The 144,179-nt window shown below is 43.2% G+C and overlaps 4 protein-coding genes across 16 annotated transcripts; 2 read left to right on the forward strand and 2 right to left on the reverse strand.

Annotated features, from left to right (window-relative positions):
- Positions 1-12,683: 12,683 nt before the first annotated feature.
- Positions 12,684-22,587, reverse strand: anxa4 (annexin A4). Of its 3 annotated transcripts, none has more exons than XM_023838059.2 (13): positions 22,467-22,587; positions 20,392-20,436; positions 19,920-20,007; positions 16,388-16,482; positions 16,171-16,284; positions 15,573-15,663; positions 15,392-15,471; positions 14,741-14,797; positions 14,558-14,651; positions 14,339-14,434; positions 13,519-13,577; positions 13,100-13,222; positions 12,684-12,934 (listed from the first exon to the last, which is right to left on the reverse strand). In XM_023838059.2, the coding sequence occupies exons 2-13, from the start codon at positions 20,398-20,400 to the stop codon at positions 12,878-12,880; spliced, it is 963 nt and encodes a 320-aa protein (XP_023693827.1). In that variant the 5' UTR covers positions 20,401-20,436; positions 22,467-22,587; the 3' UTR covers positions 12,684-12,877. The 3 variants fall into 3 exon arrangements, with proteins under 3 accessions (XP_023693827.1, XP_023693829.1, XP_023693826.1); XM_023838061.2 differs by lacking the exon at positions 22,467-22,587 and adding an exon at positions 22,311-22,425; XM_023838058.2 differs by lacking the exon at positions 22,467-22,587 and adding an exon at positions 21,885-21,934.
- A 6,819-nt stretch (positions 22,588-29,406) lies between these two features.
- LOC111857316 (AP2-associated protein kinase 1-like) lies at positions 29,407-55,804 on the forward strand. Of its 8 annotated transcripts, XM_072714669.1 has the most exons (22): positions 29,408-30,031; positions 30,576-30,778; positions 36,232-36,350; positions 36,571-36,679; positions 37,161-37,303; positions 37,505-37,626; positions 37,916-37,997; positions 38,144-38,276; positions 38,585-38,688; positions 39,116-39,195; positions 39,347-39,495; positions 39,652-39,812; positions 40,730-41,035; positions 42,743-42,918; positions 43,378-43,598; positions 43,755-43,853; positions 44,300-44,401; positions 46,448-46,552; positions 46,679-46,780; positions 47,457-47,609; positions 47,882-47,989; positions 53,445-55,804. In XM_072714669.1, exons 2-22 carry the CDS (start codon positions 30,616-30,618, stop codon positions 54,122-54,124), a joined length of 3,417 nt encoding a protein of 1,138 aa, XP_072570770.1. In that variant the 5' UTR covers positions 29,408-30,031; positions 30,576-30,615; the 3' UTR covers positions 54,125-55,804. The 8 variants fall into 8 exon arrangements, with proteins under 8 accessions (XP_072570777.1, XP_072570778.1, XP_072570770.1 ...); XM_072714676.1 differs by lacking the exon at positions 53,445-55,804 and adding an exon at positions 48,459-51,166 and having other exon boundaries at positions 29,407-30,778; XM_072714677.1 differs by lacking the exon at positions 53,445-55,804 and adding an exon at positions 48,087-48,452 and having other exon boundaries at positions 29,407-30,778.
- A 14,734-nt stretch (positions 55,805-70,538) lies between these two features.
- LOC111857302 (anthrax toxin receptor 1-like) lies at positions 70,539-105,682 on the reverse strand. Of its 2 annotated transcripts, none has more exons than XM_023837992.2 (19): positions 105,543-105,682; positions 104,956-105,357; positions 96,888-96,959; positions 94,767-94,838; positions 94,497-94,578; positions 94,288-94,321; positions 94,087-94,166; positions 93,246-93,314; positions 93,087-93,167; positions 91,826-91,886; positions 90,977-91,075; positions 88,292-88,361; positions 88,007-88,085; positions 87,613-87,708; positions 86,423-86,464; positions 83,449-83,544; positions 83,196-83,363; positions 76,747-76,827; positions 70,539-73,859 (listed from the first exon to the last, which is right to left on the reverse strand). In XM_023837992.2, exons 2-19 carry the CDS (start codon positions 105,108-105,110, stop codon positions 73,509-73,511), a joined length of 1,788 nt encoding a protein of 595 aa, XP_023693760.1. In that variant the 5' UTR covers positions 105,111-105,357; positions 105,543-105,682; the 3' UTR covers positions 70,539-73,508. The 2 variants fall into 2 exon arrangements, with proteins under 2 accessions (XP_023693760.1, XP_023693761.1); XM_023837993.2 differs by having other exon boundaries at positions 105,547-105,634.
- Positions 105,683-119,000: 13,318 nt separating this feature from the next.
- kansl3 (KAT8 regulatory NSL complex subunit 3) lies at positions 119,001-143,476 on the forward strand. Of its 3 annotated transcripts, none has more exons than XM_023838052.2 (22): positions 119,001-119,225; positions 120,296-120,584; positions 125,006-125,176; positions 126,088-126,178; positions 126,759-126,944; positions 127,403-127,534; positions 128,366-128,482; positions 130,236-130,337; positions 130,820-130,891; positions 131,084-131,158; positions 133,805-133,962; positions 134,100-134,163; positions 134,745-134,948; positions 135,346-135,502; positions 136,558-136,635; positions 137,000-137,179; positions 137,543-137,627; positions 137,858-137,970; positions 138,079-138,233; positions 138,554-138,755; positions 140,026-140,141; positions 142,873-143,476. In XM_023838052.2, the coding sequence occupies exons 2-22, from the start codon at positions 120,373-120,375 to the stop codon at positions 142,873-142,875; spliced, it is 2,673 nt and encodes an 890-aa protein (XP_023693820.1). In that variant the 5' UTR covers positions 119,001-119,225; positions 120,296-120,372; the 3' UTR covers positions 142,876-143,476. The 3 variants fall into 3 exon arrangements, with proteins under 3 accessions (XP_023693820.1, XP_023693822.1, XP_023693823.1); XM_023838054.2 differs by having other exon boundaries at positions 137,546-137,627; XM_023838055.2 differs by lacking the exon at positions 136,558-136,635.
- Positions 143,477-144,179: the final 703 nt, after the last annotated feature.

Here is a 144,179-nt window from a genome sequence, read left to right on the forward strand (position 1 = left end):
CACCACACGCACAGAACTGAGGAAATCCGCCTTTTGTTGTTATGCACCACATCAGTGGAACATATTACAAAATATATTGAATTTGGACTCCTTGCCTTCTCTGAATGTGTTTAAAAATCTCTTAAACGCTGAACTTAAAGAACAGTGTCATTGTTTCGTATAAATACATTTTATTCTATGTATAGTTTGTGTCACGATCGCGGGGCAAGCGAGCCGGTAAAATAAAGGATAAATAAATAAAATAAATAAAAATACGCCAAATTAGCTGGCTAGGCAAGAAATCTTGCTTCATGACACAGGGCCGAGACCAGCTGCTCTGGAGTTCCTGTGTGTGCTCTTGCTTTAAGTATTTCCCGCACCCGGTCCATGCTCTGCATTGTGTGCTGTAGCAGTGCGCTGAAAATGCAATTTAATCTTAATTCAACTTTCAGCATTGACCTGGTTTATAAACCATGGGCATCCATGTGTGACAGGAAGCTACAAGCAGACGTTTAAGCACAGGTTGCACTCCTGAAGATGGAGAGGTTTCGGCAAACAGCCATCCAGCCTGCAGGGTTTACGGGAGTCGATGTCACAGACCTGCCTGACCTCTGCCAAGAGGCGTCATCCACTGTGAACACAGCCCTGCAGGCGATAAGCTGCCTTGTGCTAGCTGAGGTATTTCCTGTGTGGGAACCCACAGCGGCACAAGAAGACACCCAGGAGGGTAACTCTCCGTTTGTGAAAGCCATTGTCCATTCATTCCCACGCTTACTGCTTTTGAAGTGTTCGTACAGGCAAAAAAAAAAGCTTATTTATTGATTTCTATGTCGATTACACCACACTGATATTTCGGCAAAAAGGTGTTTGATGAAAGTGACCATAACCACACCAGTAGGAATAACAAGATGGAATAGCTGCACAGCATGTCGGATGTTAGCTAATGTAAGGCTGTTCTGGATTGACGTATGGTGTGTATGACCAGTATATTTTCATCCATCGATTCATCCATCCATCCATCTTCTTAATGCTTCCCCTGGTCAGGGCCATTTGGGGGGCTGGAGCCTATGCTGGGCTGGTAGGCCAGTTTAGGTGCATTTGTTGGTCTTTTCCCCTTAACTGCTCACAGTATGTAACCTGGTACTGGCAAGTTTTTAGCCAGTCTGGACAATGACTGCTGACTTCCTATTTTGTCTGAAAGCTGTTTCTGAGCTGAGTTCTTTGTTGAGTTCTGTATGGCAATACATTTTTGAAATTATGCTATTTTGCAGGTAGTACCAAGACATACAGTTTGAATGAGTACCATATATTTGGTGGTGTATGTCCCAGGATGGATGAGTCTTACTGTTGTATCTCTAAGTAGCCTTGCTCTGTTGAAATATCCATACAGTACATCTTCCAACTGCTTATCCTGGCCAGGATCTTGGAGAGGTCTGAAGCCTGTCCGAGGCAGCATAGGGGTACAACCTGGCCAGGATGCTAGGCCATCAAGGACGCAAGGGGGATTCAAGGGCTTTGTCACTGGCTAGGTATACAGTTCAACTGTAACCTGCAGTGAAATGCTAGGGGGAACACAGCTCAAAATAAAGTTCATGGTGCATGAGTAAGGAGCGACCAATTAATTGTTAAGTAGTTTGATAGCCTGAGGATAGGCCGTCAGATTGCACACTATGTCAGTTATACACTATGGGCAATTTAGAAACAGCAGTTAACCTAAATGCATGTGTTTGGACTGGGGAAATAAAGTGAAGTACCTGGAGAACGTGCAAATGTGCAAATTCTACAATCACAGAACCCTAATCCAACCCCAGGCCTGAAATACCTGCCTGCATAGATGCGATAGGATTCTGTTGCTTTGCATCCAACAGTCCTACATGTTGCCAGAGAACATTCTCAACAGACCAATTGAATAGTTTCTTTCTGAGTATTTTCCAGCAGGTGCTAGAGGGGGCCAAATCCATTCCACAGTTTTCTCGCTTCTATGCCTTCAGGACATGCTTGTTCTTTGAGGTCTTCAGTAATTGGCCAAAGGTTTTTGTGGGAGAAGTGGTCCTCTATCAGGCCTTTACCACCACATCTCAGAAATGGACTGATCACATGCCAGCTGTCTCCCCTGGGCGAGCTGGATCCCACCCGCCTGCCGTTGTTCCCAACAATTCCGCAGGAGCAGCTGTCGTGTTGTGCGGCTAACTGCTAATGTTCCGCCCATTCGACACAGGGCAACACTGCACGTCTTTGGAGACCTTGTGGATCTAGTTAACTGACTGTGAGAAGCTGAGGTTTGACGATGACTCACAGAAGTGTGCCTTGGCGGGAGTAGCGACCGACCACAGCTGTGTGGAAGAGGAGAAGAGAGATTTAACATTCTGATATATTGAAGGTGTTTGGAGATCAGGGCTGGTTTAAGCAGATCTTTCGTTGTGACCAGTCCCATATTTGTAAACAAAATTCTGGAAAATGAAGACACTCTTGCATAGATGTACTGTAGCACCAGCACTGTGATCTATGTGGACTCATCAGAATGGAAAACAAGAAAGCGGGACTTACTGTAAGTCACAGAAGGAGCTTGTTCTCTGATATTACTTATTTAATTTTCGGCTCTGGGTTAGGTAGCGACCTCCATGACAGAAGTATGTCTGACTCATTAAGGATACCAGTTTGTTTCTGTGACTGGCAGTTTCCCAGGATGCATAGCACCATACAGTCTAAAGTACCGGAAGTGTTACATCATAATTATTGATGCTAAAGCATTTTTATTATTTCATGTTTCGTGTTAAGAAAAAATGGAACATTTTGCTGTTGTGTAGGATGTCACTTAACACCTGTTGTCTACATAAAAGGTCAGGTACATGAAGCTCTTTTCCAGGAGTCTGCTTTTGAGAGACTTTCTATTGCAGTGGGTGAATGTATGGATATTAAAAGAATTGTATGTGGCACAGGGTGTGTTTTTAAAAGAGGCCAGTGAGACCTTGACTCCACTAGCTGATCATTTTTATTGGTCAAATCACATGGCACTCACAGCTACTTTGCATATAGGAAGCGATGTTTATTTTCTGTTGGATTGTCTGTCACTGGAAAACCTGCAGGTTTGATTATATATTTCCACATTGCATTGATCCAGACAGACGCAAAACGCTGAGAAAAGGCATCGTGCAGGATATTCAGACTTATTAATATGGAAGTCCTATGAAGTTCTGTGTACTACAGCACTGAAACTGAGCACTGAATATCCTCATGTATCAATGAACATAGTTTAGATAAAAGGTGCTGTGTTTGATGCACGGAGCATTTTACAGCAGATGAAGTGACAGCTGTTTTGCCACAATTTCACTGCCATTATACTGAACAATAGTGCATGTGACAAATAAAATCTTGAATCTTGAAATAGATGTTAAACTGTGTTCTGATATTCTTGCTAGGAGGGAGTACTCTCTTCAACCAGTCATTTACAAGATGTTCTCTGGTGTGCTGCTGTGATACAGATAGATGATCTGGATTGTACTGGTACATCAAAAAACGGATGTTCTAGTATGATATGGATGGCATAATTACATTATAAAAAAAGTTTATGTACATTTTCTCACAAGCCTGCTAGCTACCCACTTCCTGCCTCACTGGGCTTAGACGGTTCAAAAGTGCCAACGCCTTCAGAAGTGATATGCTTGCATGCACGCTACTGTACCTTTAATGTGACCTCCTCCACAATGTGACTTAGAGGTCACACGGAGAACTGAAATCAGTCTGTTTTTGTATATATTTCTGCGGTTTGGGTTCTTTTTATGTTTAGACTGTCATGCTCTCCTTGTGGGTTATGACAGACAGCTAACAATTCTTGATTTCCCACTGTTCTTGTCGATAAGACTGTGCTCCAATAGTAATTGACAGTGTAGTTGCTAGGACAGTCTTTAAATCTCATGATTTGGACTCAGAGCTTTCAGGTAAACACATTTATTGGCCTTCATACACACGAGCAAAAGCTCCCCAACCTGGGACATCCATCCATTGTGCCAGGCCGTCTGCCCACTGTCCAGTGAGACCTGAAAACAGTTCACTGCAGGAAATGGGAAACCGGTGGGTTTTTAGCCGCTCATTAGATGGACAGTAAAACTAGGGCACTCACAGAAAAGCGCAAAAACAACATACCAGTCGCACAGCACGCCAGCTGTGGAATGCTAGATAATCAGGACCATGAATCCAGGAACAGGACACTGGCTAAATAGGACCAGAAATTCAGATCTAGAGGCCGGTCAACAAGATGCATGAGCCCTAAGACACTACACCGAGACTCAACACCACTAAGCCAGTAAACCTGCGGGTACCTGACAAATACACAGGAAAAACACTGACCAACTACACCAGTGTTTCCCATTCTGGTCCTCGAAGATCCACAGAAAATGTGGACAGTCTGGCAGGGAGCTGGGTGGAAGCAAAAGCTTGGACAGTCTGTAGGTCCCGGAGGACTGGTTTGGGAAACACTGAGCTACACCGAGCCCCACAAATGAGCTCTGATTTGAATGCCACTCTGTGCCTTATACTGCAGGAGTCATAACAATGACTGAGAAGCAAGCAAAATTCACTACTATGTTTAAATAAGCTTGATCTCTAATTGCCACCGGCTCAGAGCAAGATCATAGAACAGGTTCAGTTACCTGATTACTAATCAGCAACAGGTGTGACAGTATAATAGATAGAACAGTTGACTTGTTGTCCCCCAAATTTGTATCCTTTTAAAGTACTTAAACTGAATTACTAAATAAGCAGCTAAATAAGTAAATGAAGCCGAAAATGCATGTATAGAATGCTGAGATTTTATTGAGGTATAGAATGCCTTTATTGTCATTGTGTAAGTGATATCAAGTGTAACAAAATGTAATCCTTGTAACACCGTCTTGCTCACCTACTGTATGAGACACACACTTATATCGATGAGAGCAAACTTTGGGGTCAGAGCACAATGTCAGCCACTTAGCGCACCTGTCCAGCGCACCTGGACATGTTTGAGAGTAAGGGCCTTGTTCAAGGGCTCAACACGATATTGTTATTCTTGGTGCCACAGGATTTTGGGCACAGAGTAACAACATGCAGTGCCACCCCTTATCCCCTTGTCTAGCCAACCAGTGAACCACATTAATGAGCCTAACATATGGTCTGGTCACGGTCTCTGGTTAGTTGAATATTAAGTATGTCAGTTAGTGTGACACATACTGATAAAAATTCAATGAGGACTATTATTGCTCAGGAAATGGCTAAAAGACGTAATGACTGACCTGCGGCCTATGAGCACAGAGCTTGGTATAACATCTGCATGCAGAGCCGTATTCCACAGAGCATGCCTGTCGATTGGGCGCCGTGATTCGACGCCATTCCCTCATGGAACACTCTGAGCTCATGACTGGGACCTGATGATTCCAACAGGAGCTAAATCACTTACTTGTGAAAACAGATTGGATGGTTATTAAGACACCTAGTTTATTTTGTGTAACTCAAAGTTATGTTCTCAGTCCCGCCACTGTTCTTACAGAGAGGCTAAAAGGCAGAAGCTGTGGTTTACAATATGGTTTACCTTAGAGAAGGATCAACAAATTTTCATTGTGTCATTGTTAGGAGTGAAAATAGAGCATGCTTGCTTTTGCTCTGTCAAAAACAAGAGTCCAGCCAGTCTCTGTGTATCTCACCCTCCTTCCCTGAGTTTGCACCCCTGAACACTGGTGATCTCTCATCTTTTAGGTCTCATTCTTTGCTCTACAATTGGGAAAAGTCTGCCACGTTCTAATCCCCCACTGTTGATACACCATGGGTGGGAAATCAGATAATCAGACAATGTGCTTGTGGACATAGGCTTTCCTAGTATCGAGCATCTCCTTAGCAACCCCTGAGCAACAAGCATTATGGAGATGATCCCCCCAAAACAATAGCCCTCCCATGATTTAAAGACTCACTGCACTTGCTGTAGGACTTGAGTGGAAAAAAGGAAGAAATACCTCATTGCCTGTTATTGGAAGCGGAATTTGTGGTGATGTAGATCTTTGTCAACTGTGCAGACAGATCGCGGTTAGAACACTGGTAGGGAACAGGAAATGACAAAGGTTGCACAAAAAAAGTTGCCCCTTGAAACATTTACCACAGTTCTTGAAATAGTTGTACTTTCCACCAAGATCTATTCTATTCATAAGCAAATACGACTGTTAATACTTTTGTCTTGACACTTTTCTAAACTGAATGGAATAAGACGTGGCAGAGGAACCAATGCAATAAGTGAAGAGTATTATTTTACATTAATTTAGCTTTGTGGAGCAGTTCTGAATCACAATGGCTCAAGAGCACCGCTAATGAAAACCAAATCTCCCAAAGCGAGGTCTCACTCCAGCCTAAACCGTGGGGACTCCATAGGGGCCCACATAGGGGCTGTGTTTGGCCCAGCGCATAGATCTGGAGGTGCAGGCTAAAAATGGGACCCCATCAAGTTAAAATCCTGTTTCTGACTCGCAGTCGGCTGGCCTTCATTACAAAGGCCTTCAGACTCTGCTTTATTTTCAGCAGTAATGGGGTCTGACAGAGAGCGAGGGAATGTCTGCAGCACCTTGTGATAGATGGCCTCATGAGCTCTTGTCCATTGGCCATCTAATTTATGATCCTTCTGGATCGGTGCCGGCCTGTTTCAGGAATGCATTTCCTTTAACCATCTCAGGATCGTCTGGTTCTTGTAGTATTGCCTGAAAAGAATTTGGGACAATATTTTGTATATTCGGTGGCAGAGTGGCTCAGTGGATAGCACTGGATAGCAGTGGATAGCACTGGATAATAGTGGATTGCACTGGATAGCACTGTTGTTTGTGCTTCTGGGGTTGGGGGTGTTTGTCCTACCTCAACTGTCTGTGTGTGGACTTTGTATCTTCTCCCTGCTTGCATGTTCTGTGTTGCGTTAGCATGTTCTACTCACATCAGGTTTCCATATAAAAGAAAGTTATGCTAAATTGCTAAATATAGCTTCTCTAAATTGCCCCTAGTGTATCATTATGTGTGTGTATGTGCCATGCAATTGACTAGCATCCTGTCCACTGGCTGCCCCCCCCCCCCAAGACCCTGACCAGGATGACACAAAGTCAATGAGAATTTGTCCATTTATGCAGGCAAGTGTCCTGCATAACGTATCTTTAGCACCTCGACTTCTTGGGGATCGTAATTCATCACATTCTTCAGATGTCTGTGAGCCATTCTAAAGATGCTGTGCATTTCCTCGACTGGCCCATAGTAGGCACTACTGTTTACCTAATGAAAACCAGACATGCTATCGTGTCTGGTTTTCAAACAGCTGCTTTCAAACAGCTTTCTCTGGGTTGACATAGAGGTGTGTGTGTGTGTGTGTGTGTGTGATGGTCTGGTATGCCCCCTGGTGTATACCTAGATTCCTGGGAATGTCTCCACATCAGTATGACCCTGAAATGGATGAATGCTTATTAATTGTAAATTTGCAAGAAAATTCAGTAATTCTATTTAATTTAAGATTTACGAAAGTAAAATAACTTTTATGCTACAATATAAATACATAAAAGTTGACTGCATGGAAGTGTTCAGTTGGTAATATATATATATATATATATCTATCACTGAATATGATGAGATACAATAGGAAATAACAAAACGAAAGACTGTACACAGGACCCCTGAAATCTGCTTTGGCAGTAATCACATAATTAAGTCTTTCTGGGTGAGCTTGTGCTGGCTTTGTGTATACTCCTGCTGTCATTCACTCCTGTCCTTTTAGACAGGACCGCTCACACTCTCCCTGGTTGATCATGGGTCATTTACAGACAGCAGTCTGTGCCGTGACTTGTTTACTTGAGTTGGCATTCACAGTCAAGCGACAGCCACTCCCCCATCTCTAGGAAGGGAATATGAGGAGAGTGCTGTGTTGCCTGAGAAGGGCATCTGGGGCAGCAAGGGGAATGACACTGTCACAAGGGTGGCTGTCGTTGGCAAGTGGCATCCTGCTGCTGTGCCCTTGATCCAAGCTGAACTGTCAGTAAACATCCATGTGTAAGTCTTGCAAGCCGCTATGTGTATAAGCATCTGCTAGGATGTGATACAATTTAATATTATAACTGGTCCAAAATCTGGTCCAAACTTCACAAAGAGTTGGCCCGACCTTTGGGCTGATATCCATGATGTCCAGAGGCGATACCCCCGAGGGTGACTGTGTCATCATTACAGATGGACTTGTGTGTGACTGATGGGGAGTCGCACAAGATCTCTGCGCTGCGATGCACTTTGCTCTCTATTGTGAAATCACACGTCGGCCAAGGGCGCATTTATGAAAACAGCAGAGACTCCCCATGTCCTGCAGCAGCTCATGAAACTGCCACGTTTTCAGAATTACGGCTTTCTGATTGCAGTCATACATTCAGCACCTACTGGTCAATACCTCCCACTCCTTCTAGTTGCCTTCTAGCCAACCGGAAACCAGAAAACTACACCTCAGCATTGTGCCCAATTCAGTGTCAGCTTTGCTGTGTCCCTCTTATTTTGCAGCCTGAGGGATGTAGCTTTTGGCAGCATAGCCTAAAATCCATAGCTGGGATGCAAACATAGAGCGACTCCTTCCCCTGCCCTGAATTGGTATTGGAAGTCATCTCCTGAGGCATTCAACTCATTCTTTGGGGGGTGGGGGGGAGAGCCGGGGACCCTTACAGATTAGTGAAGGAAAGCTGAAGTTCCTGGCAGTCATGACATGGTACAAGTAAGCCAAGCTAAGGCCTTGTGGTGAAAGGGGCGTGGCAAAACAAAATGGACCAATGGCAAAGCAGAAGTATCTAATCCTGTTTTGCCTTCTGATCTGCCAAATAAGTCTGAGGCTAAATGTGGACAAACCAAATTGGATGCATTTGCTTTCCTTATGTCTCAATAATGAACCCAGACAGGGACTATAAGCTGAGGTAGCATAAAGATGCAACATTATATACCCTCAGTAACTAACAGAGATTAATTACTGAATTTCTGCTTAACAGGGTTTTTAAACATGGCCACCTTGTTTACACCGGATGTATTCTAGGACCACGCCTTTGGGATTGAACCTGTCACTAGCTAAGCTGTTACCATGTTTTTATATGTCTAGTGACAGCGCCGGATTTAAAATCACCCTAATGACTCACCACAATAAAAACAACATGCTCAATTTCCACAAGTTGCCTCACTCCCACCATCGTCAGTTACGGAGAGGCTCATCGGTCCAGCAGTGAACAGATTAACAATTTAAAGGCTATGAAGGTTCCCATTGTATTGGAATTAATTGTCTACAGATGTGAAATAAGGATAAACTAATACAAGCCGCTGAACCCTGGGACTTCCATCTACACTCCAGATTTTTCTGCTGGCTTGAGAACCTAAATTACATCTGTCAGGCTTGCTGTGGACAAAGACGTGGGACGGGGGCCAGGATCGTGTCGCCCTCGGCAGCAAAGTCACATAAATCGCTTATTTGGATTTATCAGGGAGAGTAATGCACCATGTCTAGTCTGGAAAGAAAAACCAGGTGAATTCTTATGATGGATTTATTTGCTTATATTACATAATTTCTTAATAGATGCACTTAACAATTCAGTGAGGGAATGATTTATTATTCCTAATTAATTGGAAGAAACATTTTTTGCCGTTTGGGGAATTTATAAATGAACCTAATGAAGTTTAATTAACTGCATATTGCTTTGTAGCCAGTACTTCTGAGCAAATAGACCTTCCATTGCCTTCTAATTGCTAATAAACACAGCATTTAGGTAATTACTTTAAATCGTGCCAGTTAAAGCTTACTGACTGATGTTGGCTGGAACAAACAGCATAGTACACTATGGTCCCAGAGGTGAGGTTTGGAAACCAGGGGCTGGAAATGTGAGTGAAAGATTGCAGGTTTGAGAATCAGGAAGATTACTCCTGTCGTAATTATCCACTTCTTTAGTAAAACACCCAAATTAATAAGTGGGTACAGAGTCAAGATTGGAAATTTCCAGAGGGTCCTTCTATGAAAGCATTTGGAAAGTAATAATAATGAGAGCAGAAAGAATTATAAGTAAATTAACATCATCAATATCTATCTGATGGTAACTTGCTGCCAGATGACCTTTGGCCTTTACCCTCCCTGTCAAAAAACATGCCGTTTAGTGTTTAATGTGTGACCTCCTGGTCAAAAGACATCACCTGTGGCCTTTAGCATCTAAGCTCTTGGTGAGAAAGCACAACCTTGCAGTGTTCTACAAAAACCAACTTTGCTTTACCGCAAAGCTGCATGCTTTTTCTCTCTCTCCTGATTCACTTTTTCCATGTCTCACGTATCATATAGTTTGGGCTTCATGGTCCAGGCAAACAGGAAACAACTCTTCTGGGCAAGAGGTATCATGTTGCTCTTCATCCGCCGACCGTTGAGCAGGAGCATCGTCTTCGTCAGTGTGCTTGCCTGCACAGCTGTTTCCTTTTTTCTCCTGTTAGCTCATGTCTCCTCCCAGGCTGAGATCAGAGCTAATAGACACCTCCCACCTGGGGCCTCCTACAATCTTCAGGGGCCATTATTAATTAGACAGAGATGAACCAGCCCCTAACAGGCCGGTCCTTCATTAATGTTTTGTCATCTCTTAGCTATGTCAATGATTTTAACCATATAATATGTACCTGATGCATGTGTTCATATTGTGAGATGAGCTAAACACGTTTTGCTCTGCTCGGGGAGGTATCCTCTGAACCCGGGGAGTGTAGAATGTCACTGTTGGGTCCTTGAGCAAAGTCCTTAATCTCCAATTGTTCCATGGAGTATCTGACCCCACTTTCACAAGCGAAGTGTGTCACTTCGGATAAAAAACATCTGCTCAACAAACAAAACATATTCCCATTTAAGAGTAAGGTTCTAAAAGCCAGGGGCTGGGATTGTTTGTTGGAGAGTGTTGGCGTTGCATATGAATAAATTTTGCAGGGATCGGCAAATTAATGTATGTTCTACATTAATCTAGTCTAGGTATGTTAAGTTATGTACATATATATGTACGTAATAGCTGATCATAATTGTTGAGGATGCAAAAATAATGATGTTTTTACCCAGACCAGTACACCTCCAATTTTCATGTATATTTATGTATAGTCTTCATGAACCCTATGTTGGGAAGTCGATTCGGTGAATAAAGTTTCAAAATAGGCTCCTCTAGCCCTGAGCAAAGTGGGTCAAGTGTGTTAGTAACAGCATCCATGTGTTGTCATTTTGTATAGAGGCATTTGCTAAAAGAGGAAATGGTGTAATGTAATGTAAACTGCTTCAAAATCTCATCCAAAGTCAATGAGCAGTTGGCCAGCACCTTCTGGCTGCTAGTCAAAGGGCATCCAGCTCATGACGGCCCGCTTTTCCCAGAGTGCATGGTTACTGCAGCCGGATCTCTACGTGACTGACAGACGGACGGCCACACAAACACACTGTACCCAACTTCTCCTTTGCGAAATCACGGGCAGACCAGGAAACATTAACCACGCATTCCCACTGCATTGTTATAGCAGCGCAGACAGAACACCATCAGTCAGCATATTAGTGAATGTACATAATCCCTTTAATCTTTTTTTTGCCCGCCTCATTTGCCAATTACTCGCTTCTACCCAATGTAAACCCTACTTTTCGCACTGAGGAACAGACAGCCCTGTGCCCGTTATCCCAGGCCCAGCCTCACTTAACACAAAAATCATTAGAGGACCACAGTGGGATCGGCTGCGATGTGTCCACTAGGTGGCAGCAGAGTCTGAGCCAAGGTCAGTCGAAGAGCTACTATGCGGGGGGGCAGCCATTATCGCACTGATGTAAAGTTCCTTAAACTGCTTCAGAAAATCTTAGCAAAATGTCAGATTTCAAACATAGATTTTTATGCAGTGAGTTGTGTCTTTGAACTTTAACTATTTGTAGATCTCCGCATTATTTCCATTCCCCATCTCCCTGTAAGTAATTAACTTATTAAACACAGGTGGTGTAGGTACCATGGATGGAAAACAGCTGTTATTGAAAACTGTAACAATGGAGATACTACAGTATATTTACTACATAGACAATATGTGTAATATGATGAACCCAGTGATATTGTGTACATTTATCATATATGCAGCGGCGCCTGCAGAAAATCTTGATTGAGGTGGCCATCAGTGGCCAATTATATTTTTGAGGGTGATTCTTGTATGGCTCTTAGAAAATAAAATAACGGATATTTCCATTTTTATTATTTTGATGTAAGGTGGTTACAGGAGTATGTACTACCCTATGTGTACATAATTTATGTCTTATTTAATGGAAAAAATAACATGCATGTAATTTATCACTGGCCATAACAGAAACATTATCTTGTGCTCTGAAGACCCTGAAGACTAGTGCCCCTTCCACGAGCACCACCCAGTGGACATGAAAAGTATCACAGGTAATGTCTATAGAGGTGGTCACATGTTGTTCTTCAGCTACTAAGGAACCAATCAGTAATTCACGTTTTTTTTTTTTTTTTTTAATAAATCAGATCAATAATGTTAATTTCCTTCTTGTACACACGTGCATTTCACCCCCCCACACACACACACAATGAGCTACAGAATGGACATGAAAGGAGAATTGATTGTACCGTTGCCACCGGTTGACACCTACTGGCAGTCCAACCTGGATCATCTCCACATGAATGCGGAGCAGCAGGACAATCAAAACATCATAGAAGTTAATCTTTTATTGATTAAGGTATGGGTTACTGCAAAATGGGGGTTATAAAAATCACATTACGGAAGGCCTTTTTTTTTATTTATTCAATATAACAAAAGTATAAGGATTCCCTAAAGCACAAGACTGGAGGAACAAAATGAGGAGTAAATTTTGGCGGGCTTATGATGTCAAAAACCATGTCCTCCATTACTCTCCTCCGCACAGCACCAGCAGGATTTTCCTGTAATCTCCTGAGGTGTCACCCTGCCAAAACAAACATTCAGGTCAGGCAATCATTTACTCGGTGCTTTTACAGTAGATTTGAGCAACACATCACGGTTCAAGGCCAGAAAGGAGAGAGTCCTGACTGCTTGACCAGTGAGCGGCTATGCTGAGGTCTTGGGATGGCTGCAGGAACCAGGCCCTCACCTTGATAAAGGAGTACAGTGTCTTGCCATACATCTTGAGGAACTCTGCCTTGATGTCCAACATGTCGATCTCACAACGTGACACCATGACCCGGATCAGAATGCTGTCTGTGGTGCCCAGACCCTGAAAACAGCAACAGGCAGCAGCAATCACACTAAATTAGAGTTGTTTATGACTTACGAGCAAATTTTCTGTTTTCTGTAATGTTGGGAGGGAGGGGGGGGGAGATTGAGAATCTAGTTGACCTTTGACCCCCAGAGGTTTTATTCTGCCTACTCAGCCGTTTTTGGTTCCTGTCCACTGTGGTTGGTTCCTCTTCCCCTCTTCTTTCAAGCACTATTCTGTACAAGCGTTATAATGTATTGCCACACCTTCATGTCAAGTGCCACAGGGTTCTGATGATTGTGAAGATGGTTTACCTTCATGGATTTATACAGTCGTTCTGCGAAAAAGCTTGGCCTGCTTCGAATGCATCTCACTGTGGAACACAGTGTCACATGTCACAATCTTAATCTGTCAGGTGACTTTATTATTCAGATGCTCCTCGACTTACAATGGAGGTACGTTTCGATGGACCCATTGCAAGTTAAAAATACCGTAATGTTAATACATGACATGATAAATTACTGTCACTGAATAAGTAAACGAACCTGGTTTTACACAGAAAAAAAACCCGTACTATACATTGTTAAACACTGCATGAGATGTTTACACCTGCGATCAGCTGCTGTAGGTGCTGCCATCACCCAGCATCAGTAGAAAGTATCATACGGCATATTATCGCATATTATCGCTAGAAAACAGTTCGCAGTTCACAGTCTGACCGATGGCGCATCGCTATCGTGCCTCTGTAAAGTCGAAATATTAGAAGTTGAACCATCATAAAACGAGGAGCACCTGTATTAATATTGCCTTTGTGAAGTGAAGCCTTTCTTATAAATATTACTTTGCTTGAATTGCTGCCATAAAAGATCAGTTGTACAGGTAGGTGAAATTAATTCTATTCATTTAAACATGTAAACTGGGCAACTAAATGTAACAACTAATGTTCAGCAACATGTCGCTCATGAGCCAATAGGTAGTTTGCATTATTTTTATAAATCAGATCAATTATGTTAATTTCTTTTTTGCATTGTGTGTGTACAGGCATTTAGCCTGTGGTCATATCGCTAACAGACCCTTTATATTAGCGTACAACCTGCTATACAAGCAGATGAGGTGGTAAGTCATGTGACTGACCGATGGCCAGGAAGACCTCCTGCAGGGTGCCCGACATCTCCCTCTTTATGCTCTCCTCGATGTCCCGCCCAGAGATCTTCTGGTACTCGTCAAACACTGAGGGGTTTAGAGAGGACAATGACTTGGGACTCAACGAGCCAGATGTACATAGATCAGTACTAAGTATAAGCTGGGCCTGTGACGGACCAGACATTTCATGCTTAATTCATGTGGTGGTACCTCGGAGCAGATGGTTCCGGTTCCTCACACACAGCACTGTGAGGAACTTGACCTCATCGGTGCCCCATCGGGCCTCCCCTGCCTCATAGATTTCCTGGAAAGGGGTGTGAGAGTTTAATGAACCCGGTGCCTCTCCTGCATCCACCTACAAGACCTCATTTGGGTTCCCTGCAGCCTCCGCACCTTGGCATCTTGCTTCGCCAAGGCCTCATTGACGTTGGTGCTCTCGTCACGTCCAGCCTGCCAATCACAGCACATGCTATGCTGGTCAAGGGAGCACTGAGCATGGCAACACAAAGTATGTCACTTTATAATGTCACGGACATTTCAGGTCCAGAAAGTAAAAGATCCAAAACAGGATTTTGTTTCAACCAACCAGTTAAGTATGAAGAGTTACAGTTACAGAGTACTCAACTGGTTGGTTGAAACAAAATCTTGGTCTAGATTTTTACTTTCTGAACCTGAAATGTCCACCTCTGGTCATATAAACACTTAACCTCCATGTGTAGCCTGCAAAGGCTGAGGTTAACATCTCGTTCAGAGTCACATCTACAGTTTTGTGGGTTCAATTCCCACCCTGCAGCTCTGTTTGCACATTATAATCTGGGATCACATGAGTTTCCTCTAGGATTCATGCATACGCTAACATTTCCCAAAATTTTTTTTAACCAGATTTAAGCTTGTCATCCAAATTTAATTTATCATAGAGGTTAAGGGAAACAGTGTAATGCCACAATATCCACTTCACTAAAAAAATGGTTACTTGTCCATTAAAACAAAGAAAGACGTTTCATGACACTTTATAGGCACATGACTCTGGTCACATGTTCTTACCGTGAGCAGAGACACCAGGACCCTCCGGAACATTCCAGAAGTGTCACCAGAAATGTCGTCCTCCAACTTCCTGTTATATTCTGACCAGTGCAGCAGAAAAAAAAAAAAAACAGACAGACAAATATGAAGCAGGTGTCTACAGATCCTCAGGGAGAGGTCTACAATTTGCCCCAGCAATCACCTTGGTGGTAACAGTCATTGAGTGTCTTTAACTCTTTATTGGTTCTGGATGCGAGGATCTCGATGAGGCAGGTCTCATCCGTCCCCGCGCCCTGTGGTGGAAACAGGTGAGGAACCTTAGATCAAGGCTGCTTCTCTCCATCACAGATGTGATGGTCATCCCCTCACATCTACATGCTGGTCTTATTTGTGTTTACTAGTTTCCGCTGGCAAAGGTGTCATTTGACATTTAAGAAACTTAGGAACAAAGTATGATTCCTGTATAAACAAGTAAGTAAATATCCAAGCTACACAATATACAAAGCAACACAAATCGAGTTTCAAATCCAACGAACAATTAAAAAAAAAAAAATCTTCATTTACACTGGGGCTCTTAAACTCAGGTGCAGTCTGTCTAAATCAGGGGTTCCCAAACTGGGGGTCGTGGGACGATTTGCAGAATATGTTTAGAAAATCTAAAAAGATATATGAATAACTATTCCCTGAAATGGACTCCCCCACCCTAACAGACAAAATGGGAGACAAGAGTCTCTGTCACTGTAATTTTGGGGGCTAGGGACTGAAACGTTTGGGAACCCACGGTCTAGATGACCTCTGACCTTTATGGCGTTCCTCAGCTCGTAGGCGTCATAGACGGGGGCAGTCATGAGAAGGCCGACCACCACCTTCTCAAAGTGACCCGACAGTTCTGAACACAAGTCATGTTGCAGGTCCTGGAATAAGTGGCCATAGCCAGAGAGAGACAGGTGAGTTCCGCTCCAAAGATGGTCCCCCATCCATAAACGGGATGAAGTCCCAAGGCTTGGTCATCCTCACCTTCCCCAGTGTCCGCTTATAAGCATCCTTGATGCTCTGCCTCTGGGCGATGGTGCGATGAGCCAGGACCTCGATGATGGTGGCCTCATTAGTGCCTGACAGAAAGACATCACACTTTATATTACATACAAATTGTGCCAGTGGTGGGCAATAAGACAGCAATTTATCATGACCGGTCGCAATACTATCCATGCGTTTCAGAGTTATCACAAGAATGGCAATCCAGCACTACACTATTCATTATAAGACTATGAAGTGTTTCTGGCAAAGACAGAATTACTGGTGAAGTGGTAAAATGGTTAACTAACATTACAATACACACATTCAAATTTGGTGGTTTGTAAACAATAAAGGGATGTATATCATGGATTGGATTCAAACCAAAAATATTGTGATGTAGCCAAAATGTCATATCGCCCATCCATAATTGTAACCGGTGATGTCAGCTCTTGACTATGTACTCAGCCTACCCTGTATTTAAAGTTCAACAATTATTTTGTTATGGTGCCCTTTTCACTTAGTGGTAGGGGTGAAACCATTAGGGAACAACTGGATGCATTGGAAATCACCAACTTCCTATCACAATTCGATTACTACAATAATAAAATTGATTAGCCTAAATTCAAATCTTTTTTCTTCTTAACGCAAGTGAAAAAAAGTACAAATATTACCATGGGAACTCCAATACATACTATTAATGGAATACAGAAAAAGTAGGATCCTGTGACATTAAGTTGTACTCCCATTAAACAGGGAGAAGAAACCTGTATAAAAATTGTCAAAAGGATAATTAATGACCTGTACAGGAAAAAACAGAAACATAAAGGGAGCACAGGCTGGGGGGGGGGGGGGAGGATACAGGCACTGAAACTCGCTGAGCTTGTCGGAGCAGAAAAGCGGAATGTCGTTACACTCTTAACGTATAACTGCAGCCCCATCTATACCTCTAACTCCAAAATGAAATTTGCAGATGACACCACAATAGTTTGCCTGATTTCAAATGAGGATGAAGCTCCCCATGGAATGGAGGTGGATCATCTGCCCATGTTGGTGTAGGAACAATGAATCGGCCAAGACTGACGCATCAGACCTATACCGACATCCTGATTTTTAATGAATATTGGCTGATACCTATGTTAACCAATATACATTTTTAGACTTACCAGTAATAACTATTTTTTTTGTCTTAATATCATTTTGTGCCACCTTGTCATTACATCGCCTATACATTAACACTGGAGAAGGCTTTACCAACACTGGACTGGGTTGGTAGTACACGCTGACAGACAATGAACATTTACATACATTGGCATATGCAAAGTCTGGTCCTTGTCACTACCATGCAATTTTCTGATAGGCATTTTAGTAGAATTTTTATCTGGTTAAATTAGTGAACACCTTTCTAGGCTATTATTACACATAACATAAGGCAGAAAAAGTGAGACTCATAACCTGTTTTTATAGATGCCGTCTATATTTAAGGGCTTAACCACACCGCAAACTAAACATGTTTATCAATCTGTTTGTGGGAGAAAAAGTATTTCCATTACATTTATTTATTTGCCAGACACTTTTCACCAAAGTGAAACAGAAGGTGCATTACGAACAAAAAAAACCATCAAGGCTACTCTGCATGGTCAGGAATGTGCCCTAGACCAGCGTTTCCCAGTCCGGATCCACAGCCAGCCCATGTTTTCGCTCCTTCTCTCCCGGCACCACCACACATTTGCATGGGGCCTCTGAGTTTTGGGGCCACACTAGGTATTAAACAAACACATTCCTTATGTAGGACATGCTGAACCAGCATGTCTGCTAACCAACTAGCTAGGGTCTTTTGACTCTGTTCTATAGCTATCAAATTTATTTGACAAATGCCTTGACAAAGTGATTTGTGAGCGAGGCCCCAAAGATAACACCCAGCCCTGATCATGAAGTCTCGTCATGAACAAAGGGGCCGGTTTTGGGGGTTCATTTGTTTGTTCTACATTTGCCTGCTTTACCACAGAAGGTGAAAGTAAAACCACTGAATAATATATTGCTACATTCAAAGCAGCACGTGATGCACAACCCCCCCCCCCCCCCCCCCAGGTTTGGTTCATGTATATGGAGCCCTGAGGCGGGTAAAGCTCCCCGTTCACGGTCTCTCCACATTGCGGCCAGAGCATGAATTTACCCAGGCTGCTCTGAGACACAGCCAGAGTATAATGTATCTCAGGCGACTGTCAGGCGGGTGTGGCGCTCCAGACTTCAGCATTCCGCACAGACAGCCTTTTATGTCAGATGAACTCCCCAGTGACATCACTGAACGAAGAAAACGCTGCGCTTAGCACGAGGCCCCGTCTGCGTGGCCTTGCGCTTCAGCAGCTGAAGATGGCCGTCACAGTCACCCCCTCTGATTCCACCCCCGCACATTCACTGCAGACAGAGGGGCTGCCACAAATTCTGGGGCCCTTGATAAAATGTGCTCCCCTACGGTTGCCACTATCAATGACCTTGCAATATGGGATGACCTCATTGTCGGGGAACCCCGGACAGTCCACGTTTTTGCTTCCTCTGTTCTTCCAGTACTCCTGTAGCAGGTATTCAGTGTTCCTGATTGGCTGGGAGCTGGGAGGGAGCAAACGTGGACTGTCTGGGGATTCCCAGAGGACTGGGTTGGGAAACACTGACACAGGGGATTAGTAGTAAACTTTACACAGACTTTATGTGAATCAAGGGCCCCTGCCAGGACATGCACACCCCTGTTGACATTGTCACCTGGAAATAAGGTCTGCCTGTGGTCAGTCAAGATTTTTAAAAGCACAAGATTCACTGTAGTGTGAAAGCTAAATGCAGACTTTGGAGAAGCAGCGAGAGTCTCTGCAGGTCACGGTAAAACTGGGCGGCTCAGCTGGAAATTCTGAGGCACGGAGCAGACCGAGCAGGACCAAGGGGGGCAGTGAATCTGTGCGGTTCTGCTGGAAATCTGAAAATGATTCCGATTCAAATGGATCGCAGTTCACAGTAAAGTCACATGGTTCCACTTCAGATCCTGATGCAGGACACCATTAACCATCTCCTGCCTTGTGGCAGAGAAAAAGCGGAGCTTGTTTTCCACCTTTGCAAATCTCCACCCTGTCATTTACTTACCGTTTTCCATAATTTTCCATTTGAAATACTGATTATATCCTAGATTGATTTTCTAATTAAATTACACTTTTCAAATGATCAATATATATATCACTAAACATTGTAGCGCATTGGGACTTAAACACACACTTTTAGAGGTACACATACACTGCATGCAGGTCTTTTTATGTGGACAAATTCTGATAACATTCAGATCTTTTATGTGGACACACTGCCTTTTTATTGGTTGAGCTGCCGTTAAAACATTGGTGGGGAACCTGTGGCCGATTGAGAGGTCATCCCAAACACCCGCACCCACACCGGCCCTCCATGGAACAGCTTCCCCACCCCTGCTTTAAAAGAATATTGAGATAGAGTTCACACTCTCTATAAAGGGGGAGGGGGACACTGAGTGGTCACTCACCTACTCCCTTCATGGCCTCGCTCAGGTGCTTGGCGTCCGCCTCCGCATTGAAACCAGCGGCCTCAGTCACTGTCCCACGAGTACCCAGCTATGGAGGACACACCTGACAGTTAGTACTAAAAGATCTAAAGGACAATGGACAGCTGTGGGCATTTATTCCTTACATACAAATAAATCAGAAATAATTGCTTTATTTTCCTCCTGTTAATAATCCAATCAAAACACATCACGTATAGCTTAGATAGTGCGCAAATGAGAAGGGAAAAAAAACACAGTCGAAAAGACATTAATTATTGGATAAATTGTACAGGGAGTGCAGAACGTACTAATAAGACTATGCGCTTTATACAGTACTCATGGTCATTTGCGTTTATTTTTTATAGCCTTAATATCTGATATCATAAGTGTCTTTTGAATGCAACTTGCGAAGTTAAACTAAAACCAGTCGTACTGGGGAACGCAAAGCACTCACCGCTGCCATGGCAACAGACAGGTGCGTTTCTACGAGGGAGGGTGACTGTAAACAAACGGAGAAAACACGTGATGCGTGGGATGCAGGATATGGAGGATGCAGAAAGCGCCCCGAACCTCCGTGATATATACCGATCTCTATGAGCAGAATAATAAGATTTAACACACCAGCGACCCAGTTCTGGATAACCAGTTGGAACCGGGTGGCATAATCACATCTAAAATATGAAATCGAACATGTTAATGTAATATCCAAAAGTCATAAGTTTTTCTCGCTACAAGCTACTTTAAAGTAAAGCGGTGTTATGTCTTAGCGAAGAAAAAAGTAACTATAGTCATACACTAATCAACCAACTATTCATTATCATACATAATATCATACATTATCCTCAAATTAAATTTTCGGTATAGAGTGTTCGTTTTACTTAGGGCCTTTTGGTAAAACTTCGTCCTCCCACAGCTGACATGTGTGGCATAATTATCTTTATTCCGTTGGATTGCTGTCATAAGGCTCCGACATACCACTGGCACAAAGCCGCTGCTATCGCAATTACCCAGGTATGCAGTTTAAATTCGTCAGGTTATAAACTTTTTAATTAGCAAATTCAATTAGCATATCCAATTTCGAATTACACACAATACGCAAGTGATCACCCCTATTCAAAAACGTATGCTCTTAATTCCGTAAAGCTATGAACAGTCAATTTTGCCCTTCTTACGGTATGACGTATGATGCCGTAAGCCAGTAACCCCGCTTCGGAGTACAGGCCACACGTTTTAAAATTTTCTATAGTAAAAAACACTGGGGGGAAAGTTCATCAAATCAATGTCTGTGACCTGCCGTTACCCTCCGAAACTCAGAAATAGGCCTGAAGGTGTAGCCTTATAATCTTTTTCATGGTGCGCTATGAATCTGGGTAACTTAAGCCGACATAAACGCACTATTCATCAATTTTGTACAACGCTTAATTGTTTTATTGTTGATCAACTAGATGTGCATGAAAAATCAGCTCGTTAGTTTGAGGAGCCGATTCAGCTCTGTTATCATACAGCAGTACACCAGAAAAAGGCAGAGGTGGACATTCCAGATCCAGAAAGTACAAATGCAGACCAAGATTTTGTTTCAACCAACCAGTTGAGTACTCTGTGACTGGCTATTTATGCTCAACTGGTTGGTTTTAAGTAAATCATGGTCTGGATTTTTACTTTCTGCACCTGAAATTGCCACCTCTGGGGAAAAAAAAGGTTCCTTACTTAGGCCTAACCTAAACTGATTCATTCATCTGCAACACCGCAATAAATTAATAGGCCTACGATGTAAGCGATTTATACGAGAATTACTCTTTAGGGATTGGCGCGTACGAAGTCATAACACGCGAATTCAGTAAAACGTTAGGATTTCTTTCACTATATTCCCCTTTTTGATTTAAGTCACAGCATACGGTCGTAGTCGGTTTCATTTAAGTTAACATACATACAAAGTGTGCGCCTCACCAGTGGTTTCAATATCCGATCAAAGAATGACGAGTCACCCGAAATGTTGCAACCCATTGGTTAATAAAAAAAAAAACAAAGCGGTATAGTGGAACAAACTTTCTTTTCAATGTTGCCATCTAGCGCCGCCTCGCCCATAAAAAAGAAAAACTGCAAATTAAAACAAGTTGTACAGTAGGCCTATGTCCATTCAGAGCTTTACCGACACACAAAAGAAGCAAGAATCATTATACAATTGCAATACATTCTATTATTATAACGACAACTTTTAGAAAAAAAGATAAAGAACCCTGCCCATAATGTTGCACTGCATGGTCTGTTCGCAAACCATTAGTCGCCGACAGCGGTTGTTTTTCTTCAGACAGTTTAATTGCAACAACCCACTTTATTTCCTGCGTTTCATACTAGAAATCTAAGGATACTTACAGTAATATATTCGAAAACACTTTCAAGGAAGGATCGGATGCAGTAACGCACAGGTTAATTTGACAGATACTTTGCCGTGTTCTTTCCGTGGCCGCAGCCTGTTAATTACACGGAAATGCAAAGCACAAATATGTTTAAGTTTAAATGGTGACTTACCAAACAATTTAAAAGGTTTCGGCACGGAGGAATCTATGGAAGTTTAAGACTGAATGAGGAAATATGCGTGTACGGATTTTATGACTAACAGTGGGTGTGGATTGGCGGTTTGGGCGGCTCGTATTTCATTTCCCACAGAAGAGCCACCCTTTTCTGCCAGTGGGGACTTAGATTAGTGAATCTATTGCAACTAAAGTATTATTGTGTATGTATGCCCTACGATGGAATGGTATATCCAGTCTTGTGCCCTGTGCTGCCTGGGTGGGCCCCAGGACCCTCCGTCACCCTGACCATAATAATCGATTAGAAAATGGATGAATAAATGAATGCAGGTAGGTGTCTGGGGGCACTTGCTCCTTTTGCCCGAACGACTGAAAGTGGCCTTTTACGACCATCGACGATCAGAAAACTTCACCGAGAGGAACCCCAGGCCCTGATCGACAAATTGTACCGATGGGGACCACACACCCCGGTTCGTCGAGTACCTGCTCTATAAAACGGCTTTTTTAGTTTGTCGACCCAGACATTTTTTCTGCCTATCCAAAGCTGCTTTATCAACCTGATCGGAATTTTATTTAAGCGACGCGAGGTTAAATACATTTCTGGTAATGGTCTATGCATCGTTAATGATAAACAACGTAACGTCGTTTGGAAGTTAAATGATTAACTGAAATAAACTTTCCATTTTACGTGTGATTTATGTATGATGCTGTTCCATTTGGTCTCAGTTCACTTTTATACAACAACAAGTAGCCTATAATTACTAAACAAACGCCAGTAGTACCTGTTGAGTGTTTTGCTTTCATTTACATTTGGTGTTTTAGCAATTCCTTGAATATTTCACACGTAATACTATAAATAGTCAATTACCTGTGAAATGCTTTCCCTGCAAGCCCACAACGTAATTAGAATAATGAACTAAAGGATACAAGGTAATATAGATCTCTATTAGCTTTATAGCAATACACAATTAGGCAACAAAAAAAAAAATTGTTTTGTTCCTGGCAAGACAATGTTATTTTCGTGTTGCTTGGGTCAAAAGCAACTAGTAACAATCATCCATTGAGTCAAAACATTGGTTTTGTCACTTCTCTCCAACATTTTGTATACAGTCATGGCCATAAGTTTAGCATCACTGCAGCAAAACCTTGTTTGAGTCACTGCTAATAATTCTGTCATTCAACGGCATTAAGTTATGGTACCAAGCTGTTGTATATATAAAGTCTAAACATACAGCAATGTAATTGCTGTAACATCAGTCGGATATATCGCTAGATGTCGTTGACATGGCTACCTAGAAGAATTCTTTCCCAAGCTGTCTGAGGCTAAAGTAAAAGCTGGTATCTTTGTTGGACCACAGATAAAGAAAATCATGGAGTGTCAGCAATTTCCCAGCACTCTCACAGAGATCCAAAAGGCAGCTTGGAGTAGCTTCATCGCAGTAGTACGGAAATTCCTCGGAAATCATAAGGCCGAGAATTATGTGGATGTGGTAGAGACACTAGTAAGGAACTATCAGGCTATGGGGTGTAGGATGTCGCTAAAGGTGCACATCCTGGATGCTCATCTACAAAATTTTAAGGAGAACATGAGAGCGTACTCAGAGGAACAAGGAGAAAGATTCCACCAAGATCTCAAGGAATTCGAGCGTCGATACCAAGGACAATACAACAAGAATATGATGGGGGACTACATCTGGGGTCTTGTTTGTGACAGTAACTTAGTTTACAATCGTCAGTCTAAAAGGACATGTAACTTTTAAGTTTAATTGGACTATATGGACACAAGTCAGAAGATTTTGTAAAAAATTTGAAGTCTCTTGCAAAGGCTGTTAATGTTATTTAATGTGTGTTCTGAACTATTGATGTCCTGACCACAAAATCAAAGTTATTTTGAAATGAAAATTATTTTCTATCATTTGGATATATAAGCTAACAGGAACTAATAGTTATTTCACAGACACAAAAACTGTGTTACATGGTGTTATAGGAGAGCTGCCCAACCCTGCTCCTGGAGATCTGCCGCCCTAAATTAACACACCTGATACAGATAATCAGGCCCTTCAGGTGCATCTTAGTATTAGAGTCAGCTATGTTGAAGCTAAGCTGGCTCTAATACTGAAATATTACTGAAGGGCCTGATTATCCTTATCCGGTGTGTTAAATTATGGCAGCAGATCTACAGGAGCAGGGTTGGGCAGCCCTAGGTTTCAGAGGCCCTAAAACACATGGGTGTAATGATACAAAGCATACATGAGTGGTTGGGTTTCAGTTGCATGTAATTTGAAATCTTTCTTTAATGTATAATTCATGTGTCAGGATGCACCATAAAGATGGACACTAGAACCATTGTGTCACGTCCTGCCCACCGCATCTGCCTGACCCTGCTGTCTCCTCCCACGTCTGGTGCTTATTTGTCTCGCCTCTCGTTCCTGCCCTCATGTTAACCACTCCCAGCTGCCTCTTGTCTGCTCCGTCTTTAGTCACGTATTAATGTGCCTCCCAGTGCTGTATTCCCCAGCTCCATCATTAACATAGTTACTTGGTGTTGCTCATTGCTTGTCTTCCTTTGTTGCCCTGTTTTGATTCCCTGGTTGTTTTCAGTTTTGTGCTTTTGAGTTTAATAAATCCCTTTTGTATTTACACTGAAGGAAGTAATATATATATATATATATATATATATATATATATATATATATATATATATATATATATATATGCGCGCAGGTCCAGGTGTGTCCACTTATTCTACTAAAAATCTATATTGCCTAATGAAGAAGATTTAACAGTGCATTTTATTAATTAATGAAAGCATAAAATAATGACAAAATACACAGTCAGGATAATAGTAACTGTTTTCCATAAAACTGTATTGAGAGTGGGGAGTTTGAATCCTACCTGGGATCCCTTTATATACTGTAGCTATAAATTTCAGAACATTAAGGCTCCTGAATGCCCAAAGCTTCTTCAATGCAGATGATTAATGTATCATCCATGAGGGACGACAGACTGGGCTCAAATATCACACAGGAAAGCTCATTCTAACATCCATGGAAGGCTGCTGTGTGACAGCCCATTTTTCTCATTTTAATGCCAACTTAAGACATCATTATCTGTGTTTATGATCAACCCCGGTCCATTTATTCCCTGAAGGGAGGCTACTAAGATGTAAAACAACAATTTTTTAAGATATCCACTCAGTTTCAGTAAATACTTCTTCAGACAGGGTCAGGATGATGGAATAAAGACACATTATTTATCTCTGCATTTTTATTTTTTCCTGCCATCTCATCATGCTCTTCATGAGACACACACACACACATATATACACTCACCTAAAGGATTATTAGGAACACCATACTAATACAGTGTTTGACCCCCTTTCGCCTTCAGAACTGCCTTAATTCTACGTGGCATTGATTCAACAAGGTGCTGAAAGCATTCTTTAGAAATGTTGGCCCATATTGATAGGATAGCATCTTGCAGTTGATGGAGATTTGTGGGATGCACATCCAGGGCACGAAGCTCCCGTTCCACCACATCCCAAAGATGCTCTATTGGGTTGAGATCTGGTGACTGTGGGGGCCATTTTAGTACAGTGAACTCATTGTCATGTTCAAGAAACCAATTTGAAATGATTCGAGCTTTGTGACATGGTGCATTATCCTGCTGGAAGTAGCCATCAGAGGATGGGTACATGGTGGTCATAAAGGGATGGACATGGTCAGAAACAATGCTCAGGTAGGCCGTGGCATTTAAACGATGCCCAATTGGCACTAAGGGGCCTAAAGTGTGCCAAGAAAACATCCCACCACCACCAGCCTGCACAGTAGTAACAAGGCATAATGGATCCATGTTCTCATTCTGTTTACGCCAAATTCTGACTCTACCATTTGAATGTCTCAACAGAAATCGAGACTCATCAGACCAGGAAACATTTTTCCAGTCTTCAACTGTCCAATTTTGGTGAGCTCGTGCAAATTGTAGCCTCTTTTTCCTATTTGTAGTGGAGATGAGTGGTACCCGGTGGGGTCTTCTGCTGTTGTAGCCCATCCGCCTCAAGGTTGTGCGTGTTGTGGCTTCACAAATGCTTTGCTGCATACCTCGGTTGTAACGAGTGGTTATTTCAGTCAAAGTTGCTCTTCTATCAGCTTGAATCAGTCGGCCCATTCTCCTCTGACCTCTAGCATCAACAAGGCATTTTCGCCCACAGGACTGCCGCATACTGGATGTTTTTCCCTTTGCACGCCATTCTTTGTATACCCTAGAAATGGTTGTGCGTGAAAATCCCAGTAACTGAGCAGATTGTGAAATACTCAGACCGGCCTGTCTGGCACCAACAACCATGCCACGCTCAAAATTGCTTAAATCACCTTTCTTTCCCATTCTGACATTCAGTTTGGGAGTTCAGGAGATTGTCTTGACCAGGACCACACCCCTAAATGCATTGAAGCAACTGTCATGTGATTGGTTGATTAGATAATTGCATTAATGAGAAATTGAACAGGTGTTCCTAATAATCCTTTAGGTGAGTGTATATATACTGTATATATATGAGAGAACAAGTTTTGAGGTACAGGGTAGGCAGGCTTCCAGCATGCCTAGAGCCCAACAGTGACATCACAGGATTTGAACCAATGACATTCTGATTACATATTACATACACAGAGTACTAACCCATGATGGAACCATCTCGGCATGCATAAAATAGAACGAACCCTAATGGAAAGGCAGTCGATCACTTGCATACACACTATGGGTGACACAGTGTCACCTAGTCAGTTTGTCTAATTTACTAAGAGGTATTTGTTAGGAAGTAACAATAATACAAGTGTTACCCAGTTTGAATGTTCAACATCCACAGTCTTTGGTAATACAGTCTTTATCTTAGATAAATGAATTTGCCACTATTGTGTTACGCTTGTCTGTATAATTATTTACCCCCAAAACATCACTATTTCCAAAATAAACTAACGCAACTACTGCACATTCTGTCCTCTGGAAGCAACAACTCCACATAACATGTATTTAAATAGTAATATTATTATTAAAGTCACTGTCTAAAAAAGGAGGAGGGAATTTATTAAGGTTGTACACAACGGCATACTGTGTTACACAGAGACAGGAGCTTAATATAAGAAAGAATGTCTGAAGCTTAATCGAGGTCAAAGACATTGTGAATGCTTGTCATGTCATGTGCTTGATTTATCTACATAATGGATGAAAGAATATTGTCAGTAAGTTTAAAGGCATTGTATACATTTCTGCTATTTTCCCTCATAAAAATTCAGTAACTGTATATCATAGGAGCTACACAAGATGTTCATAAAGTCTTCATAACAAAATGAATAATATGGATAACTAGTTGATTTTATGTACTGCTTATGAAGACACACCTACTGATGTACTGTATGAATATCTTATGGAGTTCTTATGTAGTGTACAGAGTATTATCTTACAGTTCATTCATATGATACCATGTCGCATTCTGTGGTTGCTGAATTTCTTGCACTCAGAATTTTTCTTTCACCCATAGTTTTGATTACGTCATTTTTAGGATACATTGATAGTATGTAATTCTTTACTTTGAATGCATGGGTTTATTAAAGTTTAATTTAGGGACAATGATTTTCTGAACATTTTTAAGATTTTACAGAACGATGCAAAGTACTATAAGTCTATTTTTTGAACATATTGAGACAGGATCTTGCTCTCTCTTTCTCGTATGTAAAAGTGATATCAAGGCAAGTGGAATCCCAGTATGCTTGCTGACGTCTGCTGGACACTAAAGAGGGACCCTAAGAGAGATATTCCTGAGGTGAAGTACGTCTATCTTTTTAATCACTTCCACCATGCACATATATGTAAAGCCTAAAGTTTGATTTGTGTAACTCAAAATCATTGCGATAGAGAAATGCTGGTTATATATTTCAGTTCAGCCCTATGTTGATTTACGTATAAAAAAGCTATTTTTTGTTGATCAACGTTATTCTTTATTTGCCATAAAACTTGATACACAGCTGTGTTTTAAACAAACGTTGTCCTGTCTCAGAGTATATATACAGTATACTATATACTGTATATGCGTATGTTTCCGTTTTAATCGCAGTATGCTAGCGGCCTCGTGAGGAACATTGTATGTACTGCAACCTAAACATTGCACTCGATGTCAGATCAGTTCATAGTCCTTCATCGCAATTCCGGTATATTTCATCCCTTATGGCAACAATAAGTACAACCCTCTATAATACTCATTTAAAGCGTCATATGAAGACTATTTGGCGTATACAGTCGAACATAATCTTCGCTGTTTTTTTTTTTCACCGATCGAAGGATTTATTAAAATAAATATATTTCGAATAATCTGCGAGAATGAATGAAGCTGATCTATTCTTTGAAATACCACAGAATATACCGTACTTAAATTTTTCGGCATAGTACGAATAATACATATTCGTGTAGCAGTTTTATTTAGAACGTATAGAAGAAATTAATTAAATTAATAGTGTCGTGTCTCGGTTTAGGTTTCCTTGCAGTGCAGAAATAGTGGGTTTATGCGTGTCCCGACGTCATTGCAAGCAAAGTTTGGTAATCATCTAATTTAGCTTCAAGAACCGTTTCCTTTGCTCACACGACATAACTGCATAAAAGGAATAACATTTTGTTAGGAAAGTTATAACATTTGGATATGTGCAAAACCTATAATTGGGCTTTACGTTAAAATACCGCAGTGGTATTTTTTCAGTAAACATTTCGGCTGTATGGATAAATAAAGCTTTATCCTTTGTCACCGCACTACACCACCACATTCATTGCACATTCTCGAAACCCTCAGAAGAGTTTAATAAAATTCCTCGCCTAAATTGTATCCACTTGCTTAAAATAGACCACATACAACTGGACTACAATTCCCATGATTCGTTTGCAGGGGGGGACACCGACTGAGATGATCGTGATTATTTTTTATTTTCGTATCAACTACATCACTAGCAGGGCACTGCGGCGGGGAGCTGGTGGCCATGGGATAAAAATGCTTAGAATGGAGTGGTTTAGTTTCCCATTTCCTGTTATGCATTTCCTGATGTAGGACCGAGAAGCTCGCCGTTTATTTTAAATAACTAAACGTTCATCTTTACGGAGCGGGCGGCGAACTCTCCGTTTTATTTTTTTTCTCGCACAGTATTAATACGCGAGTTGGGTTAATATATTTGACGGAACACTAGGGGAATTATTCAGAAGACTTAGAAACGGATAACTTAAAACGCTACATTGAAACGGGAGTCTGGCTAAAGTCTAATTTGCTCGATGGATACAGCTCTGTTTAGAAAACGACTAGCTAGTTAGCTTGACTGGCTAACTGGCATCTAACGGTCGGCCGTTGTTGCTTGGCAGCCGTCTCGCGAGGGCGTAGCGGCGCCGGCTCCGCGTCCTCTGCTAGATCTGTGAGAGTAGCTCCGCTAACTGGCTAACGGCAGCTATCTTCACCCCCTCCTTCGTTTCGTGAGGCGCCGCCGATGGAGGCGTTTGACTTAAACGTTTAATTTGCTAGTCTGCTGAAGGCTAAAGGTAAACGCATCCCCGCACAGGTAGCCAATGCTGTTCTGACAGCCGTGGTTTCGAATAGCTGACTGGACTGTAATTTGGTGAATGCGGTAACCTCCGGCAGTTAAACGTGTAGCATTATACCCTGAATCACGGATTTGCATCTTTAAATTCGGTTCCTGGCTAACAGATAGGTGGTCACGGTACTGCACGACATAGCGGTAACCGGTTAGCCGCGGGAGTCTTTATTTTGAACACTAGCCGGCCAGTGTAACCTTGAACGCTTCACTTTGACGAATAGCTGTATTTGGGTGTATGGGACCAAGTTTGCAGGCTAGCCAGTTAGCTGTTTGATTATTGGGACGGGTAGCGGATAGTCTGGAATTACACTTCATATTTATCGGGATCATTTCATTGTGACAGCACTATAGCATGCTAGATAGTTAGCCGACCGTCTACGTAACCAGATCATTGCTGGAGTTTGGGCACTTGGAGCAGTTCAGTTAGGCTAAAGCTGAGGGCCAGACCAGCTCCCTGGAATTAATCTCTATTTCCTTGTTAATCGAAGATTTGCCACACACCGCCATCACCTCCATCGGGTCGGAACAATGAAGAAGTTCTTCGATTCTCGCCGGGAGCTGGTGAGCTCTGGACCTGGCTCAGGGGGTGGCGGCGGAGGCGGAGGATCCAGCGGCGCCGGCGCCAGCTTCATCGGACGCGCGTTCACGATCGGCCGCTATCAAGTCACCGTGGATGAAACGCTGGCCGAAGGTGAGTCACCAAGAATGCTGTGTTTTTTTTCCCTCTGGAAGCCGTATTTTAAAGCATGTGTGATCGAATAACATTAACTGAAGCGTATGTCTTTTCCAACGATTCAAATGGTAATAAATATCAAAGGTCAAATTGAACTCCAGAAAAATGTCTATATTTAATCTAATTCAATCGTTACTAAGGAGCAAATGACACTGAATTATACAATGCGTTAGATTTCTATGCCTCCAAAGTGATCATTGCTTATCCTGGCTCTCCTGACTGGTCAACCGTCTAGAATGTTTCCTGTCTTGGCAACCATTTATGTCTTTCATTGATTGCTACAGATAAAGCAATCTTAACTGTTTTGAGGCCAAAACCTGTCCTGATCTAGTGTCAGTGGCTAAAGACATAGAATATATACAATACATTATAAAATAATGGATTAATCCGCAAAACTGGTAAAAGATAGGGTTGAAATCCTAGGGCCCACATTCCCAATTCCGTAAAGCATACCATGGTGGTATTATGTCTGCCCACATCTGTACAGCTGTTTGTTCTGTAACTGGCCCTGGTTTGCAGATGTGCACATGCACACTCCCTGCCTGTGAGCTTTTGTGACTCAAATTTCAAATTCGGTGGGGTGTGGCTCTGAAGCACCCCTGTTTCTTATCTGGGACTTTGATGGGTGCACCAGGACTCCTGCCAGCATCCACCCTGCTTCCTGGGGGACTGGGTGTGTGTCTGAACTCTAATACCTCCCCCACCACTGCTGCTGCAGAGTAGGGCTAAGGGGTAGACATCTTGGAGCTCTAAATGTGGCAGTGTCTGTGAATCATAGGCTGAAGTCAGATTGAAGTTATCTGATCAGTCCACCATGTTAGAAAAGGCAGAAGGTCTGAGTTTTGTGTACAAGTACAGGCGACTTGTCAAAGCCATTTTATTTTTTTTAAGATTATAGCCAGATATTCAATTAAACCTGTAAGGCTCCCTGCCTAAGTACAGAAGAATACAAATTTTTATACTTGGACTTGTCTAACTTCCCCCACGTCTTGTTAAATGTCAGAATCTTTACCTTGTTCTTGTGACCTGCCTCTTGCTTATTTTGGTTGTCGTGATGGTCTGGTGCCTATGTGCACTGCAAGTGTACTGTGTTTTTCTACAATGTTTTGTATAGTACTACTCGGTTTAAAAATAAAAGAATGGTATTGATTATTATGCAGTTTTTTGTCTACATGGTATTATGGGGTGTTTTTTGGTGACTTATTAGCTTGGCTGTTATTATGGTCTAGGAGCATAATTGCTTGACACTTTTTATTTTGATGGTCATCAGAAAGGAAGATTTCTACAGGCAAGACGAAGTGGGATTGCTTCAGATGCAGTTTGCTGACCGGACACAAGTGTTCTGATTGATGTTGCTATGGTGATAGTCTAGTCTTGGCTGCTGTGCAGGAGCTCAACAACTAGCTGGAAGGTGTTTTGCTTTTATTGAAGTTTGCGTGAGCAGGGGTCTCTTCCATTGAGTCAGTTATGTTTTTCTCTGGATGATACACCCAAGACCCACCCCCTGAAACTGTCTGGCTCTTCTGCATACTTCTGTGTGGATGAGACAAATCACAGTTATCTAATATGGCTTGTATTTAAGAAAAAAAGGAATTGTGGGTCATGTAGCGCAATTGCTTGGCAAGTAAGACAGTCTTTTCCTGCTTCCAGAGTTTCGGTTTCAAATCCCCAGCTCTGTGTTGGTTATCTGCAAGTTTTCATCATACTATTGTCAGTTTCTGTCACCTAGAGAAATGCTGTATGGGGCATCTTTTTCTACCAGATTATCACATACCTGAAAATTTGGTGGATGCATGAATATACAATAGGAGTAAGGTAAAAGAAACATGTGACGTGTTAGTGATGGGGAAACAATGGTTATGTGAATCCTTTGGTTATTAGCAAGGTTTGACAAATATATCAGCTGGCTGATAAAATCAACTGATGTTAAGCTTCCATGAATATGTTTGTCATCACGAAAAACCCTGTAATAAAGAGACGTTATTAGCAATAAACATTTATGATGCGGTAAGCAGCCCTCTCATTTAGAAAAACTGAGAAACTATGCTTCCTGCATTCTAAATTATTATGCGGTGTGACGAATAAGTTTAACAGTTCAGTTTAGGGTTGAACTAGAATACAATATACCAGGGGTGCCCAACTCCAGTCCTGGAGGGCCGGAGCCCTGTGTAGCTTAGTTCTTTCCCTGTTCCACCATAAATGATTCAGCTCAAGAGCTGTGTGGTAATTAGCACAAGGAGTTGAATCAGGTGTGTTAAATGAGGGGAAACCGAAAAATGTGCAGGGCTCTGGCCTCCAGGACTGGAGTTGGGCACCCCTGCAGTTTACAGTGTTCGCAGAAAGTCTTGGGATGCTTGCTTAATTGATTTGTTTTTATAACAAAAATGATTACTTTGTTTACCAAAAAAAACAACCCGTAGTTTTAAGTAAAACGTTAATTTGAAGTAGTAATAAATTGAAACCCAAATTTATAATTCTAAAAGAGCTGTTCAGAATTAAAAAGTTCAATGACAAGCAGTTTCTTCGGAGGTGTTTTAATTAGTAACACCTTTGCAATAACATAATACACCAAACATTTGTCTTTAGTATCCCTTTCGAAACCAATGATTGCTACTGCAGTTAATAGAAAAATTGCAAGAACAGAACTGAACGAGTCATTCAAAAAATTATGACTCTTAAAAATAAAACGTCTGCATAAGATATGGGCAGGTATGATAAACATTGCTTGTCAGTAGACTTTTGTTATGAAACCAATGAATTTGTAACATTTTTGCTGAATTAAGCAATCATCCCAAGATGTTCTGTGACCACTGTGTGTGTAGTTGCTGTAAGTTTTATTTATAGTGGTTATTCATACTCTGCATGAGATGGACAAGCACCTCCAGACATGGAATATAGCTAAAATAACACCACATTTAATTAATTAACTTAGCAAAAAACTGAAAAAGTAAAACACAAAAGACATCAACACCCTACCAATGGAAGGAGAGATGAGTCAATACAATGAACAATGTAAAATAAATATATAATACTGAAACAACCAAAATCAAGGCAGGCCTAGTCCATGATCATACACATGATCATATGTGATATAAGAGTTGTTAGTGATTGAATGGGAATGGAAATATTATGTTATACCACACTACTGGACTGGAAATGATTTGTGTGTGAACACAGTTCATTTGTAAGATGCTTCTACTTAGTAGAAGAGGCAATGAACGTTTTGATTCAACAAGGTGGCTTAAATGAATTTGTGCTGATGCTTTGCTTTCATTATTTAACTGAAAGTATCTGTGTCTTTAGTTTTTGACCATATTGACTTATATTCATCAGTGTTGTAGGTAGTATTCAGAATGTATTCATTGTCCTGTTGCATATGGGGACAGTTCTGTTTTTGTTTTTTTTTTTTGGCCAAGAGACAACATTAACATGTTAATTAAATAAATGAACAATACAAATATAGGTTTACCAGGCATTTTGTGTGTGCTTTTAAAAAGTTTTGCATGTTTCTTTAATACTTTCAATTAGTTATCTGAAGTCACTTATAGTTAGTGTTACCACTTGTCATACTGTAGTTCATCCTTCCTCTGCTTCCTCAGCTAAACACAGCTCTCTCATTCATTCAGTGCATTGATTATTCTGGGGGGGGTGAAGGATTTTTAAATGGAGAAAGACTTCATTCATGTCTTTCCAAAGCTGGCCAACTTGAGTGTTTTTGAAAAGTAACAAGTAGGTTTTGATTTGCTGTTCTGTGGCCTTCACCAGCATCTTCCTGAGCTGTCGGTAACCAAGGCTGAATAGACCATCTGTTGTTGCGCACAGAGTGTTTGGATTATATGCTGGCATCTTTACATTATGTTGTTTATTTTCTTAGTCACTTCCATTGCTTACAGTTGTACTTTTAATTTACCGTTAGTTTCCCCTGTTATGATTTTGCTTAAGTATAGTCAGTTATTTTGACATTTTATAGGGACTTGAACCCATGACCTGTTGAGGTGGCACTGGCAGTTGATTAAATACTGCACTTGCCATGCTCATGTTCGCCATCCCTTTTCAGAACTACCTGGTGTTGCTGCTCATTTGATGACCTCAGTTGTCATAATATTGATACTTTAAACCAGGGGTGTCAAACTCATTTTAGGGTGAGGGCCGGATGAGAAGAAAATGTGACCATGTGCGGGCCGAATTTATTATTATTTTTTTTTAATCATAGTGCATCAAATTACAACAAATGCACTATATTCTGTAAAACTGCATTTAACAAGTCCTCAGAAACTGTTCATTAACACTCTTATTCCTTTTTAATACTACTACTACTAATAATAATGATGATAATAAAAAAGATTTGATATTTAATACTATTGTTCAAATCATCCCGCGGGCCGTATTGGACACCATAGTGGGCCGTATTCGGCCCGCGGGCCGTATGTTTGACACCCCTGCTTTAAACCATAGAGTTTCTTTTTGTATGGTAGATGCAGCTCTAAAGGCATGCTGAGAGTGTTTTAAGGCTTTTGTAATTGGGCAGAATGCAAAGGGATGCTCCTTGATTCATGGCTAAGAAGTTATAGCACAAACCAGGAAACGGCAGCAATGCCTGTCTACTGTTTAGATGTCATAAGGCTGATTATTACACGTGCATGTTTCAGCAGCTGATAGTGAGAGGGTGGATCTGAACTCTCTTGACTTTGCTTGAACAGGGTCATTTAGCTCTCACATGATGCTGCACAAGACTGCAGTAGGATGGAGGCATCTAGATTTGAGCAGGCTGGGCCATTATGACTTCTTTAGGATAAGTGCGTGAGAGAGAGAGGGAGAAGAAGAGACATGCTGGGAAATTGATGTTATGTACGTCAGTCTTCCTTCTAGTTGCCTGGGAGATGACCTGGGGCTTGGCTGATCTCAATGTAGTTTTGTTTAAGCACCAGGAGGGGGTAATGTGGGGGTGAGGCGCGTCACAGCCAGCTGTAGGCAGATTATAGGAACATCACCCTGTCTGATTGTCTGCACAACAGTATCTCAACACAGGGAACACATTCTGTACTGTACGCTGTTTAAGATCAAACAGAGAAATTGCACCAAAAACGGAAGATGACTGTCTGTTTTGCAGCCAGGTTATGCTTGTTTTTAAATCTCCAAGACGCATTATGACATCTGGAGGTGGTGTTTGCTCTATGGATGTTTAACTTCCAGATGAAGTATTCCCTACTTGGTGAGGTTATTACCATGGTTTTTATAAGGGGCACAGACTTAAAAGGTATTAAACCTGTATTGTTCCAGTAAAATATGTTGTATAGATGGATAAAACTGTAACTTTGGTTAAGTGTATCATTTAAAATTCTTGTGATGATGATGGTTATGATAATGAATGAATTGGTGATGGAGGATTGAGTGGTGTTGTCTGGTGACAGGGGGTTTCGCCATCGTGTTCCTGGTGCGCACTCACCAGGGTGTTCGCTGTGCCCTCAAGAGGATGTACGTCAACAATGAGCATGACCTGCGTGTGTGTCAGCGTGAAATCCAGATCATGGTGAGTTGGTTGGTTTGGAAAGTGCACTCCTGGTAATGACAGAGTCAGTGTCTTGCATACATAGACATACAGAGTGCGCGTACTGTCTATCACCAAAGCACAGTAAGCATTTGCTTCCCACCTGACCCGCAGAGCTTAAAAAGCTAATATCTGTGTGCATCTTTATGTACCTCTGTTTGCATGCATTTGTTGCATCTTCACTTCTTGTACTGATGTGCAGCGGGACCTGGCTGGTCACAAGAACATCGTGGGCTTCCTGGACTCCTGCATCACAGCAGTGGGAGCCGGAGATGTATGGGAGGTCCTCATCCTCATGGACTTCTGTCGTGGTGAGTATGTGTGTCCTTTCATGTGCATGTTTGCCGGGGTCAGTGTCAAACTCCTCTTCAGTGAAATGTCTTTTTTAAGCGTATTTTTTTCCAACATTTTCATCTCTTTTAATTCTCTTTCTTCCAAACCATTCTCTTTGCCTCTTCTCGCCCTAAGTGGAATGGAAAGTAAAGGCTGTTTGTGTTCTCTATCCAGATGGATGTAGCTCAGTAAATAATGCATTCAAAACTCTGTTGCCCACCCTGTACACTTATCCTGAATAATGCATCAGTAACACTGAAGCTGGTCTGCATGTGTTCTCCATCATAAGGCATGTGGGTGCCCATTGGGCTGCTGAGGTCATTGGACCCCACCCACTCAGATTGTGGTTGCTCATTGGTTAGATTGTCCCTGTGTGCTTGTGAACATGTGCTTTTATTGGTTCATTTGTGCTGTGGATTTCCATGGTTTGACCAGCTGTTGTGTGCATGTGTACCGCAGGGGGCCAGGTAGTAAACTTGATGAACCAGCGGCTTCAGACAGGCTTCACGGAAGCCGAAGTGCTGCAGATCTTCTGTGACACGTGCGAGGCTGTGGCCCAGCTGCACCACTGCAAGACACCCATCATCCACCGAGATCTCAAGGTGTGGCCTGTTTTTCTGTCCAAACACATACTTTCTCCCACGTGCAACTTTTCCACCCTATTCCATCTCTGACCTCTGGGTGACCTAGTGCTGTCAGAGTGAGGCTCTGATCACCCAGTGACAGAGCATAAAACCCATACTGTCAGTGTCAAGTGTGTCTCTGGTGATCCCAGCTTACCCCACCTCTTGCGGTTGCTGCAGGTAGAGAACATCCTACTCCATGACATGGGACACTATGTGCTGTGTGACTTTGGCAGTGCCACCGACAGGTTCCAGAACCCTCAGAGTGAGGGCGTGACCTCAGTTGAGGAAGAAATCAAGAAGTGAGTTTGTCTTGTGTAATTTTGTCATAATTCAAAATAGGTAAATCTTTGTGATGAAAAAGGCACTCATGTAACCTGTTGTTTTAGTACACATCCTAACTGTGTGATGAAAGTTTGACCTTGTCTACTGAAGTTCTGTACATGTCACAGCAAATGTCACAAAGAATAATATTTTGGTCCTGACTATGAACCTTTTCTGGTTTTAACATTACATGTGTTTATGATTCACCTGGAAAGCTCAAAGCATATCAGGATTGTGCTCTCTCTTCTTGCCCCACCTCCTCCCCAGGTACACGACTCTATCTTACCGTGCCCCTGAAATGGTTAACCTCTACAGTGGCAAAGTCATCACAACCAAGGCAGATATTTGGGTAAGCGTGGGTCAGGCTGCACTTTCATCCGGAAACAGTGGTTTGTGGGCTGTTTATGAAAACAGTAACACATTGTTTTTTTTTTAGTGTCTGTGTCTTAAGTTGTAGATGACAGAGCTTTGTAATAATCTGGAAATGTCTTGTAGGCTATGGGCTGCCTCCTGTACAAGCTGTGCTTCTTCACCCTGCCCTTCGGAGAGAGCCAGGTGGCCATCTCAGACGGCAGCTTCACCATCCCAGACAACTCCCGCTACTCACAGGACCTGCACTGCCTCATCCGTGAGCATGCTGTCGTCTTCCTACACGTCTGTCATCTCTCTGTGCGAAAATAGCTCTTGCATATCGGAGAAGCTGTAATTTGTTGTCGTTAATAGTATGTTGCTTAGGTGATGAGTTAATTTAGCTTTTTACTTTGTTTTATTTAAGTGTTGGGTACCAGGTTTTCTAGTGGGTCTTGAAACAGCTGTCAGGTTGTTAGTCAGTCCTTAAACACCATGCTACCCTCTGACTGGTGCACCAGCCACTTCCTTGTCATCCGTCTTTCTTTTCATTATAAATGCTGTGTCTCATGGTAATATCACATTTAGGGTACATGTTGGAGCCAGATCCGGAGATGAGGCCGGATGTTTATCAGGTATCCTACTTTGCTTTCCGCCTGGCCCAGAGGGAATGTCCTGTCCAGAACATCCAGGTATGTGTCAATCCAGCTCTGTGGTGCAGTTTCATTCTCCCTCCTGGGGTTTGAAACTGTAAATTATTATTATTATTTTATTACACATTAGGCAGTAGCAGCATTGTGTGGCAGAATTACTACTGACCTGGTGAGCGTTCATTGCAGCGGTAATGCTAAATTTTTGCACTATGTGCATGTTCATCTGTGCTTTATGTTCTGAGTACTCTGTACACCCTAGGGTGAATAAATTAATCTTAATTTTAAATCCATGAACTGTTTAGCTTCCAGAGTAGAGTGAGTGAGCATGTCTGTGTTTTAGTTTTTTCTTTTTCAGAATTTCAGAGAGCTAGCAGTTCAGTAGTGCGTGTATGAGAGGACCTGACAGTACTGTGTTTGGGGAGAGATGGGTAGCAGTAAGTCTCACATTCCCCATTTACCACCCCAGAATTCTCCTATTCCGGTGAAACTTCCAGAGCCTATCAGAGCCAGTGAGGCCTCATCCAAGAAGAGCCAGAGCAAGGCCAGGTGCCTGTCTGCCTGCATGGCCAGATGCTGTTCTGTGGGGCTGTGGCTTGTGTCTGTGTGAATGTATGTATGTGTGTCTGCATACCTGTGTGTGTCTCAAACTTCAGCACATACCTTTGGGGTTCATGACTGCTTTGGCCCTGTGCTACAGACTGACAGATCCCATTCCCACCACTGAGACCTCAATCACCCCCCGGCAGCGCCCCAAAGCTGGTCAACCCCAACCTGGCACAGGAATCCTGCCCATTCAGGCTGCCCTAACACCCCGCAAAAGGCCTACTGCCACACCTGGACCGATTGGTAGGTAACTGATCTCTGAATTGTGTTGTTTATGGTAATCTCAAACCCTTTGGTAATTACATTAGTATTTTTATCTCTGAGCTATGAATTTTGCAAAAGCCGTTTAGCAATGAATCTAAAAATAAAAAAAAGGATGTAATGTTTTGCTTTCTACAGGTGTGAGTTTAAGCCCCGCCCAATCTGCAACTAATGTCCAATCGCAAAAGGTGCAAATCCAGATCACACCAACTCAACCCAAGGCCACACCCACCACCCCCAGAGCTGCTCCACAGCCCCAGGCGGCAGCTTTCTTCACCCCTTCTCAGCCCGTTCAACAGGTATGCCAGTTATGCTGGTCATTGCAGTGGGTTCAATAACAGGACTGTATAGCAGCTGACTGGACTGTAAGTGAACGAGTTAAGTCTAGATTTGGTATTATTTTAGCAGGTGTTTGGTTGGACAATTCCTCTCCAAACCTGTAGAAGGCACTGATTTTTGAAAAATGAACAAAGCCTATACAACATCCTCTAGTGGAGCTGGAAAATGTCATGGCAGAATTGGGTAAACTACTCAGTCTCGCATTGTTTGTCCATATTGTGATGTTCAAACAGCCAAAGGCTTTTTCCCCATTCAAAGCTGACCTGGTTTTGTAATGGCCTTAAGACTGAATGTCAAAATGACAAGCATAATTAGTTCTTGCTGTGGCTCAAGTTCCTCGTATTCTATTTGTGTTCCTGTTTAATTGGCAAAGGAAATCAAAGGCAAAAGGTTATGTGGATATCGAAGGAACAATCAGGAAATCATCAGGTCAAAGACATGGAAACAGAAGGGTATCTACAGTAACACAGCTTTCAGTTGAGCCATTTATACTGATTAGAAATTATGTGGTATGATTATTCTTTTTATTTCACAGGGTTACAGAATGGGTAACAATAGCCAGATTGAGATCATTGCTTCTTGGGTTGTACCTCTTTCAAAATGGCACAGCTGATGAGTTAGTTTTAGTGTATTGGCCAAATGTATAATATGGCTACATGTTTTTGGGCCAAGTCCAATCTCTCATTTTCGGTTTTCTTAAAGAAATTTTGTTAGTGACATCCATATTTGGCCCTGTCCTTGGTGCATATGGCATTGTACAGCAAGAGTGTCTTCCTGGGACAAGGGCACCTGACCTTTTGGCCCAGTTCCTCATCCGCTATGGCCCCTGTTGCCCATCGTAGTTGATTGCGCTCTTTTCACACAAACACATATGCAGCAGCCGCAGCAGCCTCAGCCCATCCAGGGAGCTGCGCAAACACGAGTGGAACCTCAACAGACGGTCAGCGCAGCCACAGCTGCTCCACAGAAACAGCCACAGCCCAGCCAGGCTCCGCCTAAAGCCCCACCCCGAGGCTCCCGTCAGAAGCAGGCGGCCCCTGCCACCCAGCCCACTGTGGCCCCAGCGGCCCCTCCACCTGCACCTGCACCAGCACCAGCACCTGTTCCAGCACCTGTTCCAGCACCTGCTTCGCCACCTGTGTCAGATCCCACATCTGAACCTGTGTCTGCGCCAGAGCAGATGGTAAAGCCTTGTGGGTGTGGTCCCCACCCCCGATCTGGGGAGAAGTGGGGCCTAACTCTTTGATGTTTTGCTGAGTTGGGGCCACTCACTTGGTCATGGCTGACAAACCCTGTTCGCTTAGCAAGTTTTTCCCTGAAAGCAACATGCTCAAAATTAGTTGTGTAAATGGCTGATCCAGGGATTTATCTAGCAGTTTAAAGGGGGATTTGAATGAAATTTGATTAGGTTGTAGACTGCCGTTCCTGCTAAGTCGAGCAGGAACATGTACCTGGTAAATGTTGTGTCAAGCAATTTCATCCAGTACCAGATCAGCATTCTGACATCATCTAAACTTCATGTCACCTTTTCACTGTGCAAAGACGTGTAAGAAACTGAGTTTTAGGTACTGAAAGGTTAGGATGATCTCATTTTCCAGTATAATTACTTAAAAATAGGAATGATCAGATTTCACATAATTTTCTAAACTAGTTTTTTGTGTTTTTTTCTTCCCCCTCTTCACTTTACTTTGGATGGCTAGAATATTGTCTGACCAGTCTGAGCCCAGCATAATTTTTCAGAGAATTCCCCTTTAAAATGATGCAGGTTAGCTACCTCAGATTGGATTTTGGTGTGTAGGATCAGTCTTCCTGAGATGGCATTCAGTATTTAAAATCACTGAAATGAAAGGAAAATGGGTCTTGATGCTCTTCCCGCATTTCCAATTGATGTCAGGATGGAGGAGTCAGCTGTAACAAGAGTGGGGTTCCACCTTGTGTCATGGGTCTTTGAAGTGATACCTTGGACTTTTCTACCTGGAGTAAAAGCACTGTCCTCAGTGAAGGGCCAGCATGTAATAAATATGTCTTGGCTTCATTGGCTACATGGTCTCATTAGTGATTTTTTTTGTCGGCTGCAAATTTGACTCCTAACTTAGGGAGGTATAATTCCAGAAAGTAAGGCTAATTTCAAGTAACCAGTGGCCCGTGAAGACTGGATACGGCTGAACCTTTAAATTGCACAATTGAATTTTTGCTTGTTGGACATTTTAATTGATATTTTAAATTAGTATAATTTCAGATATAGGGTCTTTAAGTGTACAGCACTGCCTGTAAACTTGGCTGTAGAATTCTAGATGTCATTGTCTGCAACTTTAGTTTAAATAACAAAGTTGAATTGCCGTGGGGTTGTGTGGAGTCCATGGTGTCTTTCAAAGCTCGTTCATCAACATTGATCACTTCTCCACTGATGTTGGGGAGGGTATCACGCCATCGTACAGTCCAAGATCATGCTGCTTGTCATCGTGGCCCAGTCTGCCACCTGCATCCTCTGTCGTTATCCTGTGGATTAGTGGTCATTTGTTGGTCAAATTACTGTTGGTTCCCATTGGTTCTAATTGTTCATTAATTTTTAATTGTGTATCCTACAGCACTTAGAAATGTGATTTATAATTTTTTTTACTGTTTTCAGTAATTGTATTAGTTTGCTTATTCCCATATTGTCATTACTCATAACATTTGCTCTTGCTATTTCCTGTTTATTTTCTTTTGAAATTTTACTCGTGGCTTCAGTTTCTTATTTATTACTTCGTTCCCTTGTTCTCTTAATCTCTTGTTCCCTTGCTCTGTGATTCACTCGTTCCCTCACTCAGTATCCATGCACTCTTTCCCTCATGGTTCCTACCTGGTTCCTCATCTCTTTCACGACACCTCCTCCCTCTTTTTACGGCAGGCTAACCCCAAGCCGGGCTCACTGACCCCGCCGTCGTCCCCCAAGCCCGCGTTGCGTGGCGGCCATCGGCGCATCCTGAGCGATGTCACGCACAGTGCCGCTTTCGGGGTGCCCATCAGCCAGTCCACCCAGCTGCTGCAGGCGGCTGCAGCGGAAGCCAGTCTCAGCAAGTCCAAGTAAGGGGGGGTGGGGGGTGGGTGTTACAGCTTCAGCTTTACAGTATTAGTACAAGATAGCAGCTAAAACTCAATGCTAGTACAGCCTCTCCCCAGGTTGCCAGGGGGTTATGTTCCTAAAAATGTATAGTAAGGCAAAAATACATTTTAATACAGTACGCCTAACCTAACAAACATCATAGCCTAGCCAACCTTAAACATGCTTGGAACACTTACATTAGCCTACAGTTGGTCAAAATCATTAACACAAAGACTGTTTTATAATAAAATGTTTTATAATAAAATATATCATGTAATTTATTGAATAATGTAGTGTAAGTGCAAAACTTTACCCATTGTCAATATATCATGTCAGACCATGGTAACCCGGGGAGCGTCTGTATATTACTTCTCTTTATATGTTTGCTGTGTGTCTGCTTGGACAGCATTACCCATATGGGTTTGGTGTCATTGCCTCAGGTCAGCAAGCACCACACCTTCCAGCTCCCCACATTCCTCCCAGCAGAGCGTGTATCAGCCCACGGAGCCCAGCGCCCCGCCCACTACCCCTGCTTCCGCTCCCACTCCCGCCACCGACAGCCCCCCAGAGCCGTCCACCTGGAACCCCTTTGGCGACGACAACTTCTCCAAACTCACTGCTGAGGAGTTGCTGAACAAGGACTTTGCTAAGCTGTCGGATGGTGAGGAAGCCGCCCTGGGCGGAACGTGATGGTGCACATGGACTATGAAGCTGTAATGATGGAGCCAGTATCATAGTTTAGATCGGGGATTCTCAAGTAGAGAAGGAAATGTTAAATTTAAGTCTTTCTCCTGGTCTCTGTGTCTGCACTAATCAGGTAAACCAACTGAGGGATCCAGTGTCTCCACAGAGAACCTGACCCCAGCTCTGCAGCCTGCTGCATCGGCTCTGCTGTCCTGCTCCCCTCTGACCACAGGTAGGCCCTACGGTCAGGGAGTCCTTCATGCAGCCCTGCCCTGATCGCCGCCTTCAGTTCATCGCCGCTCTTTTCTTCTTGCAGGCTCCATTTAGATACGCTGGGTTTTCTTCACTGTCTGTTGTCTGAACTGTTTTCATTAAAATTCCCACAGTATGCGATAGTCTGCCTAAGGTCCAGGCTTACTGAGACGATGGATGGATGGATCATTACTTTTATTCCCCTTATCTCCTGCCTGCATTTTGATGCAGTTTTCCTCTGCCTCTTGAATGCTGGCTGATGAACATCTCTCTCTCTCTTTAGTATCTCCTTTTCTATCTTTTTTCGCACCATCAGTGCAGACTCAGTGTGGTGGGCCGGATATTAAAGCTCCCTGTACTGCAGCTCTCGTCTGCTTTCAGTGTCACTCACTGCGCTGTGTCCCTCTCCTCCTCTCTGTCCCCCAGCTGAGCGGCCGGTGGACTCTGTGAGCGCGAATGTGGATCAGAGTGCAGGATTGCTGAATTTGCCGGGAATGTTTGCTCCACTCGCATTGAACGATGTCTCAGGTAAATTCCTGTTGTGTCATCCTTAGTTGCACACAGAACACACAAACTTGCACGTTCTTCACTTTTCCTAATTTCGAGTCACGTGCGGCATTTGTGTGAGACATTCTAAATACCCTTTTTTCTGGTTGGGTTACTGGACTTGGTTCAAGGTTTTGTTGGTAACTGGCTGGAAACATTGTGTTGCCGTTAACGTTTCCTTAGAAGAGACACTGTTAATTCTGTGGTTTCTGAGTGTGGTTTTAGTCTCCCTTTTACAGCGATTTGCATTCATTTCAAAAGAAGACCTAGTTTAAACCTTACTGAGCTGAACCAAATCTTTCTGGATTCAGCATTTACAGAAAACACAGAGCTGAGCACAATGTTTGGGATTCAGAGCCTGTTTTTCCCAAAGGGAATTTCCTCATTGTCATTCTGTCTCTTTCTTTCTCTTTCTCTTCTGGTTTGCCCTCCATCACAAACAGGGCTACCTTGCCTTTAATCCTCTAATGGCCATTTGGCTTTCTTTGGGTATTTTCTTCTTCCGCTTTTTTTTGGTTTTTCTTGAAACCTTTTCCAGTCAGGAGCTGAGCACTGTCCTCACAGTGAGCATTCCATTTCTTCAATTTCTTCATTGTGTGGTGTTGGCTAAGGGCCACTAGGGGGCAGTGCAGTTGTCAGTGAGCACTATTCTATGGGAACTGCTGTCAGCAGTCACCTGTGACCTCTCTTCCCCCAGTCAGTTGGGCAAGGGAACATGTGTGCAGTGTTCTGGAACCCCAGCCCCCTCCCCATGTCCATGTGATCCAGTCAGCTTCCAGGACTGTAAGTATGTAGGGGAGTTTGAGGGAAGGATTCTCACACGCATGCTATTGGCCAGCAGCCTGGTGGTTTTTAGGGCACTGACATGGTCTCTTGGAGACGCTGAACCGTGTCAGCCTTCCTCCTACGGCTTTGCGTCATCGCAGGCATAGCATGGTGTGTGTCATTCTCCCATGAGGTGTGTGTCTGCAGTGAATTGTTTCCAGCAGACATGAGCAGTGATTAGCAGAGTGTGTCTGAGTTTTTCTGAGGTTGCTGTAACTCTAAAACCAATTAACCAGAGCATTTCATATGGGTCCCTGGTCATTGAACGCTTTAATTTAGTGGTTTATTGAGTGTGCTGATGGTCAACTAACCTGCACAAACACCTGTATCTGCCTCAACATTACACTGGTCCAGAAGCAGGGAGCACTCTGGGAAGATGGGTGTATCACTCGGCAAACTCTACATTGGGGTTATCCTGGGTTGCCATTTCGGTGCTTGCGTGGTCTTTTTCTCTCAAGCATGAGTCATTCGGTGGGTTATCTTTTCAAGTCAGTGTGGTTTAACTTCTGATATATGGTGAAGGGAATTGTGGGTATACGTTGCCCATCTTGCTAATGGTTGTGGCTCATCCATGGAGCTTGCCATTCACTCATCTTGGGTTAAATCACGTGTGTATGTCCAGTGAGGGGGGGGCTTACTCCTGTTTGCCACCTTCTCTTTCTGGGCGGTCCTGCAGAGGTCTAGTGAGTGGTAACTACTGTTTTGCTGTACTGTTTCAATCTGCAGTATGCAATTAAGACACAAGCCCTGGATATATCCCTGCTGCTGTTGGCCTTGTGAGTAATGCATTGTGGGTAAAGTTAGCTTTCTATATATTATCTCCGCTGGCACAGTCAGCGCTGTTACCTAAGCTTCCCTGAACGATGTTGACGCTCTCTGGTGGTACTCCGTGACTGATAACGTTAAAAGAAAAAATTCTCAATTTTCTTTTGTTTATAAAAACATGAAACCTTTCGTTTTGCAACGCACTTTAACCCTTTGCTGTGTACTTTTGTGATGTCTTTAACTTGTTGTTTTCCATGCTGATCATTGTTTCTTCTCTTTCCTTGCCTTTCCATAATCCCCTTTTTTCATTTAACTCTCACTTCCTTTGGTTTACTTTCAAACCAATTGCCTTTTATATTGCCCTCTATTCTTTTGTGCATCTTTTCTTTTTGTGCTTTTCCACATCTCCCCTTTTTACTTCCTATACCAACCCGGCAGAGAAGTTGATTGAAGGACTAAAATCCCCCGAGCCGACACTCCTGCTCCCTGACCTTTCGCCCCTGGTCGACCCCTTTGGCAGGGCCGTGGACAGCTCCGCTAACGGTAATGCGTCTTTCTCTCTTTCATGGGGCGCTTGTCTGTCTCATCTGTCTAGTTTATTTTTTTCTCCTCTCTCATCTGTTTCTTTTATCTATGCTCATAAGCTGTTCTACATTACCTCTTCTCCAGTAGGTGTTGCAGAGGTATGTGAGGTCTCCCTGATTCCTGGCCTAGAAGCCCCCCAGACCCAGCTCCTCGCTACCAATCAGGACCCCCCTTCCAGGCTGCCAGGTCAGTGCTAGTTAGTTTTACCCAGGGGGCACCATTTTATATATGCTTTCTCATTGTGTAAAAATGGCTGAAGAGGATCCCCCCCCGAAAACCTGGAGTCGACGAGAATCATGAAATCCGGGTTTTTGCGCTTTATTCATCTTGTTTAATTTATTAATCACAGAGACTAATTATTTAGTCACAGGCACATGCTGTGCCGTTTGGTGCCATGTGTGTTTGGGAGGCAAAGTCAAGGTGTCTGACAAAACAAAGAAAAAGAATACTAAGAGTGCTGGGGACCCAGTTCACATGCAGGCATCTTGCCCAACTGAGTACTTGGTCAGAATCTCCCCTTGGTGGTGCAGTCAATGGCTTTTAACTGGGCACAGTTTGTTTTTTTTTCCTTCCACCCCGCCAAATGCAAAAGCAGTAATAAGTCAAGGATAACTCTCAGAACACCACTGTCATACTCTCTTCTGCATTTATGGTAGCTTCCCAGGTCCGACGAAGGATTATTATTGGTCCAGTTGAAGTAGATCCCTAGACCTCCTGTTGGCTGGTGGTGAACTGTGCATGTGATCTTCACCTCTCAGCTCCTTTCTTGGCACTTAATACAAATGTAATACCTCCTTTCTTGATCTGCCTTAACATTTTCCTTTTAACGCCTGCTTCTCCTCCTCTTTGCTGGGACCCCCAGACCCCCTGACTGGGGAGGACTCCCTGCTTGGCTGCTCTCTCCTCTCCCACCTACCTGCCTCAGGGTGCCTCACTGCGTCTGCACCGCCCGCCTCCATTGCCCCTACTTCCTGCTTGGATGAGTTCAGCTCCTCCCAGGCCTTGCTTCCCACGGGTAAGGCCCATCGTGGCCTCAGTCTAAACGTCAGTAGGGTCTCGCTTTACGCCACATACACGCAGCAGCATGTGTTTTTACCCTAATCTCTTGCTGTCGTCATCTGAGAACTTTCCCACACCTCGGAGATGGCAATGTTTAGCACTGCACATCCGTGTCTCTTCCCCTAGTCTTTTTTTCCCCTCTGTACTGATTTGCACCCCCACTCCTCTTCTTTCTCCTGCGCTGTCTCCTTTCTCTCTATCTTCTCCCTTTTCACACCCGCCTTGCAGACTCCCCTTACCTCATCTCTGGCTTTGAGCCCCCTGAAAGTGCAGAGAAGGGCACTGAGGACGAGTTTGACCCCATTCCTGTGCTCGTGCCCAAAAACTCCAGCCAAGGTAATTACAACCCACCAATCAACAAGTGTAACACACTGATTTTGTCTTGATCTACTGGCAGCATCATAAAATCCCTGTCTCCTTTTATTTGGAGCAGTTTCTACAGGAAGGATTCCTATCAGCTTAATGTCATGACAGTTTTGATGTCACCTCCAAAAAGAGAAGTTTCTCCCCTCGTTGTGATGAGATTTTAGTAATTTGGTACAATGTAGAAGGTTTTGTTGTTGGAGACGTGGTAAGGAACGGTGTTTATAGACTGGGGGTAATTTCTCCTTGTTTTTCCCCCTCCCTCCATCTCTTTCTTACATCTCTCGTCTTCACCCCTGGCCACTCCGTACCCCTGCCCTGACACGTGCGTGTGCGCATTCTCTCCTTCTGCCGTCTTAAACACCCCCCATTGTTTGTCTGGCTTCTCCATGGCCTCACCCATGTCCTGCTCCACCCCATCCCAATGTGTGTCATGTTTCAGGAGCTCAGTCCCGCAGTAACAGCAGTAACAGCAGTAACAGTGGAGGCTCTGAGTCCAGCCTCCCCAGCCTTGCACGCTCGCTCTTGTTGGTGGACCAGCTCATCGACCTGTAGAGGCAGGGGGCGGGGAAGGGGGGATTGGGAATAATCAGATAGTTATGGTGATGGTGGTACTGCTTGTACATCATTTTTGCTTTGGTTTGACCACCCCCATTTCTATTTTATCATCTCGCTTTCTGTCTTTCCACGTCATCACCATGTCTGTCTTGCTACGTCCATCTCCCACCATTGCTGGCTTCAAAACTGAAGGCAGTACGAGGTGTATTGGTTGAACTGGTTCTCCCCACTGTTTAGTAGGGATTGGTCCTGCAGCAAGTCTCTATCTCTCTCTCTCTCTCTGACATATATATATATATAATTTCATACTGCACCATAGACACCTTTGTGGTCTCATAGGATCTTTGCCTTTTCCCCCCTGCATCAGTGGCTTTCATTTAAACACCTGCTGACGGTTCCAGTGGACAGAGTTGGATTTGATTTGGTTTGTTCTGTGATTGGTTTGTTCTATAGACCTCCCCAAGAGGCAGGGACTGTGGCAGTATTGCTCCAGCACATCTCCGCTTATATTTCTGTATTTTCTGTTTGCTTTGTTTTCAAGGGGTCAAGTGGCAGATCCTCCTGTTGTGTATTGCACTCTTACTGACTGCAGTACTTTTCGGTTTGGTGGTAATAGGGGCTCCTTTAGGTAGCTAGTGCCACACAAATATAATCCTTGCAGGTTTAAATCCATGTAAGTCTAGTGCTTGACTAATACTACACAACCCACATTTCCTCTCTCCCCTATTCCTTTAACACCCATAATCTTCAAGCCTGGCTTTACTATGCTACACCTGTTTGCTTTTTCAAAGATTGTACTCTTTGTGCTTCAGTACTTGTTTTGTATTTTAACACTGTACTTTCATACTAACACATCTGTAAATGGAAAATTTTTCTCTCTGATTTTGCTTTTTATCAGTTTTTAGTCGCATTGGCTTTTTGCCAGTTTTGTATTGTTGCAACAACTCTAATCCTAACTCTACTTAGTTGAACAAGTACCCGTTTTTCCCCGATGTTTAAGATTTGTGTTTGTGTAGCCTTTCTCTGCCACATACAGGAGATTCCTAATGTTAGATTGTAGCTAATCAGAGGGAATAAAGACACATTAAGAGACAGACAGGCGAGAGCCTTTGCTTTTAGAAAGTGGCCAAAGCATTTCAGATTAACGAGACTGTTTGAAATTATGGCCACAAAATATTGACTTGCACAACAGGCACTGTCGAGTGTGGCCTAATGACGCTCCAGTGAAAATAGGACCTTTTGAAAAGCTTGACAAGACAGTGGTGGTGTCAGTTGGTTGTTTTGAAGCTAAGGGCACAGGTACAGCATGAAGCAGACATATCCGCTTAGATACAGGGAGGTGCCGGGTTCAGTTCCATGCGTGCTGCATGTGAGTGTACATATCGCCATCTCCCTCTCTAGCTGCCATTTTTTCACTTTCGCTCGCCTCGCTGCGTGAATCTGCAAGTGTATATACATACACATGCACACACGCACTTTGTATATACGTGTACATATATATATACATATACAGCACACCTTTTGCCCTGGTTGTTTGTTCTCCCCATTGGAATCTGCAGTGTGACAGAGCAGCCTATCTCTGTACACATATCCTGTATTATACCTCTTTGTTAAACCTCTGTACTGGACCCTCCTCCTGTCACCTCTTCATATCAATAGTGTAAGTACATAGTGAAAAAACTGTAAAAGCTTAAGAATAAATGTGAATATTGATAGAGTGCTATAGAATGAATGTATGAAGTGAGTATTGATATATAAATATATATTATTATGGTCATGATTATAGTTTTAAGGAGAACTGTTTATCATATCTCTGTGTCTTTATGGAGCTGTATTTAAGAGCCTGAACAATGTCCCTCTCTGCCATCTCTTTTGTTCCATGTGTCTTTTTCCAGTTTTCCATCTTATTATCAGTTGCTGTGCAAAATTGCAAAGACAGTTTGCTGGTTTCAATTGCTCCTCCTCTCCACGTCTTGGTCTTATTAGCGCTGATTTGTCAGGGTAGACTTTGAATCCCACCTTGTTTCAGGGCCCTTCCTATCCAGCTTGGCTCCCATTAGTGAATTTCACAGGAGCCGGTTCTCAGTCAAAAGGACGCTACAAAATAAATGCTGCATGTTTCCTATGCCAAACTGAATCCCTCCTTCCACCCCCTTGTTGGGACATTAAAGTAATTAAGGATGATGTAAAAATCTCTCCTTTTCACTTAAATCCACATATTGAGCCAAGACATTACTTTTAAGCCCTTTGATTTATGAAATAAAGGCACAATCTTGCACACATGCAGCAAACATTTGCTGTTAACAGGCATCCATGTTGACCTATGCAAAGCCCCATGCTAAATATCCTGCACTACCGTAATGATTAGGGTTCGGCTTTTCTTTGGTTTTAAAAATCGATATATATATACACATTTACAAATACATATATACATCTAAATGTTTCAGGGGGCAAATGTCCTTTTCCTGAAGGTCTCAGAGCTAGTTGGAAATAACATGTTCCTGTGCTTGAGTAATGATGTATAATTCAATGTCTACCTTCTATATTTCTTATGACGTCACAGGGTTATGGAATAAAATGTTAACATATCAACATGGTTGGGTTTTCTTATAATTGTCTTTGTTCCAGAGTGTTTAGTGTTTGTATGAAAGATCCTTAGTGCAATTGACACATATTCCTTGTCACTTGCTGTCCCCCCCCCCCCCCCCCCCCCCCCCCCGCATATTTGATTTTCGTCGTAACTGCTGCCTCCAACGTCCGGCTTGCGTCCCGTCAGGTTCCCTGGATTCTATGGTATAATTAGATTATTAAGTATAATTAGGTTAGCAGCCTGCTGGACAGAGTTCTGGGTGGCTGTTGCGACTGTCAAGCCTGGAGTCAGAGCATTTAACTATGGAATACGCCTTCTAGCCAGTCAGGCTCCTATGAGGGTTACCTTGTATATTTGTTTTATGTCACTTTACGTTTATTGAATTTTCACTAAAATATTAGCAGTTAGACATGTGCAGACTTTGTAACTTGATATTTTCACAATGCAGGCACTTGTTTATTGTCATGAACTTTAAAGGTAGTCAGGGTGTGTCATTAAATCATAGTATGAGGGGTTATAAAATGTTACGTGTGCCTGGAAAATTCATTCAGTTCTGTCACATGCCGTTAGTGCCTTCTAATTCTTTGTGCTCATAGTAGAGATGCATTAAACTCCAATATCTTGAATGCTTTTCTCAGTTCAGATCAGACAATTCCAGAATCAAAGTGCCAAATGAGCATTCCCACTAAAGGGAGAGTACACCCCCCCCCCCCCCCCCCCCCACCTGCAAGTAAAATGCACTGTGCCCACCTCCCTGGGCCGTAGCTGTGCATGTGTTCCTGACCACTGAGTGGCAGTATGGGCTGTGCCGTCTCCACCTTACCTTTGGAGATTTTTTTTCTTTTCTTTTCTTAATAGCTGTTTTTTCTATATCAGCCACTTATTTGTCTAACACCCTATAGTCTTTGGTTTTTCCTGATTGGCCTAAGAGTTTGGAATGCTTACCCTGCTATATCCCAGCCAATCAAATGCTTAAAAGAATATAAATAATTTAGAGCAACTGAAATTTTCTGCTTTAATGCATGAGTTCTTCATCAGCCCAATTTTGTTTTGCTGCTCTAAAACAGGAACTGAAAGTGCTCACAGCAGTAGTGGCATAATCTGAAATGAGCATTATTCAGATGATGACAGTGTCAGTATGCTAACCCCCATCTGCTCTCGTATGTTCTTGCTTTAGCATTCATGGAAAACGTTATGTGGGGTTTGCAGAAAGACAATCACTGCAAAGAATGGATGAACTACAGATATGCCTCAAATTTTTATATAAAAAAATTTAGGAATGTCAAATCACCTTCTTAAGACCAGTATCTTATCAAACGTACTGGCTAGCTTGGAATCAAAACTAATTTACAGATCTTTACACACTTCATTCTCTTCTGTACACTGTGGAAGAAATTTTATGAAAATCTTCATGTATGGTAATTTAAATGTGTTATTTTGGCCATACTGACTGCCCCTAAAAGACGGACATACTCCCAGCAACGCCACAGCTTAGTAGCTAATTGTCTGACCTACAAAGCTCATCCCCTACACTCAAGTTTCAGAGATCATCATCTAACCATCATATCCAAGAATTTCCAGAAAAAACAAACCTTGACCTTCCACCCCAAGTTCACACATTGACTTTTTCAGTTTCAAAGCTTACTTGCTATTCCTCTGTGCGCTGAGTCCACATGTGTGCTTGCTAACTTCTTCTGGAGCTGCTGGCTAACCCTCCCCCCACTCTCTGCACCTTCCAGGTAAGATGGCTTATGTCTTTATCTTTTCATCTGTCTTTGTACATGAGCTCGTCTGCATGTATGTCAGTGCGGTTCCTACCTCAGCTGCCCCCTGGGAAGAATTCATACGCAGTCAGATCATGGAATAACTTAAAATGTTGCTTAGCTGAATCTTATTCGAAACAACTTGTAAGTTTTACAGCTGGCTGTTTGAACAAAGCATTTCAGGATAAGTATTTTGCTAATGGGTATGATCGCAGGGCTCCTCCTTCCAGGGTTGACTCCTGTGTCCTTAACCACTGCTGTTTTTCCCTACTATAACTGTAAAGCTCTCATTGTGTTGGCTTGCATGGAACCAAGGATGAGTGCTTCATGGCCACTTGTTGAGTTGCCATGTTTGTGGTACATGGGCATGCCTATGCTGTTATGAGCAGCCTCCCTGGGGCTTTAGCTGTATGTTTGTCTGAGCACCAGGTAGCAATGTGGTTTTCAGAGGTATCTCATGGGATACTCCTACTAGTCAGAGAGCATGATTCTGACACACCCATTTAATCCCCTGCAGAGCTGCATAACGAGGCCAACGGCCAGCAAACTTGGTGGAAAGCAGGTGTGACCTCAAGTGAGGTGGAGGGGAAGGAGATGATGGAAGAGCAGGAGGAAGAGGAGGAAGACCGAGGTCTCCATGATGGGAAGGAGACTGCTCTTGGCCTAAACCCTGTCCTGGGTGTATCAGAGGAAGAGCCTGACCAGGAGATACCCCCCAACTGTTCTCCTAAGTTCACCTCCCAGCTACCAGAGCTCGCAGCTGATAGTCAGGGGGCAGTCTACGCAAATGCAGTGCAAGAGGATGGCACAGATGTATTTGCCAATGCCCCTTTCCCTCGGTCCCAGACCTCTTCTCAGCAGCCGGATGTCTTTCTTCAGGCTCCATTTTTGAAGAGGAAAGAGCAGACTCCAGGGCACATCTCTCGATCGTCCCAGCCCGAGGTACAGATCCCTCTCACAGCCACAGTACACCCAGTGGGCCCCTCACAGAAGAACCCTCGACCCCTAGACGTTCCTCTGCCTCAGCAGCCGGTGGCAGCCTACCGTGTGGTGACAAATGTGGGCCGGCAGGCGGCCGTGGGCTCTGTACCTGTGGGCCCGTTGCACTCCTGGACCTCAGAGGGGAAGCCCAAACCTGTGGTGGACCCTTTCGTTACGGCACCATTCCTCTCTCGGGGTCGGCAGGCTAGGCCCTGACGCTGCCAGTAGACTCTCTTTGGGGAACTTCACTCAAATCACCCCCACCGTCTACCAACGGCACGTAGAAGTGGAGCAGTCTCCCTATCTTGTTTGCACAATTTACCTTTAGTGTTTTTAGAGGTTGCGTTAGATGCTGGAGAAAAATACACGGGACCTTGGAGCCCAGTTCAGTCCCAGCCACACCACTGTTCTGTGGCCCTGTGTTTCAGCCTGTTGGGTCTCCGTCCGCATGGCCTACCTCAGCACCCAGTCTCCCTGTCTCAATCTGAAACCAATGTATAGCCCTCACAATACTCATTTTAAATATCTGTGGACTATGGAATCAAATCAAGATATAGCATGTCTTTTTGCACTCAACGTCATATCATGGTCTAGTTGTAAGTGGCCATACCACTAATGGCCAGTTTGGACATTCAGTGGAAATTGCCATCCCTGCTGGACATGGCATTGCCTTGGTCCTCAAAGTTCATGTTTTAATCAGTGCAACATATGGACAGCTCTTAATTATTGTTGTTGCTGTCATTATTATTTGTTGCTATTTTTGTTCAACTGAAGTAAAATGACTTGTCTCTCAGATGCAGTATTTGGTGGCATGGCTCAACTTCCTTGCCAGAATTGCCACTATGTAACGTCTTGGAGTGTGATATGCACATTCATTCAGAATTACTGGGTGAATCTCACTTTCACCTGCCACTTGTTTTTGGTCCTTCCATCTATACTTGTGGTCTCCTGTCATTCGTCCACTTAATCTGTGTCATCAGTCAGCTGAACCTCAAACTGTAAATGGCCAGGCCTCCTGAACACGTGAGTCGCTGTGGCATGTGTTCCAGTGTTGGCTGCCAGGACTGTGCTTACATTTACTCAGAGGAAACCTGTATATTGATGGGAGGACATTGTGGAATGTTTCCACACCTTTGCCGCCAGGCCCTTTTGTTCCATCATGCCACCTGTCAGTTACTCTGCTGGCAGCAGCTCTGCTGTCTTTTTATGTCCATCTGGCGAACACTGAACATTAAGTCCGACATTAAAGTGAAGCCTTCCCTTCGACGGGCTTCACCAACTAGGTGCTCTTAGTTAATGAAGGTCAGAAGTGACCCATGCAACATCCCTCCTTACACTACTCACCTGCATTGCTGCAGTGCATTTGATCAGATCAGTCTGCTGCACCGAAATATGTATTTTAAAAAGATAATAGAAATGGCCACACTAATACAAGCGATTTGTAACTGTGAGTGCACCCCCTGGTGGAAGTAGGCAGAATCGTTTATCCCATTGAACCCATTCTCCAGCACCCTGTGCCCCCTTGGTGTTGAGAGGTGATGCAGTACACAATCACATCAGCCGTATCTCCCCAGGTATCCATGTGCAATGAAAGCCTTAATATGCAGGAGTCTGCATTGGTATATCTACAGCTGGACCCAGCTTCCTAACTTGGTACATGTGACTCCCATTGTGTTGTTGTTTTTTCTCTCTTATGTTTGTTACCACGTATGTTTCCTCCTAACAACTAGTAGTAATAATAATAATAATAATCATAATAATGCTGTGCAAAGTATCCTGCATACATGGTTACAGCCACTGTGATGTGAGTTACCCATAACACTTGCCTTTGAATGATGTCATAACTAGCCATGTACCATTAAGAGGAATAGTAATGCTAAATAAACATGAAACATGTCTTGTGTTTTTTAATTGGGATAACTGGCAGTAACTGCTTTCTGCATTTTTGCTGCTACCTCTCCCCTATGGATTATACCAGCATACACGGTATAGAAATGTTCAGTCAAGTGTGTTAATGTATATGGTAAATATCTGGCCCCTATGACTGGTGGGCTGTGCTCTCCTTAATTCTGTGTGTAATCTTCAGTCTAGCATTGCCCCAGAGCACAATGAAAATATGGACATGTGGTAGGTCAAGTCCCTTTCAGCAGGCCATTTTTACACCTCTACATTATGCTACTCAACCATCCATCTAATCTCTACAGTGGTCAGGATCCAGGGAAGGCCTGAAGTCTATCACAGAGCACAGGCCTGGGGTACACCCTGGACAGGATCCCAGTCTATTGCAGCACACTTGCCCTCACACATTCACGCCATTGGCAATTAAGAGATTACCCTAAGTGCATGAACAACTACGGCCAAATCTCCATGCCCTCAGTGATGAACAAATATATATATTTGTGCTCAAGAGAGTACTATGGTTTAATGGAAAAGAAAGCTCAACACTGCTCTGCCATGCAGGTTTTACAGAATGCATGTTAGCACCTAAATAACAGCTGAATCATCGTGACCACTGAGTTATCATCAAATTCACTAAAGTAATTAAGCACACCTGTGGTTCCTGGGGGCTATGATCAGACCCCTGTGCTCTAGCTGACAGTCTGGTGCCAAAGGCAAGAGTGGGTTTATCCAGGCTGTTTCACAGTGCTACCACCTGGGGGCAGCAGAGTTCTGTCTCTGTGTGAGACCACACAGCCTTTGAAGATTTTGCAGAGGAACGCAATGCAGTCACCCCACAGGCTTTTAAAATCACTTTCCCAGGTGTGTTGGTGTCCCTGCTGGCGGCACCATTGCGAGTCGAAGTGCCTGTCCTCATTTGACACGTTAAGTGTTTTCTTCATCTGCTCCGAGACAGATGCCTGCCTTGTCACCAGACAACTGGCTCCCTGACCTTTGTTTAATTGCCGATTCCATTCAAAATCAGCCCACATTTGTTCCCTAAATGCCACAGTCAATTGGCGTGATGTTTGGAGACTTCAGTGTGAGTTAAGTTTCTTCACAAGAATAACCTGTTGCATTGCTCTGTCTTAATTTTATAAATATATACACTTTTTTGTGCTTGTGGTGTGCAGGAGTATGATTATACTGCACATACAATATGCTGTTTTCTATTCTGTTTTTAACCATCTTTTTTCATCAGTGCTGCTGAGATTTCCATTTTCTCCTGTTTTACTGAGACCATGGCGATGTATTCGCTTTCTGCTTCTTTCCTCATTCTCTGTGACATCTCTCCTCTTGGTCATTAATCCCCTGCTGCGTTGTCTGTCCTCTCTGTCAGCCTCGAGGCTGGGGAGAACAGCGGGTGGGATATCAGATCCTGAAGTCTCAAAATACTGGGTCACCGGACCCCAATTTTGCGATGTGAGGTAACTGAAGTTCGTCTCACCAAAAACATCCTACAGCCGTGTTGCCTTCCAGTCCTAGAACTCATTTGAATATAGATGGTTAGCCTTAAGCAAGAATAATTTTTGGAAATACCAAGTTAACTGGGATGTTAGCCAGTGCAGTCTGGATACTTGTCATGTATGGCAATATTAAAATGAAATCATGAACTGCTTTCATTCACACCGGACGAAAAATGTGAGCGGCGATAAGGACTGTAATGAAGCCATATTGTGCCTAAAGTCGGAAAATAAGGCTGTATTTCTGGTGTAGTTCTCACTGTTTGGAATTTTACCACCTTAGATGTTTTGCCATGCCAACATTCATTATGCCACATTTGATTTCCTTTCTGGTTAGTGTCCGTTTACATGTGCTAGAGTGTTTTGAGTGCCAAGCAGAGTCTGTTTAACATCAGAGACCTGTCTTAAGGCCTGTGCCTGAAAAAGGCTTGAGTATACTTAAATGCTGTTCCAGATAGGAACTGCAGTTTGATTACGGACAGAAATATGAATGAGGACTGGACCGTGATTGGGAGAAACAGAGTTTAGATTTTCCCACTGATACTGTGAAATCTGAGGTGTGATTATGATCGATTTGGCTGCCAATCGATGATAATTCACTAATTTCCTTTACTAATTAACTGAGCAGTCCAGTTAAAGACCTTTGTTATTGCACTGTCAGTTGATTCAAGTATCAAGAGCAAAAATTCACAGTATTTCACAAACACACTGTATTCTGTTGTTGAGCAGCAAGAAATCAGATTATCTGTAGTTTTTGAATTATGTTTGATCTTTTTCCCTGAGTGGCTCAGTACCTCTAGGAATAACAGTTCACCTCTGTGCAGAACAGCTTCTGCTGTGTAGTTTGTATATTCTCCCAAGTTGCATGAGTTTCCTCCTGCAGTCCAAAGACATGCAGTTAGGATAAATAGCTCTAAATTGCCCATAGTTTACAATGAGATCATGCGTGTATTTACTTTCCTCCCTTCCCAAGTGTAGCCCAGCCCTGTGCCCTATGCTGCCTGGGATAGGCTCCAGGCCCCCATTACCCTGACCAGGATTAGCAGTTAAAAGATGGGTGAATCTTTTTCCCTTTAGGGTTTCCCATTTTTTTCCTGAAGTAGTTACTTCTGAGCACTAGAGGGCAGAGTTTAACTGCGAGGCCCACAGATGTTTTGTCCTCAGACTCTAAGTGCTGCCCCAGATCCCAATTAAACTTCAGTTTGCCAGCATTAAAATACCATTAGAGGTTCTGGTCAGGCTTGCAAAACAGTGTCTCATGTTGCAGCGCCGTAAGGTCCCTGCTCTTCCTGGAAGTAAGTAAACTTAGGACTGGTCTACCCAAGCTACAGAAGATGATTCTCTGGTGACTTAGTGGTGCCTGGCTGGTTCATAGGTCAGCGCCATGCCTCCAGTAGAAAGTATAAGCACCTGCTATGACAGCCTACAACAACAGTGTCCACTCCAGGGCCTTGGACACATTATAGCATTTCTTAGTGTGTGCAAGTACCATCTGAGTTGAGTTTTGCCAAAGTGATTGTGTTTTTTTTTTTTTTTTTACAATATTGATCTTGGGATGTGTTCCTGAGGCTCTTTGCTATTGTTCTGTATTTGTTTACTGTTACAAATTTGTTACAAATCACAAGAGAGACACTTCATTAGATATTTACATGGCCAAAAGTTTTGGTACTTTCTCACTTTACAAAAAAGAATCACAATTTTACATAAAATACGACAAAAAAATGACAAGTAATTGGCATCCACTATCCTTTATCTCATATTTCATGGAGCAGATACTTTGCATTTGCTTTACACTTAATTATTGTAAATAATGAAAAAAATGCAAATGGCATGGGCAAAATTATTGGGATCCCATAGAAATGAAAAGAAATGAATCGTTGTGAAATGTTACTAATTACATTTATTATCATCAATCTTATGATCAGTGACTCACTCGGCTGGTGTGGGTCATTGTGTGTGTATCACACTGACCATGGACAAGAGATAGAAAAGCAGAGGGCTGTCTTGAGCAGGAAAGGAGGAGGGCATCCCACTGACAATGGAACCTTCTAGAAACAGTTACTGAATGTTACAGTTAAGGTATGGAAATGTTTAGTGTCCAGTTTTCCAGATGTTCCCAGAAGGTTATCCCACTAGTACAACTACTACTACAAATAATAATAATGTATGAAACCATTAAATGCATGGTAGAAAGATCAACAGTCGTGGGTTTAAGGCTTGATGGCACATTTGCTGTATAGCGCTCATAAAATAATATTATGAAACAATATTTTTCAGCATTAATTGTTAAAAGGTTCAGGTAATGATGACAGAACCTTCGTTAAAATGTAAAATGTGGAAATAACATTCCATTAACGTTACCGTAAGAAGTTCTCTACCAACTTTGAAAGGACCTTCACATAACATTGGCTAAAGATATGGGAACGTTCCCTGTTAGCTGCGTAATAACAAAGCTTGGTCAAGGCAAAGGCTATAAGACCATCTCCAAAGAGCTACACGTTCCTATGACAGCAGTAGCTAATATTATGAAGACTTTTAAGGTCCATGCAGTTGCAGGCAACGCAAGAGGAATTTTGACCCCACACTGAACAGAAGGATAGTTCTAATACTGGAGAAAGAATGAAGAAAAACTTCAAAACAGATCCAGGCTGATCTCCAAGATCAACAGTTTCAAGTTGCACCATCTGTCGCTGTCTGAATGAAAGTGGGCTCCATGGTAGCAGACCGAGGAAGACCCCACTTCTGGTTGATATAAATGAAAGCCCAACTGAAGTTTGCTAAAATGCATACTGACAAACAAGACTTACCTGGGAAAATGTCCTTTGGACAGATAAAATTAGAGTTTTTCAGTAAGTCACAGCAGCTGTTTTTTTCACCAAAGACAAAATGATGTTTTCAGTGAAGAGGCATGATCCCTACAGTGAAACATGGTGTAAACTCAGTCATGTAATGGACTGGCTGTTCTGCCCCTGGCTCAGGGTGCCCTGAATCTATACAGGGCACAATGACATCACCAGATTATCACAGCATTCTGCAGCAAAACATACAACCCAGTGCTAGAAAGCTGTGCTTCAGTCCCAGGTAATGAGTCATCTAATAGGATAATGCCACAAAATATGCATCTAAGAATGGCTGAACAGAAAACAATGGACTACTGTGAAGAGCAGCCTGGTACACGTTTCAGCTGAATCCAACTGAGAATCTATGGAAGACCTGAAACTCAGTTGGGAGAAGGAACCCATTAAAACCCAAGGACTGGAGCAGTTTGCTGAAAGACAATGGGCAAATTGCCAGTTGAGAAGTGTAGGAGTCTCCTTTAGACCTACTGAAAGCTCTTGATTGCGGTTATTGTTTCAAAAGGGTGTTCTGAAAATAGGTTAGGGTCCCAATAATCTTTTCCATGTCATTTTTTTTTTTGCTTTATTATTTACCATAAAAGGTTAAGCAAAATGTCTACAGATAATGGAATAAAGAATGGTGGATGCCAAATACATTTTTAAAGTTTCCGCTTATTTCATGGAAAATTTAGATGCTTTTTTAAAAAGTGGAATACTTTTGGCTGCAGACTCATAGCCGTAAGCTACCAACAAATTCACAAAAGCAGCATCAGAGCCTGCTAGGGTTTTAAATGTCAACATGCTGGAGAATTGTCCTATTTTTCATGTGCAAAGGCTTTAATCTGCTAATGGAACCAATTAGGTTTATGTATCTCTGTTCCTGGAAAGAAGCTTCACTAAGGACAGCCAGTAAACTGTAAACTCCACCCAATAAACCTCACTTACCCTCAGATGTCAGAAGCCAAGGTTGTGGTCCGGTACCCCAGTCTTCTCCGTCCTTTTCGAAAGTGGGGGTGTGTGTAATGCTTTGTGCAGTAACTTTGGAAAAGCAGCCTTTACGCACTATAAGGTTTTGAAAGAGCAACAGAAAATGCTCAGATCACCACAGTAATTTCATTAAAACCTTACAGCGAGGCTGAAAACTTCAGAAGGGGGAGTGACTGCATGGAAAGCAGATCAAGTGGATAGAGACTCGCTCTCCCCACCTATTCACTGCTACTGCTGTGATCTCTGCTGCTTCCTGCTGACAGTGCAGAGCGACCAATCAGATGGAGCAATCCAATAGCCATGTGTGCACGCATTCAAAAGCATGAGTAGAGAGATCCAGTGCCTGTATATACAGAGGGTGATCTGATATTTGTTTGTGCTGGGTCACATTCAGGTCTCATTATGTCTGTATGACAACAGACAGCAGTGCTTAGGAACGAGATATTAGGGTTCAAATTTACTACACTGTCTCAATTTAACCTTCAAAGCACAGCCAACCGTCAACCACAGCTTCTTGGCTTAAGAACTTTCAAACGGAATAAATGATTAAAAAGACAGCTTTTCTGCTGGAATGCGTCTTCTTTTTGGCTGTCTGTGGGACTTCAATCCAAGAGTGAATCTGTAGTTTACTGTCGGCTGGTGTGAATTCGGGATCAAAAAAGGGGGAAAGGCAGACGTCTTCCCTGGATGCGTCTGTGGAACTTTCCGGGAGACTGGCAGGGAAAGAACCACAGTTCTGTATTCCAACAAAACTGGGCTTCATGTTTTTCATATGAGGACCGCAGCTTCGTTACTGCTGAGGAGACCAGCCCAGGACGTAGGAGCTTCCCCCAACACTCGCTTCTCTCTCCCAGTACAGAAGTCCCCATCCTGATCATAGTGAAGCCACTGTACACGGTGATTTTCATTAGATTGGGTAGGAATAAAGCAACAAAAACTCATAACAATAGAATAATTGAGCAAAAGGAAAGTTTAATATACAGTATCATTCATGGGTTTGAGTGCTGATTTTTGCTTAACCGCAAAATAACCTGTAAAGTCTACTGGGGCAGTGAGTGGCTCAGCCTCTGTACCTGTGAGCCAAAGATCGCGGGTTCAAGCCCTGGTCTTGGCAGAACAGTCACATGTCCATGGGCCCTTGAGCAAGGCTCTTAACCCCCCAGCGCCAGGAGCACTGCACATTGGCTACCCCTGCACTGTTACCCCCAAGCTGTAGTGAGCTAAGATGGAGTCAGCAAAAATAAGTATTCCAATGTGTTTGTACTTGTGCAAATGGCAAGTAAAGCATGTTTGTTAGTACAGCTGCACTTATGTTACTTAAAGCATATGCACAAACTTTTAGGTGTAATATACACTGCATTCCAAGAACAGATGTATGTCAAAGGACCCAAAATACATTTTATAAGACAAGAAACTAATTGCAGAACTTGCTCTCAGCTGCAGCAGAAACCACATTTTACAGACAAAACCTTAGGTCCTCAGACCCCTCAGAGCTGCTCGCCTGTGCGTCTGGCTCGCGGAATAATAAAATACAAATTTATTCTTAAAGATTTTTTATTAAAATTCAGCAAAACAACCCATAAAAATTGCGCAGTTAAGTGGTTAATAGCTCTTTGCGTAGGTACCAGCTTGAGAATTAAAAGGCAGTTAGTGAACTACAGCCATTAGCCTTCAGTAAAGTAGGTCATTGCGCTTTTTTTTTTTTTTTTTTTAAAGAGGGATGAGCTGAATGTAATATCAGGCCCTGTTTGCACGTCCCTCTCTTTTTCTCTGCCTCCTACCCTGTCGGCACGCCTGCTGCGCTGCTGGATTGCTTCCCGCCACCTCAGAACACTTAAACAAGACAACGAAACTCCGTCAGCCATCAAAAATGGGCCGTGACCGCACAGTGCTGTTAAATACGTCAGTGCCCATTTATTGTTTAGAAATTTGTTTCATGGATCTTTCTTTGTAATGATTATATATGCATTATTATTAATAATAATAATAATAATAGATATTCTGTGTAAATGGATCTTCAGCTATGCAGACGCATAACTTTTATATTACATAACAGGAAGTAAACTTCAGCCTTTCATGTTAAGTAGATTTTTCCTGGTATAGCTTTGTATAAACCCAAAGACAGTACTTCAGATACAGCATGGGCAATCAAACAGCTATACGAAATTTCTTCAATTCAACCACCATTGAATAAAGTGATGTCATTAGTTAATCGTGTTAATCATCAAAATGTGGCCGTAGCGTTAAGGCTGCAAGCTCCCAGGAAAGGTTATGCAAGCCTAACTCCTCGCTTCCTTTCATTGTTGATATGGTCATTGAGGCGTCATTGAGCACCGCGGTACTTTACCAGTAAGGTACTGCTAATCGCTGGAGTTATTAAAAGCAGGTTTGTGATGCTGCATCTCTACGTTATGAGTTCCAGAGGCAAAGGAGGGATGCGGAACAGCCAGGCGCGCACACATTCTGCTGCGCAAGCTTTTCCAGAATAGACTTCTGCTGCTCCATCTGGTTCCTATTAGCGTCGGGCCATTGCTGGCGCTCTCGGCAGAGATCTCAGCGCCGCCCGGAGCAGCTCACGCAGGTGGGGCCTGCGCCTGATGTCACTGGCCTCTGTTGCCGTCATTCCTGGCTGGTCTTTAAGTGCGCTTGTTCTTCTTGGACTGTTGGTCTGTGTGTATGTGGGTGGAGGGACACTGGGTCACAGTGGCACTAGGCTATTGGCTCCTTAGCTCCTCTCCAACTTCCTGATCACTTAATCCTCTGTTTTGCTTAATTGGCACGGGAGACATGTGGTCTCATAACACGCTGAAGGGTTGTTAGGAGAGAGGCAGTGAATATCCACAGTTTGAGGATCTTCAGGAACATGGATGTTTGTACCGGGTCTAGACTCTAGCATACACTATCACATGCAGGTTCTGCATCTTCATAAGACTTAATGCATGCTCGACCGTCAGCTAGAACATCAGGTGAGATGGAATAATTATCACAGTAAAATAATTAAGAGCTGGATGTCAGCATAATCAGAGCTCAGTGAGCTTTTTGTCTCATATTCAGAATATTTTATATGGTTTAGCTGAGCCCTGAAAGGAAGCTTTATATGAACCAAATGTACAATAATAACACTATACATTTTCACTCAGAGTGATTTATACCGCTTTAAATTTTCACATTTCAATCCATTTGTATAGCTAGTAATTATTCTCAAGCAAGTACAGATTTTGTTCCCATAAACCCTGATCCCTCCCGGCTCATTTCTACTTATGTATATAATTTAAAATTTTGCAGTTCATGGTTGATGCATGTATAGGATTAATGGTGTTTGTAAATCTGTAGCTTTTGTTTTGTTTACTTTTTATTATATGCATATTTTATGACTGTCTCAATTCCAGTCTGTTTAGCTGGTGTGGTATCTCAGCAGACTTTCGGGAACATCAGGAACATTCCTCTGCATCATACAAACCCAACCCTCCCCCACTCCCCCCTGCCACCTCACCCCTAAAACAAAAATAAAAGTATTACAAGGCATTGCTGGTGTGGTTTTAATCACAGTCACATACACTTAGTGGCCAATTTATTAGGTAGAACTAGCTGCTACCACGAAAGACCCACTATGGCCTTCAGAACTGCTCCGATGGTAGTTGACTTGTGTATTTGTTCTGCAGACTACTGTGGTACTAAGCTGTTATTGTTTCATTTTTACCTTTCCTGGCCATTCTCCTCTGATTTGTCATGCCAAAAAGGTGCGTTCAGACACCAAAATCCAATCAGCTAGAAGTTTTTTGTTTGTCACACCATTCTGAGTAAATTTGAAATGTCGTATGGTGTAAAAAAAAAATCATAGAAGGGTGGCTTTATCTAAGGTGCTGCAACCTTCATAGGTAACACTTTACCTGAGGGGACATGAATAATGTAGTAGTACACACTTAAGCATTAAGTAAGCATGTACTACTACAGTATTCATCTCCCCTTAAGTAAAGTGGGACCCCCCATCAGATCTGCCAGCAACAATCATATTATGTTTAAAATCAGATAAACATCATGCATCTTAAATCTAATTCTAACATTTAGGCAAACAGTAAGTGAACCTCTTGATCCAGCGTGATGTTTGTACTCCTATATTTCCCAACCTGGTCCTCAGGCACCCATAGATGGTCTATGTTTTTGCTCCTTCCCAGCTCCCTGCCAGACAGTCCACTTTATTGGGAGCTGTCTGTGGGTCCCAGAGAACTGGATTGGCAAACACTGATGCCACGCCACATGTTGTTTGCACTAACAAGTGGGTGCCTAATAAACTGGCCGATCATTGTGTGAGAATGTGCTGTTCATGTTGCCAGCAAGTACTTATTTGTGTGCTGTTTAATCACACTAGGCAGTGCAAACATAAGTATTCCATGTGCCTTCCTCAGACAAGAAAGCAGCTTTAATTTCAAGGCTGCATATTGGAAGTCGTGAGCATGCATGCAGTTTGTCAGTAAAATTGAGGGGGGGTGACTCTGGGAACAGAAGGAGGACAGACTTGCTCGATGGGATTTCAAATCAGACCCAGCATACACAGTATGTACACACACAGCGGAGCCACGCAAATCCATGACCTGATGAAGCTAGCTGTTGGAGTGGGGACCTAGTACTTCTTAGAATGGGCTGAGAGGCAGATAAAACCAGGATGACTTAGGGGTCTGTTAGTGAAGTGAGCATCACTGAGGTGGTGTTTGCTAAAGGACAGCTTATAGTCTATCCCACAAAGCACAGAAACCAGGGCAGAGGACACCCTGAATGGAGTTTATGTTTACCCTCAGACTTGTTCTGGTGCCGATGCTGCTGGGATACCATTGCAATTTTTCGCAAATTTCCTTGGTCACATGGCAATAAAGATTCTTATTCTGAATAGTGATATGTTATATTTGTTTTGTCACCAGGTCAGGATGGGGAGTATGCACTGGTACAGCATGTTACACCACCCACTGTATGATGAAATACTTCAGGATCCTGGTTGGGGGACCCCCAGGTCGATGTGGTCCAGTCCCACCCTCTGAAAGTGCCCATCCATCTGCCACAGCCAGGTGTTACGTGGGCGTCCCTTTGGCCTGGTCCAGCTGCTCGGGTCCTCAGCACTGAGGACCCTGCAAAGTGGATCATCCTCAGGGAACCGCGCCACATGGCTGTAGTGCCGTAATTGACACTCCCTCACAATACAAGTAATGTGCGTCATTCGGGACTCCCTGAGCAACCGCTTGTTTGATATTATGATATTCTAACTGATATTCCTGTTTGCACTTGATGAGAACCCTCAGTGCCAGGATACAGTCAATGGCATTGAAAAAGACTCCAGTTCTGGTAGGCGAGCAAGAGATCACGGATCCAGTTCAGGATGACCCTAGCAAAGACATTACCCAACTCTGAGAGCAGTGGTTTAGATGTATTTATAAAAGATTTATATAGCTTTCATTTACCTACTTCTTTTATTCCTGGCTTCAGTAATAAAACAGCTCCTGCCTTTGGGATTTTCATTTACTCATTAGTCCAGTTATTCAGCCAGTAGAGCAAAGATGTCAATAAATTTAGGGTCGTCAGCTGAATGGTACAACAGGCAGGTTAAGCCCACAGTCCAAGGTCTAGTGAGGATGTCAGACACAGCTGTCATTTTACTGTGCAGGCATCAGATGACTGCAAACCTGTGGTTTTTCCGTTAAGCATGGAGGATCCTCGTGTTTATGATCTAGGAGACTCGGACCAGAGTTACTGTCTGTCAGGATCAGCGCCCAGCCATCCCTGCCTTTCATGTTTCTTCCCTGTTTGGCCAGCAGGTGTTGCTGGCCGTCTTGTTCCCTCCTCTGTCTTCATGCTGGATCCTTGTGTGTTTTCCTTGCTCCCCAGACTGCTGTGTGGCTCAATGGGTTGAATGTGTGATGTAGAGGTTATAACTCTTCAGTCATGGGTTTGAAGCTGGCTCCATAGCCTCTCATCTGTTCAATTAATTATCTGGTTTTCTGTTCCCCAGTGTTTTGTTAAAATTTTCTAAGAATTGGTTAAGATCTTAATTTTTCTGTTCTAGGTTTGCACTGCTTGTGTCCTGTTTGATTTTGGTTTTGCTTGTATTGATTCTTAGTCTTTCCTAGTGTAGTCAGCCCTCATGTTCCATAGCTTCTAGAGCAGTGTTTGTGCTAGTTAATTGTAATCAACCTCTCCTGTTTACTGTTAACATGTTTTCCTTTTTGATTGGTTGATTTGATTATGAGTTATACCTGTCATTTGTTTGCCTTGATTCCGTTTGTGTATTTAAGTGTTTCCTCTCACTCAGTTTGTTAGTCAGTCATTGTATTATGTGTTTGTGCTCATCTTAAGTTCCCTTGCTTGTTCTTGCCCCTGGTGTTGCCTTCTTCCCTGAATTTATTTCCTTTTGGTGTCTTGTAGTTTAGTCCTGGTTAGTTCTGTTTCTCTGGTTGTATTATTTTAGTCTCTTAATTTTGTAGTTTTCTCTTTATTTTGACTCCTTGTGGTCCTTTTGTTTTCAGGAAGTCCCAGGAAGGCCAACCACAGCACAATGTATGTCTTAGGTGGGATGCAAGTGCAGTTACTAAAAAATAAAATTGGGCCTGTGTCCCTAGTACATGGGGAATGCGTGCTGTAGTTTGCATACACACACCTTAAACTCAGGATTTTAATATTAATTTCGCAGGGGACCCTCCCAAAGTGAATATTCTTTTTGTTCCTGGCAGAGCAGCGAAATGGAGGAAAAAGCCACCTGAAGGTGTATAGCAGTTCTCCACATTGCTAAACTGGCTGAGGTCCATAGCCCAATGGAGTGTGCTTGGCCTTCAGAGCAAAGAGGCCTTGTTGGTGAGAGGCGTGGGCGAAGGAGGCCAGCACCATCGTTTGATTTAATATGCTTAGTAACATGGTTCATTTTTCTCTGATTGGACTCCTGAGATCTGCTGCTGACTTAGACAGGCTTGTTTGGTCATAATGACCTAGTGATATGGCACTTGGAACGCAGGATCTTTGAGACTTAACTGGGCCTCCTTTAGCCCTAAACCTCTAACAGGCAATCATTGCTCATGTGGCTTGGAATCCTTTTTTATCTTTATGGCACATGACAGAAGGAAAGTTTTGAGCATCTTGACCTGAGCAATAATGAGATCCAGCATCATTAATGACGAGTCTGCAGTAATTGGCGCTCTCACCCAGGTAGCAGGAAAAGACTTTAAGTATACATACCACAGGTGAATGATGTGTTATTGAGCAACATCAAACTTTAGGGGGGCAGCTGGATCTCCTTGTCATCAGCGCTTGCTCACTACTGGAACTTTTTTCAGGGACCAGAATCTTTTTTCGGAACTTGGAATTTTTGTCGCGTTCACACTGCATGAACATGGCCTGATTGTATACAATTCTTTGGAAGCAGTTTTGGAATCCTACTGGGGAGGCTCTTACAACCATAGCTTGCTGACTGGTTGACCACAAGCACCGGCACTAACATGGAAATTACAAGGAAGTGCAGGAAAAGAGAAAAAAGTACTGGAGCAAAAACTGAGCAGGTTCTGCCTCCACTCTACCAGTGTCCAGGGTGGCCATGACGCCCAACAACTTTGGGAGGATCCCATGAAGTCTCCGGATGTTCCTCAGGGCAGCTCGATCAAGTTGAATGCTTTACAAAAACTCAGCAAATGGAATTGCATGAATGAGTACCTTTTTGCTGGCATCTCTATATTTCTGCATCAGAAAATTCAATCTCTAACCAATATACTTTTGCCTAATATCTCCAGCACTTATTAGCGGAGTAACGTTACACCATTTTTGATTCTGAGAAAAGCAAAAGATCTATCTGCTGGCCAAATTTAATGAGTTATAAACATGTCGCAGGTCATATAAATAAAAGGCTGTGCCCTGTTTTGACCGCGAACAATCCTCCCAGTAACTAACAAAACGACTTGCTGATCCACTTTTGTTCTGGCGTGGTGGTGCAGTTTCATATGAAGATACGTGTGAAGTTTAACCCACGAGCTTTGTGTCTCCCATGTTTATTTGAATTTGGTCTCCTTGCCTCTTTCGACTCCTCCACCTCCTTTTCATTCTGTGACCTACAGTGAGCAGTTTGCTTTACCCCCTTCTTGACTGCCACTCGTGACCTCTGACCATTGCTCTGTGGTTAAACTGCGGTGTCGGTACCTCTCCCACCCCATCATTACATCACCATCGCCGGCTCCCGCTGCCACAGCCGCGCTCACCCTGCGGTCCCGCTGCCAGCCGCAGGAATGCACTGCTGACTGCGCCTCCCACAGGACAGTGGCATGACATTGTCTGACACGACACTTATATAAGTCTTTAAAAATTCACAGACGCGTCTTTTTTACATAATAAGGATAAAGTAATGCATAATTACACTGACTTAATCCCAAAACCATTTCCTCTTTCCCAAAGGGCATTTCCATGAGAGAACACATGGAATCTTTAAGTTTTACCTGGGAGCAATTTGGCTCTTAGCCTCTGCAGACAAGTGTCACACAGAGAGGTGTTTCCCAAACGTGGTCCCTGTTCCCATGTCACATTATACCACAGGACGGGTGAACTCTGGAATCTGATTGGTCAGAACAGGCAGAACATATATCACTTTAGAGTGTCTAAAATGACATTAAGCAGATTTTGGGAAGATGGCAATTACTTACAGCCTTTGTATACATATAAAAAGGTTGAGGATCCCGCCAGAAAGCATTAGCGATACTGACTAGGAATGTGGACGTTCAATTTTAATGGCTACTTCTCATTACTGGTGGGGTCAGTCAACAATACCATTGTGTCCCAGACTTAATGACATGCTGAAACCTCAGGATCACTGGATGTTTGATGGACCTTCATGTTTAATGCATACCAGGGTCTAGTTGCCCAAGCATCACCTGAGCTGAATCAGAATTAGCCAGATGTTTCTATCCTGCTTTCGCATGATGTGATTCATCCATCTTCTAACTATTTATGCTGGGCAGAGTGAGGGAGACCAGGGCTGCCTTTCCTGATAAGACTTACAAAGACTTGAAAGGCACAGTATACTTAACAAAGGACATTTTAGGTACCATGTTGGAATGTTAAGGTACACCTTAAGGTTGTGAAAAGTTATGAATGACGTAGCGTTAAGAAGGTTTCTGGGAACTGGCCCAGGTGTCTATCTCAGGAAACACCATCTATTTCATGTCAGATTTCCCATCGATTACATTTAAGACATTGCAACTCTGTAAATGCATTCTTCATATGTGTCCTGCTGGTCATTCATTCCCAATAGTTATGAACCTGATTATTTAAGTCAAACCATGATGTGGGGAAAGCATGCAAACTCCATACACCAGAGTTTTGATTTCAGTTCCTAACCCTTGATGTGTGAGGCAACAGTGCTACACACCCTGTGATCCTCTGTCAAATTAAAATTAATTTATTTTCACATATCGTTTTTCCCAACATGGTTGCCTCAACATACTTCACAATGCATTCCAAACTGCCTTGCTGCTTTCCATGCCCACATTTCCAAGGTTTCAGGCCTCCATTGGTTCCTGACTCCCCCGGAGGGCCACGAAGCAGCGATGGAGACGTCCATATCAACGTCACAGTTACAGCACAGGCGTAGGTGCCTGGAATCCTGGACCCTGGATCCTCAAGCACTCCTCAGCTCTTTATTTCTGTATAATTTTTTTTTTGGGGGGGGGGGGGAGTCAGGGTTCCTCACCCATTCCATAAATATACTGGTTTGCCGAAAGCGCAGTGACAAACCTGCTGACCTGGTATATTGCGAGTCTTCTCATTGCTGATCCAGCAAACGACCTGCAGACAATGTCATGGTTGATTTGCGGCTGGCAAATGCTGATGACTCCGTGGCTGGGTTGCTGGTAGTTTAACAGTCGATTAAGGTCAGCTTTCCAATGGATTACAGTGGAGACGATATACATATGTCCCTCAAATCTAAGGGAGCATGTACAGCTGCCAGTCGTACAGCTGGGTGGGTTGTTAGGGGCTGGCACTTAATTGGGGATGGGGACTGAAATAGAGAAAAGGTTGTTCTTTTTGTTCTGGTAGTCAGTTAGCCAATCAGATCATCAGAATAAGACCGCCCTACAACTGACACCCATTTGTGTACATTATGTTTGACATACTGCACTGTAGAAAAAACACAAGAGCATAGATACATTTTTGAATAAAATGTACTCAATCCTGAACCAGCAGGTTAAGAAAAATGTGACACGTGTTATTGGTAAGAGCCAATGTGTGTTAATCAGTGGTGAGCCCTGGGATAGTTACCTAATGAAAAGTGAGAAAAGGTTAGAAAAGACTCCTGTAAGATACTGTAGATCTGTAGAGACTAAAGAGGCCACAACTATATCATCAAGGCTTAGTTACAGTAAGTAAATGCTGTTTGCATGTTGGCGCTTTGAGTGCCACTTTGGATGTCAGGATTTTAAAGAAACACACACATGCTGTATTAAAGTAAAACCTAAGGAACAGGACATTTCCATGTTATTGCGGCTGATATTTGTTTATTCAAGTTAGTCCAGTTATTGGATCGAACATTTGAGGTTGGATGTTCGCTGTCATGGCTCGGGTCATTGTGTAGATGGAATAATGCACTACGGGGGCGTAAGGGTGTAAAAGAGCAGGACTGATGTGAATTATTCAGGTCTCCAGGTAGCCACCTTCCCAGGGTCTGCATTGATCTACTGAAAGAAGCTGAAAGATGCTACATAAAGGCATTTCCGTCTCCAGGAGAGACCAAGCTTTAATACCACCAACCCCCCTTAGGTAGCTAAATTCTCCAGGGCTTTCTAGCATAAAGCATTTACCTACCGCCTATCCATCAGATATTTCTGGATTCTGCCACACGTTACCAAATGATTCAATAACTCATTGATACCCAAACAGAAATAATCTTTGTGCAAAAGAAAATAATTTGTGGCATACATAGTGGAAGATTGTGAAGCAAAATTATATACAGGTGGAGAAAAGACACGTACCTATCACACCAAAAGCTCATGGAATTCAGAGCCATACATGCAAAATGCCTTATCTCTTAGGCAAAAAAAACAAGCAATGCAGGGAAATTTTAAAGTATATGCACAATGTGTATGTGTGTTTGGCTTTTGTGAGAAAAAAACTCTGAGACAAAATGTTCTTACAAAAACTGTGAAAACAGGTATAGGATCATCCTGATAAAGTTTACCACTTTATCACTTGCTTAAAAAAACTGAAGGTGCCTATTTTAAAATAAATATTCATTTTGTTGGCTTCGCTAGCAGTTAAAAAGGAAGTCCCCACAGACACACAGATGGTGTGTGTAAGGCGCTTTGGCTTATATATGTGTTGTTGTATCTGTATTATATTATATATTTAATGGCAGGTGACTGAATGAATGACAGTCTTTGTAAAAACATTGTCATGACTGACTAACAACTGCTGAGAGAAAGTCCTTTAGACATCTTCATCAAACTTCATCTTGGTCTTTATTTTCGTGTCACCCTGAGTTAGTCTCTACTTCAGCAGCTTAGTGGATCCAGCCTCACAGGTGGCCATAGTCCATCCAGTACCACCTTCCCAGAATGCCTTTCAGCGGTTCTGTGCTGCACCATAGAATCTGTGCCCTGGTGACAAGAAGTCCCACCCTCTTGGCTGTAATATCCATTATGATTGGCTCACAGCACAGAGTGACACTGATAGGCAGGTTCCAGAGCCTACAGTAGTCTTACAAAAATTAGCTTTCTTTTCGCAAGAGCAAAAATAAGCCCAAGTCTGCTCTCAAGCAGACTTCACCACCGGTGTTTGACCACCTGATCACCTATCAAACCTTCGGCTCTATTTCCCAAGCTCATTGCTCCTCTACCCATCTGTTTTTTTTGTTTGTTTTTTTTTGCTTTTTGTTGTTCTTTGACCTTCCTGTATATTTCCTTTTAGACTTAAGTAAGTGGGATTCGGAGACTTGCCAGAAACAAGCTTGAATCACTCAGTGGATATGCCATATAGGAGCATCCTGCTTTTACTTTAGAGAAACATTACAGTTTCCCACCGTTTGGGGGACACGCAGAAAGGTGGAGGACACTGGTGTCCATTAGTCTCTGTGGGCCCAGGAGGATGCTGGGATACGAGTCAGGGGGAGGCCAGGTGTGACAGTGTGTCTTTCTCAGGGCTGTCCAGACAGAGCAAGCAGACCATGTTTTCAGCTTCTTTATCTAACCACTGCTTTCGTTCTGAAGGTGGGCACTTTTTCATGTAGGCAGAGATCCGTCGTATAAACGTACAGCTGGCAGCATTCAATCTAGCATGCTTTTAGAATTTGCTTTCATTTCATTGGCTAATTTCCATGTACTGAAGCCACAGCCCTTGTCCCACCGAGTCAGGAATGAGCCCCTAAGGAGAGGGGCGGGGTGGTGGGCGGTCAGGGGGTGGAGCCCGGGCTGGAGGAGGGGCCTGTGGGGGTGGGGGCAAAGTGCCAGTTGGTGAGGGTGGGGGGAGAGCTCGGTTGGGTGCAGGAGGGGTGATGGTGGATGGTGGGGGCGTGGTAGGCAGGGGCGGCAGTGTGGAGGTGGGGGAAGCCGGAGGAGATGGGTTGTATCCGCAGGGATCTGGGGGCAGCGTGCCCCGTGGGGCCGGGTGGCCGTTGCTGTAGGGCACGCTGTAGATGGGGTTGGGTCGCTGGTTGTAGTGTGGGTACCTTGGGGGTGGGTTGGACCTCACACGACTGAAGCTGACGCAGCGACCCTGGAATGACACAGAGGGTGTTTCTCAATATCCGTACTTGAACATACTATCTTATACCCATTTTACGTCATCTTCCATTGCTGAAGATCAGTTCCAATACTAAGATCACAAGTACAGAGGGTAGTAAAGATCCCCAGATGTCATTCTTGCCCCTCCCCAAATATCAAGGATACATTGGTTGCACCCTCGCCAAGTGAGACCAATCCCATGATTAATTGCGCCCCAAGCTTGTTCGTAGGAGGCAAGTTAGACCACAAGTACGATCTCTGCATTCTTGGTATTAAGAAATGGGCAGAGAGTAGAGAGGAAGTCAGAGACGATCAGGAGATCACATCCTGGAGACGAGACTCTAGCTAAAGCACTGGCTTCGATAAACAAACATAAGCAAGGTCACACGGCTTGGCAATAACCTCAATGACTCAGTGTCCTCAAAAGTCAGCCAGTGTCTGCCATCTGGCACATCCCCTTTTCACAAGAGCTGCACGTCTTACAGAAGGTGTCCCAAGGCCGGCTGACGGGTGCAGGAGGCCTTACTGTCCTGACCCTGCTTCTGGCGGCCCCATCTGCACCCTGGATTTTAATGGAATTGCTGTGACTGGGCTGGTGGAATAGTGAACCAGAAGACTGATATAACACTAAGCACAAAGTGCTGTTTGTGGACCAGCCGTATCCTTCAGTCATTATATAACAATGTAGAATTGATTAATGTGAACTATATCCAATACTAATTTAATCTTTTGTTTGTTTACTAAAGGACCAACTAATGGGGACGTAGGCTATTTGATATTCATGTATGCACTTGCTGCAGTTTTCAGTTTTTTTATGATTACTGATATGAACAATATCCATCATTCCTTTTACATTAATTGTACAATCAAAAATTTACTATTTTGCCCATTTATGGAAGTACCTGATTTATTGAAGCCAATGAGAGCCCACCAGGCCTTGAACCTGCAACCTAATGTACAGAAATGTTACTCTGCACCATAAATCTGTAGCATATAACACGTATGTGCAGACAGTCACAGTGAGTGATCACCAGGTCTGGGTTTACGATTAAAGCCAGCTGGCCTTGTTAGTTTAACCGTCGTGTTAGAGCTTTTCAGTAGAGTGTCATCTGGGATGATTGAGGGGAGTGTTGGAGAAGAGATCCAAACTGTGGGGGGGGGGGGGGGGGGTGCTTCTGTGTCTTTGGCTTGTATGAGTTCAAATCAGCCGAGCTCCTGTTTGTTTGAAACAGGCTTATCATTATTTGTTTACCAGGGAGCTGATTCTGCAAAGCAGAGGCCCATAATGGTTAACAAATGTTCAGATTCTTATTTGGCTAGTAGGAAAAGGCAGAGAATCGTATAGATGGAGATATATAACCATCTTACTCACATCATGCCTGCATCTGTCGATCTACGGCCTAAATCTATCCATTCATAAGGGAAATGGGGGGAACTTTCAGACTTTAGAGTTTAATAGCTTTTGCAGATCTGTCTTCATTCTTTTTGCCTTTGGTTACCCAGCATGCCTTGCTCCTATGGGCTTAATTCCTCATGTTTGTGGGCTTTTCCATGGTATTATCTACAGCTGGAGGGGGGTTTCTGATGGGGGCCCTTATGGAGACCTGCATCGCAAACTAAGTACAGAAAGAGAGAATTTCTAAGATTTCTAAGGGTTGGGGGGGGGGGGATTTACAGTTATGTATCTGCAAACATTCTCCTCTGCACTTAACTGCTATGACTGGCGACATGCAGGCGTCTTCCACTTGACATGACCTTGTTTGATGGGGTTTTATTGAAAATGAAATACAGTTTCTACCGCATATTGTTGCCACCCCTCTGACCTCACAACATCCCCTGTCCATTTCTCATATCCTCTCAACGGTCCCACCTATCGTTAGTGACTTTATAAAAAGCATTTTTACATTGTCGGCTACGTATGACCTAATTATGGCCCCACATTCCATCCTTAACTTCACAACGGCCATATCACTATCCATGACCTCTTAACAGCCTCGCCTACTGCCTTCACAGTTACCCTTCTTACTATTCAAGGCCTCACAACTCCACTTACAACATGACCTCACAACAGTGACCTCACAGACATTACAACTGCCTGTCAGTGACCTCACAGACATTACAACTGCCTGTCAGTGACCTCACAGACATTACAACTGCCTGTCAGTGACCTCACAGACATTACAACTGCCTGTCAGTTACCTCAAAACAGCTCCACCTGCAGTTCATAAACTACTGGTACCCCCGCCACATTTCTGAGACACATTTCAGATTTGCTGGTCTCATTTTATCTTATGTTACTCATGTCATGTTACAATGTATCTACATACAACTAATAGCTTAGTGTGAAGAAGAAAAACATTGCATTTTTATCGGGTAGGCTGCACAATAATAATAACGTTTGCATTTATATATTAGGCAAATGCTTTTGTGCGAGGCAACATGCAAGTGAGGCAGATACATCAGAAGCAGATACATCAAAGGACCAAATAGGTATAAGAACAGTGACCAGTAACAAGATAGTGGTGAGAACAAGAACTACATGAAAAACACAATAGAATCTAATATCAGGCAAGCTAATCAAAAAAGTAACACCAAGCGATTACCCATTATGGAATTCTGAGTGGTCAAACACCAGAAGGAGCTGCTGAGATCTCCCCACACTGCACATGCTGACTTACGTAACAGCCATTATGTCATAATATCTAAAAGTAAATGAAATTTAGTGTGAGCAGGGACAGAGGGAGAGAGTGTAGAGGAGGTGAGCTGAATCATAGCATGGGGTGAATGTTAAGCCAGATTGTGTTTTCAGATAAGCTGGACAGACATGTCACAGTAAGAGTTTGTGCCGCCGTACTCTTGGCTGACGCCAGTAGCCTCACCTTGTCTCCGGGCTGGGGCCTCATCACGGACACGCACTCATAGCACCTCCTCAGGAGGGTCCACAGGGAGTCCAGCTTCCCCTGAACACAGTACGGTGCGAGAAGTCCAACATGAGGGCCACTTACAGCACACACTCCCCGTGAGGCAATATTATTGGAAAATGAGGGACACGTGACACATGTCTGCGTAAATCATCTCTACCCTATGCAACTGTCATGGGCTCCAACCTTCATCCAGCATCCAGACTCGGGTTGTGCTCGTATCCACAAGGTCACTGGCTCAAGCGAGGCCCTTAACCCCCAACTTTCTCAGAAAATGAACGTCGCTTTGGATAAAAGTGTCTGCTAAATAAGCATCGACAGTATGTGCAGCAGCATTTACAAACGTGTTAGCATTTGTCAACGTCTGTTATGTTCAGTGCCATTTCAACCAATTTGTTCAGCTTGAAAGCTTCTGAGAAGCTTTTCGTAATACCTTATTCATGGGTACGTTCATTAGGGTGGGGTGAAAAAAATAAACATTTCCAATAGCAATTTCCAATAGTGCGAAAAAGTTGTCACTGGACCTCGTTATTAAACGTGCAAAATATCTTTGAAATAGGTTCATATTTTCAGGTTCCGCAACGCGATCGAAGTTTTCACCTGTCACATCAATGCGCAGATCCAAGCTACGTATCATCCATATCATAACACAATGTAAAATTGTTCCAATTTAATACAAGAACCTAACAATCGGTCAGTGACAATGAATAAGTGGGAATCGACTCATTCAGAAATGTGGCGCTCAGGAGCATGTTTACACTGACATACTGGCAATATACACTGTCCATTATCTATACCACAGGAGCACGCTTACACTGACATACTGGCAATATACACTATCCATTATCTATACCACAGGAGCATGCTTACACTGACATACTGGCAATATACACTATCCATTATCTATACCACAGGAGCATGTTTACACTGACATACTGGCAATACACACTATCCATTATCTATACCACAGGAGCACGCTTACACTGACATACTGGCAATATACACTATCCATTATCTATACCACAGGAGCACGCTTACACTGACATACTGGCAATATACACTATCCATTATCTATACCACAGGAGCACGCTTACACTGACATACTGGCAATATACACTATCCATTATCTATACCACAGGAGCATGCTTACACTGACATACTGGCAATATACACTATCCATTATCTATACCACAGGAGCATGCTTACACTGACATACTGGCAATACACACTATCTATTATCTATACCACAGGAGCATGCTTACACTGACATACTGGCAATATACACTGTCCATTATCTATACCACAGGAGCACGCTTACACTGACATACTGGCAATATACACTATCCATTATCTATACCACAGGAGCATGCTTACACTGACATACTGGCAATATACACTATCCATTATCTATACCACAGGAGCACGCTTACACTGACATACTGGCAATATACACTATCCATTATCTATACCACAGGAGCACGCTTACACTGACATACTGGCAATATACACTATCCATTATCTATACCACAGGAGCATGCTTACACTGACATACTGGCAATATACACTATCCATTATCTATACCACAGGAGCATGCTTACACTGACATACTGGCAATATACACTATCCATTATCTATACCACAGGAGCATGCTTACACTGACATACTGGCAATATACACTATCCATTATCTATACCACAGGAGCATGCTTACACTGACATACTGACAATATACACTATCCATTATCTATACCACAGGAGCATGCTTACACTGACATACTGGCAATATACACTATCCATTATCTATACCACAGGAGCATGCTTACACTGACATACTGGCAATATACACTATCCATTATCTATACCACAGGAGCATGCTTACACTGACATACTGGCAATATACACTATCCATTATCTATACCACCGGAGCATGCTTACACTGACATACTGACAATATACACTATCCATTATCTATACCACAGGAGCATGCTTACACTGACATACTGGCAATATATACTATCCATTATCTATACCACAGGAGCATGCTTACACTGACATACTGGCAATATACACTATCCATTATCTATACCGCAGGAGCATGCTTACACTGACATACTGGCAATATACACTATCCATTATCTATACAACAGGAGCACGTTTACACTGACATACTGGCAATATACACTATCCATTATCTATACCACAGGAGCATGCTTACACTGACATACTGGCAATATACACTATCCATTATCTATACCACAGGAGCATGCTTACACTGACATACTGGCAATATACACTATCCATTATCTATACCACAGGAGCATGCTTACACTGACATACTGGCAATATACACTATCCATTATCTATACCGCAGGAGCATGCTTACACTGACATACTGGCAATATACACTATCCATTATCTATACAACAGGAGCATGTTTACACTGACATACTGGCAATATACACTATCCATTATCTATACCACAGGAGCACGCATACACTGACATACTGGCAATATACACTATCCATTATCTATACCACAGGAGCATGCTTACACTGACATACTGGCAATATACACTATCCATTATCTATACCACAGGAGCACGCTTACACTGACATACTGGCAATATACACTATCCATTACCTATACCACCGGAGCATGCTTACACTGACATACTGGCAATATACACTATCCATTATCTATACCACCGGAGCATGCTTACACTGACATACTGGCAATATACACTATTCATTATCTATACCACCGGAGCATGCTTACACTGACATACTGGCAATATACACTATCCATTATCTATACCACCGGAGCATGCTTACACTGACATACTGGCAATATACACTATTCATTATCTATACCACCGGAGCATGCTTACACTGACATACTGGCAATATACACTATCCATTATCTATACCACCGGAGCATGCTTACACTGACATACTGGCAATATACACTATCCATTATCTATACCACAGGAGCATGCTTACACTGACATACTGACAATATACACTATCCATTATCTATACCACAGGAGCATGCTTACACTGACATACTGGCAATATACACTATCCATTATCTATACCACAGGAGCATGCTTACACTGACATACTGGCAATATACACTATCCATTATCTATACCGCAGGAGCATGCTTACACTGACATACTGGCAATATACACTATCCATTATCTATACCACCGGAGCATGCTTACACTGACATACTGACAATATACACTATCCATTATCTATACCACAGGAGCATGCTTACACTGACATACTGGCAATATACACTATCCATTATCTATACCGCTTTATCCATCTGGGTCTTACCAAAAATATTGGTATTCAGGTGTCCCAATATTTTTGGTAATATAGTGTATCTAACCATTTTGACTGTCATGCTTAATACTTTTCATAAGAACATAAGAAATTTACAAACGAGAGGAGGCCATTCGGCCCATCAAGCTTGTTTGGGGAGAACTTAACTAATAGCTCAGAGTTGTTAAAATCTTATCTAGCTCTGACTTAAAGGAACCCAGGGTTTTAGCTTCCGCTACACTAGCAGGTAGACTATTCCATACTCTAACTACACGCTGCGTAAAGAAGTGCTTCCTCAAATTTGTTTTAAAATGTTCTTCCACTAATTTCCACTTATGGCCACGAGTTCTAGTATTTAAATTACTATTGACATAGCCATTTGGCTGAACAGCATCCAGACCCGTTAGAATCTTATAGACCTGGATCATGTCCCCCCTTAGTCTCCTTTGCTCAAGGCTAAACAGATTCAGCTCAGCTAACCTCTCCTCATAAGACATTCCTCTAAGACCAGGAATCGTTTTCGTAGCCCTCCGTTGCACCTTTTCTAAGGCAGCAAAGTCCTTCTTAAGGTATGGTGACCAAACCTGCACACAATATTCTAGGTGGGGTCTTAGCAAGGAATTATATAAATGTAACATCACCTCCCTTGACTTAAACTCCACACACCTAGAGATATAACCCAACATTCTATTGGCCTTTTTTATTGCTTCCCCACACTGGCGAGATTGGGACATGGAAGCATCAACATACACACTGAGATATTTCTCGTAATCAGCTACCTTTATTTCAGTGGAACCCATAAAATATCTGTACTTTATATTTCTGCTCCCTGCATGGATTACCTTACATTTATCTGTGTTAAATTTCATCTGCCAAGTATCAGCCCAGTCGCTAATTAAATCCAGATCCCATTGTAGCCTCTCTGCTGCTAGATCAGTATCTGCTACACCACCCACCTTGGTGTCGTCTGCAAATTTAACCAGTTTACTGTATGTATTGGTGTCAAAATCATTAATGTAAATTAGGAACAATAGTGCTCCTAAAATTGAACCCTGCAGTACCCCACTATGAACGCAGGCCCACTGTGACATTGTGCCTCTAATAACTACTCGCTGCTTCCTGTCAGTTAACCAGTTTTCGATCCAAGCTGCCACAGTTCCTAAAATCCCTGCAGCTTTGAGCTTTAGCAAGAGCTGTTTGTGTGGGACAACATCAAAGGCCTTCTGGAAATCTAAGTAGATCACATCGTAGGCCTTTTTGTGATCAATTTCACTTGTAGCTTCCTCAAAGAACTCAAGTAGATTCGTTAAACAGGATCTACCTCTCTTAAATCCATGTTGGCTATCCCTCAGAATGTTATTTGCAACCAGGTAATCTACCATTTTCACTTGGATTATAGCTTCCATTATTTTTCCAGTAATGCTAGTTAAACTGATTGGCCTATAGTTTGCTGGATTACTTCTATCCCCTTTTTTGAATATGGGTGTTATATTAGCATGCTTCCAATCTGATGGTACCACACCCGCAGATAACGATTTCTGGAATATTAAAGTTAAAGGTTGGCTAATAATATCCCTCATCTCTTTTAAAACTATAGGTAAGATGCCATCAGGGCCCTGCAATTTATTTATTTTGAGTTTAGCTAAGCTTAGTACCATCAGCCTCAGTTATACATATATTGGTCATAGACAACGCTGAATTTGTACTAACTGGTGGTAAGTTACTTGTGTTCTCTACTGTGAACACCCATGAAAAATAATCATTAAACTCATTCACTATATCAATTTCATTTTCAATTATAAGGCCCTTACTATCCTGCAAATTAGTGATTTCAGCTTTTAGAGCTCTTTTGGAGTTAAAATATCGGAAAAAAACTTTTATTGTCATCCTTAGCCTCCAATGCAATTTTTCTTTCTACATCCCTCTTGGACAGTCTAATGTTATTTTTTAACTCTACATGTAGACTTAGATACTCCTGCCTAATTTTGAAATCGTTAGTTATTTTCCAATTGTGGACAGAGCCCTTTTCCTCCTGACTTTATTTTTAATTTCCTTAGTAAACCACCTTGGTTGTCGTTTCCTAGATTTAGTTTTGCTGGAAACAGGAATAAAGTCCTCTTGCACTTGCAACAATGTGCTTTTAAAAAATTCCCATGCCTCTTCAACTGTTTTGCTATTTAAATCCAGTTTACAGTTTCTAGTTTCAGTCTCATACCATTAAAGTTAGCCTTCCTAACATTGTATACTTTTAATTTTGACGTTGCTCTTCGGACACTAAAATTAACCTCGAATTTAACCATGTTATGATCACTACTGTCCAAAGGTTCTAAAACCTCTAATTTTCCAATCCTATCCTGGTTATTAGAGAAAACAAGATCATTTTGGTGGCACTGAGGAACAATTTTACATTGCATTATGATATGGATGATACATAGCGTGGATCTGAGCATTGATGTGACAGGTGATTAATCGTAATGCACGTAGAGCCGCAGAGCGATGTAATGTATGCGTATGGCTGATACCCAGTAAAAATTATCATGTGATTATCATGTTGTGAAAGTTCACAAACACAACACCGATGAGTATAGATAATGGATAGTGTATATTGCCCATTGATGTGACAGGTGAAAACTTCGATCACGTTGCGGAACCTGAAAATATGAACCTATTTCAAAGATATTTTGCACGTTTAATAATGAGGTCCAGTGACAACTTTTCCACACTATTGGAAATTGCTATTGGAAATTTTGATTTTTTCACACCACCCTAACGTTCATGCTTGTCATATAGATGGTTTGATGTAATTTATTTGTCATTTGTTATTTGTATTTTTACATTTTAGCCAGTGGACTTTCTCAGTTGTTGTCAAGTGGGCTGTTGGACAGCATTACTGGTCTATAGACTCCATCCAAACCAGATCAGTACATCCATTTGTGGAGTAATTCAGAAAAGTTCAAACTCACACCATTTTGTTGGAAGTCTACTGTTAGATCTACTAAATGCTATGATTTAACCCTGCTAACATGCAAAGGTTTTTAGTTTTTCACTGAAGATCTGGCATAGAGATGGCCACACCCACCTTGATAGGGGAGTACCACTTGCGGGGGGTCTGGGGCTTCCGTGTGCCGTTGTTGAGCATCCACAGGGAGAATTCCTCCGGCTCCCACTCTGGCATGGTCACACGGGCGTTCTTGGCTTTCTCCAGTTTGGCTCCCTCCTCCGTGGACCCCTTGTCTCCCCAGCGCACCTGCATGTGGAACACAGCCATCAGACTCGAACCCCAAGCCATAAACCCCCACCCCGCTTGCAGGTCGTCATCTTCCACCCCTCACCTCCATCCGCTTGATCCCGCCCACTCCCCGCCCCCCGTAGTAGGAGGCGTCTACCATCGGCCATTTTTTCTTGGGCATTCTCTCATCCTCCTCATCCTATGGCACAAAAGAGAGTCAAAGATGAGGGCAGCGAGTCCTGTGGGGATTATATTCCAAGGGCTGCAGACAAAGCTAAATGCATCTGACATTCAGTCTGTCTGACTTTCAGCGTGTGGAGTCTGAGGCTGTTTGCAAACCCATTTTTATGCTTGTCTCCCTGTTTCTGTTGTCCTTCCTTCGCTGTGATATGCCACATATCTCCTTTGAGCTGATGTTTTTCGTGTCCGTCAGCTGTGTGCAAAACGCTGAAAATGTGATCTATTACCGACTGAGTTTTACAGATTGGTTTCCCAGTTGTTATCTACCAGAGAAACACAGGAATAAACTCCCCCATCTCCCATTATGTTTCGTAAAAAGCCAAATAGTCGATTATATTTATTGTGTCAGTTACTAAACCTGCTGGAGTGCTGGAGGATGAGAGGAGCAGGTGGAAGTGAAACAGTTTGGCCGTGAGTCTTGTGACCCGACTGCTCCTGAGAGTAGCTGGAATGAAATGGCTTCAAAACAGCTGTTCCTCCAAGAATCAATCCGTGCGAATGGTTTATTTTTTTTAAGAAAAGGATCCATTTAATAGCTCCAGGTCTCCACCACGGCTGAATTCCTCAGTGCTTCTTAGTCTTGGAAGACGTGCCTCTATTCTCAGGCATTTCCTGTTTTTAGAATTAATTTCCGAAGAGTTCAGCAATTTGCTGCTATTTTGGAAGCAATTTGGAAAGAGGCACATTTTCAATTCAGCTGAATTTTCCCCAGTAAGAAATTAATTGTTCTTACTAATCATATTAAGCAGTATGCTAAATATCAACAAAGATTAGAATTAATCCATCACATTTGGTAAGGTTATTTTAAATGTCATCACAGCAGGAGTACTACTTGAATGTGAAGAGGTTTGTCATCGTCATGTCTGGGGTATTATTATTTTTAATGACATGATGAGTACACATAATAACATTCAGAAATTGCATTATTATTATTACTGGTTCCTTTTGGTGACAGCTTGGTTTTTAAATTACAGCCTATTTGTCCAAAGTCCTTCACCGCTACGCCAGCTCCTGTCCGGCCCATTGTCATCGGGGTATTTATGTGACACTGCTCATCCCTCCTCAGTCATTATCATCTTAATGCAGCAGAAATTGCCGCTTTAGCCTCGGATTGTGTAATACCACACACACCTTTTTGTGAGACAATCCTCATCTCATTGAATAGCAGGACCTTCTGTATGAGGACACAACCAAATAATAACTCACTACTTACAGCAGAAAATTGTTGCTCTTCTAAGAACTCACCATCTTATTCAATAATTATACAAGCAATTATTCCTCTTTCCTTCAACTTGACATTGAAAGAATAGATTGTACAGTTCATTTTATTGCTACAGTTCCATTATCTTGGTTGTGTTTTCCATAAAAACACAGAAATTTTTGAAAGCAGACTTAAAACTCCTGATGTCTCTAGATGACGTTTTACTGTACTTTATGGTATCCTAATACCATCTGCTGTCATTAGGAATGCAAGTAAATGAATTCATTAATTACAAGCAGATGGATTAGGAAAAGCTTGTAGGCCTATATATCTCCACAGATACTGTAGCTGTCCAATTTAGGTCATGTTAACGTTGTTATTCATGGAATCTGGGCTCAGACCCAGTGGCGACAGCATCGACCAGTCAGTTCGTCCTTCTAATGGAATTTTTTAAGTTTAACCAAGTTCCATTGTGGGGCTAACAGCCAAAATAAACTATTACAACTAAACCAACCTACAAATTCTAACTGACTAACAGTGGCCTGAAATAACTGGAGACTTAGTACCACATCTAACTGACTCAGTGGAGAATTTATTTCACAAACTCATGGGCTCCATTCTGCATCCAGACCGAACTACAATTGAATCAGGACCATATGACTGATCACGCTTCCACCTTGGCATTTTTGTTGGCTTTGTGTTGATGATGGAATTTCACTGCCAGGAGAAATCTGACTGGGGACCTCTGACTTAGGGCGTTTTTCCACCGCACCAGGTACCGTACTTTCGGTACTTCCATAAAGTGCTGAAAGTATAGTACTTCTTTCGTGTCGGTTTTCCACTGGCATAAAAAATGATGCCGTCGCCAAATTACCCGAAACGGCTAAAACTTTTTTATTTCGAGTCGTGCCATCCAAATCCCGCTGGATTTGTTTATCCGACCATATGGCGATTAAAGCATGTGTTTCCTCGTCTGTCCATCCTTCCATTTGACTTTTTTATATTTTTGTTTCTACTGCTTTTTATTTTGTTTCTCGCTGTTTGCTGTGTGTTTCAAAAGATGGTGGTTGTATTTTGTGTTTCAGCGGCAGGCTATTTGCATAACCAATCGGCAGCAAATACTTTTGCAAGTCCCACCCCAAAGTACCGAAGTACCAAAGAAGTACCCCAGCTGGTTTGGTACTTTCGGTACTGGTACTCGACCGGAAGTCAATGGAAAAGCGAAAGTACCGAAAGTACCGTACTTTGTGCGGTGGAAAAGCGCCCTTAGATAATACCTGATGCCATTTGAGTTTATGCTCCCAGTACTTTTTTGATCTGGGATTCAAATTTATTTGAATTTGAATTTAGTCCTTAATAAAATGTTTTTTTGTCTAGAGACATGAACTTTGGTAATTATACTTGCAAAGGGAAATGCTTCCCTAAAGGGTACAAAGCAGAGAACATCCTTCACGGGATGCTATTTCATTACATTGCCTGTGTGGGACAGACAACACAACAATTTAGCAGTGACATCACTCGGGCGTCTATGTCAAGTAACACCTAGTGTCGGAGAGTGGAATTGTGCTGGGGGGGAAAAAAACTGATTTGAAGCCAGGTAGAAAAAGGCAAAATAAAATAATTAAGCATTCCTCACCGAACTGTCTTCCTCAACATGGGATGGGGGCTCATGTATGATCTGCAGGAGGGAATGAGAGATAGAAAGAGAGGAATATAAATTCTGTCCATTACTATACCTAATCTAGAACCTTCCGACTTAACAACTCCTACTTCCCCACTGCCATCAGACTCCTTAACAGCCGACAGGAGTATGATTAATGGACATCATCACCTACCTCATACTGTAATTTTTGCACATTACACTTTAAAGTATTTATTTTCTATTTTTCCTATTATATAGTACCTTGGCATTTCGTGTATTTGTATTGTACATATGACAATAAACACTTTGAATCTTAACCCCAGGTACCTTCAAAACAGAAATAGGAATCTGACCACTGATTCTAGATGACTGGCTTCCAGACGACTGATTTTTAAATACCCATGTATTGTTTTTTCTGCCATTTATTTAGAAGATACTAATTTTTCTTCCAGGCATGATGTTACATAAATCGACTCATGTGTTTTCTTTGTTACTTCTGCTTTCCATTTTTAATTTCTATCTGGAATAGAATAGCGCTCTGGAAAATTACACGCAGCTGTTCTGGAGTAATAAAATGCCATGGGGAAGAAGAGAGGTTGTTTTAATTTCGATATGTCAGCATTTCAAAATGTGACCAAAGCACTCAGCTCTCCATCTTCCGGGTTCTAGCATGAACCAAGCTTCATCCTGAAAAGCAGCATGAAGGAGGAGGCTCACTGGGGCGGGGGGGGGGGGGGGGGGGGGGCGATATACACAACGATAACGTGGCTGCCAATCTAACCCTCCCTCCATTAAGTCCTGAAAAAGCTCCTCAAATATAAAAATCCAAGTCTGTGTCTCATAGAAACACAAGTCTGTTTTCCAGAACTGTTCTGGGCAAAGGTGTCAACCCCAAAGTGCTCCTCAGCTGAGGAATATGATGGTTATAGCTCTGTTTTCCAATGACCAAACATTTCCCTACCAGATTATTATCCAAGTCAATAAATGAACATTTTATGGTTCTACCACTTTAGATTGATTCTCCCGAAGGCCTCAGATTCATAGCAGCAAATGCTTCCTCTAGGTCCAGAATCATAGTCTTCTCCTACATTGACCCAAACACCCACCCTCCGCCCAACCACTACCACAGATACCATAAGCTAACACTGCCAACCACTTAGTGTGACCCTTGATGGCCAACTCACCACGGTGCAGCACAGGGGCCAGAACCACCAGAGTAGGGCCATGATAAGCAGGAGCATCAGGATAAGCAGGGCGATGGCCAGGATCGTCCCATCTGACTGTTGGGGTTCAGGAATGTAGGCATGACAGAAATCTGGGTCACAGCAACTGCACTCAGATGAACTCTATGTGGCTAGCAGAGGAATTCTACAGGGCTCCTGGAATTGATTGTTTTCTCTCCTCTTTTTCTTTCTGTTTGCCTCACACTTCTGTCTAATTGCATTCTAACTTAATTAAAACCTGTCGGTACTGCAGTGCCTCACATTAATTTGTTTTAGCATTAATGCGTTTAGCTTAAATGCTTTGAGGCAACAGAAAGAGGAAATGCATGACTCAGTGGGCGGGGCCTGTACTCACACAGCCGACGGTGGTGATGGTGACGGAGCTTGAGATGAAGCTCAAACCATTATTCATGCTGACGTAGAGTGAGGCTGCCCTGGGGAGGGATTGGAAGAAAATGGGCAGATAAAGGAGGGGGGAGAGAAGGAGGGGGGGGGGGGGCACTTTGGACTCACAGACACACGGTAAAAATTTCTGTTTGTCAACGACAAGGACTGTGACCAAGCAGTTTTAAATGAGAATGAAGGTGACTGTAGGATGAAATGGGGGGGGGGGGGGTTTAAAAATAACGATGTCACTTACGATCCGACCTCCTGCAGCACTGGAGTGGGACATAGGAGGTAGGTGTCCCTCACCACCATAGGTCTCTTCACTGATGGGACAGAGGAGAGACGACCTTCGTGGTTATGAACTCGTCACGATGATACTCTCTGATCAAACCTTCACACACAGTGGCCTATACAGGGCTGGGACCACTGGGGCACTGGTCCCAGCTAAAAGCTGATTGGCCCCCGGAGTATCCCCTCCCCTGTCACTCACCGGTTCAAAACATATCATTAGCTAATGATAAGATTGGGCCTTCTATATGAATTATGGCCCCTCTTATGCCCACCCCCCACACACTTAAGAGAATTCTAGAATCGCCCCAGCTCACACGATAAGCCCCGCTTCTCCTCTAACCTGAAAAGAGCACAGGGATGAAGAGCAATTCAATCGCTCTTTGTCCCTCTGAAGACAATACGAGAAGAACTAAAGTCTGCAGTAAATTTCCAGCAGGCCTGGCAAAACGAGAACCTTTTCGCTGTCAACACGGTTCCACCCCAACATCTTGGGCAAAAAAATGGGGGAGGAAAGACTAATGCTTTCAAGGGGTAGAACAGGGAAATGTGATAGGAGCCCCTTGCCAAGTGCCCTTAGTCCGCAGCCAAGGCAAACAAGTCACTTTCCAAACAGAAGCTGTGCCAGTGTGGTGCCAGAGCATGAGAGGGAGAGACAGGCAGTGTGTGTGTCTGTCTGCCCCCGACCTAAAGGAGAATTCAGATGTCAAAAAATGGCAACATTTCAGAACCAGCATAATGTATTTTTCCGATAGTCACAGATATCCGATGTCACTGGTAACTTTCGCCATATATTTTTCTCCCATTATTAATTTTGTCATAAAGTCGATTAAAAGATTTTTTTTTTTATCTAAAACTGTGTATGGCAAATGGTTTTATGCTATTTGCTACAGCTGGATCTCTTTTTTGCCACCGCAGCACCACACTTCTATCAATAAACTCCCTGTGGCACCTTTCATTATTCAGGTAACTCCTGCCGTCATGAGAATTAGAGAAAAATTAGGCACTGAGTCCTAAAAAAAAAAAAACTTCTATCGACAAAGTTTCCCTGTGGGGGCTGTACCGCTGAAAAGGGTTAGTAGACCAGGGACCTATCAGTCAAATTTCTCCTCTCTGGTGTCAAATCCCCAGATATGCCTTTACACTGTTTTTTTTTGCTCCTAATTAGTGCTTTTGGTGATCGCAGGGAGCTGTGCACCAGAAAGCCAAGCGCAGGGGCCTTGTGGGGAGGGTCAGGAATTTTACTGGTTGAATAGTGAAGCGTATTGTTAGTTTTTTATTGTTTTCTTTTTTATTATCGTAGTGCCCTGGAGCTCATTAGAAGCGGCTACAATCCCTTTTTTTAGCAGACATTTGGCAAACAACAGTGGCGACACGCACAGCCTGGCTGATCTTCAGGGTGGCACCGCGGTTCTTTGAAAAGCGGGAGGTTCAGCTTTTGGGGGGGGGGGGGGAGGCCCCTCACACAGTATCAAATGCAGCCTCAGAGGACACGTTCAAACCCTCACGCACCCTGGCCTGCAGTTTAAACATGAGATTGCACATATTGACTGGCCATCTTACTCATAAATAGATTTAAATTACATTTTATAATTATAAAAAGTTCTGGCAGATGTGAGAATTCAAGTATGCGGTGCAGATTTTATTTGAGAAAGTGTAGGAAATTGTGTTGTTCAGTCTTTGCTCAGTTGCAAATAAGTTGTAGACATACATACATACTGAAGGTCAGAGCTCAGGGAGGTAGCTGAGGAGCCGGGGTCCCTCTCGGTGGATTTTAGGGCCCTTTGAGTGCCTGGTTCATGAATCTGCCCGGGTATCCATGCCCATCCAGGGACCTTGCTCCCAGTTACTCATGATTAAGTAGGAATTTTATCTACAGAAGGTCAGGATTTCGATGTACTGATTAAATACTACTTGAAAGGTAATTAATTCTAAGTTAATGGGTACTATGCTTGTCCATTTATGTGTCAACACATGTTCTGACCATCCATGCTCTCTGCTTTCCCACATGTCCAGGTGGTGCTCGGGGTGGGCACCATCTGAGCTGGAGTCCTGGTTCAGTCCCATGGAGGGGTGACATTGCGAATAGGACCTACGAACTGTATCATCGTGGATGTAACCTTCAGTCTGCCACCCTACACAGGCCAACATGGATAACGGACTCATTGCTGGACTTTGTCTTGATCCTTCATCACAGCTTACACCTAGCTTTTAGCAAGCAAGTCCATTTGTTTCTGTTTTCAGTAATGTTAGTATGACCAGGGGGGTTGGGCAGCCGCTGACCTTGGGCCCCCAGAGGTTTTTTCTCTACTTACTTGGAGTTTTTGGTTCGTCTCTTCCATTGTCTTCTGGCTTTCTTTATTTAATTTCTTTCCTTCTTTTTTCCATTCTGTATTGCTCTCTCTGTTGATGTTGTAATGTACCACAACACATCCATGTAAAGCGCCAATTCAAAATAAATTGAATGGAATTGGTTGTCCTTGTTCTTTGTGTGATATTCTAGGCTACCCATGTGCTCAAAGTGAATTTGCAGATAACCACAAGGAACTCAGGACGATGGCGCAGACCATCAGTAAGCTACCAAATACTGAGGGTGCAGTGTGGGTTCTAAGTATGCCACTTAGGGCGAAGACGCAGGTTGGGCACTTACTGACGGTGTAGGTATCGTTGATGCGGAAACTGCACAGCACGCTGTCCACATCGTGGGCATACAGGAATCCATTCCCTTTGACCACCACCTGGAAGGGCTCTGAGGAGAACCGGAAACAGACACTCACATGGGAACAGGTATATGATATGATCAGAGGGCAGATTTTTACATAATGTATAATATTGTTCAGGTTCAAGAGCCTTTCTGTGATTCCTGGCAACAGCGTGGGCCAGAAATAAAAATGATCATTTCCACAGGACAGGCATTGAAATTATAATACATCTTCTTAAGGTAGCAATCCAGAAATACGTTAACATTTAGCTATATTGCAATCATTTTTATCCAAATTACCTTTTTGTAACAAGCAATGACAAAAGATACTGCTGTAATACAGGGCTGATTTCATATAATGCTACATAAGATCTTCTAAAGGAATCCAAAATAAGGATTTATACACAGATGCAAACTGAAGTTCTTTTGTGTTTCTGGTTTAGCGGGGACCATTGAAGTATCAAGATGCAGGTCGGGGGACCAAGGAGGAGCCAGAGCAAAAACGAGTCACGGTAATGATCTGTGACCCTTCAGACAGATTGTGCCACTTCCCATTAAAGTAGCGCAAGTATCCTCAAGGATGATCATTATGTCTGATAATGTTTGATAAAGTTTGAGTCAGAATCTCAGCAAGAAAACAGTCTGATGGAAATGTCAAAACATTCTTATGCAAATGACTATATCCATTACACCAAATTAAGGCCAGGACAGTGATTCTCTCAGTATTTATTCTCTTTTTTTCATTGTGACGTTTTGAAGTCCGAACCGAATTGGCTGTAATTGAAAAGTCAAACATACCTCCTGCACAAATACTAGAAGGTTCCGCTGACAAAATCTCAATACAGGATCTCTTCAGGATCTGGGGAAAGTATAGAAGGAGATGCTCAGTTGTTCGATTTACTCCACAGTAGTGATGTTTACGATGGTGGACCCCAGGCATGGAGTGGGATTAATTAGCCGCGGAGTTTTATGTCCAATTCCAGCCCGTTTTATCTTCGTTCTGGGGGAATTTTGATAAATGGTGCCACAGTTCAAGTCTTATTATCCAGATACATTTATTTAATTGCTTATTTTCAAGAAGAAAATAACATACTGAACTGCCCAGTCTCTTTCTACCACCCACCTTTTGAGAAACTTCCAGTGATTAACAATAGCGAGTGCTTAGCTGTGACACCTTCGCAACTGCACACTGCGGTTCTAAATGACAAGCGATCACACTGACACGCGTGCGTGTGCCTCGTATTTGCGCGTTTATGCAGAGCAGTCGTGGCCTTAAACTCACTGGTTATCAATCTGAAGCACTGTTGTAGAATTTTAAAGTTGTAAAATTATTTTGTTTTTCTGACAGGCTCAATTTTAACCTTATCAAATTATTTTGTTTTCAACAGGCTCAATTTTAAACGTATCAAATAATTTTGTTTCCAACCAGCTCAATTTTAAGCATGTCAAATTATTTTGTTTCTGACCACCACAATAGCTACGCGGCCCACCGGGAAGTCTCCTGATTGGCCACTCAGGGCCTGCTGGAACCTGTCCACTTATGTCCCAGACTCTGCAGCCTTGTTTTTGTATGTCAAAAAACAAACATTAATTTAAATGCAATTTAATTTATTTAAGGAACAGATGATCCAGCTAGGAACTGACTCTGAAATATATGCTCTATAGCTTTGTCGCAGGTCTTTTTCTGACAGGTTGGTGTTGGGCTGATGAGTCATTGGGTATATAGCTGTTACCATGGATACACTTGCGTTCGCTTCTATTCATTTCGGTTTCACCTAATACTTGGCCTTTTCCTCTTTTTCCATCCGTTTTCCTTTTCTTTACTTCTCCCCCAAAAATCAAAACGTGTGATGATTGATTAGTAAACCGCTGACAGCTTTTGACAGCCATGTTGTGTTTATCTAAAGCCACTGCTTTAGTTTATGGTGCTTTGTGCTCGTTATATAGCAGGATATTGTAAACACAGACGTTGAGGCAGATGAATGTTGGCAGAGGTTAGAGCAAGCAATGAATTACCTGGGGGCACATTTTAACCTGCCGGTCGCCGTCCTTCTCTTACCGAATTGATGACTCCCTGCAAGGCCTCAAAGCCGTCGTTCACTGGGAAGACGTGATCTTTACTGTCCGCGATCGTGGCCAGCTGAGGGAAAGAGAAACAGCTGTTGGACCATTGGTTAAAGAGGGCGGAGGGCTCCTCTCAGGTCTGGCAACAACTCACCTGTGTTTCGTTGAAATCTTTCACCCCCACACAGAACACGGAGGCCCCCAGGCTGCGTGAACGGCTGGCCTGCCAGGTCCAGCACAGGAGGGTGGGAGAAAGGGAATGTTAGGCATCGGGGCCCAGGTGTCCACATCAACAGGAAGGGCTGCCCATAAGGGGGGAATTTCAGGGACTCTTGGGAGGGAGCAGGAATAAGTCCATCCATCCATTCTCTGCAACTCTGAATAGGATAATGAGTTACAGGAAGTGGATGGATTTACTCATGTAAAATCTCCCCACATGTCCTACAAGTCCATCCATCCATGCATTTTCTGTAACCACTTATTCTGGGTTGTGAGAGGGCTGGAGCCTATCTGAGCTGGGAACAACACAGGGTGGGGTACCAACCCATCACAGGGCTCATTCAAATACCAGTCACTCACACTCACCTATGGGCAATTTGGTAACTCCAAGTAACCTCAGCATGTTTTTGGACTGGGGGGGCAGGCAGTATCCAGAGGGATATATGGAGGAGATTTAATCCCTGGTCCCAGAGGTGGGGGGGGGGGGGGGCAACAGTGCTAACGACTACACCACTGAGCCACCCCACCCATGAGTAAGTGAGCATGGATAATGGTAGCTTTGGTTAGATGGGAGGGGGGGCAGCCCAGTCGTCTTTGTTTGTCTTGTATGGTTAGGATACAACAGCATTTACCTCATAATCTCAGTTCCTAACCACTATAAGTATTGCTCCACATTTCCCCTGAAGGAGTGATGGACGTGTTCTCCTAGCATCTAGGACCCTGCCCATCAGTATAATTCCTTCCCTCTGTCTCTTCATTGGCGGACCTGTCCTCACCTCCCTCTCGGCCAGGTCGAACTCATCCTCGCGGAGCTCCCCGTCCGTCAGGGCGATGATGACACTCGCGGTGCGGTAACCTGTCCGTGAGGTAAAATCAAACTCCAAATCAAACCTAAACCTCAGTCACCTCAGGCTCCTCCGAGGATATTCGCAAAGCTGGATATTCGCAAAGAGAACCTGAGAGGGCCATTATCTTACCATCTGCGTTCCCATAGTAGATCTGCTCACTGGCCTGAAAGAAGAAAAAAGATGGTGAACCATCTAACATGGCAAACTCAACAATGGGTCCCTAGTTCCTAGCAGGGGCTGTTTCTGGGCTGCTAGCAACAGTTTGACTCCCTGGTGACACCTTGCCTGAGAAGGCAGTATCCCTGAGACTCAAACTCCTTAAATCCTGGATGTCTCACCCTCCTGAAACCCTTGTGCATGAAGGTATCTCCTCCTGGCAGCACCCTCTGGAGTTCCTCCAGACCAGCTCGAATCTTTTCCCTGCACAAGGAAACAAAGAGAAGCACAGACAGGCAGACAGGAAGTCATGTTAACAAACCATTAGCTCCATTGTTCCATCCAGTCGTTTCCTAAGTGCCAGAAGACACTATGTTCCCACAGCCAGACCCTGTTCTGGAAGGTGACTGACTGTCTGCCACACCACAATGCAGCAGTCGCAGGTCGTTTACCTGTCTTCTGTGAGCTTCATGAGAATCCGGCCCTGGGTGGAGAATATGATGAAGGACATCCGCAGCTGCGGGCTGCAGAGAGCAAAGAAAAGTTGAAAGGAAGAAACAGACGTAAGGAAAAAGTCACACTGAGTGCTGAACTTCACACCGACCTCCTTATTGTGATAAGCTGAGATTGATCTTCCCATATGAATCACCAGGAAGTGCTCTCTCTAACAGTGTTGTGTGGCACCCTGATGTCTTAGCTAATACCTTAACTCTTTGTATACAACATATAACCAACTTCAAGTGCAGCAAAGACATGCCAGCTGAAAGCAGTGCACCACTGGCAAAAGAACTAAACCACTTCAGATTACGCAAAGTTCATCAGGCTGGTCACAGCTGATCACACGTTCACCCTGCTGATACCCTGTAAGTGAGAAGAAGGCACCAGGCCCAGAAGTCTGCAGACTAGCAGGATGGCGTGTGGAAAACAACCTGTCGTTAAACATCAAAAAGACAAAGGAACTCATTCTGGACTTTAGGCTGAAACAGAATGTACACCTGCCACTCAGGATAGCAGATCAAGAGGTGGACCAGGTAACCAGCTTCAAGTTCCTAGGGACCCACATCAGCAGCGACTTAAAATGGAGTATAAACACCAGGGCTACAGTGAAGAAGGCCCAGCAAAGACTGCATTTCCTCAGGACATTGGGGAAGAGTCACAGCCACTTTGCTGAAGACTTTTTAATCACTGCTCAGTTGAGAGCATACTGACCTACTCCATCCTGGCATGGTATGGAAACTGCACAGAGGCGGACAGGGCAGCCCTTCAGAGAGTGGTCAACACAGCACAAAACATTATTGCACTCCCCTTCCCTCCCCTGGAAAACATCTATACAGGTCGTGGTGTCATAGTAAGGCCTGTAGAATCATCAGTGACAATACTCACCCTTTCCATCATATTTTCACACTAGTGGCCTCTGGAAGGCGCTACAGTGCCGTACCACAAGGCTGAGGAACAGCTTTTACCCCTGAGCTGTCAAAGAACTGAACTCTCTCACCTCCATCCTGCTACCACCACCAGTGGTGGATTAACGCACAGGCTAGATATGGTTTAAGCCTAGGGGCCCCACGTGTGCCAGCCTGCAAGGGGGCCCCCATTGGCGCGGAGGGGGGTGGGGTTGGGGGGCCCACAGACTACTGTAGCCTAGGGGCCTCTGTACACCTTAATCCGCCCCTGACCACCACTCCCATCATTTTAAATAGCTGGACTATTTTCTCATGGAGATTTCATGCAACTACTGACAGGCACTTTAATATTTTATGTATTTAAAATTATGTTATATTTTTAGATTATTTTAGTGAATATAAGTTTTCATTGTATGTACCCTTGTGAAAAAATTGTGGAAAAAATACACTTAGCACAAAAATATACTATAAGTCTATTAAGTGTGTTTTATCCCTAAAAAATTTTACTAATGTGTATTTGATTACAGACATACTTTTATTCAAGTGTGCTTCAGTGTACTTAATTATGTTTAAATGCAAAATATATTTTCTAAAAGTACACAGAAGTATAATGCCAGTGTATTTAAAAAAAATATGTGTAAAGAGAATGCATTGCTGTTACACTTCTAGTGATCAAAGCACACTGTTAATACACTTTAGTGCACTATTTTTTCACAAGGGTATGTGTGATGATGACTGTGTGAGTGATGTATGTATCTCTGAGAGTTGTTTTAATTTCGTTGCATTGGCTGCAATGCAATGACAATAAAGATATCCTATTCCATTCTATTCTATTATATTCTATTACTCAGAAACGCTGCTATAAAATGTTGCATTCCTGTAATGCATTACAGAAATGCCGGCAATATCCAGATGGATGTAATATATTGTTCAATAATATCAGAACGGTACATTGCTTTTTAGTGCATATTCCAGCAAAAATAGATATACATTATGAGTTGTGATTGACCTGATATTGTATTGTTATTATCTTATTTGATTTTATTTTTTCCATTTTATATGCCTCTTTCATTTTTATTTTATTACAAGAATGGCCCTCTTTCACGTAGTTCCTTATTTTGAATTCATTCTTGTTGCTTTTATCATCAAGCAACACACTTCAGTCTTTACCTGATGAACTTGTGAGCCAGATGGTCAACAAAGTAGTATATCTCATTCCAGTGGTCCTGCACACTTCCTGACCTGAAAGAAAAACATACCATTTTGCTTAATTCAGCATATCAGAACTTAGCCTTAGATTAGCGTATTTTACATACTCCTTTTATTTTCGAGACAAGGCCATTTTTCATATATGACGTAGACCAGGGGACTCCAACTCCGGTCCTGGAGAGCTACTATCCAGTAGGTTTTCTGTCCCACTTGGCTTCTGATGAGTCACACCTGACCCTGGTATTTACCTGAGAACAGGTGTGGCTCATCAGAAGCCAGGTAGCATAGAAAACCTACAAGGGCATGAAACATCACCCAGCCACTGTGACATGGCAGCTCAGTAACTGTCTATCTGCCATCTGCCTGCGAGATGCCAGCTCAGTACCTCTCTGTTTGCAATCTGTCTGCGACATGCCAGCTTAGTACCTGTCTATCTGCCATCTGCCTGCGAGATGCCAGCTCAGTACCTGTCTATCTGCCATCTGTCTGCGACATGCCAGCTCAGTACCTCTCTGTTTGCCATCTGCCTGCGACATGCCAGCTCAGTACTTGTCTAGCTGGCTGTCTGTGACATGCCAGCTCAGTACCTGTCTATCTGCCATCTGTCTGTGACATGCCAGCTCAGTACCTGTCTATCTGCCATCTGTCTGCGACATGCCAGCTCAGTACCTGTCTATCTGCCATCTGCCTGCGAGATGCCAGTTCAGTACCTGTCTATCTGCCATCTGCCTGCGAGATGCCAGCTCAGCACCTGTCTATCTGCCACCTGTCTGCGAGATGCCAGCTCAGTACCTGTCTATCTGCCATCTGCCTGTGAGATGCCAGCTCAGTCCATGTCTACTTGCCATCTGCCTGCGCCATGCCAGCTCAGTACCTGTCTATCTGCCATCTGTCTGTGAGATGCCAGCTCAGTACCTCTCTGTCTGCCATCTGCCTTCGAGATGCCAGCTCAGTACCTGTCTATCTGCCACATGTCTGCGAGATGCCAGCTGAGTACCTGTCTATCTGCCATCTGCCTGCGACATGCCAGCTCAGTACCTGTCTATCTGCCATCTGTCTGCGAGATGCCAGCTCAGTACCTCTCTGTCTGCCATCTGCCTGCGAGATGCCAGCTCAGTACCTGTCTATCTGCCATCTGCCTGCGCCATGCCAGCTCAGTACCTGTCTATCTGCCATCTGTCTGTGAGATGCCAGCTCAGTACCTCTCTGTCTGCCATCTGCCTTCGAGATGCCAGCTCAGTACCTGTCTATCTGCCACATGTCTGCGAGATGCCAGCTCAGTACCTGTCTATCTGCCATCTGCCTGCGACATGCCAGCTCAGTACCTGTCTATCTGCCATCTGTCTGCGAGATGCCAGCTCAGTACCTCTCTGTCTGCCATCTGCCTGCGAGATGCCAGCTCAGTACCTGTCTATCTGCCATCTGCCTGCGCCATGCCAGCTCAGTACCTGTCTATCTGCCATCTGTCTGTGAGATGCCAGCTCAGTACCTCTCTGTCTGCCATCTGCCTGCGACATGCCAGCTCAGTACCTCTCTGTTTGCCATCTGTCTGTGAGATGCCAGCTCAGTACCTGTCTATCTGCCATCTGCCTGTGAGATGCCAGCTCAGTACCTGTCTATCTGCCATCTGCCTGCGAGATGCCAGCTCAGTACCTGTCTATCTGCCATCTGTCTGTGAGATGCCAGCTCAGTACCTCTCTGTCTGCCATCTGCCTGCGAAATGCCAGCTCAGTACCTCTCTGTCTGCCATCTGCCTGCGAGATGCCAGCTCAGTACCTGTCTATCTGCCATCTGCCTGCGCCATGCCAGCTCAGTACCTGTCTATCTGCCATCTGTCTGTGAGATGCCAGCTCAGTACCTCTCTGTCTGCCATCTGCCTGCGACATGCCAGCTCAGTACCTCTCTGTTTGCCATCTGTCTGCGACATGCCAGCTCAGTACCTGTCTATCTGCCATCTGCCTGCGAGATGCCAGCTCAGTACCTGTCTATCTGCCATCTGTCTGTGAGATGCCAGCTCAGTACCTCTCTGTCTGCCATCTGCCTGCGAGATGCCAGCTCAGTACCTCTCTGTTTGCCATCTGTCTGTGAGACACCAGCTCAGTACCTGTCTATCTGCCATCTGCCTGCGAGATGCCAGCTCAGTCCATGTCTACTTGCCATCTGTCTGCGACATGCCAGCTCAGTACCTGTCTATCTGCCATCTGCCTGTGAGATGCCAGCTCAGTCCATGTTTACTTGCCATCTGTCTTCGACATGCCAGCTCAGTACCTGTCTATCTGCCATCTGTCTGTGAGATGCCAGCTCAGTACCTCTCTATCTGCCATCTTCCTGCGAGATGCCAGCTCAGTACCTGTCTATCTGCCACATGTCTGCGAGATGCCAGCTCAGTACCTCTCTGTCTGCCATCTGCCTGCGACATGCCAGCTCAGTACCTGTCTATCTGCCATCTGTCTGCGAGATGCCAGCTCAGTACCTCTCTGTCTGCCATCTGCCTGTGAGATGCCAGCTCAGTACCTGTCTATCTGCCATCTGCCTGCGAGATGCCAGCTCAGTACCTGTCTATCTGCCATCTGCCGACGAGATGCCAGCTCAGTACCTGTCTATCTGCCATCTGCCTGCGAGATGCCAGCTCAGTACCTCTCTGTCTGCCATCTGCCTGCGAGATGCCAGCTCAGTAGCTACAGTTTATTAATATCTAGCTTGGAAACCTACCATTTTGGTCCAGCTAATGCTAGTCTACTTCAGTCTTGATTTGCTTACATGCCGCAGCTGCTATGATTGTATACATATCCTTATGTTGAGTGTTAATATTTTTAATATGGGGCCAGCACAGTGTTGACAGTTGGCAGAATGACCAAAAATGGTCCCTTTTTTCTTATTTTAATTGGTCAGTTACTTGTATGTAAATTCTGCTGTCCTTCATCAAAGGACTTCTTCAGAATTAAGGCAACTGCATTCTCTGCAGTGTCTGCCATGTACACACAAAGCTAACTAGCAAGCTAACTAGCTAACAAGTTCACTAAAAATCATTGAACTTGAAAATTAAAGTGTAACACGAGGCAAAAATAATGTAGTATTATTCTATTACTTATGCATTAATCAACCACGAATTAAGTCTTAATTACATACTCATCTCATATTAATTCATCATTAATGACTTGTGACATCTTTCATCCCAAATAGTTACTATATTTGTTACTATATCTGTTAAATCTGTAAACCTTTGTGAACTACTGAAGAAACAATCATGAATAACACAAGTTTAATACTGATCTCATTTTTGTTCATCATTAATGAATTTTGACGCTTTTTTTAATCTCAAATAGCAACTACATTTGTTCACGAGTCATACTTAAGTAGTAGCTAAGTTATTACTTAGTATTTGTGTCCCGTCAAGTAACATGTTACCAATTAAACAAACGATCACATGAAAACTGAATGATAACAACTTTATGTACAATATTCCCAAATGCAGATTGCAAAAGATCACATGTACAACAATAAACTGTCACTCTGGGTTGCAAGGAAATACTTATTCTGTCTTGTGAAGAGAAACCTGGATTCCAGACGGGTCTAAAATTTCTGACTGCAGGTCCATCTGTCCAATCATCTCTGCCTAAGCAAAAATGTATGACTCTCCTATAAGCTGTGTCCCATTTCAGGGACAAAGGCTGGATTTGAGGACTGATGGATTGTTTGCGGCCCAACCTATCCCAGGATTTATTGCGTGAATCTTTTGAGGGACTTGGCCTACAAAGGCTATGCCGACTGCATCCTTCAAACGATGCAGCCCCTGAATTCAGACACAGCTAGACTCCCAGTGAAGCACAGTGTCCAGGTGGGCTCCAAAAACACGTAATCGGAGCATATTCACCAATAAAATTTTGTCTATTCTCCATTCAGACAAAGCATATGTGAGTCTTCCATAGAATCCCAGTGAAGCACTCTTCAATGGGCATCGATGGGCCATATTTATCCTGGTTTAAAAGAGAAAATTAACGTACATGTTGTCAAAAGCAATTCCTTTGAAACGATCCGTTTTAATATCAAATAAAATGAATTTACACGCCCTGCGGTGTGTTGGCTGTTGCCCAGCGTTGGTTCCCGCCTGCGCCCATTGTTCCTGGGATAAGCTCCGCCGCCCCCCCCCCCCCCCCCGTGACCCCAGTTGGGATTAAGTGGTTTCAGAAAATGGATGGCTGGATGAGTGGATGGATGGATCAATTTACATAGATACTAACTAATTCAAGTTCTTTTTGCAATTTTATGGGGGAAGCCATGCTTTCCGTTAGTGTTAGAGCAATCGCTCAGTCCATTATATTCTTAACTCACCTCCATGCTCTGACATTGCAGTACTCACATAATATTGATGATACAATATTTCGATGTTATTTTCAAAAACAATGCCATTCTGCTATTCTGAAATCTTAAAATAAAATAAAATAGGCCGAGCTGAGTGGAATAGGCTAACGGATAATTTACTCACCAAGATTTCAGAATACTGTACTAAAATGCCCCCAAATACCACAGTACCTGGAACCACAATCCACACCAAGGTTCCCACTGTAACAGACTTTCATATCAATATTTCAACCTTAATGTTAACATGCCTTGTGCAACTTGAACTGGGCAGCCTGTCGGACTCGGTCCACAAATTAATTTTTGTTTAATTTGTCGTCTTCTGTTTTTTTTCTCTCACTGAGATTTTCAATGACCTACATGAACATCTGTCATGGCAGCCCACGATCAAATTTTTGTCACTAAATCTTGGTAAAATGCTTTGACCATGTTACGGTAAGGGTGCTATATAAAACCCAGAAACTGAATTGGCCTGAACTATTTATAATAAATACTTTTAATATTGCGGTGACTTATATGTCCCTTAGGATCAAAGAGTCGTCCCAATGATGGAGTTAATGTCAGAATGAGAGATGCCTGCAGTGTTTATTGTCTCGCTTCTCCTCCATATCCAACTCTTTTTATTCACCGCCTGTTTTTTCCAAGCCCATTTTCTGTGTCACATGCACTTTTCTCCTCCAAATTCCACGTCCCATCCCTCCATCCCTCCCCTCTCTCATATTACACTACCTTCTGCTTTTCTCTTCCTCTACTTTTCTGCTCCCTTGTTTCCAAAGTAAATGTATTCGCCACACGCTCTATTTGTGTTGTCTGCCTTTCCCTCGCTCTTTTTTGCAAACTGCCTTCCCTCTCCCCCCCCCCCACACACACGTGTCCCTGCCTCAGTGGCAACAGGCAGAATCTTCTGAGCTCTGGAACATCTGGAATATCTGGCCCGAATGGTGAAAGGGCTGAGAAGCTGGAGAGGGGGAACGGGGGGGGGCTGGCCCGGTGGCTCATGGACGGGGGACACCTTTGTGTGGCTGTATACGCCCTATTGAGCCAGAGCCAGGTAAAACGCCTCGGCAGCACTTTGTAGCATTGGAGCCGCACATTTTTGTTTATGGTTGTATATTCAAGCAATCTGAATGTGAGATGAAAAAGAAAACTTGGGTCAACAATATCACCTCTTATTTCAATTCATCTTTTAGCTGCCGCCATAATGCTTGCAGGCAGGATAAAAGGGTGGCTATTTTTATGGGTATAAGCATGAGAGGAAATTAATAAATGGTAACAAACAGGCTTTTGTATCTCAGAGAAATTACCGGAGATAGGAGAGGGCACACATGGAAAGAGAGTATAGAATGAGACGGGAGTCAATTCCAATGGATACCCCCACATGACCTAATGCATGGGCAGAAAAAATACCTTAAATATTCTTCAGCATCTAAACAAACACACTGATTTGCATTAGAAATCCTTGAAGTTACAATAAACCACTGGTCTGATTGCTGCTTTTGATAATTTGTCTATTTATTTCTCAGTAAATATGTAGACATTGTGATTTGCCTTTTTGCGACCAGTTGTCACACTAAAGTGTATCATTCTGTCTGCCGTGTAGCAATACAGCAAGGTCCATTATGGCAAGTTGGATTCTGATCTCAGGGGCTTCCACTGTTTTAATTTCTACATTTTTCTTGGTGATTAACTGTGTCACTCCTTCCACGTCATACCTGTCGCTGCACATTCCCAACACAGCTACTGTAAACTGGCCTTTGGTGCATGCCTGTTCCAGACGAGAGTTGCCATCCCGTGGTCCTCATGACCAAACAGCAGGTCTGTCACATATTATCAGCCCAGCTTATCCCCCTGGAGTTGCAGCAGCCAGTGAAGAATGGAATCAGTCTTATACCAGATGGTTCAATTAAGACCGAGCTGTGTGGGTCAGTCAGCTACGCCCACAGTCAGTAAACAGAGAGCAGAAGCAGGTACATTTGAACCACATAACCCAACACTTTCTACAAAAGATCTGACCTCATTTGTAACCCCTATTAGATCCACTCATACAGTGCAAACCAAATCTCTGTTCAAACACTCTTCTGGCCGGTCTGCTTGCAGTCTGTATTTTAAATAAGATATGTGTGCTGAGGCTACATTAATATTAGCTAATGAAATGTAACCAGAAAGATGAAAACATATACTTCCTAAAAACAAGCTCTCAACCGGGAAGAAAATTCATTATTTGTATAGCTCGTATACTCGACTGATTCACGGTTTCCCTTTCATGTAGCTAATGAAAGAGTTGAAGGAAACAATAGCTTTGTAAAAATTGAGACCACTCTGATAAAAAAAAAAAAATGCATTATTAAATCCTGGTTAAATCCCGGTTCTACTGGCATAAGGCTACACAGAGAGGCAGGTTGCTTCCAGGCTCAAAGTTTCTAGGACAGCAGACAACAAAAACAAGGTGAAGCAAGAGACACTGGGAATGGCCAAAAACCTGCCAGGTAGAGGGCAGAAGCAACTTTCTAATGCCAGAGATGACCGTCAACTTATCTGACAGTCTTTCATGAATCATGAGGATGATATCAAGTGACCTGCAGAAGGAATGGGAAACATTAAGTGCAGGTGTGAAGTGCACTGCTAGGATAGTTTGTATCAGGCTCCTAGAAGCAGGACTGAAGCTCCATAAAGCAAGGAAGAAGCCCTTCATTAATGAGAAACAGGGAAGAACCAGGCTACAGTTTGCAGAAAAATATATATTATTCACAGCCGCACACCCATAAACTGAGAAATAACTGAAACAAAAAATTGTGCTGTGGTCCCTTAATTATTTCCAGAGCTGTATTTGCAACAGAAGCTGAAATGCTTATGAGGTCACATGGGTCCGTCTGGCTATTTTTAGGAGTTTTTGCATTACTTTAAGAAATAGTGATGCAAAGAATGGTGAGACAATAATGTATCTAATCTTGCTGTTCACCATTCATGGGAAGTATACTCTATGGGGTTAGAGGAGCAGCACTATTTGGAAATTACCAGAAAGATTCTTAGCCACAGCAACCAGACATATCACTTCCTTTTTACCACGTTGAATCTCAGTGTAGATGTCAGTCACACTGCAAAGACAACAGTAATTCATAGCTATGGCACTAATTTACACAGTTCATAATGCATTCAGTGTGCTCTAATGCAATGAAGAGACTTTATGCTCACATATATATTCATCCTGGTTCCTTCTTGGAATAAGTCGCGTACGTCAGCAATTTGATATGTCTTTAGGCATTAAAAGGAGCTACGTGTCCTCATTGCATTTCCGATAAAAAGTGAGCACACTTGCATGTGAAGAAGCTCACAGCATCATGGGATAGGATGTGGAAGCACTTTCTGCATTAATTAATGAATCAAGGGTGGGTTTGTTGTTTTTGGGGCCCAACTCCCCTAATTTTTGTGGCCAGCAGGGGGGCCCCAAGCTTCCGGGACCCCTCACAAATGTGTATGATTTGACTATTGGTAAATACTGCCACCACTCGGAATAACTATTACGTAAACTGACTAGCTAGCTGAGGTTAGCCTGGTACCGAGCACTGTTGCTAGCATGCTGCAGATCCCTGGACCCCCTGACGTTCTCACCTAACTCACTGCATGTTATACCAATTAAAGCAAGGTGGGGGGACGGCTGACTGAAACTCACTTGTCCAGGACGAAGTAGAGGTCGAATCCCCCGTAGCAGGAGGGTCCAGCTTCCCCTCTGTCTTGGCCATTTCCGGAAACCCTGGCAACCAGCACCACCAGCACAACCTCAAGACCCAGAGCGAGCCACGGAGCCCGAATTCCCGGGGCGGCCATCGGAGCAACTTCCCCCGTCAGCAGAATGAATCCCAAATTCCTTCCTCAATAACAGGCATAAAAACACACTTGAAGGGGAGCTTTCTTCCGTATCCTTTGCTGCAGGTAAGATCTGCCTGCTGAGCTCTTTTTCCTGGTCCTAGTCCATGGGTCAGGAGCAGAGGTCCAAGAGGGAACGTGATTGAGATGTGTTATTGTTTACTTTCACAGAGTTCAGCCCTAAGTGATGCTTCTGCAATGGATCAGTCTGAAGGGAATCAGGAAAGTGCTGATCAGATACGGACAGGCACACATATATTCATACGCACTCAATAAAACAAAGCCTTGCATATACACACATACACCATTCAAAACCCCTTGCAAAAACTCATAAATACACACATAATCACATGCACATGCATGCACACAATCCTAAATACACACAACACTCACCTACTTTACAGTCTTAATATCTTTTATATTGTTCTTATTGATGATAGCAGCACAGTGTTTCACTCCACAAGTTGCAGTCCCATAATACAGGAGACCAGAACTCTTTCCCAAATTTTTGCTTCGCCTCTGTTCTTCTCCTATTGGCTCAGTCTTGGGCCTTGAGGCATCGGGGGAATGAGTTGGAAAGAACACACTTGGCCCTGGTTTATCACCGCCCCCTGGTGGTGAAGTGAATCGGGTTTTTCAGGACGCCAAGTTGAAAGCCTGCTGTTGTCTCACCATTTTCCAGCTCATTAATTAACCTTGACATGAGATCGGCATGAATTAGGTTTCAAAAAAACTGTTTGTTGCAGATAATATCATACAGGTGACCGAAAACAGTTCACTATACACAGAAAGTGCCACCATACATAGAAAGATGCACTATTCAGGGTGGTTTAGAACAGTGATGGAATATTACAGGCCTTCTGGGCTGAAGGGTTTGCTGGTTCTCATCTCCTATCAGCTCTTACTTGAATTTGATTAAACTATGTGTTATAGTGATATTGATTAATGTTATTTTCATTCGTGTCACAGCAAACTTTTGCTTGAAGAATACATTTAAGTTTTGTTTATGTAAATATTATGAAACAGAAAAAATAAAACTGTATAAATTCCACCTTAATGAATAATAAAATGTGTTGTCAATCAATGATTAAGTAAACACTCCTACAGTAGTTTCTAAATATTACCATAAACAATTGACTAAGGATGTATGTGTTACGTCCCGCTCCGTCCGCTCCTGATGTGTGCCACGCCCCCCTAATTACCTGGTGTTTCTTCCTGATTGTTTTCACCTGTGGCTCGTTATCAGTGGCTTGTCTTTTGTATTTAGTCCTCGTCTGAGTCAGTCTTCCCGAGACTCGTCATTAATGTTGCCTTTCGTGCTCCTTCGTCCTGTGGAATATCCCTCAATAAACCCCGTTTGCCCTACCTCCTGGCTCCTCTCCTCTGCTTTCCGGATCGCCTACTCACTGAACGTAACAGTATGTTTGTGTACAGAAGGTCATGGGTTCAAATCCCATGGCTGGTAAAGTGAGAATTATGGCTTTGGACAAAGGGAGACCAGCTGACCTGAAGCCCCTTGCTTTCCTCATGTGTATGCTGTTTTTGTGCAGGAAGGATGCATGCATAATATGTGGTCAGTCTCAAAGACCTTCTGGCATGACCTATTTAAAAGGTGTCTGAACAGCTTTCCAAACTACCTTGGACACCACTGGGAAAAAAGTGCAATTTGTTTGTGCAGTGAACACAGAAAATGTTTTTTTCAAACAGATTATCCACCTCCTTTTGTATGGGTCTCTTGTCCTTGCCTAGGAGATCAAAAGTAAAATGATGAATAGTTCAGATAACCAGGGGTACTGTATATTGCTTGATCGAAATCATGTTTTTTTTCAGCGCTGAGCCATTTTAATGCATAAAAATGCCCATGTCTTTTTACGGTGGCCCACCGTGCACCATCGTGCACCAGAATAAACCTGACAGCTCAGCTGGGTGGAGGGAGAGTGGGGGGGGGGGGGATCAACTGTGCGGCACGATCCCATATTATACAGGGCGGGTGGTATCTCCAGGTGATGGTGTTAAAAGTTGTCAACTGGGGATCAATGGTATTGAAAAATCTGACACCAAAGCAAGCTGTAATGATATATAGACAATATATATTTTTACTTATGTCTTTGGATGAACGCCTTCATTAGATAATAAAATTGAAATAAAATTTTTAAATGGTGTACTTGCTGGGTGACATTTTGATTTCACTTGCACGCAGCGTGCTCCTTCCTTAGAAGTACTTGCGCCCCCTGCAGTGCTGGCACAGAACAGCTCAGAACAGAATAACTAATGTTGGGGGAGGGGAAGGCGTCAAGGATGCTGTTAGGTTGGCACGGTGTAACTAAAAAATTGTTAATAGGGCTGACAACTTCTGTTCAATCACAATTAATTGCACATCTTTGCGATTAATCACATAAATAGTCATGTTACAGTACCATCAAAAATTAAAAGATTGCGCAGTCTGTATATTCAGTATATAAATTCTATTTAAAATCTTTGCTTACACTATTCTCCCATCAGAATATCAAATTTAATGCAATTACAGCTGACGTGATCAAAGAAAGAATAATGTGTTGTGACTTCAAAGCACCTGTTTTATAACATGGTACTGTTTGATATTGTGAAATGTATATTCATCTATTGAAATCTGCTAACGGGTTGTGCGCCGTGGCCTGATTGACCTGCTGGAACTGGCACTGAAGAGCGAAGGAGAGATGAACTGAATTGCAGTGTCTCACTGTGATTGTGGTCAGGTGCTAATCTTCACAATGGTACGATAACTGGAGAGAAATGCTTGATCTCTAGAACCTGCGAAAAATCATGAGATTTTCATTAAATGAGTTTTCACTTATCACTTTTCACAGAAAAAAATAAGCTTAAATAACGAATTCATCTCAAATACTTTTACTCATACAGGTGGAAATTCATCATAACAAGCAAGATCACTAAGGACTGAAGATTCATTTTCAGTTCTTGGCACATAAGGAATTAAAAAAGTTACCATCTAAGAATTTCAAAGCCTTTAATGAATAAGAAACATTTGTGAAGATATTATGCATTTTTCAGTAAGGTGATAAATAATATTCCCGTCCACGTCACTTTGCAAATTTTTTATGTTTGTGATAGTGACCCCTGCTACTATTAATGTTACTACAATTGCACAAATTTTTTTTTGTTTCACTCATTTCTTAATTCATGTACAGTTTTTAGAGTCTGTATTGGACTATATGCATTCTGCATAAAATCACCAAAGGAGGCCACCAAAGAATTATATGTAAAATTACAATTGCTTAGGAAAACACAGTGCTTGCATTAGAATATATAAAAATAAACAAAACAATAAAAAATAACCATTTCTAATGTTTCCCAAATAGTTACTGATTTCTTGCTGAATGGGTTGAAGATGAACCCCTCCCAGGGGCACCCCAGTCATTTCGTGCATTTTTAAAATTTCACCACCAGCTCAATTAAGTGATTAATTCATTTAAGAAGCATCGATTAGCCAAACTGGGCTAACGGTTCAGTGCGACAAATACACAAATAGCATTTTAAATACAAATAAAGGGCAGCCTGGAGAAGGAGTTTAGAAAGGGCTCAGCTGAAATACTTTGACAGGCTTCTGCACATTACAGTAGGGCCTGATCAATACTGTTGAGATATTGACTCCAGCTCACAACTGTATTATGCATCTGAACAGTAGTTCACAACACAAACACTTCTTCGCGTTGATGTGCAGCTCCCCTTTTTGCAGGCTAATGGCTCCATTTGGGAATTACATCACTGGCATTCAGAGATAAGCTCTCTCACTTGGAAGTATACTCGTCCATTGTGGGGTTAAATGATAAAAATGGATGATGGGGGTGAACCTTTTATATCTCTTATGTGAGTGAAACTACAGAGAACAGTCTAGGGAGATGGTAAGGGGGGTGGTATATTTTCAAAAGGTTTTTTTTTCAAAGGGTTTCACTCATTTTTTTCCCATGGGGAGGGCGGGGGCGAAATCTGCATGCATTTCACAATAACTCCAGCCTTGTACATATCTACAAATATGTATTAAAGGAACACCTAGAGAATTACTCAGTTCATCAGTATAATGTTACCAAATGCTGGTTTATTTGTAACATAAATCCATCAACAGCACCTGATACACACAAAACCATGAGGACAAACTTTAAACTAATACTTTACAGCTCTTACATGATCCAATGTAATACAACAAGGCAGTAAACCATTGCTTCTGTATGAGTTATATAACAGCATTCCTTTGTAGAACACCATGGCAACGTCTTACTTACTGCAATCTGAGTGATTGGTAGGTACTGGACCTCAGAGAACCTTCAAGAGGACTGTTTTTCTGCATTTTACACACCCATTTTTTAATGTGATAATGTTTAACATTTTACCATTTCTAATGCATGGGATGTTATTTTCTAAAATATCATAAAAACAAAATAATTAAAAGCAGATAAGTAAAATGGGGTGGCACAATGATGGTAATTTATTAAAATTAGGTTTCAATTTGCCATCCATTCAGTTTGTGGTCATTTTTCATGTCTTGAGTGTTTAAGCAGAATGCGAATGTTATTTTAAGCAAAAATAACATAATAATAAAGATAATTGTGAAAATTATGGAATGCGAATGACATGAAAAAATATTATGATAAAACATTTTTCCAGTGGACACTTTCACACCAAAATACCGGAAACTGGATCCTGGTACACTATATGGAGAACAGCATTGGGACACTACTCTTAATCATTGAATTCAGGTGTTTCATTCAGTCCCATTGCCACAGGTGTATAAGATCAAGCACCTAGCCATGCAGTCTGGTTTGCAAACATTTCTGAAAGAATGGGTCATTCTGAAGAGCTCAGTGAATTCAAGCGTGTTGCTGTCATAGGATGCCACCTTTGCAATAAGTCAGTTTGTGACATTTCTCCGTGCTATATAGTCCAGGGTCAACTGTTAGTGGTATTATTGCAAAGTGGACATTAGAAGCTCTGCCACGAAGTGGGAGACCACGTAAAGTAACAGAGTAGGGGTCATATCGGAGTGCTGAGGAGCATAGTGTAGTAATCCCAGCACAAAAACTCTGCACCGGGAGCTTCATGGTATGGGTGTCCATGGCTCGGCCAGGCACTTGCATGCAAGCCTCACATCACTGAGCACAATGCTAAGTGTCAGATGGAGTGATGTAAAACACGCCGCCACTGCACTCTGGAGCGGTAGAGATGTGTTCTGTGGAGTGGCGAATCGCGCTTCTCTGTCTGGCAGTCTGATGGACCAGTCTGGGTTTGGTGACTGCATTGTGCCAACTATAAAATTTGGTGGAGGAGGGATAATGGGATGGGGGTGTTTTTCAGGGGTTGGGCTGGGCCTCTTAGTTCCAGTGAACACTTAAATGCTTCAGCACACCAAGACACTTTGGACAATTCAATGCTTCCAATTTTATGGGAACAGTTTGGGGAAGGCCCTTTTCCACCATGACTGTGTGGTGTTTAACTGTAAGCATATATTTTTTTTTTACTATCCTTGATATAAAGTAATTAAAACAACATTTTAAATTTCTGTCAGAATGTGTTAACCACCATGTTGCTATGTATTTTGTAGAGAGAAATGACTTGTGTATTGCCTGCAGTGTCTGTGGTGATATTCAGGTAGGCCTTCAAAGTACAGTCAACCATTCCACATCGTGGGCGTTAGGGGTGCAGGCCCCCCACGATCTGAAAAAACTATAAAAAAAATGAGATCCCCTTGGCAAACAAAGTGAATTTAAGAGAAGCCAGTACCACCAGCCGTGGGGGAGATCACTGCGAAATATCGCGTAGGAGATTGCTGTAAACACGCTTGGCATCCTCCAAAAGAACATCGTACATATACAGCTGTGGGAAAAAAATTAAGAGACCACAACATAATTTTTTTGTTTCACTCATTTCTTAATTCATGGCTGTGCGTCTGTGAATAATATATCCTTTTCTTTTTTTGCAAACTGCAGCCTGGTTCTTCTCTGTTTCTCATTAATGAAGGGCTTCTTCCTTACTTTATGGGACTTCAGTCATGCTTCTAGGAGCCTGATACGAACTGTACTTTACACCTGCACTTAATGATTCCCATTCTTTTTGAAGATCACTTGCTGTCATCCTCTGATTCATGAGAAACTGTCAGATAAGTTAACGGTCATCTCTGGCATTAGAAAGTCACTTCTGCCCTCTACCTGGCTGGTTTCTGGTCATTATCATTGTCTCCTGCTTCACCTTGTTCTTGTGTACTGCTGTCTTAGAAATTTTGAACTGCTACCTTAGAAATTTTGAACCTGGAAGCAGCCTGGGTATGATGTTCCACTACATCTGGCACTGCAAACGGTCTTCCAACTTGCAGAGAAAGAAAATGTAGGGGTTAGTGGTGGGATTGGCACTCCAGCCACTGTAAAATACTTCACGACAGTTCGGACATCCCCCTGAAGTCGCTGGACATCATGGCTGGCCTGTACACTGGTATTGCAATGTGCTGCATCAGTGCATGCTACCCCACCTGACCTGACCTGACCTGACGAAGCAGACTGCCTCACAGTGTAGACTTCTGCCAGCAGAACCTGGATTGAACCAGGATTTAAAAATTTTGATTTGTATAAAAATATAGAGTGGTCTCTTAATTTTTTCCACGACTGTATTTATGCAGTTATGAGTCACTAAATTTGTTGTGTCATCTGCTGACTTTTGCTTGTTGTCTGGAAAACTCCCAAAAAAATCCAATTTAATTTCTTATGCCGACCCCAGAATATATCGAAACCGTGATGGGGAACGACACGATGCGGTGTATAGGAAAATTATGCTTTATTCGCTTTATCTTCTTACATAGGCGTACGTCTACATATCATCACTACCGGAGAAACTATCCAACTTTCAGCTCCGATTAAGACTTCGTACATAGTCGAGTTGTGACGTTCGCGAACGAACCGATTCTTTTGAACGGCTCATAAACATGAACGATGGGAGCCGAGTCGCGGCTGGGGGGGAGCCGTTCTTTTTTTCCTATGCGTGTTTCACACAGATGCACACAAATTAGCTCCTCCGCGAGACAGAACAGTTATAGGGGGAGGGGCACACCCAGCGCAGAGGGGCTACTGCCTAACAGCATGATGATAGTTGTTCATGCATCCTTCACGTGAGTACTCCAGTGGAAAAAAACCCAGTGTGCCTCTGTCATTGGGTAGGAGTGGAACCATGACTTGTGCACGCTGCCGTCACATGCTTACTCCAGTTAAAAAAATAAACAAAAAAAAACACGTGCGAGTGCCTCTCTGTCTCAGTGCCAACGTGAGTAATAGCGGGTCGTTCGAAGGAAGAAGACACACACGTGACACGTCTGATAATGAGCCAGAGGAAAAGGAGCAGCATTTGGGTGCACTTTTCTCACGAAGAAAACAGTAAGGCTAAATGCAGCATTTGTCAAAAAGTCATTTCATTTAAGTCTGGGTCAACAAATAATTTACACAGGCATTTGAAGACTCAACACCCAACACTGCAGGTCACAGGTTTGAGAGCAGAGCCAGACTCAGACAACAACAGTGACACTGATGTGTCCATTGCCTCCTCTGCCTCCACATCAAGTGCAACTGCAGCCACAGCAGCCTCTGACCCCACTGGGCCACCACATCGCCTGGCCAGGCACGACCAAAAAGAAAGCAGACATCCATCAGTCAATATTTACATCCTATCTTGACCCCATTAAGACAGGAGAAGATAGACGAAGAGCTGGCAAAGATGATAGCCACTGACTTCCAGCCTTTCTCAATAGTGGAGGACACAGGATTCAAAAAATATTCACAGGCGCTCAACCCCTCCTACATTCCTCCAAGTAGGAAGGCAGTAGCCCAGAAGGTCACGGATATGTATGACAGGGAGACAGCATCTTTGAAGAGAAGGGTGTCAAAAGTACCAGCTGTCTGTTTAACCACAGACTGTTGGACTTCAAGAACGACAGCATCATATATGTCTGTAACCTGCCATTTTATCGAGGATTTCCGTGTGGCCTCCTGCCTCCTGGACTGTTTTGAATTCAGTGAGCGGCACACAGCAGACAACATTGCACAACAGCTGCTTAGTGTTGCAGCAGAGTGGGGGGTGGACAAGAAAGTAGTGTGCTGCCTAACCGATAATGCGGCAAATGTTACTAAGGCTATACAAACCATTGGATGGATGCACCTACCATGCCTGGCCCATACTATTAACCTGGTGGTAAGAGATGCCCTGCAAGCTTCAAAGCCCATCATTGATAAGGTGAAAGAGGCAGTGGAATACTTTCACAGAAGCACCGTGGGGGCACAAAAACTGAAGGAGACTCAACTACAAATGAAGATGGAGGAGCTCCGACCGAAACAGGATTGTCCTACAAGGTGGAATTCCACCTACTACAGTACATGTTGAAAAGCTTTATTGCCAGTAAAAATGCCATAATCCCCACCCTGGCCGTCACCAATGCACCTGTCCGCCACCTGTCCCAGGAGGAATGGACCACAGTGCAAGAAATGTGCACAATCTTGCAACCATTTGAGGAAGTCACTGTGGAACTCAGTGCAGAAAGGTATGTAGCTCAGTTGCACAGCAGTATATTTCTTTAGCATGCATGCATAGTACTTGATAGTAAATTATGAATATTTTATACCATATTAGAAATCTGTGTAATACACTGGAGTATATATCATTGTCAGTAGATTTCTGTAGCCTGCATGCCAATTTCCTGATAAAAAATTATGGATATTTGATACCACAATAGATATCTGTTTAATACATTGTAATATTTATCATTGTTTCAGCTTTAAAATTGTAACATTAAAGTTTTTTTTTTTTCTTTTCACCAGCTACTTGACAGCCTCGAAGGTCATAGTGCTGACCAGGGGACTTCAAAGAGCCACCGCTGATTTCAAGCGAAACACTACAACAGCGGCAGCGCAAGGTGTGTTCGACAGTCTGTGTGCGAGTATGTCATCGCGATTCCACAGGATTCATGCCAACCACATACTAGCAGATACTGCTGCACTTGACCCGCGTTTTAAGAGGATGGCCTTCCCTGATGGCAGAACAGCAGATGAGACGTTTCAAAGGCTGTCAACTGCAGCAGCAAGAATTAGCAGTGGCACACCCATCCAACAGCAACCAGCTGTGGAAGGACTGGAAGGAGCAGGCAGTGGTGCTGGATCAATAGTTTGGAGCTATTTCCATGAGGAAGTAAGGGTGGCAACAATAATTCACATTTTTTTCTCTAAAAATCTCTAGAATGAAATCAGTCTGATATCTCAGTCTAAAACTTCCACTAGCTGTAAATCACTGCATTTAATCTGTACATACTGCACATACTGTACATATGCAAATCTACTATTGTCACTTCTAATTAAATGCTAAACTGCATTTCATTACTCTGTTCTCTTACACTGTGTAATGACAAAAGTTGAATCTAATTTAATCTAATCTAATCACATAAAAATGGTATCTCCCATTGTTATATCTCCCACCCCTATGAGCAGGTAGCTGGAACAGTGGAAGCCAGGAATCCCACCGCCGATGCTGTCATGGAGGTGCGAGCCTACCTAGAGGAGCCTCTTCTTCCAACACATGAGGATCCCCTCAAGTGGTGGGAGAGTTGAGCCCCTGTTTACCCCAGGCTTAGCAAGCTGATGGCCAAGAAGCTTTGTGTTGTGGCGACATCAGTTCCCTCTGAGAGAATATTCTCGAAAACTGGACAGATAATCTCAGAGAGGAGAAGTCGCCTTAAGCCCAAAAAGGTCAGAGCTCTTGTCTTCCTTAATGCAAATTTGCCCAAGGACAAGAAAGAGAGGCAGAAAAAGCCATAAAGTAAGGAACTGCTTTGTATTTATTTACATTGCATTTTGTGTTCATTTAAAACTTGAAGGGGCTGATCTCTTATTTGCAAAGTTTACAGTAGTTATAGTAATAGTGGACTGTATGTAGACATTTCCATTTTATTTATTCTAATTTTATCTACAGTATATGTCTAAAACTTTAAATATTTTTTGTTTTCTATCAAAATGTTCTTGTGTGATAACAATGTTCTTGTGTGGAAGTGTTTGTAGTAAAAGCTGTTTTGCACAGAAATTCATTGCAGCCGGCTTTGTTTTTGATGTTTATTTGTGAGTAGGTATTGTATGAATAACATAAGTCAACATAGCTTTACACATACACACTTTGTACTAAAGGTAAATCCAAAATAGTGATGTCACTGTCTAAGCAGAGGGATGTTGTGCATAGGGTTACCACTTTTAATACAAAAAAATAAGGGACGCATACTGCAGCAGGGGCCACATCCCATATTTTCTTTACATGGGCATTATGTTGTTTATTAATGTATTAAATGTAATGTTTCATGTAATAAATTAATGCTTATGTGTCTGACTTAACCTTAACAAACAAATCATAATATTACATTGGAATGTGATCCACTTACATTGTATTTACAGAATTTTTACAAATTACAATTTGTGACCCAGTGTGTGAAAACCAGGCCAAATCTAATTCTGAGATAAAGTTTGATTTTAGCCATAATTCATTTCACTGTGATTTCAGTTGTTGACATGGTTTTACTCAGTTAATTTTAAATACATTGATTTTTTTTATTTTCACAGACTGTTCTTTATTTCATGTAGAAAACAGTAAATTACAAAAAAAAAAATGACTCCAGCTAGGTTTTCACAGACTGGGTCACATTTTTAACATTATTTAGCAATTAATTAATGAATATTGTTGATAATAATTATACTGTCATTACCATGTCTGCTTCGGGAGAGACTTGGGGTACGAAGAACTGTCTGACTGTGCTTTGATTTTTGTGAGCTCTGTCATTGCGGGAATGCTGCTCTCCGGAGGCATGTTGTTGCACATCTGACAGACCACCATGGGCCACAGAGAACGCTCTCCGACAAATTGTGCAGTTGGCTTGATAACAATTTCCGCTAACACTCTGCAGCCAAGTATTTGTTTCCTCCCACTCTCTGCGGTATTTTTGCAGCCGCTTGCGTTTAAGCTCTGAAACTTTAAGACGTGGGGGGTTACCTGGAGAAGCACCTGCCATTTTTTTAATATTACTCTCTGCCAACACTTTGCAGACTCTACTTAAAAGACCCGCCCTCCTCACTGGACAGTTAAAAAGACCAATCAAACTAACGATGACATCAAGTATTACCCAATCAAAAGTAGGAAAGGAGGCATCTTCATAAAATGCGTGTGGGATGATTTGCATGAGACGCTGCTTTAAAAAAATGATAAAAAAAATACGGGACAAAACCCGTCCTGTATTGATTCAAAACGGGACGCGCAATTTCATTCTCAAATACGGGACGATTCCGTATTTTAAAGGACGGGTGGCAACCCTAGTTGTGCAACCCTATGGAATATAGTCCACACATGACAAATGAGGTAATAATCAATATTTCAGAATAATTCAAACTCAGATATTGGTGTGTGATATCTGAGTTTTAATTATTTGACTACAAATCTCACCTCATCATTCCTCCCAGTGATTATTTCCAGGATAAACCGTGATGCCCCCAAGCTGGCTTCTTAAAACTGACTAAATATTTAAAAAGAGCCAAAAGAGCCGCTCTTTTGAATGGCTCTTTGAAAGGAACGAATCGCCAAGATCCGGATCCCCTCAAAGAACTATAAATCCCATCACTAGTACATAGAACACTCCGTAAAGTAGGAGGTTGGACGCCGGAGAATAGAGCACACACAGGGTGGGTAATTTACACAACGACTAAAGGCACGGGCGGATCAGTTAAGGTTCGCGCAATACAAACGCAACAGCACAAGAACAATTGCCAGCACAGCAAGTATTAACAACAACACCACATACACACACACACAGGGGCTATTTACAGTTTTCCTAGCATGCTCCTGTTACTAGGCTCCGCTATGTGCTACAATATTGTATTTATCTGCGTTTCAATCAATGTTGAAAGAACATTGCTATTGTTTTTAACTATTATATTTAAACAGACTTTAAACAACTTTTTCAGAGAAGGTCGAAATAAAATGATATCTTATGGCTGTCCTCTGGACATCCTAATGGACAGGGCCGTGCAGAGACGTTTAAAGGGGCGGGTGTTCAAATTAAAAATGATAGAACAGACTGAATAACAACTCACATTCATGACGAATCTAATATGGAATTATGTGGATATCCATATTAGATCGTTTTTAGTTAAATAAAAGCCCTCCAGAAAAGAAGGGAAAAGTCCTGCAACTTACTTTAAAACAAAACTAAAACGGTGGACAGAGCTACAGACCCCCTTGTAACACCCTTACCCAGTTAGCTAGCAGTTAATGACCACCACTACTTGTGCAGTTCATAAAAGGACAGGTAATGTTTGTCGCGCTGTTGCACAAACAGCACGCTCATTTATTTCAATTCATTTGTTGTTATAGACTATAGTGTGCGCTGTACACCATATTTACTGTTTTGTTGCAGTCCGCACCTTCCAATTAATTTGCCTGCTTCTCCTCCAGCTCCGCACCACCCAGCCTGCAGAAAATGCGCGTGCACTTTGCGAGCTCGTACCCGGTTCGTAACGAGCGCGCTCTGCCCTCAAGGGCGAGCATTGGTTAATGGCAGTCATGTGACTGATGCAAGCCAGATCCTTTTATTTAGCAAAATTGAGATTAATAGTTACATTTTATTGTTGAGGGGCAAAGATAGGTCTCCATACGCACATACACATTAAAAAAAAAAAAAAAACAACAACAACAACAAAAAAAACCCAAGAAAAGGGCACTTGAGGCATCCTGGAGGAAAGGGGCGGGTGCTCAAGCACCCTCCGCCCCCCCCCTCTGCACGTGCCTGCTAATGGAACATTAACATGTAATGAAAGATAAAATTACATATATTTAAATGCTATTCCTGCAAGCTGTCATAATAAATTGTTTTTGAAAGATCTCTTTATTTTTCACAGTAGTCCTACGGACGCCCCCCAAAAGCTATGGTCACCTGGCTGGCGTGAGATTTTCATTTTGCGCAGTCTGCACACACATGCGCACGCATTTACATGTATGTAACGGTTTTATTACATTGTAAGTAGTCTATAGGGTTTGCGAACTACCCCAACGTTTCTGATGTAGGTAATCTTAGGTTCATAATGGAATTTCATAGATTTGCGTTAGATATAACTAAAAGCGTGGTTGAGTGTCACGCCAGATGCGTTGGAGCTTGCAACCCTACCGAAGAGGGGACGTGATGCGGCCGTCCGAGAGACGCCCTCTAGCTGTCCCTTATTTATTTCCCTTGCTTTAATGCTACAATGTTAAATATTAATTTTGTACTAACAGGGATTTACATGGGTTTGATGTCCATAAATGTTCTCAGAATGTCCAGTATTGATCCTGAGAATGTCCTTAAAAAGCCCATAATATACGTCCCTTATAAAGTCACCCTCTAGACGTAAAAAAAGCATTACATTTGGATGTCCTAAGAACGTCCACTGAGGTGGTCATCCAGGCCGGACTACTAAGTCCTAAAGATGTATTACTGTTTGCTGGGTGCGTAAGCAAAATGGCCAAATCGCTAGAGAAACAGCCATGCTGGTATGACAGGGTACTAGATCATTTCTTACATTATATATTATTCTTACAAAAATAAAGAGAGCAGAATTTACACATAAGTAGCTGATCGATTAAAATAAGAAGGTAAGAACTTTTCTGGTCATTCTGCTTACGGTCGACATTGTGCTTCCCTCATTAAAAAAAAAAATCACCATCCGCTACTGGTTGAGCAGTATACCCGATTCCTTTCCACTTCAGCCGTGATCCATCGCGGGTTTTCCTTTCGGGGTTTAAAGCCCTGTTCGTGATCCAGTCCGGGTTTTAAGATAACGAAAGTGTTGTGGCGCGCTTGTAAGAAAAAAACGGAAACAGGACGTTTTTTTTGTATGACATAAAGGGTGGCGGCCGGCTGAAATAACGTGTGTTATGTAAACATTAACAGATGTCCTGTGTATCAAATGCAGTGAATTGGTATTTTTTCTGTCCCTGAAATAACGTTTGGAGCACAATGACGTAACTTGTAGGTGGCTACGCCACGAGGAGGTAAGGACTGAAACGCGGTCTTTTAATCCGCACTTTGAGCACCTTTCTCGGACCTTTCCGCATTTCACTGCTCCTTTTTGTCTTCTTTGCTTTCTGTCGGCTTCTTCGCTTTCGATGTTTACAGGGCGCCATCCCGCGTAAGTCCAAGCGGGCTCCCTTGGGCACAATTTGGGAAACCGCCGGCTTGAATTGCAGGCCGCGGGAGAGACCGCGGACTTTCCTAGGTGGATACAGCCGGGGTGCGGCGGTTTGGGTGATGGCGCGCCCTCCCTGGTTGTAATGTCTGCTGGTGTTGATTGTATTTCTGGTTATTGTTACATTAGATTAAATAACCGTTTCCCCCTTGAATTTACTTCCACTGTAACGAATAAAAGAGGGATTAAAACGGACATCATGAATAACATCTGTAAGTGTAAATGCTGGCGTGGTTGAGGCTTTGTTGGGTATCTTTCTCCAGAACAGCCTGCCCCTGTGAATATTTAGCTGCATTTTGCAGGTTTATTTGCGCCAGCGTAGCAATTAGTAAAAAATATATATTTATGGGAAATTCCCGCTCGGCGCCCGGTACACCTTCCAAGAGGTACGGTGGGTAAAACGCTTTGCCTGTTACGCAGGTTAGCAGCCGTGCCTTTGTTCCGTACGCCTTCGTGGTTCACATAATTGTCAAACTTTTTGTCGTCTTACTGACCATTTTCTGCCAGTTTATATACTACTTATGTCGCTAATTTAATCTACAGGCTGCTGCTAGCGGGTCGTTTAATGATATGTTCATCGCAGTTAGTCGGTTAATGAAAGTTTTCTGTTGGGATATTTGGTAAAACTGTGGTTTTTATGTTTGCAGTTTAATAGTCGAACAAGAGGTGCGCGGAATGTGGCATGTCACCAGGGTTTCAGTCTGCACGCTGCGTGTTTAATAAAATTAATAAGTTGTTGTCAGTTGATGGGATGTTAGTGGCTGATAACAGGGCTGTGATACAGATGCAGGCAGCCATCTACGTCACGTAATATTAAGACGATCACGTTGGATGTGGTGGTTAAGCCGTTGCTTACATGTGTGTGTTTATCCACAGATCAGGCCTGTTATTAGGGTGCACAGTGCAGCACCCAAGGATCCACAACCCCCTCTCCCCTGACCAACCTGGCGGAAATGTACCGCAGTGGGGAGAGGGACTTCCAGACGTCGGCGAGGAGGATGGGCACCTCGCTGCTCTTCCAGCTGTCAGTGCACGAACGCGAGCTGGACCTTGTGTACCTGGACCACAGCTACGCCAAGCCCTGGAGCTCCCACCCAGATGCCAGCAGTGCCCGGCCCACACGCATGCTGTTTGTGACTCCACGGCGGCACCAGGATACCTCTGTGTGAGTGATGCCACACCTCAGGCTTGGGGTGGGGTTGGGAGGGGGGAAGCTGGGGCTGTTCTTTGCTCTAATTGATCACTGCAATTAAGTATTTGGATATAAACTGTTATCAGTGACCTATTCAGCAGGTGATTTGTGCTGCTGTGGAGTTTGATACCTTTGCCCTGGGGATCTCTGGTTGCCCACTCGCATTGTACTCCATACACTAATGCTGACCTGGGCAAACGTTGAACCGCGGAGCTGTTTTTGCTGGCCCGCACAATCAAGTTCCATGGATAATTGCAGATAGGAATGAGTGATATGGCCAAAATGTCAACAATATTTTTGTTTAGAATCATGATCCACGATTGTTTACAAACCAACCAAATTGGAATGTGTGTAGTCCTTGAGCAAGGCCCTTAACCCCCAGCTCCCTGGGCGCCCCAACAGGTGGCTGCCCTTCGCAGACAGCTTGTTCTACAAAGAGCAAGTTGATGGAGGCGTAAAAAGAATTTCCCCATGAGGGACAATAAAGGTTAAATTAAATTAATGTTAATTAACTAACAATTTAATCAGCAATCCTATCTTTACTAGAACCACTGTTGTGGCAATAATAATAAGCTTAATTTTGTATAATATGTTTGGTAAATAAAAATGAAGTATCTAATTTAAAAATAGGTATGTAAAATTCTGTGCATAAGGAAACTGACTTGAACTGATTGCAGTCTGCTGACTGAGTATCCTTGCCCTACAGTAGGGCTGGACGATTTATCTATTTCAAATCGAAATCGCGATTTGAAACAACACGATTAGCAAGTCGCAAAAATTGCGATTTAGGATATACATTATACAGCACGTGGGACCCAGGGTTTAAAACTGCTGTGAGAATAGTTTTACAAATTCATGCCGTGCTCCCTGTGTGACAGTCATTCTCACCAATCACAAACGCCGTGCTTCTCGCGTGCCAGTCATGCTCACCAATCAGAAGTGGTCCAAGAAGGCATATAGGCCCACAAACAGCAAGCACGTGAAACCCAAGGAAAATGTTACATTCGCAGTGCGGAAAAATACTGATTTTGCTACTTAGCTATAAGTGAATTGCCTTCCTATTTCATGCTCCGATATTGTTTCAGAAAGGTCCTATCATCAGTAGAACCGGCAAGCTCCTTTTGAACACCAGCTGCAATATACTTCAGCGTATCATACCTTTGTTTTTTGTTAATAGGCAATAGCATTAGTATACCGCTAACCCATCAAAACAACGAGACAGTCGAGACGAGTAGGTGACCTCCAAAAAAGCCGTAAAACCCACAATGCATACAGTCGTGTTTGTCATATTTTTTCTGCTTATTAAATTTAAGTGTTTTCAAAGATTAATCCCACAACAGTAATAAAATAAAAGTCTTGCTTTAACATAAATACTAAAAGAATAGATCGCTTTAATCGATATTACAGTTGGGCATGGATACGCGGTCTTATTTAGACAACATACAAAAAGAGATGCATATAATGTTTAATCATTCGTTTTGTATTTGTCCGAGTAACAAAGCAAAGGAATGATAAGATGCTTCAGTCAAAATCTGCATTTTACTTTTCATTTAAAATAAAATTCAGGATTGGCAGCTTTGGTCAGCTGCATGGAGTGAGATTTTCTGTTCTCTGTTCTGCACACACATTTACATGTATGTAAGTTTTATTACCTTGGAAATAGTCTGTAAGGTTTGCAAACTGCCGTAACGTTTTTGATGCAGCTAATTTTAAGTAATGGAATATAGATTTGCCGTAAGATTTCTTGCGTGAGAGTCTGAGTTTGCAACCATGAACACGTACATTTTTTGTTTCACCTGAATTGATTTGTATAGAAAATAACCATATACAGTTGTTAAAAAGCGGAAACTTCGACCAACATGAAATCACCAATAAACTACTTCTATTTATTCAACATTTTTTGAGTGTTATTAGTGTTAATAACAGCAGCTAACAACACAATAGCGCAAACAAAAGGGCTGCATACACCAAAGTAATTCTTGCTTGTTCATTGGCGTGGGAAAAGACGGTTCTAGTGTTATTAGGAGGGTAATACGCGTTACCTGCAAGATCGCTATTTTTCTTTTTGCTGCAATTGTTATCATTATTACTTTATTTAACTTAACACATGACATCTTTAAATTCTCATCCTTGCATTAGAATATAGACCAGTTAAAACTGATGGTATCTCATGCTGCGTCATGTTTTAAAATTACTACACACTGAATATTGAACTGAAGCGTGGCATAAAAAAATTAAATTGCAAATCAAATCGTAATTGCAATTTCTGTCAGAAAAATATATATATTTATATATATATTTGCAACACTTTTCTCTATCATGTTGTTGCAGTATCCATCTGTTCAAGGAGCAGACCATAAACTCTAGCAGCAGCTGGCAGTGTAAAAGCCGGCAATTCACACAACCTGCTTGTCATCCCCAGTGGTGAAGTTTAAAAATATGGTAACCTGTTACATGAAGCTGTCATCTGTAATGCACTATATATACTTTTATGATTAATTACAGTGGTTGATAAGAATTAATGGAAAATTACAGTGTTTTCTATTGACAGTCATAAGGCATTATATTGTTGATTATAATGCTTCATAAGTTCCAATTAAGCTGTTATAATGCACTCTAGATACTTTATATTGGTTGGTATAAGAATTAAGGATACTTTGTACTGCATAATGAAGGTATTTATAGTGCATTATCGATGAGAGCTTCATAAAGCATTCATGAATGCATTATTATGTGTTACGAACATGTTTGTAGATTCTTATACACATGGCATTCACAGAGAGTGTTACCAACAATCTTCAAGGGGAAGTGGTGGAAGTCAAATCTTTGCAGGGGGAAGAGGAGCATGTATTATCTTAACTCTTACGGTGAACGGCAATGAAACTTGCTGGCACAGATTAGGAAAATTACCTTAGGGTGTTTTTTTGTTCTCTTGAAAACAAAAGATTGATCTGGCAGCCAGATTTCATAATAAAACATAAACATTTTGTGGGCTAGTACTATGTGGCCTAGTTGAACGAGCTGATGACATCCTTCGTTTTCCACAATGGAAAATGGCCGATTGTCCAGTGCAGTCATCTCCATTGTTGTAGCCGCTAACGTCTTTAGCTCTGGTGGTGCCAACTTTGAATATTGATAATTTAAATATCAGCCAATAAAGACACATCAGACCGATGTCAGTATCTTAATTTTTTTAACTAATGCCTTCTGGCACCAATATTTTAACTGATAAACTGTGAGCTTTCATCATTTTCAGTGTTGCCCTAATCACGTCACTTGAAACTTGGTTTAATTTTGCGAGGGCATATATAATTTTGTCTGTTTGAGATGCTTATCATAGACTTTGCTCACTGTCAGTCATTTAGAGGAGGAATATCTGGTAGCTAGTAGCCTATAGGCAGGTTGTTAAACTCAAAAAGAGAATGGAAAATAGAAATTGCCAGTTTTCAGTTTTCTATTTTATTTGTTACTTTTGGAGTTTGTCGTTTTCATTTCAGTTTAGTTTTCATGTCGTGCTTGCACTTTTAGTTTAATTTTAAATATGAGGTCAGGCATTGAAGTGGTACCGAAATCTGTGTTGCAATATGATCCAATACATACTGACCACACTGGGTTCCGGTACTGAAAGCTACTCTTAAAAACGTTGGCATCACATGTTAAGCACCCGCTGTCATCAAAATAATAATGTTAAGTAGTGCTCTTCGTGATTCTTGTGATGACTCTGAAACTTCATAGATACAGTTGCAGCTGGTTACCACAAGTCATTGTCACATCACCTACTGAAAATGGATGAATGGATGGATTTAAAAATGGCCCTAACTGTCCTGGAGAAGCTCTGATTGCACCCTTCACCAAAAATAATTGTCTGGGCCTGCTTTAGCATTCGTTGAGTATGTGAACTGTGGTAGCCTTATGGCTCTGGTATATGTGTTTGCTTTGCTGCTGCTCTGGTCAGATCAGATTGGGCTAGGACCTGACAGCTTAATGTTCTTTCAGAACTGGGGTTCATTGACTAAGGTCACTGACTACTTACGAAGTTTACATCTCTGCACTATTTATTTACTGCCTGTTTGCACCTTGCATGCCCTGTTACTGTAATGTTAAGTGTACTATATGTTACCATATGTTGCTATATATTGCACTGGGGCCATGGGGAAACGTTTCATCACTCTTTGTACATGTATGAAGCCTCTGATGATAATAAAGGAACCTTGAACCTAAGGTCAATTCTGGTGAATATGGTGTTATCTGGGCCAAGTCTTTCCCGGCTAATCAACCTTCTTAAGTTCTGTAGATCAGCTTCCAGCTTTATCCAGTAATTGGTCTAATTAATTCAAGATCTGATGCAGAATTTAACATTTAACATGAGTTAATTGTCTTTGTTTTGCTTTCAGGGAGACGGACGCGGCCATCGATGTGGAAACCATCACGCCCTCAGCCGTGCCACTGTACGACAACCAGAAGGCGCGCAGCGTCATGAACGAGTGCGAGCGGCATGTGCTGTTCGCCCGCACCGCGGCTGATGCCCCCCCGCCCCCGGACGACTGGGAAGAGCACATCAACAAGTGAGTCTGCTGCTTTCTGTTTTTAGTATTTAATGTTTTTTTGGTGAAAAACTGCTACACTATTGCATTGTGTGACCATTTATTATAAAGCCCAAGATTCTGTTTTTTTTTTTATTTCAAAGTTTGAATAAAGTTTGAATAACTCTGAGATTCTGCAGGTGTGACTGGGAGTAGTTGGGGATGTCAGACTTTGGAGCATTTATCATCTTTTGCTGATGTTTTTGGTTGTGTGGTTTACGTGGTGGCTTTTCAAACAGACTGCCTTGATTTATAAAGTTCAGGATATAGTTCTCTGCATGCAGACTGTAATTTGCGCATGCACACGTGAAACGGACATGTAACTTTTCATATTTCTGTGGTCTACACAATGCACACGTGTCATAGAAGAATTTACAGTAGATCTTAAACATTTTGGATTTCTAATTGAAAAGGAGGACAGAGAATTTTAATTAAAACGTTTATTTTGGGGGGAAATACTTCATAAATCCAAATATTTGCAAACAAGACCTGTATTTTATGTTTATGTAAATGCAATGTGCTATTATATCAAATGTTCAGTGGTTCATTAAAGTGTATCGGAAAAAAGATTTGAAAGTACCCAAATGAGTGGGAGGAGGGAAGGACATTTTTCCAAAACAGACTCCCTGGGTGAGCATGAGTGTTGTTAGTGGCTGCTCAGATGCAAAGTCTGGTTGCTGCAAGCATTCGGCCTCAGAGAACCACGTTTATATCAGTCGTGTCATAAGCCCACGTTTGTGTCTGCACGTGGAGAAATATAAACAGGCCTTTAGTGCAGTATAGGGCAATACTTTTGGTGGCCCGTCCATTACTGAAGAGTTGTACTGGCACAGCTTGGCCAGTTAATAACCTGCCCCTCTACACCCCCCCCCCCCCCCCCAACTGTGTCTCAGGGTAGGCTGGTCCGTGGCTCAGAACAAACTCTTCAACAAGGTCCTAAAGGCACTGCAAGCTGAACGACAGGCCCGGCTGGCCAATGAGGGGGTAAGTTGTCTCGGGGCTCTCTGGTGCATATGCTGCACTCTTGTATCGTAGGAACCTAGTCTTCACGGTGTTATTCATTTTGAGTTCTTGATTTTGAGCTCTCCTGTTAGCTTCTTACGCTGTTTTGCAGCATTGTATGACTCGTTAACTTTCACTAATTACTGGTCATTCTTTGGAAGCTCAGTCTAGCTTCTCTTACACCTCATTGGCTCCTTGACGGCAGCATGATTGTGGTGTATTTTCCTTTGGACAGAATTCTATGCAAAATGTAATTAAATCTAATATGATTTCAGACTAATTACCAGTAATATTAAAAGTTGGTAATGATGAAAGAAGAGATGTGTCAGTGTAGCCTGTCGCCAGGCAACGGCACTCTAATTTAAAGCTCCCAGACACCAGAATAGCGGCAGCGCTAATTATCTGTCACTCACAGTTGACTTTGAAATGAGGGTTTATGGGGAAGTTAGACTAACAGGAATAAAGCCAATGCTTTGTCTCCGTATTATGCAGGACCGTGAATAGCAGATGACTTTGCGTGGGACCTTGGAGTTTTTATAGTTTTGTTTATCCTAAATAACAGGCTTGTAACGAGCCGGTGCTGCGGCGGATCGCAGTGGATAAGTGTGCCCGGAAGGTGCGCCACGCCCTGGCTGCCGTCGGCTGGGATACGAAGCTGACGCAGTGGCTCCACTGCACCCTAGTGGACGCGCTCAGTCTGGCGATGCTCGCCGCCTACCTGGACGTCCTGCAGACTCTGAAGAGCAAGGTGGGTGGGGGCAGCGCTGGGAGTTCCTTTTATCCCAATCCTAATTGGTCAGCTTTGTCATGATTATATCATCTTACTTGCTTTCCTTTCACATTTGTGGCTTCATTTTCTGCCCTGTCCTCCTGTCCCTCTTCCTTCCTCCTTGCCTCCCCTGATGCGCCTCCTTATTTGAGTAATGCTCCTTCTTCCTGCTCTGGACTCTCCCATTGAAAGTACCTCCCCTTTTCAGTTTTTTTCCCCTGCCTTTTGAAAGCTTGTTCTCCACAGTTCTTTTGCCATTTCTCAGTTTCTATGGATTCCTTCCCTCCTCCTATCTGATTCATCCATCTGGCTGTGTCTCCTCCTCCTTTCTGTTTCTCCTCCTCCTTTCTGTGTCTCCTCCTCCTGTATTGAATGCTGTTCTCCTTTTCTGATACCACCTTCTGTCTGAGTGTCCCTTATTCTATCTCCCTCCCCAGGTGCCCACGCTGATTGACCGCATGCTGCTGTCCTCCTCCGTAAAGACGGGGGCCACAGGGACAGAGGCCCTCTCCCTTCTCCTGAAGAGGCCTTGGGACCCCGCCGTGGGCGTGCTGTCCCAGAACAAGCCGGTGCGTTATAGGGTGTGGAAGATCGCTGGGAGACCCTTGACACGGCTGGGTTGGTTATGCCCCAAATGGATGAACAAATATCCATGGGCGAATTGCGCACATGTTAAGAATGGGATAATTTTATTGATCCCAGAGGGAAATTCTGGTGCATGTAGCAGCAAGTACGTAGAGCACAGACAAGCACACATATAGTGCCAAACACAAAGAACAAATATACACAGTCAACCAAAGTAAATGTAGTGCAAAAAGAACACAAAAAGTAACTGAATATTGTGATACAAAAAATATTTAAGATAATAATAATAATAATAATAATAATTCTGTACAAATAATTAAATTCTAATTTATTTGTCTAGTGCATTTTCACCGCATTGCATTGGCTCAAAGAGCTTTACATTATCCCAAAGCCCAGAGTGTGCAAGCCATAGGTGACAGTGGCAAGGAGAAACTCACTAGAAGGAAGGAGCCAGACTCAAAGGGGGAGCCCATCCTCCAGGGCCTGGCAGAGGAGGTCAAATGAACAAGATAGCAAAATCCTGGTTTACAAAGTCCAAATTTTAAGATTCCACTCTAAATGCAGATGGCAGGCAGGTGAATATTTGCAATTAGAACAGAGTGCAGCATATTTTACTGTAAGAGGAGGCTGCTTTCCGGTGTGTTCTGGCGGGGGATGGGGGGTGGCATGTCAGGCGGGTGGTGTTGTGGAGTTTGATGGATCATTGCTGCCTGCTGCCCAGTAGCAGGTGATCAGAGTCCTGAAGCGGATGGACAGAATTGTTCAAATTATACTGACTTTGCCGCCCCATCTGTCTGTGTGTGTCATGATTTCAGAGCAAGCTTCCCGGCTCGCCCCTGATCCTCATCACTCCCTCTGGGCCCAGCAGTCCGGCCTTCTCCACCTCTCGCCGCCTCCGTTTCTGGCAGTCCCAGCTGTCCTGCCTAGGCAAGGTAACACCCACCCACCCACTCACTCTCTCTCTCTTTAACGTCTGGACTCAGTGAACAGCCTGAGGAAACTGTGTTTCTGGGGCTCAGAGCTCTGTATTTGAAATTTTATATCATTGGGCCTTGTTCACCAATATTTTCTTAAGAATTCTCTTAAATTTGTTCCTGTGAAATTTAAGAACAACCTACGTCGGATTCATGACATGTTCTTAAGTAGCAGAATTGTTCGCACCTTTGTTCTTAAGAATAGTAAATCCCACGTCTTTGTAACTGAAAGCACGTGCCAGTTTCTCCTAATTAGCATAGGGAAACGCCCTGCAATTTCCCATAAAAGGGCATGAGACAGTAGGGCCATGTGCAAGGAATGGCGAAGAGACGCGCAGGCTGTCAGCCGCTTGGCACTAAGAGGAAAAAAAACTTCAGTAATGCTGAAGTAGAAGTATTAATACAGTAAAATCCCGATATAGTGGACTCGCTTATAACGGAATATCATCTATAACGGACGAGGTCCGCTGGTCCTGGCCGTGCGCCTTTAAGAACATGCAGGAAAAGCATATAGCGGACTCGCATTTAACGGAATTTCGCTTATAACGGACAAACAATTTGGTCCCCAGGGCCACTTTAAGCTGTAGTTTTGTTCGGCTATAACGGACAACGCAGGCTCCTCATCCAGCGCAGATATGTAGTCGGGATTATTAATAGTCACGCATCTGCTGAGGTAAAGTTGGATTACTAGTTGTACAATATAATAATTTATAATAATTTAATGGGGTGTGGCATGAGTAAATGGTGTCCTGTAGTTGTGTTCTGAGCATACAGCAACTCTGCATATAACGGACTTTGGATATAATGGACTGTTATGCCAGGTCCCTTGAAGTCCGTTATAACTGGATCTTACTGTACAGGAGGTAAATGCAAATAGACACGTTATTTAGTACCGTAACCAGTGGATATAAAGCCCCAAAGAAAGCTGATACATGGAGAGATATCACCTTCTCTGTGAACGCTGTGTGCCAAATAAATCTAAATGATCTTCAAACATGCGTTCCCTTCTCAGAGCGCGATTGGCAAGCTCTTCAAGAAGTAACAGAAATGCCATTTTGATAGCAAGGCCAATGCGCAGAAACAGACCTATTTATAATCCGCATGATCGCCGTTACTACCATGAAAATAATTTTTACACTTTAAAGTTATTTTTTATATTTTACTTTTATAAATTATTCAAATACTTTCATTTTATGAACTGTAGAATGAACAAAACTGCTATAACCGATTATTTTGAACAAACTAACATTGCTCAAATGTGCGTACGAATGGTCTTGAGTGTGCGTAGATTCTGTTCTTAGCTAAGAACAAATTCAGATAAGAAAACATTGGTGAATGTCAAAATCTTTGTAAAAAAGTGCGTACGTGGGGTTTAAGAACAAATTTGTTCGTAAGAACGGTTGGTGAATGAGGCCCATTTAGTCCAGCTTGTAGAAGAATTGGAGAACATGTCATACACCAGTGTATTTCAAAAGTCCGTTTGGTGTCCATGTCAGGTCACATTGGTTCAGCTTGTGCTGTATTAGATGGGCTGGTGCTGTGGCCAGTCTGGTATTAAGCTGCTAGTTTGATCTGAAGTGGTGGCTGGTCCAGAAGGTTTGAGGAGTGCTGCTTTAATGGAGTATCTGCGCAGTTTGGGTATAGAGGGAGACGATGCGGGTCTTGCTGGTTGCTCTTCACCTCTGACCATGGCTGCTTGCCATCCTACCAGGTTATTCCCATCTCCACCCACCTGGTGAACAGCGGGACCAATGTGGGCATCACACAATGCCTGGAGCACATGGTCGGGGGCGTGCGGGCCAAGGTTCGAGAGGTGAGTTTGTCATCCGGGGGGGGGGGGGAGGGGGTCACGTTGGTATACATTATGATGGAAGCTTTATGGAAACTTCATGGAAATATGCATCTATAAGAAATAGATGCTGATGTATGCTTTTTATTTTTTTTTCCTCTTGAATGGGGTATGTAATGAGCTGTTAAAGTACATCGACGTGCCAGTGAGCATGTGTGAACTGTGTGTCTGTCTGTGCCTTCACAGGCAGGAGCATGAACTGGCTGATTTGTAGACTCTTAATGATGGGTCACAGCAGAAGCCCTGTCTCCCCCCCCATGTGTACAATTTCACTTCAAGCGTATACACACGGGAATAATTCCAGATTCTGTCCCTCAATTCTTCTTGTTATATTCTCAGATGTCAAGTGAAGTTATTCTTTGACATGACGTTTGCTTTGCGGGGAACCTGAGATGCCATGTATTACCCTATGTGACCCCTGACTGGTGCTTTGATCTCACGGCCAGGTTCACAGTCACTTCCCCCATAAGCCCATTGTTCTGGTGGGCTGGAACACCGGAGCGCTCATCGCCTGCCATGTGAGTCCCGCCTGCTCCTCTTTGTCTCTCATCTGCCTCGTCTCCTAGTGGGGAAGCGACTCTTGGGTGATAATTTAAAATAAAGTTAATATAGCTGTTTGTGTTCCTAATGTAATTGTATCTCATGTTTAGGTTGTAGGGAAGTCTATGTGTGTGACTCAGCGTGTGTGTGTGTCTCTCACGTCTCCGCAGGTATCCCTGATGGAGTACGTAACCGCGGTCGTGTGCCTTGGATTCCCCCTGCTTACCATCAACGGGCCCCGGGGGGTGAGGCCTTCTGAGATTCTTCTACTTGGTCATGTGCTGGTTCCGCTAGATACTCCTATTAATTAGAGAAACTAGCTAATTAAGCCACAACCTTTGCTGTCACAGGTGCATAATTATGCAAACAGCCATGTAGTCTCCAAAAACAAACTCTGGCAGCAGAATGGGTGGTGGTGGCTTTCTGAGTGGATGCCGTCTTTCCAACAAGTCAGTTTGCCACATTTCAACCCTGACGGAGCATCCTTGGACACCGTCTATCATGAAGCTGCATTTTTGGGTTAGCAAGATAACGTCAGATTTAAGGTTACCTGGCTTATAAGTGCGTGCACGAAGATAAATGACATTTATTCTGGTATATCTTAAATCCAACATTATCTAGAGAACCAACAAATCTGGCTTTGTGATACAGGCCCGCAGGTGAAGCAGAAATGTCTGGGAGCAAGTTCATTTGCTCGCAAAAAGACCTGATTACACAACCTCAGTACTAAACCTGAGCAATTAATTTTTAATTCATAAGAAAATTTAGGAATATTCAAATTTCAAATTCTATTTAGCAATAGAATTTGAAATTGGACGTGGAATGGCAAAAGAAGTAAATATAAAATAAAACAAATAAAACCATACAACTAAAATAGCTCAAATTGATCAGACGATGCATCTAGTGCTTCTTCCAGGAGGAAGCCAAAATAGTCCATTGTCTGAGATGTGGAGTGTGGCTTTGAAGTCCATTTTGACTCATTCTTCCTAACTTTCTAGCTGGAGTTGTGTATTAGTCAGAGAAAAAACACATCTTCATCTTACTTTCATGAAGTCAGAAAGTAGATCGGAACAAATATATATCAACATAAATACCTTTTCTACCCTCGGTGATCAGAATGATAAAAATTAAAGCAATCTGTAAGCAGATTGGAAAAGAAGTGGGCTGAGGAAGTCTGGAGATACTGACTACAGAGTTATGAAGAATCCCAGATGGCTACAAATTAAAATAAAATGCTTGGATTGCAACACCATATACCTGTTAAGCTTTTGCATCAGTGTTATTATCATTTAGATTTTTTTTTTTTTTTTTTTCCTTCATTTGAAATTTATTTTTAATTTCCTCTGTGGTTTCATTAGTTTTTATTTTAACAATCCAAATCTATTTAGTTATATATTTTAGTTTAAGTTTTAGTAATTTTATTTCTAGGGATAGAACAAAACATTTTTTGTAAATTATTGAGGTCTTGTTCATATATTGTGCGATAAGTTGATTGAGTAAATGTGACAGACCTAGTGTCTGCACACTTAACCTTATAGTGTATGTTTGTCATCTCAGCCCATTGAAGAGTGGCTGGATATTATTGTGGTATGAATGAGATGTCGATGATCTCTTAAAGGTAGCAGCAAGATAAAAGCTCCTTGATCTCCGTCCTTGAAAGGTGTGTGTAAATGCAGAAGAGCGGCAAGCGACCAGCTGCTGGATGGGCTCGAATGGCAGAGCTTTGTCTAACCTGAATGCAGTGTTGTCCTCAACTGCGAATAACAGCTGCAAAAATTAGAATTATTGAAAATTCTCGGGGGGTGGGGTTCAGGGTTTTCAAAACTGTTCCAGCAAAATCTCTTGAGGGACGGTGAGAGTTTAATGATTCTTGAAATACCAGCTAGGCCTGGGAGAAATTTCGTAACTCTTAATGCTGAAGTTTGTATTAATACAGAAATCGGCACTCTGCAGGTCTCCGAGTGATGGTCTGGTGTTATTTGAGGGCACGTCTTTCTTCCTTTAATGCAGTTTTCTGAAGCCTGAACGATGTAATTACTCGCCAAATGGGTTGACCAGTGGAGGATTGTGGGATAATGGGGCAGCTGAGAAAAGTGTGGGGTCCTTTAGAGAAATACGCCTGCCGATGGCCTGTCATTACTCCCCATACCTGAGCTGACGTGGGGCTCAGACGCGGCTTGGGTTCGAACAGCATGACATACGGCCGGTGCTAAAATTGTACAAAATGAACATCTAAATTATAGGCTGGTTAAGGCTTCTGACTCATTTGAACAGGAACAAGTCCTGTTGTTATAGCCTTGGGGGGGGGGGGGGGGGTTGTGAACACACAGGTGGGCACGACTCCGGCTCTCTGATTCTCCTTTTCATAGGATAGAGAAAATCACCTCTGGTGACCGACGGACAAACCAAGTACTTTCTGGCCCATGACAATCCAGCAAGTCAGGTCTGCTGTGATTAACTTGGTCAGCTAGTGATTCGTGTCGCCCGGTGCTATCGACCATCTTGGGTCGGAGGTTAGAGGGATGATGTTGGCAGCAATGAATCTGAAAATGTCAGCAAGCCAGCTGCAGTGGACTGACAGGGAGAAAACTAGAAGCCATGTCTGATCATAGGGCTCTTTTGATTTTGACAAGGGAGAGGTATGAAATGCAGGAAAGCGAGCCGGCTGAGAAGACGGAACAGAGAGCGACCGGACATGCATAGCCTGGGTGGGAGGGCAGGAAAACGCCGCGATCACAGCGGTGTGCGCTGATGTGGAGATGTTCTGGCTGTGGAAAGTAACGTCTGCACTTATGCAGGTCATGAAGAGCACTCTGGGTACCAGCAGGAGGGCCGTCCAATCGGCCCATTTTACATACGTATGTAGTGTATTGATTTGTCCTTTCTGGCAGGATGTGGACGACCCCCTGATGGACATGAAGACTCCGGTGCTCTTTGTGATTGGTCAGAAGGCCCTGCAGTGCTCCACCGAGGCCATGGAGGACTTCCGTGAGAAGCTGCGAGCAGACAACAGCATGGTGGTTGTGGGGGGTGCGGACGACAACCTTCGGTGAGCTTCAGCCTGAAACCAAAACCAGCCTTTCCTATTTCTTTTGCCATCCATTCTTTTTCATATAAACATGAATTTTCACAGATGGGAGGGGGGGATGTTCACTTCTTAACATCTTAACTTTATCCCACCCCCAGGATCAGCTCAACGAAGATGAAGGCTGAGGGACTGACCCAGACCATGGTGGATCGCTGCATCCAGGTTGGGGGGTGTAAGGGGGTCTGGTCGGTCTTCATTTTTGGCTAATGTCACCGCTTTAATGAGCCCTACAGGCTAACGAGACCTTAGACATCAGATTTCATTTTAACATAAAATTTGTGCCCATTGATAAACTTTGATTTGCCTTCATCTCTATCTGTTACATTGGCAGTCACAGTATAAGTGGTGGTGTCATTTTCAGGGCCAGACGTCATTATACCCAGGGCTCCGGTAGAGCTGGCTTCCTTAACCCATTCACCCCCCCCCCCCCCCCATTCAGAAGGAGCACAATCCATGTGTCATTGTTTCTGGTCTCCTGCTGTTTTAATTAATCATGTAAATTTTGTGAAACGTTGCCGGCAGTAGTGAAGTGGTTTGGCTGGCTGATAATGGACGGGCCTGTGGGGAATGGGATTGGGGGGCGGTTCTGGGTAATCAATGGACCTGGCAACTGTTTGCCGGTGGACCTGAGCACTCCGTCTCCCCTACGTTCTGTTCCCTGAGCTCTTGTGACGTGCCGGTTGGCTGACAGTTTCTGCGACCGTCGCGTGACACGCCTAACGCCGGCGCCGGTCTCCCATCAGGACGAGATCGCCGACTTCCTGACGGGCGTGCTGACCAGGGCTGAGAGCCACGGGCACGGCAGCATGGAGCCCGGGGACCTGGACACAGAGAAGCGCAAGAAGAAGAAACAGGCCCGAGAGAGCCGGCGCGAGCCGTCCTTCGAGCTGGAGCGGGGGCGCTCCTCGCAGGCCAGCCGCGTGCCCGTGTCCCCCTCGGGGTCGGAGGTCAGCCCGCTGCTGGATGCTAGACATGCTCTGCTTAGTCAGTTTACTGAATGAATCGGCTTGGTGTCAGACCGCATTGTACTGAATGTTTCTACAGTCATGCGTTGCTTAATGACGGGGATACGGTCTAAGAAATGCCTCATTAGACAGTTTAGTTGTCTGAATATCAGGGTGTACTTACACAAACCTAAATGGTATAGCCCACCACACACCTTGGCTATATAGTATAATCTAACACTGACCATTGCTTATAAGGGTTCATTTTATTTTTGGCTGATTTGAAAGACCCTTATAAAAGGCGGCTGTGTTCAGGTGCAGTAGGGATTTTTTGTGTGTGCACGCCTGCCCGCCCACATACGCTGCTTCCTGATAATTCCGTGCTCCTGCTTGTCCCCAGGATCTGTCCAGCGTGTCCAGCAGCCCAGCCTCCAGCCCCAAGCCGCGGGCCTCAGCTCTATCCCCGGCACAGAAGTCCAGCCTCATCACAGCCACACAGCTGCTCAAGACCCACGTGCAGCGATCTGGAGGCCTTCTCACGCACCGGCAAGCTCAGGGTAGGCCCCGCCCCTTTAAGCCGCCGCCTCGCCTGCTGGGTTTTAATGCCTCCTGTTTAGCAAGTGGGGATTAATTGGTGAAGTGGTTTTCCGTGCATGCTGTCATTTGACTTTTTACGTTTTGGCGTGGACTGATGGTTTTGTCTTCCGGCGGAACAGAAGAATCTGAGAAACAAATAGCTGCCTAAGCAAGCTTGTACCTTGTCTTGATCCCGACTCTTAAATGTTCGGGAATAGAGGATGAGAACAGGAGATGGATGGGAGACTGTGATTAGTGTAATGGCAGCCACATCATGGGATGACACCAGGTCTTTTGGGGTGATCAGTGGCCACGCCTTTCCGAATATTTTAATGAGTGTGTTTCGTTTGTGGGATCAGTATCTCATGCAGAGGTGCAAGTTGTGTGTCAGGCTTGTTCATTGATACTGTTTCTGCTTCCATAACTGTACATGAATTGAGTGTTTAACTCACATGGAACATGTAATCAGTCATATTAAGCAAAGTGAATATTTTCATTGACAGTAATAGTATTTAAAAACATTGTACAGTTTCCTTTCACTCTGACATGCTCAGTGCTTCAGCCATCGCTGTTGGATTTCAGATTTAACTAGAAGTTCTCGAATTGGTTCTTATGACAGGGCTAGGTTCCGATTGGCAGATCGTGACTCGAACATCATAATGTACTGAGGTACAATCTGTACTACTGCCAGAACATTCCCTTTTTCTTTGCTTGCCATTTACTATGCTACGGTACAGTGTCAAACCAATGACTGCAGACACTCTTGCTTGTGAAAATATGTCGGCAGGGAAATGCTGCACAGCTTAAGCAAAGCTTGACTGGTTTGGCTGACTTGGACAGTAGTTATGACTCTGCTTAAGGTTAAATGGCTGTTAGGACTCTTAGCCAAGGACCACCTATACCTTTTCCCTTTGTAAAGGCGGGTCTGTGCCCCTCCTCGCTCCCTTTTCCCTTTCTGACTTGGTGTTCTCTGTCTTGCCTCTCCCTTTAACACTTTGGGGCTCTCTTTGTGGGGTCCCCCCCCCACCCCCATCAGCTCAGTTTGCTGCTTTTATGAAGCAGAATCTGCTGATGAGGAAGAGCCTCCCCACTGGCGCCCCCTCCTGCCTGCTGGGTAAGTTACCCCCCCTCCCTGCTCACCCCTCCCCTTTACTCTTCTGTAAGTCTTTCTTTGGCTCTCGTATACTCGCCGTCCATGCCTGGCTCGGTGAGAGGAAAGCGCAGTGAGGTGGCCAGTGAAATGGCAGTGAAATGGCAGTGAAATCGGTGATGATGGTACCCAAGTGTCTCGTTAATCGTGTCAGCCTTTGTTGAATCCTTTCTTTTATCATTTGCATTGTAGCAGGTCTGTTAGCATTCCAGAGAGGCTAGGAAGCTTTGAGGAGATAAACGTGTGTGTGTGTGTGTGTGTGTGTGTTTGGAAGCGTTGTGGTGTACGCTCGCCAGTGCGTGATGGGCTGCCCATCTATGTCCCGCAGTGCCGGTCTCCAGCGAGCAGGCCGAGGGTCTGGAGCACGACGATCTGCGCACCCATCTGAAGAGGAGAGCCAGCCCCAGTCCTACCCCCACCAAGGCCTCCAAAAGAGCCAAAATCAAGGTCACCATCCTTTCCCACGGCGAGACAGCTGGGGGAGCCGGCATCTCCAATGCTTCTGAGGGTGAGCGTGCCGGAGGTGATCCCCCTCCACCAACCCGGCCTGCTGTAGTTTACCTTTTACACCACAAGCTCATGTGACCGGTGCATGAACTGATGCATCTCCGTATTCAGGCTCTTTATCTGTGACCCCAGCAGCTGTATCAGCTGTTGGGTATAAAACTTTCTCAACCATGTTCCGTGTTCCTCTCCATCGTCGCTGCGGATAATTAATACCAACCTGTCAGCCAGTAATTATCTTTTTTGTGCCAAATAGCCATCGACATTGGAACCCTTTATCTTGCGGAGAGGTGGCTTCTTGTGGTCTTGTTTCCCAGGTAACCAGGTCACATGTTCTGATTGAGAATGTTTGCCCTCCCCCCCATAGCAGGAACACCAGGCAAAGCACTGAGCGGCGTTACACAGACTGTCCCTGGAGCCAGGGAGCTCTCCGGACTGCTCACCACACAGAGGTACCCTGGGAATGCGAGTGTATCCGATGGTGGTGGGGAGGGCAGGTATTGTCTTGGTTACTAATGAGTGTGACTGACACCACATGGGGCTTCCTGAACAGGACAAATGGCCAGTAACTGATGAAGTTGGGATGTAGGGGTGTGGCCTTAAATACGTGGGTGTGGCCTGTCTTTGGGGCGAGGGGGAGCGGCACTGGGCTGGTACTTACCGCTGCCATGTGGTGCTGCAGGTCTGGGGGGCTCTCGGAGGTGTCTGGGGCTCTGAGTCCTGGGGTGTCGCTGGGAGGGACCCCTGCCTCACACCATAACCTGCTCCACGCACAGACCCCAGCGGGCAGCCAAGGTAGGAGCCGCCCTCCCCTCTGTTGCCCCCATGTGGTTGTAGCCGTGTGTGTCGCAGGAGCGCTTTGCAGCGGTATGACGGCTCTGTGGTTTTTTTTTTTGTTGACAGCGCCCTCTGCCAGCAGCCTCCTGCAGGGCCTGAGTTTCAGCCTCCAGGAAATGGCCACGAGGTCCCCCAGCCTGCCCTCCACAGCGGCCAGTGGCCTGAGCAGCGGCACTCAGGTCACCTACACCTGGAACCGGCCGGCCACCTCAGCTGCTCAGGTGACGGGGATCCCGGGGATCTGTATGCAAACCCATTCTCTGCCAAGCCTGAAAGGGTGCGTAAGGGCTTGAGCTGCTGCTAGGGGCTCTCTGGTTAATGCCCCCTGGGAACTGGATGCAGTGTTCTGATGTTGGCTTCAATTCTTATCAGTTGGCCTGTGTCTCAGCCATAAATAGCATTAGATGCTGGTCGAAACATTTTTTCTTTTAGTATTTATCTTATCGAGGTTGTGACTCTTCAACGGCAGCGCCTCCTGATGGCCAGTGTAAGATACTGACTGGAGACATGCTGCCGTGTCGCTCTTTTGTTCACATCGCAGGGTCCCGGGGGGAAGACATCACAGACCCAGATCCTGGGCTCCATCGGTGGGGCCGGCGCCGGCGGCAGCGCCTTAGTGCGGGCAGTACCCGTGGTGTCCACAGGCGGCGCCAGCGCCACCAAGTCCACCGCCATACATCAGCTACTGACCAACGGCGGGCTGGCCAAGCTGGGCCTGGCGCACATCTCCAACCAGAGTGCCGGTACGAGGCCGCACGTCCCCTATCGCCGTGACGCCGGACCCATACCAAGCCTTCTGAAGAAGTGCTGAATTCATATTATCGTTTGTGTGCAAATTCAAAAATAGTTGAGTATTTATGTTTATTTGAATAATAGATATCTTTTGGATCATGATAGGACTTCTGGTAACTAAGGGGTGAAATGCAAGTATTCAGTCCGAATTCATACCTTCAAACCCAGTTTTCCGATTCAGTTTGTAAACGCCTACAAACCGAGTTTGGACACACCTACACATAGAAAGGTTTATTTGTACTATTTTAACTTTTCAGGACATCATCACTATAAAATAACATGAAATTGTGCATTGTATTTTAGTATTAAACTAAAAACAAAGGTTGCTGGTTCAAATCCTGTGTCAGTAGTGATGTCACCATTGAGCCCTTGAGCAAGGCCCTTAATCCCAGTTGCTCCAGGGAGTTTCATGAGGTGGCCTCCTGTGATGCTTTTCCGGCCGTCCTGAAGGAGGCCTCTCGTACAGTTGAAACCGAAAGTTTACATACACTGTATAAAAAGACATGTAACTTTTTTTTTTTCTTACTGTCTGATATTAAATCATACAAAACCCTTTCAGTTTTAGGCCTGTTCGGACTCCCAAAATCATTTCTATTTGCTAAATGTCAAAATAATGTGTGAGAGAATTTTTTTGAGATTTTTTTTTATTACTTTCTTCAAAGTCAAAAGTTTACATACACTGTATATGCTGAGCATTCACTGGCTGCTTTTCCTTCACTCTGGTCAAACTCCTCCAAAACCATTCTTTCTTTGTTTCGGTCAGGTGGCCCAGTCATGTTATTTGACACCACCACAATTCTTTGTAGGTGACTTGGTGTGTCCAAACTTTTGACTGTAATGTCCGCACCGTGACTTGCAGCTTTGATTTATTTCAAATTATAGCTGCAGTGTCATTCTGTGCCTCTTCTGATGTTCCTGCTACTTCGAAACTAAAATTTTAAAATTAGTTTTTTTGAATTGATTGAATTAAATGAGCAATATAAGTACTGCTTTTTGTATTTTAAGACCTTTTTGGATGTAGGAGAAATGAGGTCGTTTTGTTATAACTAAAAATAAAACTGGATAATTTCATCACAACCCTCAGATCGTGATATGGAGGTCAGTTTAAAAATTATATGCTTTCATGTACGGCTGTATATCTACAGCTATTCTGTGTCACCGTGACCTTTGATGAGCGGACAAGTTTTACTCTTCTGTCCCTAAACTCTTGTTTGTTGGCAGCTGGCCTGAAGTCTCCCACCACCATCACGGTGACCCTGCGAGGGCAGCCCAGCCGGCTCGCTACCCTCAGCCAAGCCGGGGCGGGAGTGACACTGGCCAAGCCCTCTGACTCCCAGGTAGGCTGACTCGCTGCTACGGTGGCCCTCCATGGTCAAAAGAAAAAGTGTGTGTGCCTGGCTGTTTTTGGCAGATTTCGGTTTTAATCTTCCAGCAGCTTTCAGTTGTCCTGTTTGTTTCCATGCCAACGAAAAAACAGTCTTCTGCAAATGCAAATCTAATATTACACAAATGGCAAAAAAAACAAGCTTCTGTTTCTTAAAATAAGATTTTCATTTAAATTCTAAATTTAACTTCATGCAGTATTTTTCCAGTAGTAGGTATTAAAGTGTTAGATGTTGCCTAAAGAGCAATTCAATAATTATACCTATATGAAAAAATGTCTTTTTTAAAGAGGTTAGAAGCAGCCAAGCAAATGTTGGAAAATGCAAATTCTATGGAAAAATGACAGGATGCACAAAAATACCGAGACTGCTTGGCATCAGCAACAGGTGATTTGGTTTGAGGGTAGATGTAGAGGATGTCAAGCCGTTCAGATTGGGCACCCTGTAGATCAAGGCCCTCCGTTCTCATGAAGTCTGAGAAGCACCGGTGTTCTTGATCAGAGAAGCAGAGTATTAGAGAGTCTCGTGACAACTGCTACCTGTCTGCTGCGCCTTAGATCAGGGGTAACGATGCAGCAGCGATTCACACCGCAGCTGCTTGGTCAAGTGCGAATGGCTGGTAGTTTATTGTTGGCAATTCCGAGAGCTGACATACCGGGGGAAAGTTTTCCTAAAGCGGAGTCCTCTTTCAAATGATGCTGGAAAAGAGACCAGATTTACCTCCCGAGTGGTAAATTTATAAAAATTTGCAATTTTTAAGTGTCAAACACTCCACACATTACCAACTAACTAGCCAGGTTGTGAGCCCTTTCATACATTTTAGCATTAGTCTGTGAAGGTTAGTGTGACACTTGCTTTGAACTTGCATATGCAATAATGAATCTTGATTTTAGTTTCCTTACTTTATCATGAACCTGCCTTAGCCGCGTGTCTCTGGATGTCCCCTTAAGCCCAAATCTATCGAGTCGGAGCTCAGCCTTTAAAATCATTTTCGTTGTCAGTGTTGCAAAGTCTGTGTAACTGGCTCAGTGGTAAGCTTTCAATGAAGTTGGATGGAAACTATCAGCAGTCAGAATGGTATTCTTGTCTGTAGGCTTACAGTGCATTCCCATCTTTCTTTACCCATTTCCCTGGTACTTCTCCATTTAATACATCTCAACTGTAATTTTAAACCCAGAGCGGGAATCTGCGATAACTCCCAGCAGGAGAGGTGCACAAATTTATATCCATTTTTTTGGAAAATATGCATAGAGAAAGTGAAAACGACTGCGGGGCTCTTGGTTCTCCTGGGCCCCGCGGTTGGGGTTCTCTGTGCTAAAAGCTGGGAAGAACTTAATTCCCCGCAGTTTTGCCATTTACTTTTTTGATTTTCTGTGAGTTTTTGAAATGGTCATTTATATTTTACATTTCTTTAGCAAGCGCTAAAGATAATTGATGGCTGAACACAATGCTGTGTGCCCTCCCGTTAGGTTCGGTTGACTGTGTGCACACTGCTCGTGTCACCCTGTGACCGTAGGATGTGTCAAGCTCATCTTCAGCAGGCGTTTGAACACTTAAATCCCCCCCAATTGCTGCCTTTGAGAAATAAATTACTCCTTGGATTCTTCCGCACTTTAGGACATCTTATTGTCCAGGTGTGTCTGCCGTTTCCAAAGGTAGCTCTTATCTGGATGATTACTAAGGTGCTGACAGACTTCTCAGTGTCTTTGTGCTTGTCTCTTTCTGCTTCTTGTGATCATTTTAAGTGTCTTTCAATAAACATTTCTCTTCGACAGGTGCTTTAATGTGGACTCGCAGTCGATGGCCTGTCTGTGCACCATTCCTGGATTTACCGTCTAAGCCAGGGTACTAGGTGGACCAGAACTCAGTTTAATCTGGACCATGCTGGCATTCCATCCTGCCCCTGCTCCACAAACTACTCCTCCATTGGCAAAGTCTACCGAGGACTAGTGGGCCTCAGCTTTGTGTTGCTTATACAATTATAATCTGCGTGGAATGTGACACGTGTTGATGAGTGTTGCCGGCCTCTTTGACAGCCTTAATGACCTTCATTCCCTTAATGAACACTGCAGGGAATTTCGCATAATGGTCCATTTCCTCCGAGTCTGTGAGGCTGAGCCATCACTCAGCCTCAGATTCTTTTAATTAGATTGTGGGATTTCAGTTTTGATTTTTGTTTTTCTTAATAAAACCACCATTAGAATAATGTAAAGTTCCACTGCATTATTTCACTTGCAGGAGGTAGTTCCTTAGCAACTAGTCCGGTCTTTATGATTGTACTGCTCAGATTATATGGGAGAACATCTGTGTGTGTTTGTATCCTCAGTGGGCGGACCACGATCCCTGGGTTTGAGATGAGATTAAGTGCAGGCCACAGCATCTCGCATCTGTCACCTAGTGGCCATTACAGCCCGTGTGGGCTTTGAAATCAGCCTGATCCTTAATCAGACAGACACCACTTAACATCTTAAGTTAACATCTTGTGTGATGTTGGACCGGGAGCCATTTTGTTTTTATGTTTGGTGTTTCCCTGTTTTGATGAGATTCCACAGGCGGCCCTCCGACACACGTGCGCGCGATCACTCCTTGCCGGTTCTGACCTTGGGGTCCCTGGGGGTTTCTTCCCCCATTTGACACGAACTGATTGGCATCTCTCTCACTCAGTTTCATTGTCTGTGCTCCACAGTGACCTGGAGTTCTGGCCCACTGCTTGGACTGGGCTCCTCGTTGAAGGCATGGCCTGGTGAGACCCCCCACAGCGCAGATACGGCGAGTGGGAGAGGCACCAGATGACCCCCATCAAAGATGAATGGAGTGGGGTTTCACAACCCCGATGTGTCGCAAAGCCCCCTCTGAGATACTGGGAAGAGTCACCTTAGTCCTTCAAGATGAAGGCACTGCCAACTGACCTCCTTGGACTGCCGACTTCCCTCTTTCGGGCAAAACTGTGGCCACTTGTCTCAAAGGACCCCAGCTGCCACCATTAAACCTGTTTGCTGGAGGGCAATCTCAAGGAGCTCCATGTAGCTCTATACCTACTGTAGCCTTACACATTTGAAAGTGCCCCTTTCCCCCTTCTTAGGTTGGGTTTCGGGGTGGTGGTGGGGGGAGGGGGGGGGGGGGAGTGTAGATGCTTCAGTTGTGTGATCAGCATACTTAGCTTTTATTTTCAGAATGCAAAAAAAACATGTAAATAAAGGCAAGGTTATCCCCCCAAAAATGTCAATACCCAACTACTGTGGATATGTCCGTTGTTTTGAATAGAAAAAATTAAATTCTGTTCAATTTAATTTATTTTTATATAGCACCTTTCACAACTGTGTTGTCCCAAAGCGCTTTATATGGATGTGTTGTGATATATAAAACATCAATAGAAAGAGATACATAACAGGAAAAAAGAAGTCAAGAAATTAAACTTCTGGGGGCCCAAGGTCAACTGGCTGCTCAACCCCCCTGAGCATGCTAACATTACTGAATACAGAAAAGAGTGTTCATGCTTGCTAAAAGGTACCTAAGCTGTGATTAAGAATGAAAACAAAGTCCATAAATGAGTCCTGTGAAGGACGGCCAAAGTCCATCAATAAAAACAGCAGGCCTGGGTGATATCTTAAAAAAAAGTGATTTTAGTTTGAAATTATTGGGATAAACAAAATCGCCCAGAGTCGTCCAGCACACACACGCAAAAACAAAAAAACGTGAAAAAAATATGAAAAACTATATGGACCAATCTGCTAAAGAGATGGCATTAAAACCTGCTGATAGTAAGTGGGGGCACTGATTAGTGGTGTTGATCGTTTTTTTAGTCTTGGAAAAATGATCGATCGGAAGCCCTGGTGGTTTAAAATTGATTTTAAAACATGGTGTAAACTGTCAATAGCAGTGGTTCACAAATGTGCACTACTAATTTGTATGATGTGTCTCAAGTTACAATACTGGCCAGAATTGTAGAAACACGTAGCATTTTTGGCATAACGCTTTAAAAATTACTACACG

This window comes from Paramormyrops kingsleyae, chromosome 7 (genome assembly GCF_048594095.1).
Source record: "Paramormyrops kingsleyae isolate MSU_618 chromosome 7, PKINGS_0.4, whole genome shotgun sequence".
Classification (NCBI taxonomy): domain Eukaryota; kingdom Metazoa; phylum Chordata; class Actinopteri; order Osteoglossiformes; family Mormyridae; genus Paramormyrops; species Paramormyrops kingsleyae.

What these genes read in the sequence shown, in the direction of transcription:
- anxa4 (XM_023838059.2), bottom strand. An exon ending in CAATGACTGTTACCACCAAG is followed by an intron (nt 15,472 to 15,572) that starts GTGATTGCTGGG and finishes TGCACTGGTCAG; the next exon opens with AATATAACAGGAAGTTGGAG. An exon ending in CACTGTACTCCTTTATCAAG is followed by an intron (nt 12,935 to 13,099) that starts GTGAGGGCCTGG and finishes TTGTTTTGGCAG; the next exon opens with GGTGACACCTCAGGAGATTA.
- LOC111857302 (XM_023837992.2), bottom strand. Translation starts at nt 105,110, where the DNA reads ATGGCCGCCCCGGGAATTCGGGCTCCGTGGCTCGCTCTGGGTCTTGAG. An exon ending in TGCACAAGGGTTTCAGGAGG is followed by an intron (nt 94,322 to 94,496) that starts GTGAGACATCCA and finishes TTCTTCTTTCAG; the next exon opens with GCCAGTGAGCAGATCTACTA. An exon ending in CCATCACCACCGTCGGCTGT is followed by an intron (nt 87,709 to 88,006) that starts GTGAGTACAGGC and finishes GAACCCCAACAG; the next exon opens with TCAGATGGGACGATCCTGGC.
- LOC111857316 (XM_072714669.1), top strand. Translation starts at nt 30,616, where the DNA reads ATGAAGAAGTTCTTCGATTCTCGCCGGGAGCTGGTGAGCTCTGGACCT. An exon ending in CAACCAAGGCAGATATTTGG is followed by an intron (nt 37,998 to 38,143) that starts GTAAGCGTGGGT and finishes AATGTCTTGTAG; the next exon opens with GCTATGGGCTGCCTCCTGTA. An exon ending in CGTGGACAGCTCCGCTAACG is followed by an intron (nt 46,553 to 46,678) that starts GTAATGCGTCTT and finishes CCTCTTCTCCAG; the next exon opens with TAGGTGTTGCAGAGGTATGT.
- kansl3 (XM_023838052.2), top strand. Translation starts at nt 120,373, where the DNA reads ATGTACCGCAGTGGGGAGAGGGACTTCCAGACGTCGGCGAGGAGGATG. An exon ending in CGCCCCCTCCTGCCTGCTGG is followed by an intron (nt 136,636 to 136,999) that starts GTAAGTTACCCC and finishes TATGTCCCGCAG; the next exon opens with TGCCGGTCTCCAGCGAGCAG. An exon ending in CATCTCCAATGCTTCTGAGG is followed by an intron (nt 137,180 to 137,542) that starts GTGAGCGTGCCG and finishes TCCCCCCCATAG; the next exon opens with CAGGAACACCAGGCAAAGCA.